This window comes from Perca fluviatilis, chromosome 5 (genome assembly GCF_010015445.1).
Source record: "Perca fluviatilis chromosome 5, GENO_Pfluv_1.0, whole genome shotgun sequence".
Classification (NCBI taxonomy): Eukaryota; Metazoa; Chordata; class Actinopteri; order Perciformes; family Percidae; genus Perca; species Perca fluviatilis.
The window spans coordinates 7565696-7673330 of record NC_053116.1 but is presented as its reverse complement, the minus strand read 5'-3'; the positions used below and the strand labels follow the sequence as shown (position 1 = coordinate 7673330).

The 107635-nt window shown below is 41.0% G+C and overlaps 4 protein-coding genes and 1 pseudogene across 8 annotated transcripts; 2 read left to right on the top strand and 3 right to left on the bottom strand.

The window, feature by feature from the left end:
* Positions 1 to 2316: 2316 nt before the first annotated feature.
* On the bottom strand, positions 2317 to 21258 carry LOC120558668 (vasopressin V2 receptor-like). 3 transcript variants are annotated; one of them, XM_039799774.1, is made up of 7 exons: positions 19118 to 19230; positions 13488 to 13762; positions 11805 to 12050; positions 10136 to 10282; positions 6722 to 7010; positions 5929 to 6147; positions 2317 to 4838 (listed from the first exon to the last, which is right to left on the bottom strand). In XM_039799774.1, exons 2-7 carry the CDS (start codon positions 13755 to 13757, stop codon positions 4654 to 4656), a joined length of 1356 nt encoding a protein of 451 aa, XP_039655708.1. In that variant the 5' UTR covers positions 13758 to 13762; positions 19118 to 19230; the 3' UTR covers positions 2317 to 4653. The 3 variants fall into 3 exon arrangements, with proteins under 3 accessions (XP_039655708.1, XP_039655709.1, XP_039655710.1); XM_039799775.1 differs by having other exon boundaries at positions 5929 to 6111; XM_039799776.1 differs by lacking the exon at positions 13488 to 13762 and having other exon boundaries at positions 19118 to 21258.
* A 1427-nt stretch (positions 21259 to 22685) lies between these two features.
* LOC120558666 (isocitrate dehydrogenase [NAD] subunit gamma, mitochondrial-like) lies at positions 22686 to 39451 on the bottom strand. 2 transcript variants are annotated; one of them, XM_039799772.1, is made up of 12 exons: positions 39320 to 39451; positions 37382 to 37429; positions 35134 to 35139; positions 34815 to 34912; positions 33504 to 33619; positions 32629 to 32689; positions 30524 to 30656; positions 29887 to 30020; positions 28934 to 29036; positions 26329 to 26475; positions 23459 to 23614; positions 22686 to 22943 (listed from the first exon to the last, which is right to left on the bottom strand). In XM_039799772.1, the coding sequence occupies exons 1-12, from the start codon at positions 39386 to 39388 to the stop codon at positions 22842 to 22844; spliced, it is 1173 nt and encodes a 390-aa protein (XP_039655706.1). In that variant the 5' UTR covers positions 39389 to 39451; the 3' UTR covers positions 22686 to 22841. The 2 variants fall into 2 exon arrangements, with proteins under 2 accessions (XP_039655706.1, XP_039655707.1); XM_039799773.1 differs by lacking the exon at positions 35134 to 35139.
* Positions 39452 to 40785: 1334 nt separating this feature from the next.
* fam120c (family with sequence similarity 120C) lies at positions 40786 to 60844 on the top strand. 2 transcript variants are annotated; one of them, XM_039799771.1, is made up of 17 exons: positions 40786 to 42369; positions 44651 to 44897; positions 45077 to 45159; positions 46575 to 46703; positions 49632 to 49734; positions 49875 to 49939; positions 50340 to 50599; positions 51178 to 51340; positions 51486 to 51569; positions 52721 to 52892; positions 53481 to 53730; positions 55831 to 55945; positions 56624 to 56833; positions 57469 to 57709; positions 58887 to 59022; positions 59218 to 59281; positions 59442 to 60844. In XM_039799771.1, exons 1-17 carry the CDS (start codon positions 41854 to 41856, stop codon positions 59697 to 59699), a joined length of 3096 nt encoding a protein of 1031 aa, XP_039655705.1. In that variant the 5' UTR covers positions 40786 to 41853; the 3' UTR covers positions 59700 to 60844. The 2 variants fall into 2 exon arrangements, with proteins under 2 accessions (XP_039655705.1, XP_039655704.1); XM_039799770.1 differs by having other exon boundaries at positions 50325 to 50599.
* A 12712-nt stretch (positions 60845 to 73556) lies between these two features.
* On the top strand, positions 73557 to 82430 carry hsd17b10 (hydroxysteroid (17-beta) dehydrogenase 10). Its single transcript, XM_039799769.1, has 6 exons — positions 73557 to 73661; positions 78896 to 79060; positions 79565 to 79729; positions 80562 to 80690; positions 81072 to 81180; positions 81914 to 82430. The coding sequence occupies exons 1-6, from the start codon at positions 73638 to 73640 to the stop codon at positions 82102 to 82104; spliced, it is 783 nt and encodes a 260-aa protein (XP_039655703.1). The 5' UTR covers positions 73557 to 73637; the 3' UTR covers positions 82105 to 82430.
* A 759-nt stretch (positions 82431 to 83189) lies between these two features.
* LOC120558663 lies at positions 83190 to 85633 on the bottom strand (annotated as a pseudogene).
* Between the last annotated feature and the right edge of the window lie 22002 nt (positions 85634 to 107635).

Genomic DNA, 107635 nt, shown 5'->3' with positions numbered 1-107635 from the left:
CCTTTGTGATGTTTTTAAAGAAAAATGATCTATTTTAGTGCACTGTTTAATGACAATCTTACAACAAGTAATCTTTTTAATATAGATTTTTGATGTATTTGGACGAGAGGACTTGTGTGTGCGTTTTGTCAGCAGACCGTTTTAAACTGACGCCAGGTTTCATCATTTCATTTGTTTTGAACTTCAGCCTCCGCAGTACGAAACGCTTTGTCCTGGTTTGTCTCTGAACTGTCCAGAAGGTGTCATATCAGATGTTTGTTTGAAATCGATCACAAATACTCAGCGACTCATTCTTATAAATGACTGAGTTTACTGCCAACATTTTTTGAGAGTAGTTTTTTTTTTTTTTTTTGTGTGTCCAGATTAAAGGGAACAGAAGACATGAGACCTCTTCAGCCTGAATAAGCTTTCCCTTTTTTATTCTCTTTTCTGGGGAAATAAATGGGAGGTTTTAAACAATTCACTATTTGGGATGAATGTTTTTAACTTTTAATGTTTATTCTTCTAAATATTGCTTGGTGGAAAATGTTTTAAGGTATTTCTTTTGCAACAATGCAAATAAGTCATTTTGAAGACTGGTTCACATTTTTTTTTTTTACCTCTTTAGTTTTACTACAGACTTTTAAATTTAAAGATTTAGACTGGGATCATTTCTTGAAGTGTTAATGTCTACCCTGAGCTTTATATAAAATACCATAAAGTATGGTGGTATTCTATATATAGATCTTTTTTTTTTTTGTCAACAAATCCTACAAAAAGACCCAAATCAACAATGAATTGATCCTACCAACAGTGTTTTAGGTGTATCCAAAGCCTGATATACAGTATAACTTTGTATTAGTCCCACATACACTGTTCTGTACTCACTTACGTGTAGTCATCCGTGTCAGAAAATAGTCCTCAACAAATCACTATTCTACTCCAGTTTAAGTAGTGTTCGCTAAAAACTACAGGGACCAGCCGTTTTGGGGAATTTAGTGAGCCTTTTTAAAAACAAATGAAGGTATATATTTTTGATGTGCTTAAAAGATTCACTGAACATGCCACAGACGGGGTCGGAAACCAGAAATGTTGAGAGACGGACTAACATACTGTTGGTGGCTTTTTTTTTTTTTTTGGTATTGCTTTTTTGTTGACAATAACATATTTATAGAATATGACCGGCTTTATCCTTTTTAATCTAAAGTAAATGGAAATTTTTCAAATGAAATATACAACAGTTATATTTCTGTCAGAGCACTACTGGTTTATTTTATTTTTTTAAAGGTGCCCTGCCACACGTATTTCATGACTTTGTGGTAATGTCTGAAGTTCTACCATGGACTCTGTAACATATTTTGTGGAAAAAATGCCTTGGTTACCTTGTTTCAAACCATTCTAGCGTGGTATAGGAAGACTCTGCTCAATTTGTGCCAGTTCTCATTAATATTCAACGAGCTAAACTGCTTGACTCCGATTGGCTAACAGCTAGCCAATGAGAGCCTGGCTTTCAGCATCCTTTACCCAGCGCAACTGGGTGAGCTCATGAATAGTAATGAGCTCAGGCAACATGATGTCAGACTGACCAGCTTTTGTAATTGGCCTGATTTCTCTCCTTATTTCTTTTCAGTGGCTAGAGCTGACAGAGGAGGTAGCAGTTCATTTTCACATTCACGACATAACACAAACACATATGGACCTAACAACATATTTCAAAAAACGCAAGTAAAAACGGTTTTGTGTGGCAGGGCACCTTTTTAAATGAATGTGTTGAAAGGGTGTGTTTACACTGTATGCTACTTGTTTTATTTGTTTGAAAGAGGATTTAGTCATTTTACTGACCAAATGTAAGTATTGGTTTTCAAACCAATTAATAACAAAGTGTTACATTGTTGTCTAAAAGTATTTGATTTTGTCAGAAGTCTGTCGGTACCAATGGGAGAATAGTTTCTCTCTGGTTCCAACCTCAAGTATCCAACGGTCTATGAATTTGAAGGACGTTTCTGTGAGTGGACCGGTTCATATTTGAGTAGAGAAAATGGCTGCAGACAGGCCTGCTGTCTCAGTGTGTCCACATTCCCCTGCTCTAAACCCTGATTTTCCTTCAGTTACAGCAGACTGACACTCATTATGGGTATATTCTATACGGTTACTCAACAAGTGAGTTTACTCTGACTAAAACCTTCCATTATTTTGCCTTTATTATTTAAAAAGGAAAGGAAACTCTTTGAAAGACTGCAACTAAACCATTTAATTGAAACCTGTGAATGTCACTTGTTTTCCCAGTGCAGGGGTTTTTGAAAACTGTATTGCATAGCCACAGCACATTTGTGTTTCCAAAAAAAAAAAATTATTTTATGAAGTTTCTGGAAAGTGTTTTTTTTTTTTTTAGTTGTGGCAGTTTTTATGTGTATATATGTATGAATGTTTTTATGACTGAGACAATGAATAAATGGTTTTTAAAACATTATCATTGCATTTGTTATGTTCTGTCGAAGAATGAAAAGGAAATGAGGCTAATTTTTAAATCAGCAGTCTGGAGCAGTGTTGCCAAGTCCGCTTATTATAAGCGAATTTGGGCTTGTTTTTCTGTAAAGTCGCTTACAAATATTGATAGTCGCGGGTCGCGGTTTTTTTGGGGGCTTGTTTCTAAAGTGTAGTTGCTTATTTGGGCTTGTTCCCAGCTCCATAGTAAGTTGTCGAGCAGATATGTAATTCAAACGTAGGAGTTTGTCTTGCCTGTTCCCTCTGTCCCTCCCCTTTCCCCATACACACAGGACACAGCAGAGTTTTTTTCCCACCCACATCCTGCTTCTAATTGGCTCTGACCCAGATGCAGAGTACTAGCCAATCAGAGGCAGAGCGGGGGAATTTTTTTTTTTTTTTTTCTGTTTAGGAAAATGTCAGTGAGTGATGAGAGATAATTGTGGTGTTATTCTTCATATATATCAGGGCAAAGTGTTTTAGACCAAGCCTCATCCTCACCTGTTCAAATGGTTTTGACTGGAATGGTTTTTAAACTAGTTTAGTTTAAGTATTTTCTAACTCACTCATTTGTTTATCATAGCAGGAGCCACTTTATTGCTGCAACCTAAAATTATCAATAATTTCTCCTGTTTCTGGGTTATAGTTATTTAACAATGGGATCTTCTGCAGTCCCTGCAATAATAAAGAATTTGTGAATTCTGGATGATATTTATTTGTGTGCAAATTAATTATCAGAAGTTTACTGTGTATATAATGTACTTGGTCTGTATTTTATATCCCATCAGTTTTCTAATGTTAAAAGGGGGTTTAACTCACTATTGTAGTCATTGTCCTGAAGCTCAAGGGGGAGAAAAATAAATACACGGATTGTAAAACCGTGCACACTATTTATTTTTCTCTTCCCAGAATCTAGGGGCATTTACAGTAATTACATTTTATAAAATGTATTACAGCAGTTTGTACCTACACTGTACTTACAGAAATAGTTTGACATTGTGGGAAATATGATTAGCCTTACTTGCCCAGGGATCAGTATGATGCATATGCCATAGCTACTGTGCTAGCAGCCGATTAGCTAGCTTACTGAAAACGGCTATTCAGGCACTATCAAATGAAATGTAGCAAAATCACCCTAAAACCTCGAAGCACACTTATTGGCACGTTATATGTTGTTTGTTTAATTTGTATAAAAAACTTTTAAAAATGACAAATTGTGGGTTTGTGTCGGATTATCTTGTGGCTGGTAGCAGTGACTTCCAAGAGGAAAACTTCAGTTTTTGTCTACAAATTAAACAAACAGGATAAACCTACCAGCACCTCTAAACTAATTAAAATTCAGTTTATCTCACATACAACTTTATATTAATCTGTACAAAAAACATAAAAATCTAACATCGACAATATGACGTTTTTACGTGGGTTTACATTATGTACCCGACTATTTCTTGGATAAGAGCAGTTACTGCCTAGCTACTAACGTTTGCTTTGCAACGGGCGGTTCCAAGCCAGTCCGGTACAAATCTCTTTAAAACGGTGTAGTTTAAGAAGTGCTGGTAGGTGGATTTAGTTCGTACAAAAAAAAATAAGATTTTCTACCACAAGTTTGTCATTTTTAACTTAGTTTAAAATACAAACGAGATATAACGTTAACTTGTTAGTGAGCTAAAAGAATTGCCAGTTATAAAAACTAAGTGTAAAGAACGACAATTCACCGTATTAGCTAGCTAGCTAGCTACGTGCTTTATGTAGCTAACGTTAGTTACCCGACTAGCTTTTCCAAATAAAATTGAGCTAGCTAGCTATTTCTTGGATAAAAGCAGACTAGAGTCATATCAACGGGTCCTCGGTGGAGAGGGACAGTTTCAAGTACACTGGTACCCTGGTATCCGTGTCCACATCACCGAGGACCTAACGTTAACGTTACTCCACATCGCTGTCTGGCAATGCGAGACTACCCGAGGACCTGGGCACTGCGTACTCATTCGGTGATGAAAAAGGCAACTCTGCGCTGGAAAGCGAGTAAAGTAGCTAAGTGTATTTCCCAAAATGTAAAAAACTATTCTTTAAACAGCAATGTGGAAAAGTAAGCGCTCTAGTTTTATAGCATACTATAGATAGTACAATATACAGACTTTTTTTATTCACGTGTCCCATCATTACACAGGCTTTTGCACTTGACTGTGTTGTTCAGCAGTTGGAGTTGTGTGTGGTGGTGGAGTCGTTCGGTAACGAGCCCCGGCGCTGTGAGGCGGTGCGACAGAGCAGCAGCAGCCGGAGCTCCGGGGAGACGCTGCTGGAGAAGGCCGAGTAGATCCACGGGTTGGTGCACGAGTTCAGACTGGCCAGCAGCATCAGCAGGGTGAACACTGCACCTACACACACACACACACACACACACACACACACACACACACACACACACACACACACACACACACACACACACACACACACACACACACAGGCTTGAATTTGTATCAAATCCAGTGGTAGAGGAAGTATTCTGACTCTTTACTTTGTACCTAAAAGTATTAATACCACACTGAAAAAAAGACTACATTACAAGTAAAAGTCCTGTACTGGAAATTTTTCTTAAAAGTAAAATTATTATTAGGAAAATGTACTTAAAGAACTCAATGCAGAGAAATGGCCCCTGTGTATACAATTTATGCAGAAGTAATTATTTGACATGATGTAGATTAAGACTTTTATTTTGTATTAAATATGTAGTATTTCTGCAAATACAGATAAAGTAGTTTCTGACTTAGTAATTCCATTCATATAACTCAGTTAACTTTTTCTGTTTTTGGTATTTGACACAGATTTAGTTTTTATTCAAGATATCAAACCTTCAAGCTTTAGTGAGTAACTTTTTGATATTAATGAACGTCTGTTACATTCAAGCCATTAAGTTGCTACAAAGCTAATTAAGACTATCAGCCCCACACAACTCTCTCTGGATTTCTCAGTATGGCTGTGTTCACAAGATTGTGGCGACTGGTGACTTTTGCGCGCAGAAACTCAAGTGAAGATGTACTGAAGAGTCCATCATGTTTGTTTTTTTTATCCTCCGTGTCCTCCTTGGCTACTAGCAACTGTGTGGAGGAGGGGTGGAGGAGGTGTGGAGGAGGTGTGGTGGCGTGTGCGCGATCACGGAAGGCTTGTATCATGTGGACGCGCCGAGAGTGTACATAATAAGTGTTATAAAAAAATAAATGTTACTGTTATGAAAACCTTGTAAATACTGTTTGGTAGGTAAAGTGGTAACTTACAGCCAAGGAACAAATGATAGGGAAGCTTGTAGAGAATAAACTAGATTGCCAAGACTATGAGGGATGTAGAGTATAAAAATAAATTTTCACAACTTCAGGTGCAAAATGTGGACTTTTGTGTGTGTGTGTGTGTGTGTGTGTGTGTGTGTGTGTGTGTGTGTGTGTGTGTGTGTGTGTGTGTGTGTCTCACCGTTCTGAGATGGGTCGGGGTTCCAGGCGGCCCACAGCTGGACACTGAAAAACGGGGCCCAGCAGAGCGAGTAGACGAGCACTATGACCAGCGTCATCCTCACTGTCTTTGACATGGCCGCTGATACCTCGCCACCACGGGCTGGGGGGGCTTTGGGCAAACGGCAGCAGACAGCAGGGGGCGCTACAGGGCCAGGCAGCACATCAGGCTTCAACTCAACTAACAAACACCCACAGGATGAGGATGCATGAAATGGGAAAAACATCCGCCACAATAGAATAGAATAAAATAAACATCTAGAGTAGAGTAGGGTATCGTTTGGATTTGAACAATTCTGATTCCATTTCCGTTTATGGATCCCGTTCCTTCATGATTTTTGATTCCTATTCTTTGAGGGGCGGGGTGAAAAACATTTACACAATTCATATTCATTCATATTCATATTTACAATTCACTTTATACAGTTTATGGAACCTGTCAAATTAATGTCATACATAGTTTCAGTTGATTTTGTTGCTGTTATCAAATAATATGATTCAACATTCCCTGCACTGTAACCGTAACCCGCCGAAATGTCACAGGGTCCAACATACGTCGGGCCATATACAATCAGCCAGTTCCCAGAACAAGTAAAAAAAAATCTGCATTTCATTTAAATAATTTTCCAGACATTGCTTCATGAGAATGTCTGCTCTAAGAATCCCCGGTTCTTGGCATTTTGGAATGTAATTTGGAACCGGATTTCGGTTCCCAACCCTAATCTAGAGTGACTAGAGTCTGTGTGGCGTCTCACCTGGGTGAACAGCGTATGTGTGAGGATCACAGCGTGACATGATGCTGTTGGCCCCGAGTGGACCCATGGGCAGGTGCTGAGAGATGGAGCCAGGGTCAAAGCTGGTGTCACTCCCAGGGTTTTTGAACACGACTGGTGAAACGTACAGGGAGAGACCGGACCGCCCTCTGCCGCCTTCTCCCCCCTCCGCTCTCTGGCTGTCCCGTCTGGATGGGGAAAGGGAGGCCGGGGACAGGCGGCGCTCTGACTTCAGGTGCAGACTGTTGTGGATCTCCATGAAGATTCGCACCTGTGGGAAGAAGACGACACGTCCAGTGATGTTTGTGGTGAATTAAAAACCACCACATGGTGCGCTAGCTGTTGGTCAGAATTAGGGCTGGGTTCAAATAATCAATTCTCAGACTTTCAGCGGTGTCAAACTCAGAATTAGAATCACATCAAGGGCCAGACATGTAGAGTTTATTGCTTTTATGTCATCGAAAAAGTCAAATATCTTTGACTGTATTATTGCATGTCTCCTATAGTCTTCTCACTGATAGTTTGGTTGACAAAAATGTCAAAGAAAATGCCAAAAAGCGTAAAAAATGTTGAATAAAGCGACAGAAATGCTGGAAAAAGCAGCAAAAACTTTGTAAAAAGTGACAAAAACTAGGCTGGCTAAAATTTATTGTGAACCAAAATATATATATGGGGAATATATATATGTAACATGACTCCACCAGATGGATTGCTTCGCATTTGCTCGGCATATCCATCTGGGAACTTTCTGTTGGAGAACTTTTGGGAAGGGGCGAAAATCCTGGTTAGCTGATTGGATAAACCATCTGTCTATCACCACCTATGTTGGTGATAGACGGGCCAAATCAACCAATCAGATGAAACTCTTGCCGAAACTAGTCGGGAGATGAGCAAAAACATCTTTTCCTCCGAGAAAAGCCTCCAGTGCCGTTTTTTGCTCTTCTTTCATTGAAGGAATACTTTCTAATTCAGATAAAACTTGCCCGATAGCTACGCTCATCTCATCCGTGGAAGCTGCCGTGTTGTTTAGACTGAATAGTCGCTTCTCGTTGCGTCACACCTAAACCCGCCTCAAAACCAAGGCTGATTGGTCGGTCGTTTGGCGAACGGCTCCAAATTTTCTCTATCTCAAGATGCCAGACTGATCTGCGAGTGGAAAACTGGAGCTCGCGAGATCAGGACGGTCTCACGAGGCTAATATATATGGGCGCCGGATTTGGTCCACGGGCCTTGAGTTTGACACGTGTGCTTTAAGTGATCTAATATCGGTTAATAAAAATCCCGAAATCGATCTTTTAATATATGCCTTTTCACCATGGATGTAAACTGCAAGGGCATCACATAACTAGTATTTTGTCAATGACTGTCATGTTAGTCCTGTTAACTAAACAAGTACTTTAAACAAACTTTTTTTGGGGCAATTCTTAATGTAAACATTAAAGTAACACTAGAGAAGTTTACCTGCTTCGGTCTCCCTACAGGTTGGAAGCGGAATTGTCCATTACATTACATTGTCCAGTTCATTCGAACTACAGATCCGCTAACCGATCTGGCAAACTTGCATAATGTAATGTAATGTAGGGGGACCTTCTCTAGTGTTGCTTTAACCTGGTGCATTATAAACAAAATATTTGAGGGTTGCTTCTTGCCATTGATATATAAACTGGACCAACAGATCCCGTTGCTCTGGACGGAGATCAGTGAAGGATATCAGAAGTCTCTTTCCCGGTGCTGGTTGAGCGTTACTGAGCAGCCTCCAACTGAGCTTGAAGACGTAGATGTGAAGTGAGCAACCTGTCTGAAAGTGTGAAGTCTTCTTGTAGCTGTGCCGAGAGAAATCTCAATCATTACCAATCTTACAGAGACGGAGAGTGTAGGTATATGTAAGGAGATAACATAGGCACAGGCTAATTATTGTTAACTAAAATGCTAGTTAACATTAGTAATTAAATTTAAACAGCTAATGTAAGTCAAAACTGCCTGCGAGCTTCTCCTGTACTGTACAGTAATTTCTCTACTATGCGACAGTAAGTCGCTTGGTTATGACACAATCGTTATCCTATTTTTACAAAAGCGTCTGCTACGGAGCCATAACGTGAGGTACAAGGTAATGGAGCCTTTTATACATCGTCGTGTTTCTTTAGAAATAAACAATGGACAACTAGAGTCTTTAAACGCTTCAGATGTAAAGTTATTCGCTGTCAAAGTGGCGCCAAAATGAATGGCAGCCAATGGAATGCTAACGGGAGATGATGGCTTGTTAGCATCAAAATGGCGCCTTAGAAAGGTAATTGAATCAGGACATTGTGAATTGGAAACCAATCGATTTCGGGAAATCCTCGGCGATTCCCAAAACACCACATGAACCGTCAGCTGTTGTCAGAATCAGTATTTTGTGTCTCCACCAGTGGAGTGTGTGGAATGTTACTAAGTACATTCATCAAGTACTGTACTTAAGTTAAATTTGAGGTACTTTACATTTCATGCCACTTTCGACTTCTACTTCACTACATTCGTCTGACAGCTTTAGTTACTAGTTACTTTACATATTATTATTTTTTGATCACAAAATACATAGTAGTTTATAAAACACAATGTTTTATTATAAAGTAAACTAGCCAACAATATAAGGGCCTACAAGTCCAGATGAAATGATTAGACCATTAAACACACAACTGTTTGGATCCCTTCCAGTTTAGAAAATGGGAGGATTTTTCTGCATTGAGTACTTTACTTGTAATACTTTAAGTACATTTTCCTGATGATACTTACATACTTTTACCAAGTAACATTTTCAATGCAGGACTTTTACTTGTAACAAGAGTATTTTATACGGTGTTTTATAAGTAATTTTACTTAAAGTGCTCTTATTATGCTTTTTTTGTGCACGTTATAGGTTTACAAAGTGAAAAAGCCCAAAGTCCCCCCCCAAAGGGACTTACCATCTCCAACAGAAAACACTGTTCACAAACTGCTCCAAACAGCTCTATTGTAGTCCAGCCTTTACTTCAGAGACAAACGTGGTCACTTTGTAACACGTTATAATGCTCGCCTAGCTGCTAGCGTGGCACACCCTCATACTCTGCTTCTGACTGGCTAGCAGTCCTTACTGCGCATGTGCGACTCCTAACAAAGATGGAACAGAAGTGAGATGTCTCACTCTGTAGCTAAAACAGAGAGCTCCACACACAGGGTGAAAAGAGGAGCTGCAGCAATGTGCATTACAGCAAAAATATGGTGTTTTCTGAAAATTAAACCACATAAACCTATTCTGGTACAACCTTTAAATACAATTAGGAACTTGAAAATAATATGACCCCTTTAAGTAAAGGATCTGAATACTTCTTCTACCACTGTAACATCAATTCTATTCCAGTCTGGTCCGTCCCTCTCTACCTGGCAGACAGTGATGACGAGGGCAGGGAGGATGAAGACAGCCAGGGTCATCCAGGTCACGTAGGCTTTGAGGCCCCACGACTCAGCAAAGTTGCCCCAACACTCATAGACACCTGGAGCCACTTCTGAACGGGAAAAGATGAAAACCTGGAGGGGTAAAGAGGTGTGTTGGCTGCCGTTTGTAGAAGACCATGTAATTAACATGTTATGTCTTGTTTGTTTGTATTTGTATTTTAAAAAGAAGATTAGAAACGACAAATTTTAGTTTTACCCGTTTTGTGTGGGGGTCATTTCTTGGCCAGTAGCAGCGACTCCCTACTTGAAAACGTTGTTTTTTCTACAAATTAAACCAACAATATAAACCTACCAGCACCTCTAAAGTAAGCTAATTAACGTTTATTAATGTTATATCTCACATATCACTTTATCATTAATCTGTACCAAAAAACCCAATTTCTTGGATAAGAGCTGCCTAGAGCCTCTGCTGGTGGCCTTGCAACGGGCGGCTCCAAGCCAAGAAATAGTCTGCTACAAATCTCTCATTAAAACGGAAAATTGTTTCTCAACACATTTTTTTCCTACCGATTAAAGGTCCAATGTGTAGGAATTTCTCCCATCTAGCGTTGAGATCATATATCGCAATCAACTCTCTCGCGCCACAGTTTAAAGGAGGTATTACAGCTACAGTAGCCTTCACGCTTCAAAAAGCCGATCTCTTGCTCTTTTCAATCTCCTTTTTCTTCTTCTGGGCGAAGAAGAAGAACTCCTGTTCCTGAAATTTAGATTTTGAATACGTGTGGTCCTCCATGTTTCCTTCGTCAAAGGCGGAGCAGTATGTCCTGTATGTCTCTTACCGGCTAACGTATTTCAAGATGGCGCATGAATCTCAATCATTCCCAATCTTACAGAGAAGGAGAGTGTAGGTATATGTAAGGAGATAACCTAGGCACAAGCTAATTATTGCTAACTAAAATGCTAGTTAACATTAGTAATTAATTCTAAACAGCTCATGTAAGTCGAAACTGCCTGCAAGCTTATCCTGTACTATACGGTAATTCCTCTACTATGTGACACAATCGTTAGCCTATTTTTACAAAAGCGTCTGCTACGGAGCCATAACGTGAGGTACAAGGTAATGGAGCCTTTTATACATTGTCGTTTTTCTTTAGAACTAAACAATGGACAAATAGAGTCTTTAAATGCTTCAGATGTAAAGTTATTCGCTGTCAAGTGAATGCTAGTCAGTGGAATGCTAACGGGAGGTGATGGCCAGGTAGCAACAAAATGGCGCCATAGGAGGTTTGAGTTCTGAAGCGAAGCTTACCCCCTTGGAGCGTCTACCCCAGTTCATGCGAATGCAAACATTTCAAACCAAAAAGAATACTTGGATTGATGGTGGTGGTAAATATTCATGAAAAAGGACAAGTTTGTGAACGGGCAACACCGATTTTGATAATGAACAACTAAACACGTTACACACTGGACCTTTTAATATACCTGAGATATAGCGTGTTAATTTGTGAGTTTAAAAGGTGCTGGTAGGTGGATTTTGTTCATACAAAACCCAATGTTTTCTTTTTCTTCTGTTTTTGAGCAGACTTTGAGTAAACTAAACTACATTTTCTAAGTCTGATCTAAGTTATTTTCCTTTCCTGTGTTTATGACTGACCTGTGGCAGGCTGAGCAGCAGTGACAGCCCCCATGCCAGCAGTATGAAGCTGTTCCAGCGTTGGGTGGCGCCGCTGCGGTGCGCCTGCAGGGGGAAGCAGATGGCGTAGTGCCGGTCCATCGTCATGGCTACGATCATGTAGGAGGAGGCGAACATCCCAAGGACCTGCAGGTATTTCACCAGGCGACACAGGAAGTCCGGGCCAGGAAAGCGGCCTTTAGCATCCCAAACCAGCTGGGGCAACACCTCAAAGAGAAAGCGGAGAGGGAGGAAGGGTGGAGTGAGATGCAGGGGAGGGGGTGCACCCAGTGTGTGAGTGTGTGCACCTGTGGTCTTGTGTTTTTTATAGAAAGAATAATCTTGATGTTGCGCAAACGCAAAAATCACTTCCGGGTAGAACTGACCGTTGAGTTGAATTGCGGAGATATGAGAAATCGGCAAACTTGTATATTTCTGTTGTCATTTTCAGACATAACTGTAGCCTTTAAAGGTGCCCTGCCACACAAAACCGTTTTTACTTGCATTTTTTGAAATCTGTTAGGTCCATATGTGTTTGTGTTATGTTGTGAATGTGTAAATGAACTGCTACCTCCTCTGTCAGCTCTAGCCACTGAAAAGAAATAAGCGGAGAAAAAATCGGGCCAATTACAAAAGCTGGTCAGCCTGACATCATGTTGCCGGAGCTCATTACTATTCATGAGCTCGCCCAGTTGGGCTGGGTAAAGGATTCAGACAGCCAGGCTCTCATTGGCTAGCTGTTAGCCAATCAGATTCAAACAGCTTAGCTTGTTGAATATTAATGAGAACTGGCACAAATCAAGCTGAGTCTTCCCACGGGCTTTCTATACCACGCTAGAATGGTTTGAAACAAGGTAACCAAGGCATTTTTTCTACAAAAAATGTTACAGAGTCACATGGTAGAACTTCAGACATTACCACAAAGTAATGAAATACGTGTGGCAGGGCACATTTAAAGATATATGTAGTTAAACACGTTTTTGCTGTGCTTATTTTCTGTCTTGTGTTGCTTTGCTAGCGTCTTTGATAAACCAAATTTAGTGTTAGGAACAGCAGTTTGGGTGGTGTCATTTTCTTTAGTCTGTGGCCCAACAGGTAAATTAGCTCTCCAAGCTAACGTTCGTGACAGTGTTGACATATAAAAGCATCAAACGTGCATTTTAGATGAATGAGATGAAAATCTATCCAGTTGTTCCTCATCCCTGTTTGTTCAGCACCGTTAAAGTGTACGTACGGGACGCAGGAGTTTTCTACCCAGAAGTTACCCAGAAGTAAACTAACATTGTGATTGGGTCTATATTTGTTGGGGTCCCAATACAATTGAAGTCAATTTGACATAGAGGCCAAACAGTGGAATCCCAACTTCCGGCCCTTCACGTGATGCCCTCTGGCCCAAAAATACTTTTTTCCTATAGACTTACATGGCGAAAGAGACATCTGTATAGCAGTGAATACATTTTTTTCCAGAGTGACAACCCCCGCGAAATGACTTGTTTCACTCAGAATCAGAATCATCATTCATGCGCCACTGAGCAACTCTCAATAGTAATGAACGGGGCTCCGCCTCCAACGTTGCATCCAGTTCTTATAATACACCCATGGAGCCCACTCACTGTGTGGGTCAGACATCTTTGTGGGGACCAAAATGCTGACAATTCATGTTACCTGGAACAGCGCCACCACCAGGTCGGCCAGACAGAGGTTGAGCATGAACTGGTGCAGCGGGTTGTGGTGTCCTCTCCGCCTAAGCAACACCACAAGCACCAGCCCGTTGCCGATCAGTGCCATCACCAAGATGATGGCCAGCACCACCACCTCGGCCACCGCCAGGACGGCGTCACGCTCCCAGTCTGTGACGTTGGTACCCGCCGGGGTCACAGAGACCACCGACCAGCCAATGGACGGGTATGAGTCTGTTACCACGGAGACTGACATGTTGGCTGGGAGAGGAGCAGAGAAATAGGACTGACACAGCACCAATATAAAATATATTTATGAATAAAGAAATGTATAAAAAAAAAAACACTATAACAAGAAGGACATGAACTCCTACCAAATGTCATGGTAATCTATCCAATAGACATGTCACTATCATGGTAACATGTTTTTAGCTATTTTTTCGGTTTGTTGGATTGTTTGTCCGTCAACAGGATGATGGAAAAACTACTGGCCCAATTTTCATGAAACTTGCTGGAAGGGCATGGGTCAGGCGAAAACCCATTCAATTTGGGAGCGTATCCGAATCACGGGGCAGATACACAAATTATTTTTCACTTTTGTTAACATTGCAAGATACTGTAGGGCACACGTGTCAAACTCAAGGCCCGAGGGCCAAATCCGGCCCCTCGCAGGTTTTGATCCGGCCCGCATTTCAATTTAGGTTCACAATAAATTCAGGCCCACCTGGTTTTTGTCCCTTCTTCCAAAGTTGTTGGTGCTTTTAATTAATTTCTTTACATTTTTGGTGCTTTTTTCGAAATTTTTGACCCCTTTTACGGCGGTTAATGCGCTTTTTTCAAGATTTAGGCACTTTGTTTTAACGTTTCGGATGCTTTACTCAATATTTTGCAACTTTTTCGGAGGTTTTGGATGCTTTTTACGATGTTTTTGTCACTTTCTGATGTTTTTTCAGTCAATTTCTATGCTTTTTTTCAGCTTTTTTACAACTTTTTTTCTCCTAAATAGACACATGTCAATAATCTCTACATGTCTGGCCCTTGATGTGATTCTCATTTTCCAGTCTGGCCCTTAGGGCAAACTGAGTTTGACACCCCTGCTGTAGGGCATAGCATTGGCAGAGGTGTGGGCTCTCTGAGTGCCCTTCAAGTTGCTTCTACAGACATTTTAGTACAAGAGGCTTGTTGACCCTGATCTACTGGAACCTGTTTGCCAAGAAATCCAATATCCAGCTAATGAGATTTAAGGGAACAGTGTGTAGGATTTAGTTACCCCTCCACTCACACCGACATAAAGTTGCATAAAATGGAAATGCTCAAGTACCTCGAAATCGGACCTAAATGTAAATGCACTTTCCACCACTGCCTTTGAACTTATTGCGTGCTTCTTCACCCAATTAGTGAATGCCAATTAGCTGTTCCCCTCTTTTCTCTGCAGTCCTCAGACGTATTGCCAGAAATGATCACAGGATGTATTGTGACGCCAGTGATTATGAAACAGGCATGAGCGTTGTTCAGTTCAGTTTGTTTATAATGGCCAGCGACTGGATGTGTGTCTATAGCTGTATGTTTGTGGTCAAAATTGGTGCCACATCAATTCTATCTGACCTCTGCTGCCTGTAAACCTTCCACCAACACACACAGCTGAAGTTAATAGCGGTGAATGTGTACGGTCAAGCTCCAGTGAGCACTTTAATTGTAAAACAATGAGACACGAAACAATGTTTACAGCAGCGCCTTCACACACTTTTACAGTTGAGCACACACAGAGACACACACATTCGCGGAGGCATGCGGAGAGGGCCCCTCATGTGGGACTATTTACGGAGTGCAAATGTGCAGGCTCTAATAAGGTCACATTTGGATGACCAATCTCCAGCGATCAGCATTACACACTCATGGCAGTTAGGGGTTTATCAAAAACCGACGAGCAAGTGCAAAGACAAGTACATTTGGGTACAAGTGCTATACTCAAGTTTCATTTGGTGGTACTTGTACTTTACTAGAGCATTTCCATTTAAAGCTGTGGTATGTACATTTGGGCAGAAAAAAAAACCTAATAGCCTTTTAGCATATTTTAATTCAAGTGCTCTGAGAGAAAACTACACTTCTGCTCCTCCTCTTGGCTCTGTTTTCAGGCTTTAGAAAATCTAGCCCGTGACGAGCGACTTTGGCCAATCGCAGGTCATTTCAGAGAGAGAGAGGGGTTCCAATTGGCTGTTCCACAAACGCAGATGCACGCGCATGTCCCTTCACATGACGATAGCCTGATTCAACAAAGGAAAATCCTGCAGAAAAAGTTGCTATTCCAGCATTGGCAACCGCTGCCGACACTGCAGAGGAACCCCACAACAGGCGGACAGACTCAAAATAAACGCAATAAAACACGTGTCAATATCCGCGAAGTGTTTTAGAGCTGGAGAGAAAATGTTGCTGCTAGTTTAGCCTTCTAACCGTAAGCCAAAGACTCGCGTCTGCGGCTAATTCAAGTTCATGTTTCTGTAGCGAGCTAGAGCCTTGAGTCATCTCAAAGGGCTTTGCATAGAAAACAGGATGTGACACTTATTTTCATAACAATCAAGTATCAAAAACTGAGGAGGACACGCTGTTGGATGCTGTCCTCCTCTCCTACTCTTTCTTCAATGCCTAACGAATCTATCTATTTCTGCTTGAGCAGCACTGGTTGAAGCCTGAAAATATTGTAAACAAATTAATAACATAATTCCACTGGTGGAACTGTTGAGCTCTGTTTCAGACTGATACCTCCGGTTCAGGCTGGTCCTCATCCTCAACACGGGCCTTTTTCAGTTGCAAAAAATACTTTTCAATACTCATCTGGATTGAAGCAGCAAAAGTGTAAAAGTAAAAAATGACATAACGTTATTTACAATAACTTTATTTGATTCACAGCTGCTACATATAGTGTTTTGACCTCGACAACCCAACTGCAAACTTGCGACTAGTTAACTTTCTAAAGCGGGCGCAATCGCTTGTGTGCTAAGAGTCGGGTCGGGACTCCAACGTTAACACACTGACAACGTTTTACTCAGAGTACAAAATATTTTTATAGCACTTTTTAATGTGTGATTGTGTAAAGGTGTTCACAAGATACCAACCTTTCGTGAATTTGTGAATTTCGCCAGCCGTCTTCTCCATAGACAGTGTTTTCATGGAGACAGACGTTGAGTGCACGGGGGGGGTGATCGAGGGGCTGTGTGTGTGTGTGTGTGTGTGTGTGTGTGTGTGTGTGTGTGTGTGTGTGTGTGTGTGTGTGTGTGTGAGAGAGAGACACACGTGTGAGCGACAGAGAGACGGAGGAGAGCAGGGAAAGGAAATGCAGCTGAACGAATGCTGCGTGTTTTAAATAGCGTTTTTTTTTTTTTTATAACGAAACACAATGTGCGGCGGCAGGTGTGGATTGTGCGGCGCACCGCCACAATATAGTCTATGTGTGGGAAACACTGTTAAGGTTAGGATAGCCGATTGGTCAGGGGATAGGACCTGAACAAATTTAGGTTACCTTGCGTAAGCATAGACGCCTGGCCAATAGAAGAAGTTGCGTGGGTTCCATAATAACACCAGAGCGACACCCCATACGTTTTTTTGTAACGTATGGTATATCGTCAGCCTCATCTGGCTCATTTTCTGTAGTTTCTGTAACGTTAACGTCTGCTGCAGTGTCCCTCGAAGCGGCAGCAGCTTCAGGGTAAAGATTAGATCGGGCCCCAAAAAAAAAATCAAGGCCGACCCTACCCGAGCCCGTGCACGTTGTGTCCGAGCCGGGGCCGGGCCCGACACATTAAGTGGAATTATGAGCACGATTTAAACCAGGCAATTTTATTAATACGTTACAACTGACGTTCTCAACTACAATTCAGAGTTGTTTGAACTACAGAAATTTAGAATTATCTTAACGAATAATGCAACAAGGACGAAGCATGGAATGGATCCGAATGAAGGAAAAAAAAAAAAGGAAGAAAAAACTCGACCCTAGCTCCCTCAGCCAAATAGTGTGTGATATCGGGTGATGACTCAGAAATGATGTTGGGAGACCTCAAAGATGACGACCAGTCCGAAGAGTACAAATCAAATGCAGCTTTATTTACACAGTGAACAAACTTTCATGACACTGGGCAACAGATCAAGGCAGCAACATAATCAAAGCCCTGGAACCATATAGGAGACGTCCTCGTCTCCATCACCTCATTAATAGCCCAACGCGCCGGGTGTAGGAGAGACCGTATCTGCTGCTGAAGGACTCGTGAGGTATCTGAAACAATCGTGGCCTGGTTGCGCAATTATCGGAGACAGTGCTACAGATGGGGGAGACGCGATTTTAGCACAGTTTAGCGAACGAAAGTGTGTACGTTCTGTCACAAAACAACCGTTACGTTACGTGACGTTATCGTCGTGCTTTTTTCAGTGGGTTCATGAAAACCCTTGACCTTTCCCAGCAGGTATACGGCGTATACCTGCATATCACGTAGACTCCACCACTGGTTTGAGGCTTAAAGAGGTCAAAGTAGCCAATATTTTCAAAAACAAAAGCAAAGATTGAAGAAAAGTCCTACATTTCAACATAAATTTATACAGCAGAAATGATTTTTTTTCTTATCACCTCTCCGATTAGTCTTGTGACCCCATGTGGAGCTCGACCCCAGTGTTGGGAACCTCAGGACTCCACGTAACTGTGTACCATTAGGCTCGTCTTGAAAAAATAGCTTTCGACAGGGATTCTGCCTCTAAACTGGAAACCATTACATTACATGCAGTAAGTTAAGAGTTGAGTTGCTGCAGTAAATCATCTGTAAACCCTCACAGTGCACCTGTTCATTTGGTTGAGACAAGAGAATTGTGAGTATTTTTGTCCTCTTGGACTTTAAATGTGAGATGTGCTACCTTTTTTTTTTTTACATTTTTTGGAACAAGCTCATCGGATTGTGGGTCTACCACTCCACTGTTGAAGCGCAAACTCCTCCTACCCACCTGTAAAACCCTCTTTTGTTAAAACTAAAGTCATTGTCCTATTATTGACAAAAATGACAAACCTGTAAAGGTGAAATCATCTGTTTTATTTTCTCTATATTGCCTTTAAAAATCTTTTTTTTTGTTTTGTTCATGGCACCTTGAGGAAGTATATATTTCAGTGTGAATGTGGTAAAAGTATTACTTTCATCGCGCTCCATGCAGCCGGAGGATACACTTTAAGAACACCATGCAGCTGCGAAATAGAGGATCTACTTTAGCTGATGGTGGTTCCCCCTTGACTCTCTGCTTTGTTGACATCTTTTGGCTCTGTTAATCCAATTAGAAGACCGGACACCTACTGGTGAATACTTACTATGCAATACAATTTATCTTTTCACGAAAACGAAAAAAAAAGCTCAAATCAACGTATTCCACGTATTTAAAAAAAAAAAAAAAAAGTCGTTCTTATCTCCGTTATTCCCGTTAACTGAAACACCCTAAACACAAGAATAAACATCCGCCTGTAACCTCCGCAGCCTCATTAAAAGTAACAGCCGCATATCATACCCGATTTTTTAATTCCCCTAATTTCAAGCAGAAAAACAGAAGAGAAGAGGAAGCACAAGCGCCGAGCGTAGACGTCTCACTCACCTCGTCCTCGCCCTCAGCGTCCCGCGAAGCATCTGGAGGATCCAGGACAACCTGATCTGCTGTTGCACAAACGAGCCGCATCCATGCTGGGTTCCCCTCCTGCTTGTTCCTCGGCCAACTCCCGCTGCTGACTCCCGTCTCCCCTTCTCCTCCCGTCTTCCTCCCCCGTCAACCCTCCTCTTTTCACACATCCCTCCCCTTTTTCTTGGTTTTATGAAAAAGGAGGGGTAAAATAAAGAGGGTCGGGCGGGCTCTTTTGATGTCCGGGCTGCAGCGGTGAATTAATGTCATTTCCTGCTGATTATTTAGATACGAACCACGTTGCTGTTGGAACCGACTTTGATCCCCATTAAGTGCAGGACAAGGAGTGCGCGCGAAGGCCGTGCACCAGCAGATCAAATTAGATTTCTGTTATTAGCGTCCCCGGAATGATCAAAGACCTCTCGTACGCACACGTTAAACTGAAGTGTGTACGTGTGTGATTTGGCATCGGGCGGGCAGTAGAGAGGGAGCAGAGACGGAGTCAGGTGTTGTGACGGATGGGATGTTTTGGGAGAGAAATGAGAAGGCAGCAACAGGAGGAGAGTTGTCCTTTTCTTTCTCAACCCTGCTCCCTGTTTTTCCTCTGTCACTCTCTCCGTGTCCCGCATTCCACCTCTCTTTCTGCTGTAATCTGTTTGCCTCCCCTCATTGGGAGGAGCCTCTAATTATCGAGGGGGCCCGCTGAGAGACCTTAAACATACACACAGAAATATGAACACACACAGTCAAACATGAGGCAGCTCCTATTATTTGATATCATGAGACTGATTTCTGATGTCTGCAGTGGTAATCAGCGGGCTCTCTAACTACTGCAAATATATAATGAAATCATGAAAAAGATGAAATGACAAAAAACGTCTTGGATACATTTTTGTTATTGTCATCCCATGCAAGAAATCACATTACACATCCATGTAGCGAAATTCATTCTTCACTTTAACCAATCAGCACTTACAGTACAGCGCCCGGGTACCAACTCCAGATCTGAGCTCAGTTTAAAGGTGGGGGGGAAACCGGAGCACCCCAGAGGGCCCACGCAGATCATGCAGACATCCACACAGAAAGGCCCGGGGACGCCCGGGATTCGAACCCGTAACCTTCTTGCTTGGGCGGTCCACTGGGCCACCATGCTGCTGAAAAAGTCCAAAACCAACGAAGCATCCATCTCACAATATGTTCTGACTTCCTCGGTCCGTCCGTGGAACACTGAATACTGAAGACATTGAGCCAGTGAATAGTGCTTTTGTTGGGACTATTTTCAGCAGCGGATTCATATTTCTGCTAATATCTTATAAGGAGCAAACTCAACAAAATGTCAAAGCGACAAAAACTTCCTTTTTCTACATCAATCGGAGAATACTGCTGTACTTTTACTATATGAATCTAAGAATACTGCTGTACTTTTACTGCATGAATCTGAGAATGCTGCTGTACTTTCACTGCATGAATCTGAGAATACTGCTGTACTTTTACTACATGAAACTAAGAATACTGCTGTACTTTTACCGCATGAAACTCAAAAAGCGGACCGAATGTTTTTCTCTGACCTGGAATAAAAATCTGATTCAGACCTTTGAGCGATGCGTTCGAGAACCCCTGCATTATAGTCCAGTCATTATATGAAAAAAGGTAGGCCAAATTGCAACGGAAGCAAACTCAACTGATTTTATATCCTCAATATGTCCTGAGTAAGGAAGAAAAAAAGCCCCAAAGAATCCCATTAGGGGAAAGTTTCGAAAAAGACCCAAATATAGCCTATTCATAAGCCTATTCATTCTTTTTCTCACGGGAATAAGGTAAACATTTTAACCTTTAGATATCACCATGAAAATTACTGAGGTGATTACTTACATCAAGACAAACGAAAAATGTAAAAAAAAAAATGTTTTGTTAACACGGGCAAGCGGTGCATAATCTAATTACGTATGTGCTAATTTGCATAAATACCACAACAGATCTAAACATTGGGTATAGCCAGGGGAAAATGTCTTGTTGAATCTTGTTGACATATAATACTAAATTACTGTTAAGGTCTGAATAGAACCCATTTAGGCTACCCATGAACATTAATACATAGAGGCAGGAAGCGGTACTTTACTTCTGTTGCAATTTGGCCTAGGTTGACCCCCATTTTGGCTTAAAATGACTGGACTATTAATGTGTTCATCACTTTCATGTTGCCTCTGGTAAATGTGGAGCTTATTTGAATGGCCTCATATACTGCTGGAGAGCTTGATCTATTCATTAGTTTAATAATATAGTTTGTATTTAATATTAGTAATCTAAATTTGCTTGTAACTAGAGTAAAAAACTAAATGTAGTGGAGTACAAAGTACAATAATTGCCTCCAAAATGTAGTGGAGTAGAACTATAAAGTAGCATGAAATACTCAAGTGACACTTCATGTAGTGACATTCCACCACTTCATTTTATTGTTGTTTTAATTTATTTCATAGTATTGTTATCAAACACATTACTTATTGTGGCTGTTGATTTCCATTTAGAAATATTGTTTTGAGTTCTGAAGCACTTTGGGCTGCATATTTGCCTGACAGGTGCAACACAAATAAAGTTATTATTATTACTGCTATTAATCAAATACACTAGTAGTACAACTCTACTACTCCTACAAGGTTTCCCCTCAAGTCCCAGCAATCTGATTGGACAAGACAATGTGGCCTCCCTGTGGTCCAGACAAGCCAGTCCTGCACGCATTCAGATCTGTTGGTTTCAGCACAGACTGAAGACACACCAATGAAGGACAGAAGCTGTATTAGCTTTATTAGAGGTGTACAGGGCTCGCAGCAACAGCCCGACATGTTGCCCAATACATTCAGTACAGTAGTAGGACAGCTGTGTCTCAGTAGACAGACAACAGCCGTTAATAAGTTAAACGCAAGAAGGATAAAGGGTTTCACTTCATAATAAATACATGAACCAAACTAATAAACATGGAGGAGGTTAGGTGTAACTCAAACAGGTGTAGTATCGTGTTTTCACTGTTCCACACAGCGAGGCCTCCTGCACACTGCCCGCGTGGCGTGAGCGTGGCGATTTTTCTATGTCTTTGCACACCAGAAACGGGTCGGACACGGCGCTGCTGCTGCTGCTAGCCTCGTCACATTTATATCGGCATTTATGTCAAAGCCTAGAGACTTTCAAACATCAAAATGTCATTTATTAATATGTATTTGTGTCAAAATGACATCTAAACATCTTTCCGTATTCTATTTTGCCAGGAAACGCTTCTAACACGCTTGCGTGTCACGTGAGAAATAGGCGTCGGTCCTGTTTCTAGCGTGCACGCGCCTGAGACGTGCGTGTCGCGCAGACAGTGTGCAAGCTCTAACCTGTTCACACGGGAGCCAAAATAAAAATGGACACGCCACGCAGGCAGTGTGCAGGAAGCCTAAACTGTATGCTGGTCAGTTCAGGTAAAGTACAGATGCAAACAAAGTGCTCAAACCACAAACAATCAGGAGGTGTCTCTGTTAAGATGAAACATATTGCATAGACTGTTTGTGTGTACAGTTTCATTTCAGTATTACTATCAAACAACTCTCTTGTTATTATTATTATTATGAAATTGCATAGAAGACTACTGAAGAGAGGCACACTGTAATATATGCACTCTGCAGTGCCAGAGAGAGAGAGAGAGAGAATTTGCACATGAATGTTTGTTCTAGATGCTCAGTGTCAGGGGCCCGGTGCTCTGAACGGCGTTCATGACGGAGCGGACCACTTCAGAGGTGGAGCCCTGGCCCCCCAGGTCCACCGTGTGCAGCTGGAGGACAAAGGACACGACCAAACAATATGTGAGCCCAACATCTCAATTCATGAAACTCGTTTTGTTTTTCATACAGAAAGTGTAGCTCATAGGGCTTTACGACAAAGTGGAGGGACCGCAAAACAAAGAAGATCATATTAAAACAATAAAATGGGTTACCAAATAATCAAATGAGCAACAAACAACAGAGGCTGCAACGATATGCCCAGAACATATGTTGTACAAATCAAGACAACATGGGGGAAAGCAAATCATGTAAACTATGATAATAAAACGAACGAGTGACAATTAGTTAAAAGCTTTGCTGAATAAATAGGCTTTCAATTGCCCTTTAAAAATGTCCGAGGTGCTTGCATCTCGTGTAGCCCTGGGTTGCCAGTTCCACAGTATTGGTGCATAGTTTAAAAAAAAATTATTTATTTGTGCGATAGTATGCATAAAGAAAACAAAACGAAGCAGGGTTTTGGGATTATAAAAGGACAAAGAATGCGTAGCGTGTGCCGTGGCGTTACCCGAGTCTCGGTGACCGTGGAGAGGATGGCTCTGCGGATCATGCTGGCGTAAGCGTGGAGCCTCAGGTGATCCAGCAGCAGGCAGGAGGCCAGCAGCATGGCCGTGGGGTTGGCCGTGTTTTGGTTAGCAATGCTCTTCCCGGTGTTCCTGGTGCCCTGCACGTAGAAGAGCATGTTGACAGTAACGAATGGAGAACATGTAGGGGTGTAGCAGCTTTGACATCTGATCATTTACGATGTTGCTGCAGTGCTGAAATACTTCTGTACTCGTTTAAGTTTGCACAGAGAAGGAGCAATGGCTAAAGTAAGAGTAAAGGATGTTCTTATCATCACTGTCATACTTATGGAATTTTGTCTTTTTTTTTTATAATACCTCTAAATCTATATAATGGAGCGAGACATCAATATTTAAGTCAAGGAAGGCTTGAAAAACAATTAAGTTGCACTAATCAATATTTTCATCCAAGCAATGGATGAAATGACTGCATGGAATGTAAAAGGTTGTCGTGCATAGTGACGAGCCCACGCCCTCCTCTGTAGAGAGCACTGGGTCTTTAAGCTCATTGTTTTGGTTTTTCCGGGCTGCAACTTTTCTGTTTAACCCAACTCTGATAAACCCACTGTCATCCCAAATTACAGACACACACGCTTAACATACCGTAGTGGAACATTTTAGCAACCAAAGAGCCAGATATTTCCCTCAGGAGTTGGTGGAGACCAAAAACAGAACTTTAAGGTGCCGTAGGTAGGATTGCGAAGATCCAGGACTTAGCCAAAAGATTTGAACATCGACAACTTCTCAGTCCCTCCCCACCTTTCCACTAAAGCCCAAAACGGTCTCCTAAGCCCCTCCCCCCACAAGGGACAATGAATGGCCCTGATTGGTGCATCTGAACAGGGAGCTGTGGATTTTTGCAAATCGCACTACAGGCTGTAGGTGGTGCCAGAGGAGACGGATTTTTTTTTTTAAACGACCTGCTTCATGTAGTTGTAATGGAACATAGGGTCAGTTTCAGCAAATATGACAGAAAGTTAGTTTTATAAGTCTTACCTACTGCACCTTTAAAGAAGAGTGAATGCTGGACTTAGCTACCAGTTGACCAGAAAAACAAATCCAATCCACTCAGAGAGCGCAGACCTCCACCAAGACATGTTCTATCTCACAATGTTAATGTGTGAATTTTCTCAATTCGGGATCTAATTTGTCTGATTATTCTGACATTACATGAATACAACACAAAGTCCCTATCTTACAATGTTGACAAAAGTGAAAAAGTTAATTTGTGTATTCGTCCCCGGGATTCAGATCTCTTTCAAAATGTCATGGCTTCTCCCTCGGCCCATGCTACACCCTTCCGCCAAGTTTTCATGACAATCGGACCAGTGGTTTTTCTGTAATTCTGCCGCCAGACAGACAAACAAACCAGCCAAAAACAAACAGACAAACCGAGCCGAAAACATAACCTCCTTGGAGGAGGTAATGAATGCTAATAATCCTCCGTTTCTGCTGGATGTGAAGATCAGCAACTGTTTGCTAACACGTCGCCGTATCAACTCTATAAAGAGATCATCTGTCAGTGTTGTGTTGGCAGCTTGTAGCCCAAAATGAACGCACATTTAACCCTTGTGTTGTCTTCCCGTCAACCATGCAACTTTTTGTTTATCTGGGTCAAAATTTTAACTTCTTTTCAACGTTTTGGACGTCTTTTTCGACGCTTTTGTTGCTTTTCCACCAATTTTTTTGTCACTTTTTCACGTTTTTTTCTGCACCTTTTGACGTTTTTGTGTGTTTGTCCCCACGTTTTTGGAGCTTTTCCCGACATTTTTGTCACTTTTTTCAACGTTCTTTTATTAAAAAAAAAATCGGAGTGTCTAATTGCACCCCCGGTACGAATAGCCTCGACCAAACAGCTGAGCTATTCACACCCTGTGACGTAACAACAAAAACACGTTGCTCGCGTGCACCGAAATCATGGCGGACGTTCATCTTCCATGACCGCAGAAACTGGCATATTAGGAAAGTTTATAACAATTGAATTTCTGGATACTACAGTTGCGCTTTCTGTCTTCAGTGAAAGCATACAACTGTTAGTTTGTTGGTTAGTACCTATTTTTTGTATACAGTACTGTTACCTAGCAACCGAGGCTTGAAGAAACCAAGTGGTAAACAGTTATACAACATTCCTTAAGAACTGCTAGGTGAGTGGTTAGTACGCTTACCTTTGGTTTGGGAGTTTGGAGTTCGATTCACCTGTGAGGTGATCTTAATTTTTTTCATTTTGGATTGGATAATTTGCATGCAACTGCGCAAGTCAGGGCCCGCGAACGCAATTTTTTTTTTTTGCAGGGTGGTAGGGGAATGCTCATGAATATGCCTGCTCTGGTTGGGTTGGTTAGGTTTAGGCAAGAGGAGTGGGATTGGTTATGGTTAGGGTAAGAATGTCAGGACGATAATATTCCAAAAAGGTGTAATACATGAGTAGTATGGATAACTGTGTGTAACTATATGCCAAGGTACTGTAAATTCATAGGGGTGCAAACAGCATACATTGATATTTGTACCAGACGGGGTATTAATAGAACACATTGCTGTGTGCACCGGCGGGGTACGAATAGCACTTCTAATTGCACCAGGGTACAAATAGCATACACTGCTAATTGTACCAGGGGTGCAAATAGCCTCACCCAAAAAAAATTCAAATGCTATGAAAACTTGTGAATAGCGTCCACATTTTTTTCTTTTGAAAATGTGGTTGAAAGAAACCCAAATTTCTGATATAGAAACTTTTTGAAAATGGGTCAAATTTGACCCAAGGACAACAGGAGTGTTAAGAGACCTTTTTTTGTATGGTCTCTGTGCCTTTTCTCACCGTCTCAAACACGGCGTAGTCCTGTCCATAGTTGGCTCCAGGCACCAGACCCGGTCCGCCAACCAGCCCGGCGCACACATTACTCACTACGTTGCCGTACAGGTTGGGCATGACCATCACATCGAACTGCTGGGGCCTGGAAACCAGCTAACACACACACACACACACACAGATAAACAGTGGGGGAAGAAATACTCACATCCTTTACTTCAGTAAAAGTACTAATACCACACTGTAAAAATACTCTGTTACAAGTCAAAGTCCTGCATTGAAAATGGCACTTAAGTAAAAGTATGTAAGTATCATCAGGAAAATGTACTTAAAGTATCAAAAGGAGAAGTACTCAATGCAGAAAAATCCTCCCATTTTAGAAAGTGGAAAGGATCCAAACAGTTGTGTGTTTAATTCAGCTGGACTTGTAGGCCGTTATATTGTTGGCTAGTTTCATTTATTTATTTTAAAGACTATTTTTGGGGGGTTTTCCCTTTATTAGACAGTGGATAGATATGAAAGGGGGAGAGAGATGGGGAACGACACGCAGCAAAGGGCAGCAGGTCGGACTCGAACCGTCCGCCGCTGCAGGACTCAGCCAACATGAGTTGAATGCTCTTACTGGGTGAGCTAGAGGCCTCCCCAGCTAGTTTCATTTATAATAAAACATCAGATTTTATAAACTACATGTGTTTTGTGTGCAACAACCTTAATTCGTAAAGTAACTAGTAACTAAAGCTGATGAATGTAGTGGAGTAAAAAGTACAACATTTCTCTCTGAAATGTAGCGCAGGCATGAAAAGAAAAGACTCAAGTTAAGTACAAGTACCTCAACATTTGTACTTAAAGATCCCATGGCATGAAAATGTCACTTTATGAGATTTTTTAACATTAATATGAGTTCCCCCAGACTGCCTATGGCCCCCCAGTGGCTAGAAATGGTGATAGGTGTAAACCGAGCCCTGGGTATCCTGCTCTGCCTTTGAGGAAATGAAAGCTCAGATGGGCCGATCTGGAATCTTCTCCTTATGAGGTCATAAGGAGCAAGGTTACCTCCCGTTTCTCTGCTTTGCCCGTCCAGAGAATTTGGCCAACCCATGAGAGAGAGACATCATGGCTTTCAAACGAGCAAAGTGGCAGTTGGTCAAGGCCACACCCCCCCCCCTCCACCTTGCCCCCCCTCTCTCCTCCTCAATAGATTCAGACACAGAAAGGAAAGCTCATTCTGGGACTGGCTCTAGTGGCTGTAATTCTGCACCAAGGCTGAATTTCGGGAAAGAGACTTCAGATACAGTATTAGGGGACCACTAAGGTCTATATAAAAGAGACTTCAGATACAGTATTAGGGGACCACTAAGGTCTATATAAAAGAGACTTCAGATACAGTATTAGGGGACCACTAAGGTCTATATAAAAGAGACTTCAGATACGGTATTAGGGGACCACTAAGGCCTATATAAAAGAGACTTCAGATACGGTATTAGGGGACCACTAAGGTCTATATAAAAGAGACTTCAGATACAGTATTAGGGGACCACTAAGGTCTATATAAAAGAGACTTCAGATACAGTATTAGGGGACCACTAAGGCCTATGTAAAAGAGACTTCAGATACAGTATTGGGGGACCACTAAGGCCTATGTAAAAGAGACTTCAGATACAGTATTGGGGGACCACTAAGGTCTATATAAAAGAGACTTCAGATACAGTATTGGGGGACCACTAAGGTCTATATAAAAGAGACTTCAGATACAGTATTGGGGGACCACTAAGGCCTATATAAAAGAGACTTCAGATACAGTATTAGGGGAACACTAAGGTCTATATAAAAGAGACTTCAGATACAGTATTAGGGGACCACTAAGGCCTATATAAAAGAGAATTCAGATACAGTATTAGGGGACCACTAAGGCCTATATAAAAGAGACTTCAGATACAGTATTAGGGGACCACTAAGGCCTATATAAAAGAGACTTCAGATCCAGTATTAGGGGACCACTAAGGCCTATGTAAAAGAGACTTCAGATACAGTATTAGGGGACCACTAAGGTCTATATAAAAGAGACTTCAGATACAGTATTAGGGGACCACTAAGGTCTATATAAAAGAGACTTCAGATACAGTATTAGGGGACCACTAAGGTCTATATAAAAGAGACTTCAGATACAGTATTAGGGGACCACTAAGGTCTATATAAAAGAGACTTCAGATACAGTATTAGGGGACCACTAAGGTCTATATAAAAGAGACTTCAGATACAGTATTAGGGGACCACTAAGGCCTATGTAAAAGAGACTTCAGATACAGTATTAGGGGACCACTGTCTATATAAAAGCATCCAAAAATCAGCATGTCATGGGACGTTTAAGACAGTACTTGAGTGCTTAGTACTTAGTTACATTCCAACACCGCGAATAAAAAAGATAATCACAGAACATTTTGAAGAAGTTTTTTTCTCCAATTCTAAATATACAGGCAGCATGAGACTGGGCTAAGGAGTGCCATTCATGTATCTTCCAACTGTAGAAACTCTTTGTATTTTAAACAGGATCCCTGTTATCCTCCAGCCAGAACCATCATGCATGGCGGCGTGCAGCCGTGCCCTGGCTAGCTACCTGCATGGTGGTGTTGTCCACAATCATGCTGTCGAAGGTGATCTCAGGGTAACCGCTGGCAACCTCCTTACAGCACTCCAGGAAGAGGCCGTCACCCAACTTCCTGCGCGTACAAACACACACGCACACGCACGGACACACACAGACACACGCACAGATACACACACACACAGACATACGCACAGACACACACACACACACACACACACAGACACACGCACAGACACACCCACAGACAGACAGAGACACAGACAGAGAGACACACACAGACAGACAGAGACACAGACAGAGAGACACACACAGACACACACAGACAGACAGAGACACAGACAGAGAGACAGACACAGACACACACAGACAAACAGACAGAGACACACACACACACACACACACGCAGACACAGACAGACAGAGAGACAGACACACACACACACAGACACAGACACACGCACAGACACAGACCGACACAGACACACGCACAAACACATGCACAGAAACAGACAGAGACACGGACAGAGAGACAGACACAGACACACACAGATACACACACACAGACACACACAGACACGCACAGATACACACAGACACGTACAGACACACACAGACATACGCACAGACACACACAAAGACACAGACAGAGACCCACAGACACAGACACACAGGCACACGCACAGACACACACAGACACACGCACAGACACACAGACACATGCACAGACACACACGCACAGACACAGACAGAGACACAGACAGAGAGACAGAGACAGACACAAACAGACACACACACACAGACACACGCACAGACAGACACACACAGACACAGACACACGCACATACACAGACAGAGACACACACACACACACACACACATTGATGTGAGATGTTTCATGTGTTTTATAGGGAAAGATGAATAAAAACAGGGGGGGTCTGGTCCTCTGAGCCGGCAGATACTGACATGATGTTAGCTTTGTGTACAGCCGTGACTCGTCCGCGTCCTTTGGCCCTCGCCGTTCTGAACGCGTAGTCAGCGATGCGTAGAGATTTGGTCTTGGTGATGATCTTCAGACATTCAACGACGCCCGGTACATTCTGCGGAAACAGAAGGAGAGAAATAGGAGGGCAAGTTAAGACAGAGGTTATGACGTGTGTTATTTCACTATCAAGGGAATTGTGAACCAAGGTTATAATAGTTTTTTCAATTTTTCAATTAGTTTTGATTTTTGGATTTCATTTAAGTTTAGTTTTGGTTAGTTTTTCAGAGTGTGTTTGCTAGTTTTTTAGTTTAGTTTCAGTTCAGTTTTTATGTATTTAGTTTGAGTTAGTTTCTGTGGTTCAACGGTCTCTGGGTTTAGTGTCATGATGAGAAATCACAGAAATGCATGCTGTCGGTATATATATATGTATAGTCAATTAGTTTTTCTTGAAGGTTGTAGTTTTTTATTTAGTTTCAGTTTACTAATAATATTTTTTTGTGGGGTTTAGGTTCCCTGCTGTGAACACACACACACACACACACACACACACACACACACACACACACACACACACACACACACACACACACACACACACACACACACACACACACATACCTCGTGCTCCAGGCTGCTGTACTCTCCCTCGGTGTTCTCCCTGATGATCATGATATCGATGTTTCTGTGGCGTGTCCTCACTCCTGGTAGGGACTGGCAGTGCATCACATTGGCATACAAATCCAGAGTGGTGCTGCAGAGAGAGAGGATGAGGTGAAGGGAAGAAAAGAGAAGGGTAGATAAGACGGATGAGAGAGGCCGGGAAACAAAATGGAGACGGATTGGAAGATGAGAACAAACACTGTAACACCACTGCTCTATACCAACGCTACGGTTGTTGTTTCACACAGAGATCTTCAACAGGGGGTCCGCGACCCCTAGGGGGTCCTCAGAGTTACTGCAGGGGGGCTGACAATTTATTGAATTTGAAAGTAAAAAAAATAAAATAATACCTTAACATGAATACAACAAATTATGAGCAAAGACAAATCAGCCTATTCATGTAAAAAAACACAAACATTTAACTTACACAACATTGATGATAGGCTTCACTAATTACTGTTACTTTTGTCACCTATTTTTAATTTAGTCTTAGCCTTAGTCTTGTGCCAAATGTCCTTGTTAGTTTCAGTCATATTTAGTCATTCACATATCTTTTTTTGTTACTCAAGTTTTAGTCGACTAAAAGTCTCGTCATTTTGGTCAAGTTTTAGTCACAACATTTTAGTCTTTTTTTAAATAACAAATTATTTCTGAGATTATTTCTGATAAGCATTTCAGTCAAATAGTTATATAAAAATAAATTATAAAAAGTTATATAAATATCGAGCCTCTTCCTTATTTCACCATTAAATTCCTGTTAAACAATACAAACAACAACTGGATGGGAAAAGGGTATTTTACAATAACTTTAAATGCAGCACGAGGCGAGGCGAGTTTCAAGTGAATGCAACATATGTGTTGTTTTTCAGACAACAGCAGCTAGAGACTGTCGTACGTCTCGGTGTTCGAATCCCCTCCAGTGAAATACAGACACACTTTTACACCGTTTAGCTGTCAGCATTTTAACCGTGTTTACTCCAGCTGCTAGCTAACGGTAGGCTAATGTTACCTGCTGCCGAGTGTAGTGTTAACTAGCTAACGGTAGGCTAATGTTACCTGCTGCCGAGTGTAGTGTTAACTAGCTAACGGTAGGCTAATGTTAACTGCTGCCGAGTGTAGTGTTAACTAGCTAACGGTAGGCTAATGTTACCTGCTGCCGAGTGTAGTGTTAGCTAGCGTCCCGTGCAGAGATGTTTTGGTTGACTCTAACGTCCGTTTAGGAGCATCAGAGAGAAGAGCAGGCATTTAACTGGCACCGAAATCCGCGTTGCTATTCGGTCCGGTAGATAACGGTCATTAAGGCACCGGGTCTCGGTACCCAACCCTAGTAACAGCTGAATATTCTATCTCATGATGAAAAAGTAGAGATGATTGTAGACGAAAATGAAGAGAGATTTTATCAAAACATTTTAGTCCCGTCTTTTTTCGTCAACAAAGCATGTTAATTTAGTCTTAGTCAGCGTTTTTGGACATTGGCGCAGTCTCGTCATCGTCTTGTCTTAGTCATGGAAAAAAAGGTCGTTGACGAACATATTTAGTCTCGTCTCGTCTGACGAAATTAACGCTATTACTCATCAAGGTAAGGTAGCCACTATGGTAGTAGTCTCACATTGCCAGACCTTCCTCCACAGCGCTGCGGAGGAAGGTCTGGCTAGTCCACACAGCATTCTGGGATGGGAGAAAAACGTGCTCTGGTATATTGGCATTTCTTTAAACCAATCACAATCTTCTTTGGCGCGGCGCTAAGCCCCAGATGGAGTCACGGTGCCTCTGCAAAATAGCCTCATAAATCCACCGGAGTTTAGAACGCCAACACAAAGGAAGCAAAAGGCGAAGGATTCGCTGTGCCTTCCACATGTATGTTTAATATTCAGACATGATGTATAAGTAATACATGAATATCCATTCATTTTCATCCATCTGGCCCAGTATAATAATTTACTCAATTTTATACAATACATGTAGTAGGGGGTCCCTGCTCTGTCTCTCTTTCAGCTGAGGGGTCCTTGGACTTAAAAACGTTGAAGACCCCTGTGATGAAAGATGAAAGATGGAAACCTTACCGGAGCAGGTTGTTTCTGGACTTGTAGGAGGGGGGCAGGTTGTGGTTGGTCTCAATGTTACCTGGATAAACAAACAAAAGCTACACCTGAAGAATGACAACTAAAATAGAGACATGACCCAACTAGATGAAGCAGAAAGAGCTTCTTTTTTTTTGGTGCATATTTTATTCTTGACTGGATGTGAATAGAACAGGCGTTCATGTTCCTTTAGAGCAGGGGTGTCAAAGTCAACTCCACTAAGGGCCACACTGGAAAATGAGAATCACATCAAGGGCCAGACATGTACAGGTTTATTGACATGCTTTTATTGAATCCAAAAAGTGAAATATTTTTGACTGTATTATTGCATGTCTCGTATAGTCTTCTCACTCACAGTTTGGTCGACATAAAGTCCTAAAAAAGTCAGCAAAAAAATTCTTAGCCATCATAGAAGAAAATCAACAAAAACGAAGAAAAAGCGACAAAAACTAGGTGTGCCAAAATGTATTGTAAACCAAAACTGATATGAGGGCCGGATTTGAGTTTGACACGTGTGCTTTAGAGGATAAACCTTACCTTAAGCCTTCAGTGATCCTCTGAGCGTTTCTCTAGCGCCACCAGCAGGTTGACATTTTTTAGCATTCATTCAGCTGTGTGAACATTGTACAGGGTGCAGTGTGTGGGCCATTATGATTATTGTTACTCCATTCTGTTGTTGCATGTTGATGGTATTAGTGTTGTACTGTTAACTGTGTGTATTTTAATGTAATTTTAGATTGGTGTCATTGATGTATATCTGTCGGAGAAGTCGAAGACAAATTTCCACTAAGGTGGACAATAAAGTCTAATCAAATCAAATAAAAACACACACACACACACACACACAAAACACATACCTTTTAGTGCAACTCCATTGCGTCTAATAGCCATGATGGCATTATTGATGTCTTCTTCTGAGTCCACAGATGAGTCCACATTGACAACCTCAAAGTCCACTGGCACACAGCAGAACCTGATAACAAAGAACAGACGGAGATCACTTCAATATGACGGAGCTGAGGCATTTAATGACAGTATGAGCTGGTTACTAGGGCTAGACGATTAATCAAAAAGTAGTCTATATCCACAACGTTCCACTTGCTCAGGTGTCGCTGGAAATTCAGCCGGATTTCACTCTTTTCAGCCGGATGTCTGTTACCGTCCTCTTTCTTTGTGTTGGCGTTCTAAACTCCAGTGGATTTGTGAGGACTAGGGTTAACTGCTCCTCAGATCTCTGCAGGGTAAATCCAGACAGCTAGCTAGACTATCTGTCCAATCGGAGTTTTCTGTTGCGCGACTGAAACAACTTTTGAGCGTACACACGTTCCACCAAAGCAAGTTCCTTCCCGAGGCTATTTTGCAGAGGCGCCGTAGCTCTGTCCGGCACTTAGCCCCGCCCAAGACGATTGTGATTGGTTTAAAGAAATGCCAATAAACCAGAGAACGTTTTTCTCCCATCACAGAATACTGTGTGGACTAGCCAGACCTTCCTCAGCAGCACTGTGGAGGAAGATATGACAATGCGAGACCAATCGAAAAGAAAGCAAAACCAAAATACAGAACCTCTAACCGATGTAATTTTTCCATGTCGGTTATTCGTTTTTTCCCACTGTGTGGGCAGTTACATTTTAGACACCAAAAAGATAGTTCATATTAGAAAAAGGTTTATGGTTTGGGTTAAAACACTGGTCCCCTAATGTAGCACTCTCGGGACCCTGGGTGAAAGTCTGGTGTTTTACTTTTGACATGGCCATATTTAAAATCCTTCATTTTGTTTGCAAAACATACACATTAAAACATACATTATACTTTTATATTATACATTATACTACTTACACTTTTCTAGGAAACTTGTTTTATTACAATACAACTAAAATGTGACTTTTTTCATAAGAACTTTCATTTCAAGCCATGTGTGCTTTTGATTTCAAATGACAAATAAATAATTGATAAAAGTAGATTAAAAAAAAAAAGATCTCACCTTTGATAGTTGAGCATATTAACGGGACAAACCTTGTTTTTTACACAAACCAACTCAACAAAATAATCATTTATTAATCGTAATCGAGGTAAAATGTTAGGTCATATCGTCCAGCCCTCTGCTAATTTTAACACTGTGTGTGTGTGTGTGTGTGTGTGTGTGTGTGTGTGTGTGTGTGAATTCTCACCGGAATAGTTCACACACGTGCTTGGCCAGCTCTGGTCCGATGCCATCTCCAGGAATCAGAGTCACGGTGTGTCTGCCTCCGTACAGTGCCGGCGGAGGCTGTAACGCACACACAAACAAACGCAGAAAGTCAAAGTCCTCCCCACACAGCGCAGTAGATACTGTACATCCTCTATAAAACCACTGAGAATAAAGTATACATTACATTAAGAAGACTCTAAGCTATTGGAAAGACACAGAACTTGTAATCCGTTGGCTCTCCTAACGAGTCCCAACACTAATGCTACACGTCTTGTCTGTGTGTAAGCAGCCATACTCACGATGGTCTGGTGTGGGTGGGTGGGTGGGTGGAGGAAGGAGGGATTCAGAGCAGAGGAGAGAAAACAGGTTAACAAGTTATTCGGACAAAAAAGGAGAGGGAAGACACACGGTGACCAGCAGCTTCCTGGTGGCATCCACAAGAATATTGATGAGACAAAACAACGTTGGTGCTCCTGTGGACATGCAGTAAAGACATGTTGACATGTTTGTTTTGGGAATCTCTTAAAGGTCCAATATGTAATATATGTACTGTAATAAATCCCAAAATGACACCAATGCCTCATCAGATATTAAGGAAACATGCTAAATTGAAATACAATTTTTTCTGACAACAATGCTAATGCCAGTATTTTCTCCTTTTGAAATTTCCGTTCCATGACGGAATTTCTGTTGGTGTTTTGGCCTGTGTGTTGTTATCAACTGTCCAGTTTGACAGCCAGGCCGGGTTGCCAGATATACCTGGAAAAACGCAAACCGTTAGTACAGCCATGAAAAGCAGCAAACAAACAAACAGGATCAACGGAGATAGATTCTACCCGACCTAAAAAAATAAATAAAACGGCATGTTTGCGTGACCAGAGACGTAACAACCCCCTGGTAAATAATGGAGATGTATTTGAAAGATGGAGACAGCTTAGAGCCCAAAAGGACGCAGAGTTGGCTTATTTCCTCCTGAACAGGTAGCTAAGCATTAGCTTCAGGCTAATTTATCACAGCCACTAGGGACGGGCATTTTATATAATTTCAACATTTGTGTACTCACATTGAATTATATAGCTAGAGTACCCGAGTTGGTTACTCGCAAAGACAAATTGAGACACAGCCAGCCAGTAAAGTGATCCCGGCTGAGCCTGGCTAGTCCTGGCTAACGCTGCCATGCTAATCCTGCTAACCCTGCTAACTGCTAACGTTAACGGAGGACCAGGCAAGCAGCCCATGGCTGTAGTTTAGCGGCCGGAGCCGAAATCGGGAAGAGAGGACTGTGAGTTTGCAGTGTGTTTAGCGATCGTTGGCGTAATTCTAAGCCAATGAAGTGTGTTCAGTCGGCAAGGTAGCTAGTGGTATTTTTAGCGGTTCCTATTGTAATTCTAAGCCGAGGAAGTGTGCCTGTCCGGTGTGTGGAGAGGACGGCAAGGTTGTGGGGTTTTTGGCAGTTCTTACTGTAATTCTGAGCCAAAAAAGTATGTCTGTCAGTCGGGTACAGAGCGCCGCGTGAGCACGGGCTTTTATGACTGTCAATATAGCCAGCATCTAACGTTAGCTAGCTACTCCTCTGTGCTGTGAAGTAATGTCTGGCTATGTGAGACAAGCGTCTAGCAACATTGTTGTGGATGCTGCGGTCTCAGCCTGGCAACCAACGTGAACTTCGAGTCTGGGGAGGAGGGGGCGGGGGAGACGAGTATTTTGAATTTGTACTGCAGTAACTTTTTTAAACGCTAGCTGTCAGTATTACATATTGGACCTTTAAAGGTGCTGTAGGTAGGATTGCGAAGATCCAGGACATAGCCAAAAAATGTTAACATCGACAACTTCTCAGTCCTTCCCACCTTACTGCTGAAGCCCAAAACGTTCTCCTAAGCCCCTCCCCCCACAAGGGAGAATGAATGTCACAACTATTCTTTTTTTTGATTATTTTTTTGGGGCTTTTCCACTTCATTATGCAGTGACAGTGAACAGACATGAAAGGGGGAGAGAGATGGGGGATGACACGCAGCAAAGGGCAGCAGGTCGGACTCGAACCCGCACCGCTGCAGGACCCAGCCTACATGGGGCGAATGCCCCCACTGGGTGAGCCAGAGGCCCCCACAACTATTCTATATATAGGTAGAAAGTGCCGTTACAGTGCTGTTACAGTCATTCCCCGGCTGCAATGACGGTGCAGAGATGCTGAGAACGCAGATGCAGAAGACCCAGAAACACCGACCAATCAGAGCAGAATGGGCTTTTTCGGGGGGGGGGTCTTAAAGATACAGGCGCTAAAACGGAGCGTTTCAGGCTGAGGGTGAATCCAGGTATATTCAGACAGACAGTATGAGATTAATAAAGTGTTTTTGAACATTAACCCATGTAAACAGGTTCTAGTAGAAACCCCAAATAGTAGTGAAGTATGAATCTGATCTGAGCACGATATGGAAGCTTTAAGGTGTACAACCGTAGGGTTATCAGGTTAGGAAGGTCATAAGGTAAACCAGGTGTGAGAGACTGAGCTCCTTTTCAGAAATCCATCTTGTATCCAGAACAACTCACAGTGTAAGTGGACTTGTGTCTCTGATTACATGCGGCCGCACTGTAAACCTGTAAATACAGAGAAAAGGTGGTTATTTGCAGAGAAGATTTATGAATTAAGATCAAACGATAAATTACAAGTCTACATTTCAAATGTACACAATGTCCTGAAATTAATTTGGGAGTTTAGTTATTCATTTTTTAAGTTGATGAGATTGTACTATCACCACAGTCAGGAACAAAAGGTTTTGTCTGTCAAAGCGAGTTTAGGGCACCAACCAAGAACTATTTTCATTGTGGATTACTCCGCTATTATTTTCTCAATGAATCGATTCATTGTTTGGTCTACAAAATGTCAAACATTTTTGTAATCCTATTCCCCAGTTTCCAAGTTCATCTCATATTGGACAACAAACAGTCCAAACCCAAAGAAATACAGTTTACAGTCATAGAAAACCAGCAAATATTTCAATTGAACATGCTGGATCCAAAGGGTTATGTTTTTGGACCTTTTTGTTCCATAAAATTAGCTTATCAAAATGACGACTCCATTATGAAAATTGTGGCTGATTCATTACCTACATTTGAGCTCAAAGTGAGTATATATTTGACGGAGCTGTGGTCTTGGCTGTTTGTGTTTACTGCATAATACTTGTATTGCACTAACATTGTCATTCTCATATCATTATCATTAATAATATTGTGTGCAGCTGTTTTTGCACTAATATTATCTTTCTCATGTCACTGTTATTGTGGTGCGTACAGCTTATTTTTGCGTTTACGTGTTATACTAGTATAACAATGTGTACGGCTTATACTTTGTATTTTTTTTACTTTTATTTGCTGTATTACTCTATGTGCCTTTGTAAATTGCCCCACAGGATAAATAAAGTGTTTTGAATTAAATTACTCCCTACATTATTTTATTTGTTTATTATTCTCTGCACTTCTGGTTAGATGCTAAACTGCATTTCGTTGTCTCAATATTTAAACTCTGTGCAATGACAATAACGTTGAATCTAGTCATAGGAATTTATTGGTTACATGCAACAAGCGTTGCAAATTTGCTTAGGGTGTTGTTATTTCTGCTATATGGCATGAATGCATCCTGTGAATATGCGGTTCATCTGCTCCCGTAAAAGGCTAAATTACACAATGCATTGCATGTATTATAAAAGTTTTGTTGTATAATTTGAGTCACACTTTTCTATACAGTCCTTTTAGGTTGGGAGGAAAAGTTAACTGGCAACTAGCAAGAGGCGGAATATAACTTACTTAAGTACAATTTTGAGGTACTTTACTTGAGTATTTCTTCATTGTATACTATACTCTTATTTTATGCTACTTTATACTTTTTACTCCTCAACTAATAAATGATGATGATTATTATTATTATTATTATTATAAATGTAGCCACCCAGCAGTATATGAACTTTTACATACTGAAACATTAGTGATGTTGACGTTAATGCATCACTATAACATATGTATTATTCTGAAATTGGCCATTCTGAATACTTTTACTTTTTGTACCTTAGGTATATTTTGATGCCAATAATGTAGCTAGGCTACTTTTAGTCGACACTGCCATTAGTACTCGTATTACTGTTTAAATAATGTACGACCCTGCAGGGACTGGAGCAGTTTAAGGATGCATTTACAGCCTGATCTCGCTTTGGGAGAAAAAAAGAAGAATGCTGCATAAGTAGCCTAGCAATACATTTTCCCTGCAGGGATTTACATTTGACATCAAGTTGACTTAAAGTGGTGCTGAAAGGACAGCGACATTACCCAAGCTAGCTTAGTTAGCCAACTAACCAACCGACCATTAATCAGCTTAGCTTCACTCACAGGCACACAGCTGTTCCAACAAACTAACTAGTAGCGTTAAACCGCTTCAAATGTTTTAAAAAGAGTCTTTTTTTGTATCTGCTGGTTGAACTCAGAGACTGCTCCTACCCTGGTTAACCGGTTGCTGAACACGAGCTTCAGGGCTCCGGAGAGGGACCGCACAGACCGGGCCGTCATGTTCACTCTCCCCGCGGATTGATGGACGAAACGGGGGCGTGCTGTGCGCGCTCACAGTTAATCTCTCTCTCTCTCTCTCTCTCTCTCTCTCTCTCTCTCTTCTCTCTCTCTGCCGAGCACCGGAACGAACCAAATACACTAACACATCACCGACAGTATGATTTAAAAAAAACATCCATAACCAGCATGAGATTCACGCTCAGTGGGTTCTGTGACATATGAGAACTACTTTCAAAGTCCTAGCTAGCTAAATGTTTAGAAAGTACACAGAGCTACCTAAAGGATCGTAGCCCCGCCAAGTGGAAAAGTCGGTGACCCGACGGCCCACCTGCGTGGATACAAATACACCTTCTCTCAACAGGGATCATCTGCCAGATGGATTTTTGTATGGCTGCAGTGTGTCTATCGTTCATCATATTTCAGAAATTGTTCTACTTTTTTAATCAGAGATGACACGGAGACATTGATACGAGCACAGTTGAAGCAAGTCCTCCAAGCTTGCTGCGCGTCACCATGGTAACAGACAGCCTCGAGGGCCCGGTGGCCTAGTTAGTTTGTTCCCCCATTTTTTTTTCTCGTGGCACTTTTTTTTCCCCTCCGAGAGCACCGAGTTGAACCACCGGGAGGCGACATACACACCCACAGATTGAACATGAACGGGACGCGATATTTTCTTTTCCCACTATGGCCACGCCAAGAACCACCCTTCAATAGCATTCACACACTACTATTGGCCAAGCGTCCATGCTTACGTGTACAGGTCCTATCCCCTGACCAATCCCCTAACCATAATGCCTAATCCCAACCAATCAAGCTGCTTCGTAGGGCGGGTCTTGGCGTGGCCATAGTGGGATTCGTAATTTTGCGAACGGGACAGTCAGCGCCATTCTACCTGTTACGAGTTGACGCGTCAAATCACGCCGGGACCCTGCCAGCAGCTAACAGCTAGCCCACATAGCTAGCAAACGTTAGTAACGTTACAGCTAGCCAGTCAGCCAGGCACATAGCTTGTTAGTTTGTTCTAATTAATATTCAGACACCTGCGAGCCAACAAGCTACCGATACAAATATGCTAAGATTTGCCTGAGGTAGTGCAGAATAAATGTCAAATATTTTCGTTGTCAGATAAAAAAAGAATAACCATTTTGCAAGCTGCTCGGTTTAACATCATGTCCGGCGAACTGGGCCATCTAGCCTGTGGTGTGCTAACTAATGCGCAGTATTGCATCTGTTTCATGTGCACAAACCAGCAGGATCATTATTTTATTGGCATTTTTCAATAATATCCACCACCTTGCTGCATTTCCGTTATTTGCTGCCAACTACATTTTGAAGCTGACATGTTAGACTACATTTCCCAGCGTCCCCCGCGACCGCGCCTCCTCCCTCCACTCCCTCCGCCTTCCCTCCCACTCAACTGGGCCGCGAGGAAGTCGCAAGATGGCTGATGTCGCTTGGAAGTAATGTTCCCCTCTGCAACATGAAGCCGTGAGTGTGGAAGAAAGCGAGGGAGGCACCATCGGGCTTTTATTTTTATTTTATTTTAGTTACTTTTCTTTTATTTCGTCAAACATCCATCTCATTCCGCGTCGTGTCCGCCCCGGACTTGTCTTCGGGAGTTGACGCGTCAAATCACGCCGGGGACCCTGCCAGCAGCTAACAGCTAGCCACATAGCTAGCAAACGTTAGTAACGTTACAGCTAGCCAGTCAGCCAGGCACATAGCTTGTTAGTTTGTTCTAATTAATATTCAGACACCTGCGAGCCAACAAGCTACCGATACAAATATGCTAAGATTTGCCTGAGGTAGTGCAGAATAAATGTCAAATATTTTCGTTGTCAGATAAAAAAAAAGAATAACCATTTTGCAAGCTGCTCGGTTTAACATCATGTCCGCGAACTGGCCATCTAGCCTGTGGTGTGCTAACTAATGCGCAGTATTGCATCTGTTTCATGTGCACAAACCAGCAGGATCATTATTTTATTGGCATTTTTCAATAATATCCACCACCTTGCTGCATTTCCGTTATTTGCTGCCAACTACATTTTTGAAGCTGGTTATGTTAAAGCCAAATTATGGGAGCAGGAAATGTGTTGAACTTTTTCTGGTTGTAGGTAGCTACACTGGCCTTGCTGGCATCTCACCAAAAATCCACAGGGATGGACACTAAACTGAGAACCCACGACCAAAACTGAGAAATTGGCATTTCGATATATCGGAATAAGTAACGACAAGTGACACGCGTGTACAGCGCTGTATGGTGACTAATTTCACTAGTCTGGGTGACAGATAAGTTGTTTTGCAGGGTTAACTAAACTACAGTTAGTCACTACATCGGAGACCAGTTAGCTTGCCTAAAGTGCATAGCTAGCTACGGTCTCGCCCCACATCACATTTCAAACACGGCGTACAGAACGTATTCAGAGCCTGCTCCCGGCCAGACACACCGGCTTAACAACACAGTCATGGGAGTGCAGGGTTTTCAAGAGTATTTAGAGAAGCGGTGTCCCGGGGCCGCAGTCCCGGTGGACCTCCTGAAGCTTGCCCGTACCGCGGCCCGCCAGCCCCCTCACCACCATCACCCACACCACCACCCACATCACCCAGGGCCCATGCCTCCCCCGCCCCCGCCTGCCAGGATCCTAATCGACGCTGACTCCGGCCTGCAGCGCCTCTACGGCGGCTACCAGACGGACTGGGTGTGCGGGGGCGAGTGGAACGCCATGCTGGGCTACCTGGCTGCCCTGTCGCAGGCCTGTCTGTACCAGGGTGGCCTGGAGCTCGTCGTGGTTTTCAATGGCACATTGGGGAAGGAGCGCTGGCCCGAGTGGGCGCGGCGAGCGCAGGGCCAGCGACAGACGGCGCAGCTGATAGTCAACCACGTCGGCAGCAAGGCCACCCCGCCTCCCCGGGCATGGTTCCTGCCCCCGGCCTGCCTCAGCCACTGCGTCCGCCTCGCCATGTTCCGCTTCCGAGTGCGGGTGAGCAATGTTTGATCATGGTTGTGTGCAGTTGTTTTGTGTTCATATGGCGTGCTGTTCATTTAACACTTGCCCTTTCTTGTTGCACGCCCATTTAGCAGCTTATATCATCCAGGGCCGTTTTAACTCCTTCCAGTTGGGTAACAAGTGCAACCACCAACCCTAACTAACCACTGAAATGAGTCAATCTGGATATGTGTTTTAATATTATACATAAATACATACAGACCCGATCTGTCAAACAGATCTGTCTTGCATTGGCTGTTTTTAGCCAGCAGAGCATATATTCTATCTGTGATCTGCCTGTAGCTGGGCTGCTCCTCTCATGGATGTATTTGTATTTGCTCTACTGGGAGGAGAAATGTATTCTATATATGATGCAGCGGCTACTGGCTAAACCAGTCCATGAATTAGAGCAACATGTGTTGTACAACATGACCTAGTCTAGCCTATATATTACATAACATGAACTCATTGAACCTTTCATACATTGTTGAACAACTGCTGAGTGGAGTATTTATAGGTTCCCATTGGTACATTTGTAATAACTTATTTTGTACATTTCAGTTTGTTGGTGATTGCGAATATTAAAATATAAATGTTTTATGTATCTGACCTATTAGCACAATAGTATTTGCTCTGATATGGAATATAGTAGGTGGGTGTACGATACCTGCCTTACTCTACTATTATGGGGCAAAGAATACCTTACATGTGTTTGAAAAAGGAAATTGGTTTCATAATGTTCCTCCAATGCATCAAAACCACGGATTGACTCTCATGGTTCCCTCCTGTCAACTTTACCTGGCTGTCTCTTTTTGCTTCCGATCTACTTTCCCATCTGCTTGCATGCTAGTGTTAAAAAAACACAATGCCATAGAGAGGATAGAGAATAGAACAAGCCCACCCACATTACAGTACAACGTATTCTGATGCTCCGTGTGTGTACAGCATCATTACTCACAGTTACAATGTGTACTTTTTTGTTTTTTTCCTCCCTGTATTCTGAGAAACAGTAGTATTTCTGCAGCTTCAAGTATCTCACCTCTGCTTGAATTACACTTTTACTAAAGCCATTGCTGTTCCTCTCCATCTAGCTTTGGTGCCCTACTCAACTTTACACGTGCCGCCTGTCCATTTGTAATCGTTGCATATATATTATTCTGGTTTGTTTACATTGATTATTAGTTGTATTATTATTGGTGAGTGGCAGACAAATGTTAATCAATTTGAGTCCTGAAACAGTTTGTTCATAATCAAGCCTTGCCATCACTGCCACATACTGCATTCATTTGAAGACACAGATTTGATCGCCAGCTCATTAAATAGATTTTTCAATGAAGTAACTTGAAGCTCTCCTGCTCCCTCTCTCTGGCATAACCAGGAACCTCACCCACCAATTGGGTTCAGCGTGAGTGGGCTGTGAATCAGTTAGGTTGCCCTAGGTCCAGGTATCTGCGTCACCCCCCAGTGATTCGGAACAGACTGGTGCAAGCTCAGATGTTCCCCAGATGTATTTTTGCGAGGCCTGTGGAGCTTTAGTATTTTGTTAGTATACAGAGTGGCAGCACCACTGACCGACTGTCTGTAACCTCTATCCTCCTCATACATTGAATATGTAGCGTTAAAGATGAATCGATTAGTTGTCAACTATTAAATTAATTGGCAACTATTTTGATAAGTAATTTTTAAGAAAGAAAACTAAAAAAAAACTCTTTCAGCTTGTTAAATGTATTTTCTAGATTCTTCTCTCCTCTGTGACAGTAAACTGAATATCTTTTGAGTTGTGGACAAAACGAGACATTTGAGGACGTCATCTTGGGCTTAGGGAAACACTGATTGAAATTTGTAACCGTTATCTGACATTTTATAGAACAAACAACTAATGGATTAATACATAAAACAATTGACAGATTAAAAGACTATGGAAGTAATCGTTAGTTGCAGCCCTAGTCGTTTGGTCTATAAAACATCAGAAAATAGTAAGAAAGACTCTTAAGGTGACTTCTTTATATTACTTGTTTTGTCTAACAGTCCAAAATGCAACGATGTTAGGTTCAGAGAAAAGCTGGAACTGGGTAAAGTTGGGGAAAACAAAAAAAACATTTAGAATTTGTTGCAGATTCATATTCTGTTGACAGATAAATCACACTTGAAATATGACAACTAAATCTAACACATGGCAAACCAGGTTAGCGGGATTTTACCCATTTCCCACTCCATTTAGAGTTTGTGTTTTTATGACACAGCAGGCTTGAGTTTGTCCCCTCCGCATCTACAGGTTGTACAGACTTTGGAGGACCACCACCAGGAAGTGCTGTCTCTCTACAGGGACTTTGGATTCGCTGGCCTCATTGCTCAGGATTCTGAGTTCGCCCTCTGCAACGTACCCGCCTACTTCTCGTCGCATGCGCTCAAACTGAGCTGGAACGGCAAGAACCTGACCACGCATCAGTACCTGCTGTCTGAGGCTGCCAGGCAGCTCGGGCTGAAGACACAGCACCTGCCCTGCTTTGCTGCTCTGCTGGGTTAGGAGCCGCACACTCTCTCACGTGCACTTACAAATACACACAAGCAAACATGTATCCAAAATTTCTTTCCCTGAAACGCACACCCCTACTTGCAAGTTGTATTTTCGGCACCCCTCTGTGTCTGTCGTCCTCGTTCATTGACGCAGCGAGCATTTGAAAGAGTTTCTGTCTCGCAGGAAATCATATTCTGCCTGATGAGGACCTGGCTGCCTTCCACTGGAGTCTGCTGGGACCAGAACACCCACTAGCTTCTCTTAAGGTGCCATATTATTTCTAAATCCAAAGTCCTCTGCAAACCACAGCTTAGGCTGCAAGAATAGTAGCTCTAACAATCATGTAATACTAATGTATTAGTCAAATAGTGACTTGAGCCTTGATTTACCTGAAATATAAACAGAACCAGACCTTAACTTGGGACTTTTATTTCAATTCAGTATTTTCCATGTTTTATAAGTATATTATCATTTTTAGAGAAGAGTGTTTTCTGATCTCCCATTTTAATTTGCTGGTCTTTCACAATACAGTCCTTTGAGTGGATTAGGGACATCAATAGAAGGCTTTAATTTTGAAAAATGCAGGAAATGTTGACTTTTATTAATGACATCTTAAAATCATTACATTGATGGACATGATTGGAATGAATGACTAAGTGATTGGAAGAAAATGTATTTCATTTATCAGGAGAGAAAAAAGGACTAGACATCGCACACCATAATAAAATAGTTATAGATATTTTTGTCATCTTTGAACATCTTATTATTAATTACCTACACTTCATCCGCAAACATGAAACTTACTGTATGTAAAGTATATAAACGTTGCGTCTAACGTCTATTTTCTATTGTTAGACTGTTGAATGTGTGGTCTAGACCAATTTTTATGCACCCTACCGCACGGTTTTACTTCTTATCATGTGTATGCGGCTTTATGTGTGAAATCAAAGGACTGCGCAAAGAGAACTCCACTTCGCTGCTTTCCTCTGCATTCCTCGCCTCCACGTTATGTTATTTTCTTGTATCCCGACACCTTGTTGTGTGTTATTGCTTAGCAATGACACCAGTCTTATGTCAATTCTGCAATTTAAAAGAACATGCCAGTAACGTACAAAGCGAAATGACATTGGCAGTGCTAATCTCCATGAATATTAAAATGTTGAGCTGCAATCCGTTCCTATAACATACACAGATTATGGATAATGGTCTACAAAAACTGAGTCAATTTGGTCTTTTCAGATGAATAGATGAATAAAATGGTTTAACTCAATGAGCCAGAATCAGATGCACCTTATTTAGCTTGAAATGCTGGCATCTTCTGAATATTATCTCCTAATTTTTGACGTGGCTCTGAGAGAATATGTGGTTTAAGGTTTTCACAACACCAGAATTTTGAACTTGGATCCAATAACATTTGAAAAGATGTTTGCGTAACCATAGGCACTAGAGCCAACCAGTACATAAGATCGCCCTAATGCCTTTTCAAAACCTGATAACTTCCGGTCCAGCCTTTTTAACTGTGGTCTAATAAGTAGTAATACATTTTTTTTTTACTTTTTGTTAAATAAAAATTATAAATACCCCACAGTTAAATATCTTGATGTGGCTCTCTCACAGTGTTACTCCCCACCCAACCAGGTGTGTGTGTGGATTACAACCGTTTGTACTGTTGCGGTTTCAGGTGCGAGCCCACCAGTTGGTGCTGCCGCCCTGCGAGGTGGTGATCAAGGCCGTCTCGGAGTACGTGTCCTCCATCAAAGACCTGGGGAACCTCGACGCCATCGCCAGAGATGTCTTCAAACAGTCACAGGTGGGTCAAGTGTGCGCTGCACCTTTGTCTCTCATAATTACACAGTCGGTTTTTATTGGGTTTCATTTGAGTGGATTGAAATGGGTTTTCCATGTTCCATCGCTGACCGGACGGTTTCTGATGGTTAAATAGGTCATCGCTGTTGACACAAGACCCTGAGTCAGCATATGCACTTCCTCACATATCAGTGTTCAACCCTAGAATTGCACCACACTTTATATAAGTCTACAGTATGTGCTATATAGGATTGTCTAGTTTTGAATTCACCAGAAGAAGCTTGTTGACAGTGTTTATTTCAAATAAAAGACATTTATTAAAGTGTGAATTTGCTCTCCAGCTTTATTTGTGATTGAGCAAAGTAGGGTTGGAGTTCAGCAGCATTTTATTAAATCCACATCTTTATGCCTATCAAAACTATATTTATGGTTGAGCGAAAATGAATAGACAACCATTTTGAAAAGTGAATCTTTTATTAACGGAGTAAAAAATGCAAAAATGTAATCTACCGTGTTGCACATATGTTAAAAACTGGGTGTACTGGCCCCAGCATGTTCTCAAAGGACCATAAAGCTTTGTGATCCAGCAGTTTTACAGTGACTTGATGTGTGGTAGATAAATGTTTAGTCAAAGGACTTGAAGCTCACCTTTTTATCATGAGAATGTTGCCTCTAGTATTGTCTTTAGGGATGTAACGGTATGAAAATTTTACCTCACAGTTATAGTGACCAAAATTATCGGTATTATCGCAGTATTTTTAAAAGTGTGTTCAATATGTTCGGAAAGCACCGATAGGCCTACACAAGCTGAAATATTTTCAAAAAGTGTAACAGTGTTTATTATATTACAAAAATATAGGCAATAGGCTTGTAAAAACTATTGAAAACTACTGAAACACAGGCCCGCTGTAGGGTGTCCGGTAAGAACTTGAACCCGAGATGTCGGACTTTGAGATCCAGGAAGATTTATTTACAACTCGAACATGAAGTTAAGTATGAAGTTGTATTTGACGTTACATTATATTAGCAAATAAGTAATTATAATTAAGAAATCATTTACCAACAACTAAATGTTATAGCCACAAGCATATAACAAGAAACAATACTAAGAATGACATTCATTTCTCTGTAATAATTAACATAAATGTAACATATTGCTCGGTAACACAAACTGAGAATAAGCCATGTCTATTACAGCACACATATCCATAACGGAGCAAACGGTGTAATACACCTTTTTAATAGCTAAGCACGTGGCTCCACGTTTAACTTTCTTTTACTGTCTATGCTGTTTACTGGCGATCGCACCTTGCTAGCAAGCGCAACCTGAATATCAACACGTGGCTGCACTAGTAATATAAAAAAATATATAAATAAAAAAACTTAAAACTTAATCCACATCGTAGCAGAACACTTATTGCAATATGAAAGTAGCTTTAACGTTTACACAGATAACGAGGCAGTAAAACCCATGACAGTTTAGCAAGCTACAGAATAGTTTAAACTTACGTTCTGGGCTACAAACTTCACTTCCACAAGTCCGAAAACGGGAAAGGAATGATGAAGAAAAGTCAGTTCCCAGCAGCTGTTCTGTCCCCTTCTCCTGTCTGAGCGCAAGTGATTGGCAGGAGATCAAAGCGATGACTCTCGTCAGTGATTGGTCAATCATCTCAGGAGAGAGAGCCTTTTTTACAAGGCTGATAAATGTCCTGAGCGCCGTCATCTCCTCCTCACGCCATGATTCCAACGTCAAGAAACGCACTGTAGGCTACGCATTGCGCCTGCGCGGCAACTTCAGGAGCCCAGGATTAAACTGGGAACACGCGGTTTCCACACCGTGGTAATCCACCGAGATAATGATATTTAAATGAAAACGGTAATTGTTTTCTTCAACATTTTTACCGTGGTTTACCGTTACACCGGTAATCGTGTTTTTCTTCTTCTCCATTATGGGAAGTATGTCTGCACTTTGAATGATTTGAGGCACGCTGCCATATTAACTGTGTCCAGTAAACGACTGATTCTGAATTACAGCAGCACGTCCTTATATTCCATTATCAGTTGCAGGCGCCAGTTGTAGACAGATTTGTTAGACTTGGACCTTAAAGGATAAGTCTGGTGACACTCTATAAATAACAAGTATTATCTGTGATCCACAGTCTGAGCTACCTTCTTCTTCAGTGCCATAGAGCTCCGTTGTTGTCCGTAAACTATTAAAACACATTAATGATTAACACTGTTGCTCTGGGTGACGTGTTCCTTCATTATCATGAGCACACACCCTGCTGTTGATTTTGACTCAATCCCGCACACGCCACAGAAGGATTCTGCTTAGACGTACTCACCAGAGCACCACCAAATGTGTATTCATCCCCCACTGAAAATAGTCCTCAGCAAAAAGTCCCCAGTAAATACACCATTTACTCCTTTATCAGTAACTTTTTTCGAAAAACCACAGTGCCCAGCTGTCTTAGGAAATTGTTTAGCCTAAAAAAATCGTAATAAATGTATGTATTTGATACGTTTCAAAAAAAGATTTTAGGTTGCCATTGGGTTTGTGGATGAGAGCCAGACCAACACATTGTTAGTTTAGGGACTTACTTCTTAGGATTAGTTGACTATAAGAAAAAGAGATACTTCTACCCAGCCGCGCTGATCCTGTAGTTATTAATGCCACCTGTGTTCACTTTCATATTAAAGCTGAGTCGCTTCATACTCGTGTTAAACGCCAGGTCAGTTTGGAAAACGCATGTTAACAAATAAACACCAACAACCCAACATTTCCACTTCCATTACCAGTTTCCTCCAGGCCCCCCTGTGTTGGTCTGAATGGGGAATAACCCAGCAACAGATGTGCGCATGCAACATTTTCGCGGTCACCACCCCAGCACGTAATGCCGTCAACATAACGCGTTGTTTCCTTCCTCTCCAGTCTCGTATGGAGGACAAGGTGGAGCGATTCAAGAAAGCTGTGGAGTACTTCTCCGCCGCCTCCAAACCTCGCTCGCCCAACATGGGGCCCTCCTCTTTTATCTGTGAGTAGTAAACAAGTTTAGACAACAGAACCAATAGTCTACTCCATGCCATTATGTAATCATGTTTGGCTTACAAATAAATGTGTTGATTAGAAGAAAATGTTCATTTACATCCTTGTTTTTTTTTTTCTTCTGCTCAGTACCTGGGTTTGGATTTGGGGGACCACCTGGTCACATGGGACCTATACAGCCTGGAAAGAATCAGGTAGATTCCTTAGCTTGGTTATCCTTTTGTCCTCTTTGATGCGTGTGCAATTTGTTCTCCGCTCTCTACATGAATCTACATGTAGCAGAGTGGATTAAGTTTGTTGCTCTTTGAAATCCCTTTGTGGCATGTGCTCATTCAGAGGAAAAAAATGGCTGAGGGAGAAGGGGGGGAGCTTCACATCCCAAATCTCCCCCCCCCCCACCTCCCCCAAACCATCCTTGATTTGATGCTTCTGGTTTGATCTGAAATAAAATGGGACAGAATCGGTTCACGTCCCTGAAACGACATCTCCCTCTCCCTCCCTCCCCTCTGCTCCTTCTTTTTCTTCAATCCATTTTTCCTTTCTCCTGTTCCTCCCTCCTCCTCCTCTGTCCAATCACAGTTTCCTCCTCCCCAGGTTCCAGGGTTAAAGCCACCCTATCAGAATGCTCCATACGGACCCGGCTCCAACCCTCTGTTCCCGAACGCGCCGCCACCGTCCCAAGACTGCAACGATTCGCTGACGAGCAAGATGGGCTTCTCCGATTGGTCGGCTCCATATGATTCCACTCAGGGGGGAAATCGATTACCCAATCATCACGCCGCCACTCAGTCTGTTCCCTCTCCATCTCCTTCATCGTCATCAGACGGAGATGAACCTAACGACAGCAACGCAAAGTAAGACCCAAAGTCGCGTTTCACTGTTAGGGTTTCAGCTCTCTAATTATATAAGAGAAACAAGGATTTGGGCATTTTAGGTGGAGCAAAACACATTTTGACTAATCACAAGGAGAGAGGAAAAAAAATACATAAAAAAATGCATGAAGTAGAAATAAATATGCCAGTGTGTGACAACAAGTTCACTTAAAAAAAACTTGAAAGACATTGCATACATTTAATTTTGTGAGGAAGAAATTGTTGACAGGTGGTGTTTCCCTTTCACACATTTAGCACACAACAGGAGATTGTCCGTGTCGTACCCGTTCTCACTGACTGGAAATACTACTGTCCGTTTGGTTTAGGCAATGGAATTAGGGTTGCAGTGCATGTGTGAAATGGGCACGTTCTTCCAAAAAAAATAGTTTAAAATTCTGAATGGGGAAGCCTTGGACTTGTTGTATGTTAAGTTACTGCTAATTTCCTTGAGCTGCACTAGTAACCTTCTCTGCGGAAACTCAAATATTGTATAAACACAATGCACCGTGATGAATGCCAGGCTGGGATGATTAAACGTGACCATGAAGCCTCTCTCTCAGCCATTTGACAGACAAGCCCTCTCGGTGGGAGGATCCTGCTGGAAGGGGGGGCTCGGCCTCCGGAGATGGTTCCCAAGGCAACGGGAGCGTGTCACACATTCCGTCACTGCTGTCTATGGCGACGCGGAGTCACATGGACATAACCACACCCCCTCTGCCTCAGGTGTGTGTCCATGAGAGATAAAAAAAAAATATTATAATAATAATTTCAAACCAAATAACACAGTTATAGGTTGTATTGAAAAGTTGCATTTTGTCACCATGTTCCTGTTCTCTCCTCCCCCCCCCCCTCCACCCCTCCATTTCAGGTCAGTGCTGAGGTTCTTCGTGTAGCCGAGCACAGACATCGAAGAGGACTGATGTACCCCCAGATTTACCACATATTGACCAAGGTTAACAGTTTTCCACACTTTTGGATGTCATTCATGTTTTATTTGTGTTTGCATTTGTCTCTGCAAGTAGGCTTGCACGATATTGACAAAATGTGATTATTGCGATATCAATATTAATTTCAATATTTTTAAAGCTATGTAAAAAATTACAAAAGTAAGGTCCAACATGAATAAATAAATAAGCACCATGTCTACAGAACAGGACTTGTTCTACTGGTTGGACAGTATAAAATATATAAAGGGAACAGGACACAACTTTTCTTTCGCTTCTCTGATTCGTTCCGTTTTGATGTCTCTATCGGTTTCTTCACGTACACTGTCACACACGTGGTACGCTCTGTAGGGTTTGTCATGTAGTGGACCCGTGCGCTGACGTGTACTAACAAGTGGCACAGTAACTGGCAAATGAAATGATGATCATTACAGCGTTTCAAGCGGGCTCTAAATCGAACACAACTAAGCCACACAGACGCAGCACTCCACAATAGAAACAAAATATTGCATACTTATCGCGACACTTTCGATATAATGTGCAACGTGATATTGCGATAACGATATTGAGTTGATATATCATGCACCCCTATCTGCAAGTGTGTATTCTGTCATTGCAAGGCCCCCCAAGTAGGGTTGGGCATCGAGAACCGATTCCTACTTGGAATCGTTTAAAAAATGACGATTCTTTATTGGAATCGTTTGGAATCGTTTGCAGGATTTGGTTTCAGATCTGATCATGGGTTCCAAATTTAACATGCGCAAGTTTTGGTTTCCGTAGCAGCCAGGTGCTTGTTGTGTTGCAGCCGTGGAGCACAGTAAGCGTTGCTCTAGTGTGGCTTTATTTTACGTTGAAAAAGCCCCGTCTGCATTGAATCAAAATAAAACTTTCCTCTTATTTGTGAAATAAGCATGTGACCCGTTTCAACTCCACCACTCAAAGAATCGGAATTGAGAATCGATAAGAACCGGAATCGAAAGGAAGAATTGGAATCAGAATCGTTAATATCCAAACGATGCCCAACCCTACCCCCAAGTCATCTTGTCTAGTTAACAAGGGTTATAAAAATGCCGATGGAGGCAGTAATGTATCAACCTCAGCAGAGCCTCCCTGTAATCTCTCTGTCCTTACTTGTCCCTCTACGCACCACGCCCCTCAGGGAGAGATGAAGATGCCAGTGTGTATAGAGGATGAGTGTAACTCTGAGCTGCCTCCTGCCTCTCTGCTGTTCCGCGCTGGCAGACAGTATGCCTACGGCGTCCTCTTCAGTCTGGCTGAGACACACCGCCGCCTGGAGAGGCTCGCTCTCCGCAAGAGGGCTCCCCTGGAAGGTAGGTCCTGGGACAGAGTGGAGTCTATGGAGGACAGATTTATTCTTAGATTTTTTTTTTCTGGGAACCCAGCCAGAGATTAAAGCTTTCCACAGATCTACAAAGTAAAGATAACTGTAACTATATAGATTTCTTTTTTTGTCCCTGGCCTGACCAATAAGGAATTATTGATCTCATTAATTTGCTCACTGATATATCTAAATGTAATGGAGCCATCCTTATTGGTTACACTGAAAATATCTGCTGGTAGAAAGTTCTCTGTAGTCTGTTCTCTACTATTGGAATTAAACCTTTACTTTCACATTGATAGACACAATGGCCTATATTTCAATGACACACTGAACCCTTACCTTACCTCTCACTATTGGTGGCTTTAGAGGAGTGTGTTAGCTACATGATTAGAATAATATAGCAACGTTAATGTAACAGCCTGCTCCAAAGCCCGGCACTGAAACACCTGTATCGTTGTCTCTAAAGAATCGAGTGTACCAACATCACATCAGATTGTTATTTTTGTATTTATTTATTTTTTCCTCAAACCCTGTACAGTACATGTTAAACACACTTCTCTTGCCTCTGTTTTAACAGTTCCTCCAGTGATCGTCAAAGAGTGGAGCAGCGGTAAAGCCAAGTCGGCCCTGACTCCGGAGCTGGTCCCGGCCCTGTGTTTCAGGGAGTGGACCTGCCCCAACCTGCGGCGGCTGTGGTTGGGACGTGCCAGCGAGGACCGCTCCAGGAGAACCAGGGCCTTCCTGGCCTGCCTACGCTCTGACTGCCCAGCCCTCCTCAACCCAGCACAGGTCCCTCAGCATCTGCTGCTCATGTGCTGTGTGCTCAGGTATGACACCAATGCTAGTTGTATTTTAGTTTTGTGTGTGTGTGTGTGTGTGTGTGTGTGTGTGTGTGTGTGTGTGTGTGTGTGTGTGTGTGTGTGTGTGTGTGTGTGTGTGTGTGTGTGTGTGTGTGTGTGTGTGTGTGTGTGTGTGTGTGTGTGTGTGTGTTGTCCTAAATAAAGTGAGCTTTGCACGAACACCTCAGTAAGAGAGTCAAACACCTTGTGTGTGTCTTTGAACATTTGTGCGCCGTTCTTTTCACCGTGCACTACAGATGAAATGATTTATTTAATTGGTCTAATAAACAGGGATTTGACGGGCAACTATTTTAATAATTGCTTAAGTCGCTTTTGAAGCAAAAATACCGAACATTAGTTTGTTTCAACTTTTCAAATTTATTTTTAATTTGCTGCTTTTTATATAATAGAAAATTGAATATTTGGGACAAAACAAGACATTGGACACATCATCTGGGGATCATGTGCTCTGGTAAACAGCGATCAACATTTTTCTTTATTTTCTGACATTTTATAGACAAATAGATACAAATAAATAAAAATGTCTACTACTAAATTAATTCTCTTAAGGCTACACATTTTCTCTGTGTATTTCACTTCAAAATACACATTGTGTGTACAATCGGCTATGTTGAGCTCTGTGTTGGTTTTTTAGTAGGAAGTCATTCTGTGATTTTCAAACTTCAGTGGGTACGTCACTTAGTGACTTCAATATTTTGCTCAGTAATACTCTTGGTTCCAGTAGCACTGTGTTGCCCCTGTGTACTGTGACAACATTTCGATGTTGCTTAGTGGAGGTTTAAAGCTGCTGGATGCATTTTCTCTTACAAAGATCGGTCTGTTTTGTAGAGCCGCAGAAAATCTGCGTTTATTTCAAATAATCGATTAATTATTTAAGCCACGTAACATTCCCACAAGACTGGGTCAGGCTTTGTTTCAACTGCTCCGCGTGCTAAGCTCGTCTAATTGACCAACCGAGTCAGAAAAATAGTTTTCAATCATCAGCCTCAATCATTTCAGAGTCGTAGATATTGGGGAATTTCCGAGCTTCCACTTGGCTGAAAGAACTGCAGGAGGTGTCGACAAACCAATGGCAAAATGGCCACAAAGCCTCCGCCTCTGGCAGTAACATCCAAATAAAATCCATTATTGAAACTAATGCAATCATTCAGCTAATTTAAAAGGAGCTAAAAACTGCAAATATGGATAATTTAAGATATTCAAATGATGTGACTGCAAGACTAGAAGATAACCACTTTGAAGTAATAAGTGAATACTCCCAAGTCTACCGTTCTCCCATCCTGCAGACAGTTTGCCTTAGTCCTAGTACTGTAGATAAAGCACAGCTGTTACTAATAACATTAACGCTGGGCTCTGTTCTGTTCAGTGAGCCCGCGTGCACAATACCAGGACCCTGAAACAGAAGCCGCTCAATTGCATTAAGCCATCCCCAATTGTATTGTTTACACATCTCTTACTGTGACATGTCAAAACATCTTTTGATACAAACTAAATACTGCAGTTTTACTGCAGAACAGTGTGTCTCCTACCTGCTAAACTGTTCTGGTTTCTTCTTATCATGACGAGTAATGCGGACATATTTAATATTGCGCGAATCATCACAGCATTTTTTTTAAAATTATTATTATTATTATTATTATTATTATGATGGGGCAGCTGTGGCTAGGAGGTAGTAGTCTTCCGCTAATCGGAGGGTTGGTGGTTTAATCCCAGGCCCCTGCAATCTACACGTCATAGTGTGCGGTCTACAAGTCAAAAGTGTCCTTCGGAAAATTGCATCCGAATTGCTCTGCCATCTGTGTATGAATGGGTTGTGAATGGGTGAATGCTGGCTTGCATTTTTAAAGCGCTTTAATTAATATGTGAGAATATGGACTGTAGTATTGAAAATCACATCCGGTCATCGGGCACAATTCTCATTCCTATATATGAAAGCCTTGTTATGTTTTTACTGTGTGTGCAGTGCATCTGTAAGTGCTAATGCTGTCCCTAAACTGTAAACATCAGTAGACTGTAGCTCTGTGTTATCTGCTGTGTAAAGCCGGCTTTGTTTTCCTTCTCTCTCAGGTATATGATGCAGTGGCCTGGAGGAAGGATCCTCCAGAGACACGAGCTAGATGCCTTTCTGGCTCAGGCCGTTTCCAGCCAACTCTACGAACCCGACCAGCTACAGGAGCTCAAGGTGAGACACCCCGGTCCTTAGGCCGTCATTGTTGGAGTAATTATTAGTCAGGGTTTTTCCACAGAAGACTAGATATTTCTGCACACAATTCTTGTTTTTCCGTGCTCTTGATTAGGTCCCATTGGGCAGCGCACTTTTGAGTGGCACAACCTTTTGACGTACAAGAGTAATAACACCAAACCTGTTTGGTTCGGTTCAAACAAACCGTGTTGCTTCTGCCTGTTTTGGTCAGTTTGTGGGCGCTGATTTGAAAGCTGTCAGTCGGACTCTGTTGTGGACCAAATAACCAGACTGAGACCGCAGGAAGGAGGGTTCAGTTTGTGGCCTGAAAAGAAATGGACCAACAACAAGATTTTTATCATAGTAAATGTGGGACTTTGGCATGATTTCAAAAGATAAACTACTTATTAAATCCATCTTTTGGTTGTGAACTTTCAAGGAAGTTACCTTTCATAATAAGTGATGTATGTATATACCCTGATCCGAGTCCAAATGCATCAAACTGTGGTACGGCTGCTGAAATGTACAAAACCTATTGCGGTCTTTTTCTCTTTTAAAGACTAATTTAAGTGATTTTGGTGTTAGAAGCTACATACAACCTCTCATGGGTCTAAGACCTCATAATTCTCAACTCCTCTGCCTACAGTTTAAAAATATTTATATACGGTTTGCTGTTAGGTGGAGAAGGTGGATGCCCGTGGCGTGCAGCTGGCTTCTCTCTTCATGGCGGGTGTCGACACAGCGCTGTTCATCAATGATGTGTGTGGCCAACCGTTGCCGTGGGAACACTGCTGCCCCTGGGGCTTCTTTGACGGCAAACTGTTTCAGAGCAAACTGGCCCGGGCTGCTCGCGACCGGGCCGCCCTGCTGGACATGTGTGAAGGGCAGGTATGTATGTGCATGTATACAATCCTGTGGCAGAAATCGACCGAGGGTATGATGGATGTCTTTTTTTTTCCTTTTTTTTAAGTAAGTATGAAATTTAGTTCAAAAAGCATTTTAGTGCCTTGTTTAAAGGGCCCATAGACAGTAGTTACTAAATAAGATTGTTGTCAGTAAGTGGAGTACTCCTGATCAAGTTCTTTTGGTCCCGATCGCAGTCCTTTTTAATATTTGGTTTCCAGTCCGATCCAATACTTACTTACTCAACATTTAGGTAAATATATTAATCTGTAATAACATCTATAGCCAGTCCTTCCAGAAAAATGTGGAGTTTTTTTTGTGATTGTTGCGGGCAAAAATCCTTGACTATGCAGCACGTTTTCTTAAAAAATGTGATAGAATATGCGGGATATTTATGCAATTATATGCGATGAAATTGCGGGAACTTGCAAAAACTGCAATCAAGTGATATTATTTATATGCTATGAATAAAAGCTTAACTGGGAGAATGCAACTCCTGGAACTGACGTGACACGATCTGCTACAGAGACCATATTGCGGAGTGATCGGCCCTGATACCGGTCCTTAGAACTCACAAGACAAATTTCTACTGCAGTCACAGTGTTGTGTCTGCTCTGCAGGAGGAGCTGGTGTCCAAGGTGGAGAAGATGCGTCAAGCAATCCTCGAGGGCATCAACCTGTCCCGCCCTCCTCCCCCTCCCCCTCCTCTTCCACCTCCCGCCTTCCTCCCCCCAGCCATGGTGCCCCCTTTCTACCCCATGCCTCCCCTCTACCCACCCCGCCCCATGGACATGCCTCATCATCATCATCACCCGCATCACCCGCATCACCCTGCCCAGCACAGACCCAGAGCCTTCCCAGGTACAGACCTCTTGGTTTCTCCACACAGACCTTTTTGTCGTTGACATCAGCTTTGCTTTTGTCCTAGTTCCATACTACACGCCAGTTCTAAACAGCTTTTGAGTATGTTGTGTGTTTACGCTGGAAAAGTGAGAAAATAAAGAACCCTCAAAAGGCAACGCAATGTATAAAAGGAAATGGAGGAGCTGTCGACAGTTGGAAATACTTAAAACTAATTGTGGATGGTTATGGAACTCTGCTGCCGGAACACCCCAGAAGACAAAAAGTAACCATTCAATTTGTGGAAAAAACATTTTGCGGTCTCTGTTAAGTTTGATTGGCAATGCCATTTTTAAAGTCACAGTTTTGGTTGCCTTTGCAGAGGAAGGCTAGACAAGTTTATTTATATTGCACCTTTCAAAAACGAGGAAATTCAGTGTGCTTAACATAAGGCATAAAAGGCTATAGGACCAACACAATGCAATAAAAAGAGACACAAATAGTTTTTTTATATATATATACACACACACACACACACACACACACACACACACACACACACACACACACACACACACTACAGCGCCGCTACAGTGCAGTCCAAGATATGAATAAATGGTCCCAAATTGAATAAAAGGCAGTGTCAAACAGAAAAGTCTTTTACTTGATTTAAACAGAGTTGATGCAGACCTCAGGTTGTTCTTTTATGTGGTGCATAAAAACTGAATGCTGTGGCACGTGCATTGCATACCTTCCTGTTAAAGGTGCAGTCTGCGATTCTAATCCAATATACTCCTTTTTCAAATTCAGCATCTATCTTCTCACGGTCCGCTAGCTCTGTAAATGGGAAACAAACAAAGTGGCTCGGACCGAGACACACGACAGTATTCCGCTCGTGCCCAGGACAGGGAAAAGGCCATTGATGTAAGAGAGAGGTGGTGGGAGTGAGAAGGATGGTTTAAAAAAAAAAGAGCACTGACTGAAAGGGTATATTTGTTTGGGTGTTGTCAGACTCCACCTTTTAATATAAAGCAGTAAAATATCCAGAATTCTTGTATACTAACTGCAAAAAAACATACATCCGTATGCATACTGTATACAGTAGGTAGTATGGAATTGGAACACAGCTATAGTTTGTTATTTGAGGCTCTACAACAGAAAAAGTCTCAGTAGTCACTCACTTTCCTTCTTTCTTCAGGACTTCAGTCCATCCCCCCTCAGGGAGGGAAACTGGAGATAGCTGGCATGGTCGTTGGCCAGTGGGCTGGGAACAAACCAGTCCGTGGGAGAGGGGGGTTCAACATGCATGTGGTGTCCGTGGGAGCAGGCAGAGGGTGAGTAAGATGGTGACCTTTTAATCAATACAGCGAACGACTGAGAATGAAGGTATTATAGAGCATTGGCTTTACTCCTCCAACTACTCTGTGTAGAATCTGAAAACGCTGGTGGGATCGAGCCCTAAAGCAGACTACTGATACTCGTTGTGTTCCACATTTTGATCCGAGCGCCTTTCTGTTTCTCCATCGCAGGAGGGGTAAAGAGATTCCAGCTAAAGTAAGGGCGGTGAAAAAGGCACCCACCAACAGAACACAGGTATGGCACGGGCAGACTTTCACACAAAGCTCTTGAATCTCGTACGTTTTCCCACAATGATGAGTAATAGCAGCTGTAAATTCCCTCTTCGTCACGTTCCTACTTGACATCGTGGCGCCTGCTATTCTGTTAAAGTTCTGTCCGACTGTCCCCCCTCCAGACTTCGCCGCCCCCCCCATCCAGCAGTCCCCCAAAGCCCTCAGAGGAGGCGGCCTGCACGCCAGAGGTTGCGACTCAGCAGCTGAACGGTAGCTCAGCTGCCTCAGCCATTGGCCAGCCCTTGGAGCTGGCCCCCCTGGCCCAGCCAATCCCGTGTGCCTTAGCCAGCAGAGACAACCAATCCGAGGGGGTGGAAGTGGAGGCCCCCTGTTGCCTTGACGACTGCCCGTCAGACGGAGCGCTACAGAAGGAGGAGTGATGGCACCCTTCCCAGGGTGCACTGCTCTGAGAGGGTTCTCTGTGTTTGACTGCCTTTCCCTGTTTTTTGTAGCCCTGCCTGCTAGCTGTGCACATTACCACCTGGAGCAGGAGGTCCTCCCTGCTGCTCCACGTGGTAGGCTAAAGCAGTTAGCTAGTTACTTCCTTTTTAGTTTTCTCATGTGGTTTTACATTGTTTTATGAAGAGAGTTTTTCCTCCATGAGTCTGTAAGCGCCCCACCCCTCAAAAATCCCAAATGCCTCCCTCCCGCACTCAAGAGTATAAAATAAGCTTGAAGCCCCACCCCTATTACGACCCACCACCTAAACGATAACTTATTTTAAACTTTTATTATATTATTATTATTTTTTTTTTTGCAATGGTCCCGTTGTTGGAATCTCTGCACACAGCTGTTAAGCGCGTGGTTTCGGTGACCGATTGGATGTGGTTTTCCATGGTTGCATCATCTAGGCCTGGTCGCCATGGTCGGTAGTTGTGTGTTTGTTGCCATAGCCGTCTCGTGTGAGGTTTTTGTCTTGCATTAATTCAGAGTTTGACTCTGGATATGTGAGTAAGATTTTAACAAAGTGATTTACCATTCTTTTGTGCAGTGACCTCCCACCCCCACCCACCCCACCCACCCGACCCACCCGTAGTACTGCTAAAAACACAATGTTGGTATACTTACTAGCAACATTGATTGATTGGTAATTTATCACAGGAGCACTTCTGCACCATCATGGTATTAGCGTGCTATCTTACTTTGACCCATGTAGCAAAGCCTAGTGCTTAGCTGTGCTAAGAGACCCCATGATTTTATGCACCTTAAGCCCTAAAGTATGCAAGATATTACTCTGCTCCTCCAAAAAAAAGTGCATTATTATATTATATCCCCCCTCCCCCCTTACCCCTTTCTCCCAAAGCTTTGATTGTATTACCCTAACAAAAGCACTTCATGTTGTACTTAAATATAATGGATTGGAGCGAGCCCCTATACAGGTGAATTGACAGTTTAAGAGGGGTGTCCCCTGCGCCTAAATAAATCATGACATGTAGAACTGCGTTTAAAGGTAGAGATCTATTTGAGAGACGTCAGAATGTTAACAGAGTGGTTTCAGACAAAGAAGCACTTTGTTTTAAAAAAAGAAAAAAAAAGAAAAGTTAAACCACACTGGACAGTCTTCTACCAGGTGACAAAGAAACGAAAAACTCTGGGCCACCTTCTGGAGTTAAGGCCAAAAAGAAAAGAATATATGCTGCCCAGCGAAAGATGGAAATGAGTTGTGAGGATTTGGGGTAACTGCTGCCAGGCAGAGTTCCCTTCAGACTGGCCTCACACATTCAGTCATGAACTTTGCAGTGAAGCTGAAAGGACTCCTGATTCTCCACGTCAAGGATTCCTGGGAATCTTTTCAGATTTCTAAAGTTATTTCCAAAGTCTATTTAAAAAACAAAAAAGAGAGAGGAAAAATAAAAGGCTAGCCTAATGAGGCAGCCAGTGATATAAAAAGGGGTGTGGCAACAAAAAGGCCTCAAAGACACCCCCACCACCCCACCCCCTGGTGGTGATTTGAGCAACGGTTGTCATTTTGATAGCACACCACCATGAGTTGTTGCCCCCAGCAGAGCTCTGGTGTGTCACTTTAGACCAGCAGGAAGCACTTCCCTGCCCTAAAGCCCCTCGGCCCCCGAACACGGCAGAGGCTTTCGGGTCGGATCACATGTAACACGACAGGAGAGAGGGAGGCCTCATGGCGTACCGGAGTGAGCCGCTCACAATCTGAGACTTCTAAGATACTGAATTGTTTTATTAGAGCACTTATGTTTGTAGAGAATGAGATGTGTGTGTCCCCCCCTCCCCCTCCCCCTTCCCCATAGTAGGTTTCATCTGACTACGGAAATGCAACTTAACCAATAGCTGGTAGCACAACTGCAAACGTAAAAGCAGTAGACCTGACATGCTGCCTGAGAGATGCTGGCCGTGAACATGGTAATCTCCTATAAACTTACTAAGAGAGGTTGAAATGAGCTCACTATGTTTTAAAAAAGGCAAGTCAACAAGAAGCACCTTATTTTCTTAACATGTTGACTGACGCTCTATCGTGTGCCACAAAATTCACATAGCAAAAAAGCTCTCATGAGATGCCGTTTTGAAGGAAAAAACTATGACTATATATATATATATATATATATATATATATATATATATAAATAAAAGTGTTAATGTAGTCGCGTCAGACATCCCCTCAGTTATGAACTCAACCATGACCGTTGACCCAGCCGTGAGTGTAGGCCTACACTCGTCGTCAAAAGGGGCTGGGCCACGCCGCCGTCTCCTACACCTACACCAAATGAATTCAGAGGTTCTGACTTTAGCCGTTACTGGTAGGGATTAAGCACACCCGAGTGCCGTAGGTGTTCGTAGGTTAAGAGTAGGCAACTGCGTCGGGCTTAACACAGGACTGTAACACATGGACACCGAGACTAGGCTAGAGAATATAGCTCCACTGGCCGAAATACTAAGTCTAGAATTACTAGGAGTCATATACTTAACTGCTTTCAACTTTTGACATTAGTACAAAATTACGTGTATCGCAACAGTACATTGTTAGAAGATTGCTTTTCTGCGGCGAGCCAGAGTGCGATCTGGTATACGATGCCCTCTCTTGATTCGCTCGCCAAACAGTTACAAACACACACATATATACATACAAACAAAACAAACACACACACACACACACACACACACACACACACACATGACAAACAGGTATTCAGTTGCATTTGTTACCAGCAGCATTCTCTCTCTGCTTTTGTGCTGAAGTGATTTTGTGCAGTTTCAGTTCACAGTGGAGTGGTCGTCAGTTCATCGGAGATCGTTTTGGTAACACATTCACTGACTCTTAAAAAGTCCAACACTTTGAAGTTTGCATGGACGGCACAGAAACGACCATCTATATACACACACACAAACACACACACATTAGCACATGACATACACAGATACATAGATGTTAAACCCTGAGTTACACAGTAGCTAGTATGGAGAAAAAAAAAAAAAAAAAAAGTCAACACAATACATGATGTAGTGTCCCTCTCTCGTCCTTGTCTGTTTTAGTTCGATAGATATTTGATCAGTGATTTTTATGCTTGTTATCCTAACCCCCTCCCCCCCTGCTATGACACTTTTTCTCGCCCCCTCCCTCCAAAATGTTCATTCACTTCTTCTCTTTGCCCCCTTAATCTTCCTCATAGAGTGCGCACACACACATACACACACACACACACCCATGCCCACTGATTCCCATTCAAAGCAGTCACACAAACCACACACCTATTTTACACACAGTTTAACCCTCCCTTCACTTCCTGTATTTCAGTTCTGTCTTTCACTCTTATCACCCACCCCCCCTCCTTTTTAGCCCTTTAGGACCGTTTCTATTGGCCGTTTTTCTCTTTGGGCTGCCCCGCCCCTTAATCAACCCAACTAACAGTAAAGATTATATTAACGTTGATAATCAGTTTCTGTATGTATTTAGCCAGAGTCTGGAAAAAAAAAACAGGAAAAAAAAAAATCAAAACGGTTTTATTCAATTGTGCAAATGTGTTTTTTCTTACTATTTTTAATGTTATTACATCTTCTAATCTAATCCTTCTACCATTGCTTCAGTTAGTACTGAAATACGCTTAGCCAACCTAGAGATTTGAACTGTAATGATTGCGATTTTCCTTACTTGTATTTTATATGGCATCTTTAGACCACCGTTTATTATGTACGTAAGTAAATATTGCCCCCCTTTTTTTTTTTCTCTTCTCGAAAATTGTCGTCTGCACTATGTTATGATTCTCATAATATCCCTGATAACAATTTCGTGGTCGACTCATTATTAATCTAAGCTGAACTTGCGCCCTTGCACAAAGCAGCGAAACATCTCTTGTAAACACCTGAGAACCAAAGTACACCTAGCATCCCCATATATCCCCTATAAAGCCCCCCTCCCCCACCCCCAATAGTTCCCCGACATCGACGGTTTGCCCCCCGAGTAACAAGTTTTCTGATGAGTATGATTATATATATATAATGACATTACAGCACGTGTGATTTATCTGACAAAGTCTGTGAGGTAACGGTGTTTTTATTAACACCGGTTGATGTAGAGACGCAGACAGACAGGGAGAGGAAGGAAGGAAGTGTGTTTTGTGTGGACAGTGAGCGAGCGAGTAGGCAGGTTTTGTTTAGGCATTGTGGGTGAATCCAACGCTCCCGTCGCTCGCTCGCGTTACTACTTCTGTGACTGAATTTGGGCCGTGTGAGCCACTGCACACGCTCAGATCAACGCTAATACGCAGGAAGGAACGAAACCTAGCGAATATGCTTTCAGTCATGCTGGGGTTTTTTTTTTGGCGCCCTCTTTTTGCATTTTCCTTACACGTTATCGTTGCGCTCTCTCAAAACTTGCCTTTTAACTTCCCAGACTCAGACTGATGGAGCAACTTTTCGCTGTACTGAGTCTCTCCATGTGTGGGCATGGAGGCTGCTAAAAGTGGCTGAATTCTCCTCAAAACACAAATCTGAGATTAGTTTGCCTTCCAATGGATGTCGTAGAGCTTGCAAGAAATGATTCACCAGTATGGAGATGAAATTTGAAAAAAAGACTTGAGAGCTCAAACAATTTGTCGATAAATAGATTAGAAATGAATTGATAAATCTGCAACCACAGGGCTCTTTTTAGGGGGAAATGGCAAACATACTCCACTTCCAGCTTTTCAGTTAGTTGCATTTCATTTAGAGCTGCAACGATTTGTCAAATAGTCGATCGACGGAAAAGATCCCACCAACAATTTGAAGAAAAAAAGTTATCCAAAAATGTTGCTGCCTCCACACGCGTCAACAGATCCATTTCTAAATGGTCTCCAGTTTCTTGTCTCGTCTAAATCTCAGCTGAAGTGTTGCGAGGAAAATTCACCTTCCCTGTGACTGACTGAGTGATCAGAGTTGTCCAGCGGATAAAAGCTTCCTGCCTCACTGCCTACGCAAACGGGAGCGCCACTGAAGAGCTCGACAATGTTAAAAGAGAACCAAAAGTCCCAGAATAGAAATGTACTATATAGTATTGTAGAAGTCAAACAGTATTATTGTCTGTCATACAGAATGTGGAAAGGAGTCATCAGTCGCATGGTACCTGTTCTGATCGATTTGCAGGATTCTCACAGCATTTTGTCCGGTTTGAATAAAGGTCCCTATTTTGTCTGTCTCTCTCTACACTGCCACTCCCCCCCCCCAAACAGCCCCCCTTACGCTCCAGTATAATCCCCCCACCCCTCCCCTCCCCTCCGATGGCTGGGTCCCAGTAACAGGTTCAAGTTGATCATTTTGAGCTATTTCTTGTCCTGTTGATCGAATTGTGCCGTCAGCCACAAGTGTACCGATGCATGTACTTCAGTACCCAGGGCCACCCTAAACTACCTGTGCAGCAAAAAAAAGGGTTAAAATGTATCAATAATATTGTTATAGAAATATTATCATTATTGCTGTTATAATTATGGTTGGTATAATTTGTCATCATTGTTAGCATTATGGAAGCACCGGACTGTTTGTGGAAAGACGAGAAAAATGAAAGCTTTTTTTTTTATTGTCTGGCTGTTGGTGGTCTGATCTCACAGAGGGAGGGGAGGAATGGTTCAGAAAGAGACAGATGGCAGTCATGTTTGTACTGGTTGGGAAATGACTTACAGTGCTGAAATAAAATTTATTCTTTTAGTAAAAAAAGTACATCTTGTTTCCAGTGTCTTGATTTGTATTTGTTTTTTAGCTTTGATGTTGAAAGCTTGAAGACGGATTGCATCAAGAAATTGTAAAGTGACTAAAACTTCACACAAATGTAGTGGAGTACAATATACAATATGGAGTACAATATTTAGCTCTGAGATGTAGTGCAGTAGTATAAAGTTGCATAAAATGGCTCAAATTTGTATTTGGGAAAATTGACTTAGTTACATTCCACTCTGATGTATTAAGAAGTAAAAGAAAGAACAATACTTAATTTTAAGTAAATGTCCCCACCTGTATTCAAATGATTTGCTCTGTGTGGCTGGAGGTCAGCGTGCACTTATAAGTCTCGTTCTGTGCGGGCTCCACATATGCGTGAATCTCGCGTTATTTAGGCACACCAGCAACAACCACATACCCCCGCTTGACTGGTAGTTAAAGATGGCTGGTGGATGGACTTATATGTCAATGGCTTATACGCGGAGCCACTTGGGCTTATTGAAGGCTTGACGTAAACTTCGCTGCTGCTTTGCTTTGGCTCCCAAACAGACGACGAGTTTTAGGGAGTAGTACGCCGTCACAAACGCTGAATTAATGTGAAGTGTTTTAAATGGTTCACAGTTTTAGAAGCATTTGATGCCAAATGGCGACATCTGCTGGCCGAACTGGCTGTGGTGCATTTGTATGGGTGGCTCTGAGTCCACGATAAAACAGTTACAAGTGGTTTAACTGCTTTTATTGTGGTTATTTTGTTCAATAAAGCTCGGGTTTTTTAAACAGCTCTGATACTGCGGCAAATTTTACAAACAACAAAGCAGGTTGGACATGGAGGAGTAGTAAAATACAAAAATAAAATAAATTAAAGGTAGGCTACATAAACTAATAAAACAATATAATAATTAGATATGATTAGATATGGTCTTCCATTTAAATGAAATCTTACTACAGTCAAGCTCTTATATATTAATATACAATCACCTCTTAGCAGTTCGTTTGCAGATTTTCATTTCATACATTTCAGGGATTTCACAATATTAAGCGCGAGCACGGCGCGCGACACCTCTCTGGTACGAGCGTGACGTAGCGAGGCCTCGAGTCGTTTGGGGGCGGTCACGTGACTTTTGGCGTGGTGAAGCGAGGCATCGAAACATCTCGCAGCGGTACATCTGCTACGAAAGGTCGATACCGTGAACGGGTAACGTCCGCTTCGAGGGTAACATCACTAACCGTTACAGACGACCCCCCCCCCCCCGGACAGCCGCGGGCCTGTGAGGACGTGCGGGGCCATTTGCGGATTCGGCAGCAGGCAGACTGAGAGGTCGAGAACCGCCAATTCCAGCTAGCTGTCAGCTAGCTTGTTACTACCACTGTTAGCTGGCTGGCTAGCTGTCTTCCAAGGCTGGTGCTGCATTTAAAAGCTAAAGCAATTACCGTACAACACGCTAGTTTTCGTTCTTTCTATTTTAATAAATGTCGTCGTAATGCCAACAAAAGCCTATTAGCGTCGCGGCTAATGGAGCTTGGAGGGCTGAGGTGATACCCAGGTTAGCCTGTTAGCCTCACCTGATACAAGCTACCAGCAGAATATGTTAGCGGTCGCTCATTTATTGCTGTTTCATATGCGTTGGTGGTGAGGCCAGTTCGTCACGTCCTGCTCCTTTTTTCTTTTTTTTATAGCATGTTTTGTTTCGTTTTGTTCCCCAGGTACTTTTCTGGCAATGGAGGCTCCCCCCTCCCCTCCCCTCAAGGACAGGACGCCTCTTGAGAAGTAGGCTACATCTTTTTCGGAGGATTGGTCACCTCTTCTGTTCTCTCACATCTCATTCTTTCACTCGTGTGTCCTTGTCAGATGTTTCTTAGCTGTTTGAAATGCATTGCTGCCGCTGGTCCTGCTCCTTTTTTATTGCATGTTTTATTCGATCCCTTTTAGGTTCTCCTCTGGCAGTGGAGACCACCGTTGTCAAATGGGAAATGTTGAACTGTCGTACAAGAGACTAAAAATGATCGTAATGTTAAACGCGAGGCATGACCAAAAGAACGAATACGCGTAAATGTATCATTTTTACGAAACACGTATTTGACACGCCTACAAATCTTTTTCAGTCAAATATATTGAAGAGGCTATGTGTCCACATCAGTCTGAAAATGTTTGTAGAATTAAACTACAATACAGCACGCATATTCTGCATGAAAACAGGCCATAAGCTAAGGTTACTGGTGCATTCAAAATAACGACTTGAACGCAGCTTATTTTTTTTTTTTGTGTGAGTAAGTTCAAGCCCCACCTCTGAGTCACTGTGTGTGGCTGCGGCAGGAGAGAGAGACAGCCAGCCATGCTCGCACGCAGACTCAAACCCCCTAACCCAAGATGTTTAATGATTTGGACTTCCGGAGAAGAAGGGGGAGCTGTGGGATGAGGTAGTAGTTTGTATAGTTTTAGGATCACACCAGATCTGGGAGATAACTATACAGCCTACTGTCTTTCTCACGGCAACCCAAACCATCACCTACATGACGGAGACCGCCCTGCCTATCCACATTTTGTGTTCAGTTGCCACCGTGACTGAAGCCTCTCTGTTGCCATTGGTGACTAACGGTGCTCCAAAGATGACATCACGAACTAGATTCATTTCGCCGGTTATATTCTGTTGTATTGCTGTCCTGGGTGTGTCCCTGGTTGTTGAGAAATTGGACAGCGGCCAGGAGACAACGCCTCTCTCATGAATCCAGTCTTTCTGTTACTTCAGCTTCAGTTCCTCAGCCATAGAAGGAGAACTCCCCTGCCGCAAACAGTGACACCAATATGCACTGAGAATATATTGCTCTGTAAAATTGCAGCCCAATTGTAAATGTTTTAAAATTGAGATTTGAACTTGGCAGTAGGATGGAACAAATTGAGGTCTGCACTCCCACAAATCCACAGGACTGTTCGATCAATTTTATTGATGGTGTCTAATCACAACAGAAGTTGTCTCAGGACGCTTTACAAATAGAGTGGGTCTAGACCACACTATAATTTACAAAGACCCAACAATTCCCCCAGGAGCATGGCTTTGGTGCAACAATGGCGAGGACAATCTTCCTTTAACAGGCAGAAACTTTGGACAGAAACTGGCTCTGGTGTCACTACGTCTTTTACCGTGTGCCAGGGCAGACGTGTCTGTAGCTGTGCTGTGGTGAGGTAGTAAGTTGTGTTGTTGTGAGGGGTGGGATATTGCGACCCCTATTTTGGAGATACAACTATACAACTTACTGCCTTCCACAGTGTGGCGGCAAAATGCACAATGTTCCAGCTTTTCAGCGTGTGCAGGCCTTACAGTCTAGGGTGCAGACATGTACATCCTTTCCCTTTTTTGACCGCCCTCATTGCATGATATGAGTAAGATGGTTACTTTCTCTGTAGAAAGTGCATTACATGATTAGTGTTTTGTGTATATACACTGGCTTGCATAAGTTTACACACCCATGCTGAAGTTGACTAAAGGCCAGTTATGTCATGGATCCAGGATACTATCCATCCTGATGAAGTTCCCTTGGCCTTTGGAATTAAAATAGGCCCCCCCATCATCACATACCATCCACCATACCTAGAGATTGGCATGGGGTACTTTCCATAAGATAATCTCTCAATGCAAATCAAACCAGCTATTAGGATAACTGAAATCAAACCATGCCAATCTCTAGGTATGGTGAAGGGTATGTGATGATGTGGGGGGGCTATTTTAATTCCAACGGCCAAGGGAACTTTATCAGGATGCATAGTATCCTGGATCCATGACATAACTGGCCTTTAAAAGTAAAAATCTGCCTGCCTCTATGGGAATTTAACATAGGGATGGGTGTATACTTATGCCCCCTGTATTTTAAGGAAGAACATTTATTTATTTACGATACATTATTCATTCACAAAGAAAATTGGTGTCCTTTAAAGGTTCGATTTTAATCAATTTTTTTTTAATTAAGGCATTAAGATCAATTTCCAAAAGATGTTTTTTTTTTTTTTTTTTGTGTCCGCTTTAGCATGGGTGTGTAAATGTATGCAAGCCACTGTATATATACATTTTTTATTAGAACTGAAATGATTTTTCAATTGACCGGAAATTAATCTGCTACTATTTTGATAATTGAGTAACTGTTTTAAGTCAGTTTTCAGCATACATACTTGTTCCATCCTCTTAGTATTGTAGTTTTTGCTGCTCGGGCCACCACTGAATTAGGATTGCTACTAACCAGATGAATCTGAGATATATATATATATATATATATATATATATATATATATATATATATATATATATATATATATAAAAAGTTCGGCCTATGGAACGTAACAACCTAAACCCCAAAATATTCAGTTTAAAGTGGTATAATAAAGGTAAAGGCAGCAAAATCCTCACATTGGAAAAAGCTGACGAGAATGAATGGAGAGTTACTGCTTAAAAATGACAAACCATTTATGAAATATCAATTTCTGTCAATCTACTAATCTTTGCAGCTTTAAACTAAATATCTTTGGCTTTTGGAGTATTGCTGATTCATTTCATTGTAATCAGTTCTAGTCACATACTCTTAAATTGATGGTAGAAAGATCAGATGATTTAATATTTTATACGCTGTATTTTTGCATCAACTTTAAAATAAATGAGATATCTTTAATAACTGTTGTTTATGTGCTTTGCTATTATGTCATGTTGGGATATTTGTTTTTGTGATTTTTAGACAGAGTCAAATGAAGGATTAATGACTGCAATGATGAAATAGGTTGGGTATAATATACATACTCAAGTATTATTTTGAGGTACTTATACTTAATTTGAGTATTTTCATTTTATTCTACTTTAACCGTCTACTCCACTACATTTCACTACTTTTGGTACTTATATAGATATTTTAATGCTAATACTTTTGTACTTTCACTGGTAATTGAATGCATGACTTAACTGGTTACAAAGTATTTCTTCACTGCAGTATTTGTACTTTTACTTGAATACAAGATCTAAGTACTTTAAGCACTAATTAAAGTCGTTATGCCTTTCTTGTTAAAACAGTGGACATATTGTCTCCTGATGCATCAGTTGGTGGCCTGAGCTGACCTCGTGCAGCTGCTGAGCTGCTGTGATTGGACAACATCCCTCATTCATGCTGTAAATCATGGTGCGTTCATGCCACCTCGGAATAACATACACCGCCCCCCTGGTTACGTTGTTTTTCCGACTGGCAGCGTTCACATGGTCGGGATGCGCGTTCTTCTTCTGTTATATTGGCGTTTGGCATAACAACTTTTTGCATGACTGCCACCAACGGTTGGCCGTAGCCGAGAGCATCAGGTGTGTAAAAACATGGAGGCCACAATAACAACAGATTTCCTGCTGTTTTCTTATGCGAGCATCCAAACAGCACATCGCCAGGTGTTTGTTTGTGTTATCTGGAGGACAACGAACGGGGAAAGACACGGATAATGTGTTGTTTTTTTTATACATAGGCCTATTTATGAATAATTTGAAACATGTCTGTGTATGTTTCTTGGCAGAGGCATTTGTCCACAATAAACAGTTTATTGTCATTAAAATATGTTCAGTGAACCAAAGTCGCCTCCATCAAACGTCATTTGACAACAACGCGTCACCAACTGGGGAACTCGGTTATCAAAATCCAGCCCGAGTTTCCCACCTCTGATTCCCACAGGACGTTAAGTGAACGGTGACGTTTTCACTCGGAAAAACGTTTTTCCGATGTCCATGAACCTTATATACTGTCTATGCCATGAACGCACGGTCAGCCCGGAGGGGGGCGTTCCCTGAAACGCGCACTGATTGGTCAACTCAGACCAAAGTGGGCGGGTATGTGCTCCTCCACTCCGCATCATCCAAAGAGGAGTCAAAATAAAAGCGCTCTCCCACTCTGTATTTTCGAATATCGAAAGTTTACTGTATTTAACTGAGGTCGTTAGTTAAGCTTATTCTTCACCCCAAATGAGGAGAAATGTTATTCCATAAAAGGCTCATAAACAGTCTAGATATAGGTGTATTTCCTTTTCTCTTACTGTCTTTATTGTGCTATATTCACCAAAGTAGATCTGATTCTTAGAACATCCAGATTAGGATTTATTAAATCATGCAGGACTAAAAGGCACATTGTTTAAAACAGGAAGACGGGACTTTAGCAGACAGGAAAACTGTACATCAGGGGTTTTTAAAGTCTGAGACTGAGAAGAAAAGAAGTGCTCTCTACCTGGTTAGTTTCACTCAATTCCTTGATGCCTATATGGGATCATGAATGGTCTAATTATTTAATACACTCAACAATTGAGCCAAGATAGCCTAATACTGCTGTTTGACATAACTTCAGACTATACCAAATACATGAAAAAGGTCTATATAAGGCATGTGTTTCTTACTCTGAGAAAGTCACAAACTAGGCTACTGTATCTCTGAACCAAATCACATATAGCCTATGTGATCTTCTTTTGATAATATTTTTCCACTTCCATTCACTGAGCCTCCACTGAAACGGTTTGGCTCTCTGCTGTTCTCAAAGTACATACACAGGAATACACATACACCTCAAAACAAGGACAACAAAGCTGAACAAGGTAAACATAAATATTTTATAATATAAGTATTCTATATTAAAAAAAAGTGTATACACATACTGTAGATATACACATACACACGTAAACTAACCGCTTGATGGGGATTGTATACATGAATGCAAAAGTGCAAATGGTGCTGGAATAAATAAAGAATTATTAATATAACAGGTTGCATTTGTATTTGATCTATCTTATATAGTACCAGTCAAAAGTTAGGACACCTTTTCATCCAATGGTTTTTGTACTGTACTTTATGAACATAAGGTGAGTCCTGCCTTCCTATCCTGATTGACCTTTATGTCTTAAAGTAATGAGGGACTGTCATTTCTCCTTACTCTGTTGAGAGCTTGTTGCCATAAGATGGATTACTAATGGAGTGGAACAGGGCTATTTACTGGACACCTACACAACTGATGGTCTCTAAAGCAAGGGGTCTTCAACGTCTTTTAGGCCAAGGACCCTTAAGCTGAAAGATTGACCGAGTATATATATATTGTAGGCTATACAATTGAGTTGCATTTTAAACTGGGCAGAATGGATGGAAAGAAATGGATATTATGTATGCATCATGTTCTAATGTTAAACATACATCTGGAAGGTACAGTGACTCCTAAAGCGTAACTGTATGGCTACCATAGGTACCTATAGCTTATCTTGTGTTAATACTTTTTTTTTAAAATAGGCCAATTTATCTTTGCTATTAATATATATTCATATTAATGTATATTTTCAGACTTATTTTAATTTTTGAAATAAGAAACTTTCAAAAATATATATTTTTGTCATTAAAATTAAATTTAGTTTAACCCATGTGTTGTCTCTGGGTCAGATTTGACCCATTTTTCTAAATGTCTATATCAGAGATATGGGTTACTTTTTAACTTCCTAATTTCAATTAACCAAAAATAACATGGATGATTCCATACAACGCGCTTCGCAAGTACAACAAAAGATAGGATCTCTACTTTCATTGAATTTGGGGTGTTTTGTTAAATTCTTTTGCATTTGAAAAAGAAATTGAAACGTTTCGAAAACAGTCTATGATCCCAACTGAATGTTGACTTGTACCAGTCTGTGATTATCCTTCCTTTAGCCTAATATTAGTCTAAATAGTTCATAATTTCTGCTTTTTTTAACTCAAGGATTAGGTATAATGTCCTATAAATGAGGTTTATTGACCATGAATTACAAAAATAACTGTAACCATAATGTAAAACTAGTAAAAAGATGGTGTTGGTGTTTATACCAAAACGGCAACAAAAAAAGCGCTAAAAACACTGAAAAAAAGCACCAAAAGTGTCGAGGATAGGGACAAAAACGTCAGAAAAAGTGTCATGGTCCAATGGAAAACAGGGTTAACACTTTCTTTTTGTTGCATATTACATAATAATTACAATAATATAATATAAATAACATAATATATAAATATAATAATTCTTTATTTTATTTTATAGTTGTAATGTATTTTATCGTTATCGTTTTATTACTTAAACTCCTTTCCAGTTGGTGGCGGTAATGCACCGTTACGTTGCCAAAAGATAAAAAGCTCAAAAAGAAGAAGACAAGCCAGACCAACATGGCGAACATTCGGTGTGTCAAGGTGAGGAAAGGAAACACTGCATGACTTCCATCATATGCTCTGAGATAATATGATGAGTTTTACTTTTAACACGCTTGTGTTGTGATATATGTGCGTGTTTTTTACCCTCCCTGTTAGCTAGTTTTCCTCGGTAGCTCAGAGGAAAAGTTCCATTATTATGCTAGCATGATGTTGGAGATCGATGAGTCCAGCCAGCAGCGCCCTCAGCAGTGCGTTTGCTTAACCTCTGCCTTCACTGGCATTTGAGTCAGGAGTTTAAATGTTTTAAAGGGTTAGTCCACTTAAAGCACCAACCTCACGTAGTTCGTCACTTGGGTGGAGTGCTACCTGGCCTTGCAGATCGTTCTGGCTTTATTTGTCCTGGTTCTGACATATCCCCGGCGGTGGAAAGTAACTTAATAGACTTTTTTTTCACAGGCAGACATGTTGACATATCATCGTAGTAGGAAAAGCACAGGTATACTCCAAACCATTAATGATGGCTGCATTCCACTTAGGAGAGGCCCAGGTATTGTGCATGCTGTGCATGCTGACTCACTGAAATAGCTTACTGGGACACTTGATGGAATTGAGACATCGTTAAGATTATCAATTTCAGCTGTGCTTTTCCTACTATGGGAAGTCAAAATGTCTGCTGTGAAAAAGGTCCATGACGTTACATTACTCAAGTAACGGGAACGCTGTCGGTCCGTGTACTTGGCGGCCAACGGATTTTCGTTTTGAAAGGAAAAAAATAAAAACGAAAAACGGCCAGTTTCCCAATTACCATTAGTAAATAGGAAAACAAAAAACGGAAAACAACCCATTATCCGTTTTTTGTTTTGATATTAAAAAACGGAAAACGAAAAACTATCTCGTTATCCGATTTTGTTTGATGTGTTTGTAGATGGAACTCGGAAATTAAATTGTGTGTATAAATCTTATTCCTCATTAATTTTTTTCGTGACCCGGAAGCGATCGTAGGTAGTAAGCGGCTGCATACCCGGAAATCATTTGGACATCAATGAGACCATGGACAGTTAGAATGATACGGACGTAAAAATGTTTTTAGACGAATATGCTAGTTTTATATTAGAAAACCGAAAGAATGGGATGTCTTGTGGGGATAGAGCAGCTGCGTTGGGTTCACAGTTTGGAACGATACGGGGGTTTTCTGAGAGGAGTGTGCGGAGGTGGTGTGCTCAGCAGGGCGAAACACAAGTTGACTTTTATTATGAAGTGGTCACAGGAGATTAGCGCTGACTGCTCTCATTCATCAAAAATGAGTCTACACAACAAGACAACCATCATAGTCTAATAATAATAATAATAATAATAATAATGAAGCGAAAACATTTTCAAAATTTCTCATTTTCATTGCCATTGCTTTGGCAAATATCTGTCAAACAAACTAAAATCGAAACCATGATTTGGCTTTCCCTTATCAAATCGATCAAGGAAATACAAAGTGAAGTGAAACAGCTGCTGCAGGCTGAACCAGTCCGTCAGCATCAAAGATGAATAAACTCCAACTCTCATGCTTTGATAGCTTTACTAAAAAGTCCTTTCCTGTCATAATCCTGCAGGACTGGTTTTTGCATTATTAAACATGCTAAATGTTCAATGTTGCATTCACAGTGCGACACGTCCGGAGCAGAGACCTCACTAGGATAAAGACAGGAGGTGATTAGCCCCCAGGGTATTTGTAACTTGCGTTTTGCAAAATCTTTGCACTCACTTCTTCTGTTACTTTATTATTGCCACGAAAGGGGATTCCCTGTCTCCCTAACATGGAAGTGACTGCAACAATTCGCCTTAGATACTCTCTTCTCTCCGCTATCTCACTTGCTATCATCTGTGCAACGTCTCCCTGTCCCTCTCATTCATCAAAAATGAGTCTACACAACAAGACAACCATCATAGTCTAATAATAATAATAATAATGAAGCGAAAACATTTTCAAAATTTCAAATTTTCACATAAAAGGTCTCTAACGTTGTTTTGCGCCATTGCTTTGGCAAATATCTGTCAAACAAACTAAAATCGAAACCATGATTTGGCTTTCCCTTATCAAATCGCAAAAGACTCCGATTTAATACAACAATATCTGTCAAACAAACAGGGCTATAATTAGTATAAATATAAAATCAATATAAATGTGATTTTTGGAGGTTAAAAAGTAACTAAGTAACTCTACATTTTAAATTAGCTACTTTTACTAGTAATTTTACTTGTACTTGAGTAAACAACAAAGTAACAGTACTTTTACTTAAGTAGAACATTTTTTTACTCTTTTCACTTCTGCTGATTTATTTAAATCTAAAAATTGCATAGACCTAGCCCTGGTCTGCATATCGCTTTTAATATGCAAATATTAAAATCATTTCACTGGCGAAACACAATTTGACTTTTATTATGAAGTGGTCACAGGAGATTAGCGCTGACTGCTCTATTTCATCAAAAATGAGTCTACACAACAAGACAACCATCAAGTCTAATAATAATAATAATAATAATAATAATAATAATAATAATAATAATAATAATAATAATAATAATAATGTGCGGAGGTGGTGTGCTCAGCAGGGACTTGTCAGGGACTTCTGTCCTGATGGCCAACTTGAAGTTGAAATCGCCGTTTACCGCTTTTGTTAAACATACAAATGAATGCTACTCTTAAAGTAAATAAAAAGCTGACCACACCTAGGCCGATATGCAGACCAGGGCTAGGTCTATGCAATTTTTCGATTTAAATAAATCAGCAGAAGTGAAAAGAGTAAAAAAATTTTCTATTTAAATAAAAGTACTGTTACTTTGTTGTTTACTCAAGTACAAGTAAAATTACTAGTAAAAGTAGCTCATTTAAAATGTAGGCCTACTGACTTAGGTAGTTACTTTTTTAACCTCCAAAAATCACATTTATATTGATTTTATATCTTATTTATACTAATTATAGCCCTGTTTGTTTGACAGATATTGTTGTATTAAATCGGAGTCTTTTGCGATTTGATAAGGGAAAGCCAAATCATGGTTTCGATTTTAGTTTGTTTGACAGATATTTGCCAAAGCAATGGCAATGAAAATGAGAAGTTTTGAAAATGTTTTCGCTTCATTATTATTATTATTAGACTATGATGGTTGTCTTGTTGTGTAGACTCATTTTTGATGAATGAGAGCAGTCAGCGCTAATCTCCTGTGACCACTCGGTTTTCTAATATAAAACTAGCATATTTGTCTAAAAACATTTTTACGTCCGTATCATTCTAACTGTCCATGGTCTCATTGATGTCCAAATGATTTCCGGGTATGCAGCCGCTTACTACCTACGATCGCTTCCGGGTCACGAAAAAAATTAATGAGGAATAAGATTTATACACACATTTTAATTTCCGAGTTCCATCTACAAACACATCAAAGAAAATCGGATAACGAGATAGTTTTTCGTTTTCCGTTTTTTAATATCAAAACAAAAAACGGATAATGGGTTGTTTTCCGTTTTTTGTTTTCCTATTTACTAATGGTAATTGGGAAACTGGCCGTTTTTCGTTTTTGTTTTTTTCCTTTCAAAACGAAAATCCGTTGGCCGCCAAGTACACGGATCGCTGTCCATGCTAGAACACTTTTTGGCTAATATTCTGTATGTCACACACACATAAACAACAATGTGTACAATGCTGTACAGATACCGATGATTAACAGTGAGAAATAGAAATACATAAATAGGCAACGTAAAGTAATTCCGCACATTGTAATCAAAACAATACACATACGATTGTGTACTACTACAGGTTATGTTTATTAAATGAAGCCCAAAATATGTCGCCGACTAGAAATCGCTAGTATCGGCTAACGTCAACGTTAGGTAGCCGCTAGCTAATGCTAGCTAGAAGGGTTTGTCGTGACTTTTCCTGGAACGCTACAAAGTCGTGACTTGAAGTCGTAACGTGCGGGCTAAATATTGTGTCTGGAACGCAGCATAAGATAAAATGACATGCTTCAAAAACTCCAAATAATTCAATAAAAGCTCCTAATTGTAACTATGATTGTAAAGTTATGCTGCGTTTCAGATACAATTTTTAGCCGTAAGTTATGACTTCAAGTCACGACTCACGACTTGGTAGCGTTCCAGCCAAAGTCACGACAAACCCTTCTAGCTAGCTTTAGCTAGCGGCTACCTATTTTAAATAAAAATTTTAAATAGATTTGTACGATTTGTAATAGATAGGCCTGAGAAGTGCAATAACTCGGTGTTCTGCATTTTATTTTATTCTGTGTATGTAGCCTATGTGTACGTTTTTCAGCTGTTATTTGTATTTTTTTAACGTGTATTTATTGTCTTTAACGGCAGCTACTACTAAGCACTACGCACTCTTGAGTCCATGACAAATTTCCCCTAGGGGACAATAAAGTATATTCTATTCTATTCTATTCTAACGTTGACGTTAGCTAGCGCTAGCTGATACTAGCGATTTCCAGTCGGCGACATATTTTGGGCTTCATTTAATAAACATAACCTGTAGTAGTACACAATGGTATGTGTATGGTTTTGATTACAATGTGTGGAATTACTTAAAGTTGCCTATTTGAATATTTATTTATATTTCTCACCGTTAATCACCGGCGTCTGTACAGCATCAACAGGGGTCGCCATTGTCATTTATGTGTGTGTGACGTCAAATACTGTAAATGGGAGTACAACCATTTGGTACGAGTTCACGGGTAGTAAGTTACAGGTTTGACTGCAGCATTACACCGCCAACCTGAGCATCCGTCGCCCAAGCCTTCTTAGTGCTTTCTCTTATCAAAGTCACTTTTGTATACTGTTTATACATTTAAATGTACATGGGAAAGTTCACACATATATTCTTAGATGTGTATAAAAATTGCATCAGAGCGGATGTGTCCGGATATGGCCAATAACCGCAAATGCTGTCCGAACATGGTCACACTTACGTTACTCTGCTTATTCAAATTTACGTTACTTGTACTTTACTTGAGTATTTCTTCTTTATGCTATTTCATACTACTTCTCCACTACAATTTAGAGTTAAATACTTAAGCAATAGCTCACGACAGGCTGTGATATACAAGTTTCCCAGCTGTCCAACTCCCAGATGCTGAAGTTACGCCTCTATGTAGCTCAGTGACCAGTTTTTCCCCTGTGATTGAACTTGTTTACATTTTTCTGTTTCCCCTTTCCTGTACTCCCCTCCCTCCTATGGTCCATCCCTGTCTGTGTGTGTGCGTGTTAATAGGGTATGGTTGGCCTTGTGACGGGCGGTGCGTCCGGTCTGGGCCGGGCCACTGTGGAGCGGCTGGTCCAGAACGGAGCGTCTGCGGTGATCCTGGACCTGCCCTCGTCTGATGGACCGGCTCTGGCAGCCAGTCTGGGGGACCGCTGTGCCTTCGCTCCTGCAGACGTGAGTCCAAAACTCACCAGAAAAGATATCATTGCTATCATAGTTGTATGGCCAGATGAAGGGTCATTTGGGTATTTTTTTGGTGTCTAACTAATATGAACAGAAAATTGGTCCGTCACTGCATGTATGCAGAATCGTCCAGGTCCGCATCGCGATGCAGTGATTAATTTCAGTGGACAGACGAACCGACCAACCAAAGGTCTATCTCCGTAGGGAGAAGGTGTACTAATTGCCCTTGTTATAATTGTAAGATAAAAACCATAAAATACAGTTGAAGGCTGTAACTGCAGCTTTTAATACACTCTCAGCTCCAGCAGATGGCGCCCACACATCATCCAACACTACCACACTACAGAACGTGGTACATGTTGACACGCCGAGTTCAAGCTCCAAATTATTTATACCGGACCTTTCTCTAGTTCTTGAATGCAAAATGAACGAAAAATGTGCATTTCCACATGTATGTTTTGGTGATATTTGGGTCGTGGCCTTGCCATTTCTTAGGTGACGTCGGAGGCAGACGTGCAGTCAGCCGTGTCCCTGGCCAGAGAGAAGTTTGGGAAGCTGGACCTGGCGGTTAACTGTGCCGGCATCGCCGTCGCTGTTAAAACGTACAACTTTAAGAAGGACCTCCCTCACAGCCTGGAGGACTTCCAGCGTGTCATCAATGTAGGATTTACAAAAAAAAAAACACATGCATTAGTAGAAAAACAAATACCAGTGGGTGGGAAGTAACTTAAGTACAAATTCAAGGTACTTTTACTTTACTTGAGGATTTGCATTTAATGCAACTTTATACTTCTACTCCACTACATCCCAGAGGTTTATATTGTCTATATATTATAATTGTATAATTGTCTTTATATGTCTGACAGCAGTAGTTAATTTTTTTTAAGATTACAGTTTCTCATCCCCTTCCTGTCCAGTGAAAACCACGTATCTCCAGATGTGTTGATGTTGAAGGGTTGTGATAAACTGAAGGATGAAGAGTTTGTTCTTGTTGAGAAAGTTCTCCTCCTCCTTAAGCTAAATAAAGCCTCCTGGATCAGCTGGAAATTGCATCGTCACAAAGCTGAAAACAGGGCTGTTTGTCTGACACCATGAAGAGTTTTAAAACTTTTTAGAGATACGTGGTTCTCACAGGACCGCGACGCTACAAACACATGGTGATCTTATAGAATATGATGCATTGCAGCAGATTAAACTTCAAGTTCAAATGAGCACAACCTGCAACATCTACGGCAGCAGGAATATTCATCCAGAAATATCCGATAGAAGAGGAACACACTGCCAGGGAACGCTTCAATGCACAATCAGCACTTTTACTTTTCATACTTTATGTATTTAATGCTAATAATACTTGCATACGGTTTAAATACAGGACTTGTACATGTAATAAGAGTATTTTCACAGTGTGATATTATTACTTTTCCTTAAGTAAAGTATCTGAATACTTCTCCCAGCGCTGGACTTTTTTTCTTTTGTGTGCGTTTTCCTGCAGGTGAACATCGCAGGAACCTTTAATGTGATCCGCCTGGCTGTGGGTGCGATGGGGAAGAACGAGCCTGACGCTGATGGACACCGAGGCTGCATCATCAACACGGCCAGCGTGGCCGCCTTTGACGGACAGGTCATTTGAAACGCAAACCTATAAAATAAAAAAAAAAATAACTAAGTTGTTTCTCCGTTTATTCAATTTTTCAATTTTATTTATAGTATCAAATCAAGAGTTATCTCAAGACACTATACAGACAGAGTAGGTCTAGGCCACACTCTATAATTTACAAAGACCCAACAATTCCAGTAATTCCCCCAAGAGCAAGCATTTAGTGGTGAGGAAAAACTCCCTTTCAGGGAGAAACCTGGGACAGACCCGGGCTTTTTGGTGGGCGGGCGTCTGCCAGTGCCGGTTGGGGGGGGGGTGTGACGAAAAGTGGCAATAATAGTCGCAATAAAGATAAGGCGTTATCAACTTATTTTTTTCTTTTTTGCTCTCCCTTTTTCTCCCCAGGTTGGCCAAGCAGCATATTCGGCTTCTAAAGGTGGCATCGTTGGAATGACCCTCCCTATCGCACGAGACCTGGCACCCATGGGCATCCGAGTCATCACCATAGCACCCGGTCAGTGTACTGTACATACTTAAAGAGTGTAAACATCAGACAACGTTTTCATACTTCAGCTTTTTGTACGGATTAAACAAACAAGATGTAAAGTATTAATTTGTGCGCTTCAGAGATGCTGGCAGGCAGAGTTTTATTTAACCTTTTGACCGAGCCGGGGCTAGCGGTTTCTCCCTGTTTTTAGTCTTTAATGCTAAGCTAAGCGGCTGCTGAAGAGCTTCATATTTACCGTACAGACATGAGAGTGGTCACCTAAACTCTCGGGCCCGAACTTGAAATGGGTATTTCACAAAATGTAACTAACCCTTTTTTTTAAAACCAAGGTATGAATATTTACTTTTTCTTTTTAAAAAGAACTCAGTGATTTTCCTGAAACAGCTGGGGCACGGTACTGTTTTAATGCATTTGTTGGGAACAGCTGCAAAGTAATCCACATTCAGTGCTCTAGTGAGCAGCACGCTGTATGTGGGATTGAGTCAAAATAAACGGGTAGGGCTGGGCAACATATCAATGGACATTTTCACTCGTGTTTTCTTTTCCATCTCCTTTTCCAATAATTGTGGCATTCTATCCCTGTTTCCCATGTTCAATCATATGATCAGAGTTCTCTTAAGAATGGAAAGGGACATTTCCTTGGTGGCTAAATCTCTCTCTCTCTCTCTCTCTCTCTCTCTCTCTCTCTCTCTCTCTCTCTCTCTCTCTCTCTCTCTCTCCCCTCCCTCCCTCCCTCCAGGTCTGTTCTCCACGCCCCTCCTGGCTGGTCTCCCAGAGAAGGTGCGCTCCTTCCTCGCCCGCCAGGTGCCCTTCCCCTCGCGCCTGGGAGACCCCGCTGAGTTTGCCCACCTGGTGACCGCGCTGGCTGAGAACCCCATGATTAATGGAGAGGTGATCAGACTGGACGGAGCCATTCGCATGCAGCCCTGAGTCGGACGGCGCGCGTGTGTCTGTCTGTCTGCGGGGCCACGATAACGAGGCGTTGATCACCACCTTCCTCAAATTAAGAACACTTTTATGTCTTGAGTATGCGTGTGCCTGGCTACCTGGTGTAGTTTTGTTGGAGAAAGCTGCATACGGTAAACATGAACTGTGATGGATCAGAAACACCATTTATCAAGTTTGTGAGAGAAAGTGTGTAAAAAATGTCTGTACATCATTCAGAGCATTGCAGTACTTTATGAACTCCACCTTGGTTGTTTTGTAAACTAATCCAGATTATAATAAACCTCCGATGGGTTTGATTGTGTATTTCAGAAAGTGTAGAAATGTTATTGACATACAGGGTCTTTCAAATCCTCCTGATCGCACAACTAATTTCACATTTTTGTATTTTAAAAAGGTCATAACCTGTTGTGTATGCACAGCTGAAGGTAAGAAAGGCTAAGATGTGTGTAGGGCTGTGACGATAACAGCATCACCGCAATACCGCCGGTGACGTGCCACTACCGCGGTGATGACATCACAGCATATTATTATTATTATTATTATTATTATTATTATTATTATTATTATTTTTTTTTTACTTTTTGCAAGTTACAGGAGTTAAGCAATAATCGTGTAGTTATCCTCATCGACTGTCTTCTATCCTACATTCAAGAGATTATGGAGAAAATTAGTTTTTTTTTAAAGCAACACCAAGGATTCTTTTGTACCTTCAAATAATGTCTCCAAAATGGTTTCAGTGGTTCATCAACTCGTAACCGGGTGAACGGCACTCCTGCGTTCACTTTGCGGCCCTCTGTCGGCTATAACCGCACTACGCAAGTTTGCCAGATCGGGTAGCGTATCTGTAGTTCGAATGAGAACAGTAAAGGACAATTCCGCTTCCAACCTGTTTTTTTTTTTTTTTTTTTTTTTATGATTTATTTGTAGGATTTTGAGCATAACAAAATACAAATTACACCTCATCCATGAAGTGAAACTAATAGAGTGATTCTATGAACCAAGGTACTAAGAAAGAGCTGCAAAGGTCATACGTGTTCCTATGATACAGGGCACGTGGTTTGGCGTATTTTAATATTCATAGTGGGCTTAACAGTAATAGAATATTCTGATATATGATATTAAGTGGATTATATTGCACATGTTTTCTGATGGACATGGCATCCAACATGAGTGAAACCCATCCATATTTAGCCTGATCTCCCTGGCATCTTCTCTCCAGCATATCCAGCATCATCTTGTTCAGGCCAGGCTTGGCATCCACCGAACGCAGCCACCTGTAAAAAAAAAAACTGAGAAGAAGCTATTTAAGCTATTTGTTTGCATCAGTAATTCCAAAAATTCAATCGGACAACATTAAGCCTAGCTTTGTAATGTATGTGGATGTGGGAGGGGAAAATGTTGAGTCTCTCTGAGGTATTTGTATGCCTTTGGACCATGTAGATGGAGCGTGAGCGCAAACTCTCTGTAGTCCTTTGTGTACTCATGACCCTGCTTTGCCATGAGGTCTATCTGAAGATCTGAAATGTTATGATTTAAAATGAATAAGTCCCCTTCAGATAATAACTAAGGTGTTTAAAGAGAGTAAGAATAACATGTACATGAATTTCAAAGTGCTAATTTTGTCTTACTCCGGTAAGAATTCAAGCTTCTCTTGGAGCTCTTCATTAATGAGGTTCTTTTCCCTCAAATCCCCCCAAAAGACTCTTCACTGTGGTCTTTGCCCTCTTTTCTCGGGCCATGGCATTCTTCTTCTCTCGCTCCAGACTTTCCACTCTTGCCAAGGCCTCATTGAGTCTGGTCTTAAGAGCGGTAGGAGACGCAGGCAAGGCATAGCCATGATCCTAGTAGAAAGAGGGATGAACATGGTTTGAATAATGTTTCACTTCACAAACATCACTTTGACACGACTAGTTTATGACCCACATTCTTTCTTATAGTCATCACCTGTCAAAGCCACTGCCGGCACTGTGTGTGTGTGTGTGTGTGTGTGTGTGTGTGTGTGTGCCAAGAATGCATGTTCAATGTCAAATGTCTTCAATTGTGTGTGTATGGGTTTATTTGTGAGTGTGTTTAATGAGTGGCAGCAAAAAAGTGAGATTTTAATATGTCCAGGAACATTATGATACGATGTGAAAAGTAGAAATATTCACATCATTAGGCTGAGGTTGTGGGTGTGAGGTTGACGTTTCTTGGGAATCCTGAGAGGCCACGGACAGGCTTTCTTCAGCTCTTCTGGAGGTAGACGTAGCCCTGCCCTTTTCCAACTAAAATGAAGAAGCATAATACATAATACAATATATATAAAAGGGATAAGCATCTCACCCTGCCCTGTGATTGATAATAGAATATTTACATTTATGAATGCTAAGAGCCTTATGATGATACACCTACTCTTTGGAGGTGAACCGGGAAGCTGAAGACTGATGGAATAACACAATCTCGGAGTCGAACAATCTGACCCGTCCTATCAAAATCGCCTTCCTTGAAATGGTGACAGCAAAGCACCGATGAACAAGTGGCAGTAAATCCTTCTCTCCTCAAAGCCACTTCCCACTTCTTCCTCACATCTTTGTTCTTGGGAAACCTTCAAAATGAAAACAAAAGATTTGGGAGAGTCTACACAAAAACAATTCACAAAGGAGGTCAAGCTTATTTTCTTCCTTCACATTTCTTAGAACCTTTCTTCACCAAAACTCCTATTTTGATGCATTTCTGTTGACAATGAACCAAAGTTGCGGAAATTGTGAATAAGCTTGTTTGCAAACCATTCTACAGTCAGATGTTCTGTTGCCTTCATTTTATGTAAGTGGGGTGGGTATGAGACATGAGAGGTATCTTACTTTTGTTAGGGTGAATTACATGTGAATAATACACAGTGTTGGGCAAGCTACTTGGAAATTGTAGTGAGCTAAGCTATCTGTTACTCTGCCATGAATAAAGCTTCACTACACAGAAGTTACCACCCAGTCACATGTAGCAAGCTAAGTAACCCAAACACAGCAGTAGGCTAGTTCACTACATAGGAAGCTACTTTAAGTTGCGCTAATTTCACATGACAAGAAAAGTGTAGCTTGTGTGGCCAAGCTACTTCGTAAATAAAGGGGTTATAAGCTACTGAAAAGTTACTTGATTCAGGAAATAGTGAATAAGTTACTAAGTTACTAGCTAAGCTACAAGTAGCGACTGCCCATACCAGTAATATTTGTTAATAGCATTCTTGTGTCCGTTGTAATCTAAGTCAGTGTTATGGAATATGACTTATCAAGTCTCAGTTCATAGCCGGGTGAACACCGGCCGCTGCAGTAAACATAGCCTAGCTAGCTGGCTACAATTTCAGTACAGTAATATCAAAGATCCTTGCTCCTTCTCAACGCTCTGGTAATATTCTATTCACAAATACAACCAATAGTACGGTAATGTTAAATCTTACTTGTGAAAAGTAACCCCCCCGAGCCCTGTTTTCGATGGTCCGCCGATTTGAGCAGGAATATGCTGCACAGTGCTCTGGCATCTTGTTTCTTCTGTTGCTACCAGTGTTGGTCATCTTACTTTAAAAAAGTAATTAGTTACAGTTACAAATTACTTCTCCCAAAAAGTAATTGAGTTAGTAACTCAGTTACCACATTGTAACTGCTGAACTGCGACACACAGTTGGACAAAATTTGCAATTAGCCATCAATTTTCATAAAACGGTCCATATTTGACCTCCACATAGTTGATTTCTCGCATAAAAAAGTCCCAGAAGTGAATTTAGTAATTGAATAGCGGACCTCTGGAGATGTGCGTGACCTAGCTAGATTCAGAAGACAGCTGACCTCAGGTCAGTGGTGTAGCCTATGCAAATGTTGGGGCGTGACAAAGAGTAGGAGTTGAGGAGTTGACATCAACTTTTAGCTTTGTTCAGATTCGCCCGTTTTCAGCAGCAGTTTCAAATTGTGAGATTTGCAGAGGAAAAGGGGTGTCAGTGGGATTTAGAGGTTCTATGTATGTCCTATTTACCCTCCAAACTGTTGTTTTTCAACTATGACAGGGTAAAATCGGTTTTGCATTCTATCACCCCTTTAAGGCACCCTGCCATTCTCGCTCTAACTACCGCTACTCTAGTAAGGGGGTTGCGGTTAACCGCAATACCGCGGTGATATGTATGGGATTAGTTTTGTGACTTTAATTCCAAGCAAAACTTCTCAAGTATCAAACAAAAAACACTAACTCAAGCAAAAAAATTGTCACCTCAAAGGTAAAACTTAAAACTTGCAAACAAAACATTTGTGTAGTTGTAAACTATTGGTCTTTTATTTGTTTGATATTATGTCCTTTTGTTTACAGTTCCCTCTGCTTCTTTCTCAATGATCAGTCTTTTGCTCTCTCCATCACGTTTGCAGTCATGCTCCCAGCTTTCTCCTTTGCGCTCCCTGACTTTTTGCTTGCGATTCTGACACAAACATCTCGCGTGGGCGGGTCTTACAGGGGTGCGTCCCCATTGGCTAATGAGTGTTAAGGGAAAGTTAAGGGAAAGTTTGAGTGACAGCTCAGCCTCAGTGCTGGTAAACTAATGTTATAGACTCAGAGTCTGGTCTGGAGGACACACAAGCCCCTCCATAGCGGATTACTACAAGATTAATAAAGTGTATTGATCATATATATATATATATATATATATATATATATATATATATATATATTATCTGTGATCTACGTTGCAAGTATGGTTACTAGACATTTGTTGTTTCGTTGTGTTAAGTTACTAGCTAGCTAGTTAGTAAAGCTTTTTTAAGTTAGCATTTAACGTTAGCTATACTGCTAACGTTATCTAAAACTTGTAGCCACCGGCTACCTTACTGAGCTAATAATTTATCATGGGAATCATGTATTCTTCGTGAGGCCTTACTCAATGGAGCTGTATTAATTATCGTCTTCTCTCTGTAGAGACCTGCAGGACCCGAGCAGAGCTACTATGCTCTCCCAGGTTACCTTAGCTTAGTAACGTAGCTCTATTATGGTCTATTAGGAAAAATTATTATCCAGCTAACTACTAATTGTTGTGGTTGCTATTGGCCTGATAATACACAATGCTAGGGTATTGGTTAAGTTGTACAATGTAGAAGTACAAATACTTCGTTACTGTACTTAAGTAGATTTTTCGGATATTTCTACTTTACTTTACTATTTATTTTTGTGGCGACTTTTTACTTTTACTCCTTACATTTTAACATGAATATCGGTACTTTCTACTCCTTACATTTTAAAAATTGGCTCATTACTTTAGTTTTGTACAAGAGGTCGTAATGTCGGAGAATAGCGCGGACACGCGCCTCACACCGCGAGCGGGCGCGTGCGCCACACAGAAAAAAGTGAGAAAAAAGAAAGAGAGACTGCTGTCCGGAGGATAATCAGTTGAGATTGTGTGTGTGCGTCCTTGAGAACTGTAAGTCGTATAACCATACCTGTCAAGTATCCCGTTTTGCCGGGAAAGTCCAGTATTTTCCCCTTCTTTCCCGCCGATCTCCCGTCTTAGTATTTTCCCGTAAATCTCCCGTATTTTAACCTGCGTTATTAAAAAATAATAATACCCCAGACCCGAGCGGAGTAAAAAAAAAAAAAAAAACATTCCCAATCTGAGCTCTGTCACTAGCCTCGCGACAACTGCCACCTGCATTAGCCTACTACAGGTACTGTAGGTGGCAGTTGTCGCGAGGTTAGTGTGTGAGGTCAGATGATGAGTGACAACGCGGGGGGAAAAAAGAAGAAAAAAAACAGAGACGGATGATGGACGCTACGACAGAGACGGTGCGCTGCCAAAACTTATGAAGGCTTTACTATGCATTCCCCATAGCAATGCAAGTCTGCACTCTACTCTCATGTAAAATTAACCACTCTGGCCCCGCCCACTAATACACTCCTTCCAAAACAACATTTGTTGCAAAGTTTGCAACAAATGTGTACAATTACTCACTAAAAGAGTAAAGAAAAGTTATGTGAAATTAAAAGAAAAACTGTAAATAAAAAGCAATATGAAATGAAAAGAATGTGTGGAATGAAAATAAAATGTAAATGTAAAGACAAGCAATGTTATAAATTGTAAATGTTTTCAGCATTCTGCATCAAGTGGTGATTTTAGCTTTCTTGTACACCCGTCTTAAAATGTAAGAGATACTGGAGCTTGGTTTGGGTGGTGGGACTGCTCGCGGTGGGCGCCGGAAAATTTCCCTTATTTTCAAATCCAAAACTTGACAGGTATGCGTATAACTTATGTTGTCAGTTCATTTAAGCCTGTTGTTGTATTGGTCTATAGTTCCTGCACAGTTAAAGTAGGTTAGCTAGTGATTTAGTTGTTTGTGTTCTTCACCTGTTAGCTAGGCTTCACGTTGCTTGTAAAGCATCAAAAGAGAGAAGTTGTCCGTGTTTTACAGACACACCTGGGGGGGCGAAGTTTGAAACCAGCATCAGCTTTAAATACGGTCCTAATCTAGTCCTCACTAACAAGTTTCAAATAATTTCACTGGAGTTACCGTTATTATTTTTCACGTGATCAATACCGAATTCAATTTAATTGGATGGGAATATACTGTAGGCTACGTGTCGTACGTACACGACCACTACAAGACGACTCGACCGATTCGGCTGCATTCATTTGCGGCAAATAATTGCAGCTTGATGGGCGTAACGCTTAGCACTAGTAGTATGGACGGCCATACGATTGAAAATGAAGAAAACAGAGATCCCAGAGATTAGGCAGACAAGCAGCAAGACATTCCCAATCATCCTTGGCCTTATCTGAGAGAGATGTTGCCGAGAGAGCGGGCCAAGTATGACTCCTGGTCAATGTGCGTGTAACTCAAAGTATGGGGAACTTCTTAATTAATCTATGTTTAGTAATTCATATTGTATCCTTTATTTTCTTTCTATATTTGAGCACACACACATACATGTAGATTCCCTTTAAATGTTAAGGGGAAGATTAAAAAAAGAGAAACTGGATCTGTGAATTCTCACAGAATCACAATTGAATTCATATCTTGCTACTCAGTCAGAATCTTATTAAGCTGGAGTCCCAGTCTCTGTCACCATAATCATATATGTGATGTTTGGCAGACATCTATTTAAAATGTAGACAATGGCGTATAAAGAGCCTGGTTTTTATGTCCACTGAAGTTTCTCATCTTGCACTCTAGTAACATTTGTGTGGTCCAGGTAGCTTTGCATAAAAAGTGGTTGTCATTTGCAAGGCTACTTTTACTTTTATACTTTAAGTACATTTCAAAGCCTGTACTTTGTTACTTTTACTTAAGTAAAGAAGTTAAATCAGTACTTCTACTTTTACCAGAGTATTTTTTAACAGAAGTATCTGTACTTCTACTTAAGTACGGGAAGTGAGTACTTTTGCCATCTCTGGAATTAATGCATAGTGTTACTACTGTCCAAACTATGTACTTTAACTAACACACCAGGCCCTTGACAAATACTTTGCTTAGTGATCCTTATGGTTTGATGTGATGTGCATGTGTCCTGGTGGCTGGCCATACCTTACTTTACACATGTAGTCAACGTGGAGGTAGGAATCTAGAAGTGTGATCAATAACATTCCAGAAATAAGTGTTCCAGTAGTGTTCAGAAAAGCTGAATACACAGCTGAATGTTTCTAGAGTGCAGGCTTTATTACAATTATTTATTATTGAGCTAATTTCAAACACTTTTTATCATCCAATAAGGTACTTCAAGCTTTACAATAAGAAGTCAAGGAAGTGAAGGACTACAGCCACATCCCAGCCCTTCAGAGAACTGTCCTGCAGAAAAGGCTGTCGTCCAGACTGGAGCGGTGGGCCATCAGTGAGCTCAGGAGACCAGATGATCCCAGGCGTCCAGGAGTTGTGTGTGATATTCCTGCACCACCCTCAGAAGTGTTGTTGCAGACACAAGTCAGCAGAGAAATACAGCTTGCCTTAGGTGAAACTGAATATGTGAAATATATACATAATCCAATTACTCAGTATGTTTGTGTATTGTTGGTGATGAAAAACTGACCCTGACCTGTGATGTAGGGGAGAACCGGGGCGAAAGTAAAACGGGACGAAAGTAACAAAGCGATTTTCTCTGAGCCCTGACTACATTTGCATTTCAAGCTATGACAGCACTTTCAGCACGCAGCCAGTGACGGAGCCGCAAAATATCACGTGATTTCATCATTGTTTCCCGCTGTTATGTCCTGAAAGCTGTTTTCGAGTACGGTAAGTAAATTACTGAAGCGGTACTTTTCTTCTATTTACAAGTTGTGTTTTTCGTTTCATGTGTCACAGTAAATATCAATCTACAGGTTATTTAGTGCTGTAACACATATGATCAAGTTTGCCTTGTCAGAGTTTTTCAGTATACAAGTAATTCGGGTTTAAATGTCAGGAGTTCGTCGACAAAGTAACACTTGTTACTTTCGTCCCGCTGCTAATGAGGTGATTTTCTCTGTGTTGCAGAGTTTATTAAAACATGTTTATGTCATATTATACCAACAGAATATGCCAAGAGTGAGGGTCAGAAAGACAGACAGATGTCTGATTCTGCCAGATGTGTATGAGAGGGCGTTTCTGGACATATCTGTAAGACACATTAGTCTTAGGGCAGCTGCTCCGATACTGCAGGAGGGCAGAGAACAGCAGGGAGAAGACTAGACCACCAGGGTACAGGTCACACACCAAAGTCTTCTCTGTGGACCAAGAGAGGAAGCTGGAGGCTTATATTAAGAGGGCAGCTGATATTTATTTTGGCCTGTCTCCTAAGGAGGTTAGTGTAGTAACGTTACAGTAAAAACATTCAAAATGCAGCTCACTTACACACTGCTCTTACTATAATCTGTTTAAATGCTTATCAAAATGTGAGATTTGTATATTCTTTAAATAGATTTTTCATTTTTATTCTAATTTTTATTTTTATTGACATTACATGTGATTTTTCCACTGTCTGCAAAGCTGCTGCAACATGTAAAAATCCCTAGTGCAGGATCAGTAAAGTCTTATTTTATCTTAATTATGTCATAAAAAAATGTCCCTCTAAAAATTTTTTTAAACTGTTTTAGGTGCGCAGATTTGCATACGAGTTGGGCAGAAGATATGGGTGCAAATATCCGAGTGGATGGGATGCCACCAAGATGGCAGGAAAGGACTGGCTCACCTCCTTCCTTGAAAGGAACAACACCTTATCTCTTCGTAGACCCCAAGCCACCAGCATGTCCCGTTCCACTAGCTTCAACAGAACAAATGTGTCCTCTTTTTTTAACAACCTGAATTCAGTTCTTGCCCGCTACCTTTTTGAAGCAAAGGACATTTGGAACGTGGATGAAACAGGTAAAGTTTACAATTCATTAAAACTAAAAAAAGTTACAATTATTAAGTGGTTTAAAATACATAGGACAAATCTTTTGTTATATAAAATTCAATAAACAGACCATGATAATAAATACATACTGTAGCCTATACAGATAAATGTATACAGGTTGTAAAACTGAGGTGAATAAATATGTAATTATATAAAAACCCTACACGCGCACACACACACACACACACACACACACACACACACACACACACACACACACACACACACACACACACACACACACACACACATACATACATACACCTAGCTATAATAAAAACAAACAAATAAACAAAAAATATATATTAATGCAGATATAGAGATAATAAAACAATGTAAATATGATGTAACTATATACAAACACTAACAATACACTCACATCTAGGTATATAAACACTTACAAATGTTCATGAAAGCTCATCAATGTTTATAATTAAATTTCAGGTACCACAACGGTCCAGGAGCCAGGTAAAATTATCGCCACCAAGGGGAAGCGCCAGGTCGGTGCAGTGACCTCTGGGGAAAGGGGGACATTGGTCACCATTGCCCTTGCTGTTAATGCACAAGGCAGTTGCATTCCCCCGTATTTCATCTTTCCCAGGAAGAAGTTCCAGGACCACTTTGTGAGAAATGGTCCCATTGGCTCTACTGGTTCTGCTAATAGTTCAGGTTGGATGCATGATGTTGACTTTCTTTCCTTTTCTTTCAGCACTTTGCCAGACACACCCGTGTTGAACCTGGTGCAAGGTGCTACGTTCCTCCTTGACAATCACTGGTCACACCTTTCTGTGGCAGCAATTGACTTTTGTCGGTCAAACGACATAGTCCTCCTATCTTTCCCACCCCACTGCTCACATCGTCTCCAGCCGCTCGACAGGAGTGTGTTCGGTCCACTAAAGCGATATGTTAACGCAGCAGCAGATCACTGGATGAGAACACACCCTGGAAAAACGTTGACCATATACGACATCCCAATCCTAGTGGCCACAGCTCTGCCACGTGCAGCTACACCCAGCAACATCACATCTGGCTTTGTGTGCACTGGCATCTGTCCTTTCAACCCAGATATTTTTGAGGAGCAAGACTTTTCACCTGCATATGTCACTGACCGCCCAGTTCCATGTGTAGGCCTACCATGTGCTCCCACACCACATTCTAACACAGACCCATACAGCCAGAGCCTATTTGAGGGAGGACGGCTGCCAGAGTATCCTGCTGGTTCAATCAGGGATACCATCCCTGACCACCCAGCTGTCAGTTCAGGTAAGATAAATTAAGATGGAACTTGGTTAGTCCTGATGGAATTAAATTACAAATTAAATTACAGGACAGTATACTGTAGTAGGATATATTGACATACAATGGACTAAGAAACTACAAGTACACCAATGAAAACTTAAGAAAAAGGTTATTGTAAGTGTTAATTGAGTATCTGAGCAAAATATGATCAATACATACGTTACTGGTCTATACCCTGGCTGTTTGAAGTCTTCACACACAGTGTTTCCTCCACAGAGAGACCGAAGGCTCCTCTCCCTCTGCTGCTCCACATCCTCCTGGTTGGTCTGCCTGCTGCCTGATGTGAGCTGTGATAGAAAATTATAACAAAGTTTCTTACACAAATCAAATGGTAACAAAGTTCTTACTGATAACTGAGGCTTCCAAGGTTGTGTGATTTACAATTAAAATAACTTGCTTAAGTAGCCATTAGCAAATGTGTAGGCTTTAAAAACACTATGAACATTTTCCTTATGCTGACCTGCTTGCAAATGCAACAGACATGTAATTAGAGTTAGGATAGCCAGTCTTTGTCTTAACTAGGAAAGTACAGATGAGCACAAAACTATAAAGATGAACCAGTTAAGCAGTGCTAACACTGCATTTGTGCTGTACAGTATGTGTCGACCTCTAGATATAATACATTATATTCACAGCTTCTACATTGTACAACTTAACCAATAGCATATAGCAATAGCAATAGCATTGTGTATTATCAGGCCAATAGCAACCACAACAATTAGTAGTTAGCTGGATAATAATTTTTCCTAATAGACCATAATATAGCTACGTTACTAACCTAAGTTAACCTGGGAGAGCATCGTAGCTCTGCTCGGGTCCTGCAGGTCTCTACAGAGAGAAGACGATAATTAATACAGCTCCATTGAGTAAGGCCTCACGAAGAATACATGATTCCCATGGTAAATTAGCTCAGTAAGGTAGCCGGTGGCTACAAGTTTTAGATAACGTTAGCAGTATAGCTAACGTTACATGCTAACTTAAACAGCTTTACTAGCGAAACAACAAATGTCTAGTAACCATACTTGCAACGTAGATCACAGATAATATATATATATATATATATATATATATATATATATATATATATATATATATATATATATATATATATATATATATATGATCAATACTTACACTTTATTAATCTTGTAGTAATCCGCTGTGGAGTGGCATGTGTGTCCTCCAGACCAGACTCTGAGTCTCTTAACGTTAGTTTACCTGCACTGAGGCTGAGCTGTCACTCAAACTTTTCCTTAAAAAAAAACTTCACAAAAAACTAAATCATTTAAAAATAAAAGTTAGCGTTTTTTTAGTACTTCCACTAGTGGACATTTGACACTCTGAATGAGCTCATGTATGACTTATCTGAAGTGATTGAGCTTATTTCTTTATTTACACGTTCTAAGACAATGTCAACCGTATGTGTGTGTGTGTGTGTGTGTGTGTGTGTGTGTGTGTGTTTCCTAAGTTCCAGTCTTTTTCCCGGTGTGAGTTTCTGTGTTCCTGGTTTGTCCCTGTTGTTTTGGATTTTCTACTTGTTACCTGTTGTTGATGTTTAATTGATATATTATTTGAAATAATATCAAATATATTGGAGAAATAATTTGTTCATTAAGACCCCCAAGACGCTCAGTTACATTATTGACATGGATTTATTACAGCGGTACCATACACTGGAATGACAGTCACAGCTGACAGTTTAGGCGTCTAGAAGCAAAAGTAAAATCTTCAGGGAAATTGCAGGTTTTACAATAAATGTGTGTGCATACAGGGTCTTTCAAATCCTCCTGATCGCACAACTAATTTCACATTTTTGTATTTTAAAAAGATCATAACCTTGTGTATGCACAGCTGAGGGCATAAGAAAGCTAAAATGTTGTGAGTAAAAAATAGATTATTTAATATTCCACAGTGCTGACCTAACAAATCTAACAGATTTTCATAAATGAAGTTTAATTTAGAAATGCTGCACATTTCAAATGCTTTTATTCTTGGAATAGAAGGCACAAAACACAATCACAAAGAGCTTCATTTGGCTGCAGTCTACAATAAGTTGAATTCAACCCCAGTGCCAAACAGAGAAATGCCCATTCTACGACCAAAGGAGAAGCCGGTTCCCAGCACCTGTGCCTCTACACCTGTCAGACCAACGCTGGCGCCGGTGTCTGCTGCCAAACCGACTTTAGCTTTCAGCGGACCAGCAGAGGCTGAAGCACTGGCCAGTTCTGCTCTGGCAAAGGCTCCGGCACTGAGAGAGCCCGCAGAGGCTCCGACTCCTGCGCTGGCGTTGGGCCCTTTGGCCTGAGCCTCAAAAATGCTCCATTTAGCACGAGCAAGGCCCACTCCTGCCTCAGCGTACAGACCTGCCTTGGGAATACGCTTCATAGGTTTATCCTCTAAACCACATGCATACACCCCGGCGTCTGCGTAGGGACCAACAGCAGTAGCTGAACCAGGCCGGTCAAAGGTGTCGATCATCTCCACCAACCCGGCTAGTCCAACAGAAACTTCTGCACCTCCTTCCACAACTGCATGGGCTGCAAATAAAGAGATAATACATTTAATCTAACCCTAACCCTAACCCCTTAACACTCCTGTAAAATTAGCCAAAAACACCTATCCAAGGCATACCCATAGTAAATTGGAAGCTGTTCTTGAACCATTTGTTCTACATGCGTGTTTATGGTTTCTTTTGAAAGGTAACACTCCGAGGCTTCTTTCCCAACAGTTAGAATTAATGTAAGTGCTATTGGCTTTGAGTAATAGAAGTTTGAATATACTAGAAAATATTTTTTTTTATGTCCATCTGCATTATTTTTTATAGAAAAATGCCTGTAAATGACTATTGCTGGGACCTATTAGTCTGAAAACACAATGGGGCTATAGCAAGAAGTCTTACATAGTTCCAGTTGAAATTTCATATCAATATCTCATAAAATGAATATATTTCACACCCGTTTACGTTTACAAAAACGGACATTTTGGTGACTCTAAAAGGACCCTTGGTAATGATGGTCACATACCTAGACTAAAAGACTGCTACCCATGAACATTTGACATTACGGTCATCATTCAGGGCTCTATTGAAAAGGTTACATTAAGAGCTATCCTATCTCATATCCAGAATCACTATCAGTATTTCTGACACAGAGTAACAGAAGCATAAACACAATCAATTGCAGTTTTGTAACTTTGTGTGTAAAAAAAGTCAAAACAAGTGGTAAGGTGGAAAAGTAGTGTATAAAAGGTAACAAAATATTTACAGCTATTAACATATCTAAATACACATATTATATATATAAAGAACTTTTGAAGACACAAAAAGGACCTTTTGGTAAAAAATGTCAAATAAGTGCTATGGTGAAAAAGTAGTGCAAAAAAAGCATTACTACATAACTATTTACACATCTAAATCCACATATATTTACAGGTTATTGGCAACATGTCAGACATTGTAAAAATCGCAAGTGAAAAAGCACAAAGGACATTTGAAGACCCATAAAAGAACCGTTGGTAAAAATGGTCAACAAAGTAAAACAATTGCTATGCTGAAAACTGTACTACTATATAACTTTTTACATATCTACATACACATATATATCTATAAATTGCAGGAACCCAGCAAATCAAATCCATACTTCACTGTTAACCGTGAAGCCAATAAATAAACCTGTACGGAAAACGAGCACCTCTGCTGATGTGTTAAATTTGTTAATGATCATATGACATGAGACTACACCATCTCTCCCTCTCTCTGCACTCATAAACAAAAACGTCCCATGTATAACCGTTCCTGGAGTCTGCCAGAACAAAGAGTTTATAACCCCAGCGAACAGGCTTGTTTTTCATATACTGTTTCAGACCAGTGCGGGCTTTTGAGGCAACCATTCGCTCATCAATGGCGATTTCCTGGCCAGGGTGATAGTTTCTTCTGCAGGAGTCCCTCATCTCCTCGTAGAGTGGCTTTATCTTACCCAGACGGTCGTAGGTTCCTGTGCCTCTCCTTTCATCATTAGCAGCATCCCCCACAGAGCTGCTGAGGTGAAGGGACTGGGAGATGCTGAGGAACTATTTACCATTTTTTATCATTAACAGTCTCGGGAACGGCAAGCTATAAAGATGATCCCCACGCCAGTAATCAGTGAAAGAAAAGCATTTGACTACACCCATGTAAACAATTAAAGACATGAATGCAAACATGTCCTGCAATGTCAGATCAATCCACGGGATAGAGGGTGATGAATGGTGTGTTGAGCCACAGCTGTTGGTGTTTTTGAAGTATTGTCTTCAAAACAGAGTTGGTAAAAAAAGAGTTGAAACAACTGTAGGGCTGTGTACGTAGCAGTACGTATGAGCTGGGGGTCCTGGGACATTTCTGGGTCTGAAGGTGGGCTGTGGTGGTGTGATGTCTGGAACTGTCCTGCTGCTCCACTCCATGTGGCCACTTGCTCACTGGTGCAAATGTAGCTGGCTCCCAATCCATATCTACATCACATTTCCTATCATGTGAAAATAAAGAAATAACAGTAATTACAACTAATGTTCTGAATGTGAAGCCACCGAAAAATATTTACAAATGTGTAGATATTACCATAGATATTTACATAAATACAATAACAGCTGCAAACTTGTAATGCAGTATTTACTCAAACGTTTTCTTTTGCAACACTTCTTGCAGTACATGTGGTGCAACATAAATGTGTAACATTAGCTGTGGAGCTGTCAGTGAGCAGAGTAGAGAGCAGGGTTGCCTTTAGATGAGAGACAACTTTGTCTGGCTCATTTAGTGTAACGTTAGCATGATAGCTTGGTGAAATTAGCAAGCTAAGGTAAGCTTAGCGAACTATCCATTCTCTAAATTAGTAAACATTGAAATCATCTAAACACTCTTCAACAGTCAAACTGAAGCAGACGGTGAGCTCCAGGTCTAAATATACAGTAACGTTATATACGTAAAAAATACTGACTTGTCGAGAGTAATGTCTCCTCCCTCTAGGAACATGTCCTCTGCCACGGAGTCGATGCAAGACATTTCACTGTCTTTCTCAGACATTTCCTCCTTTGACTTGTCGCTTTCACGTTGCCGAGTACATTCCTCCACTGCTTCTTGGAGGGTATATCGCATATCTTCTTGACATGCTCATTTTCGCCATTCTCAACTTCTCGTTTGTTTTGGTTTAGGATGCAGAAAGTAGTGGGGCGTGTTTTTGCCGGTGTTTGCACTACACAGATAATCCCTTTGTTTAGGATTGTACTCGCTGCTTATGTTTCCATCGACCCGTTTTTATCCGAATTAAGTGATATCGATTGAAAAATGCCTTATGGAAACAATAAAATCCGCCTGAATTTCATGAATATCGACTCAAATGAAATACGTTCGGTCTCATCGGATTTTCTCTTGATCGATATACGGCTTATGCGATAAACGCTGATGGAAACGTTATTTGCCGAATAAATAATGAATTGCGATTAAGTTTTAGGTCATTTTATGGTTGCAACCCGCAATAAAACGAAGAAGAAGAAGTTTCAGTTCATTTCCGCCCAGTATTTCCCCTCTGTTTGCAAAACAAAAACAGATGTAAGTGGACAAACGAGGAGACGAGATACTTTTTTAATTTAATTTACCAGAAAAATATAACAGCTATTTTAGATAGCAAAAATCTAAGAAATGCCATCATTTATCAGGAGCTCGCAAAGGAAATGACCAACAGTTACGACAGGGACATTAAACGCTTAACTTGAAAAAGCTTAACGTGGTTTAATGTACCTAAACAATGATCAATCATCACCAGATTTCTCTCTCATATTACCCATCATAACCACGGAAAACTGTCAAATAATCTAACCCAATGTCCAATTATTATGGACGTTATCTGACATAAAGCGTTTCTGCTTCAGGGCAGCGGAGCGGCTGGGGGTTGACTCTCCACGGTTCTCATTAGCTTTATAAGTCCTAATGTGAAAAAGCTTAACATGGTTTAATGTACCTAAACAACGATCAATCATCACCAAAAAATCCTCTTCTATATTGCTCATCATAACCACTTAAAACGGTCAAATCTAACCCAATGTCCAAATATTATGGACGTTATCTGACACATTAACGTGAGATAACTTATAATCGTTGGATTTCGATTTAGTTTTTTTGACAGGCTTAAGTGTTCATGACAAGATATGACCATGATACTGGTGATGACTGATCGTTGTTTAGATATTAAACCATGTTAAGCTTTTTCACGTTAAGCGTTTAGAATGTCCCTTCCGACAAGCCGTGGACGTCCTGCCGGAGTAAATGGAAGGCGCAAACAGCGATACACGGCTCAAAAAGAGAGTTTTTGCGCGCGCGGGTGCCGGGAGGAAAATATAAAGCCAAGTTCCACCTTTTTGATGAGCTGGATCAGATCCTCAGCCAAAGGTCCATCGGAGCTTAGGCTATAGCTTGGCTTCTAATATTAACAAATACTTTTGTCTAGCAAAACTTTGTGCGCAAAGTTCGCTTTGAATCTTGTGCGAATCAGTTCAGAAATGAATGGAAACACCATAAAATGTCTCAAATCAATTCGATATACCAATTTAATCGCAAAAACAGCATGTGACGTCATTACGCACTGGGTTTTAATTCGCTTTAAAGCTGTTGGATGGAAACACACTTTCACCAGCTTTATTCGCATGAGTTTTTTTACCGAACTTCAGATAATTCGATTGACAAGTGGATGGAAACTTAGCTGGTAGGCTCGTTCGAGATGAGCCAGATCTGCGCAGAATCGATCACCGGCGATCGGCGCCCAATGCATGCCGGTTAGATTTGTGTCCGACTTGATCCCGACTTGCTCTGACGTCATGCACACGTGGGCAACGATAATCTCACGAGACCAAGGCGGCCGCAGTTCTGAGACGCAGGCAGCGCAGTTGCTTTTCACCAACTGTGTCGGTACACAATCCGTTCTGCCTGCACGATCCGTTCTGCACATGCGTGACACATGCGCGATCCGTTCTGCACATGCGCAAAATGTTCGCGCATGCTCTGTTGTACGAGGATTCACGACACTGCACGATCTGTTCCACGCTTCCGGTCGACAGCCAAGCTAACGTTAGTTACACTTCCGGTCGACAGGCAAGCTAACGTTAGTTTAGCTAACAGCTAATTCGGCTAACCGCTAGCTGAGACAGCATGTAATAACTTTAAAAGACCCTCAAAATAAAACTTGAAAATAAACGTTAACATATATAACAGCTGTTACGTCAGTTCTACTTTACTTGTGCTCATTTAAAATACAATCACTCAATATTTGTCTTTATTGTTATTACTGTAAAGTCTTAATGTAGCTGTAGCCTGCTTCTCCCATTAAGTTTGACTTAATGTTATTTTAGACTGAATCTAGCTGTCAGCTAGCGGTTAGCCGAATTAGCTGTTAGCTAAACTAACGTTAGCTTCCCGGTGGAGGCTAGCCATCTAGCGTGGAACAGATCGTGCAGGTCGTATCCTCGGTAAAACAGTATTATCTTGCGCATGTGCAGAACGAATCGTGCAGGCAGAACGGATCGTGTACCGACAAACTGCAAGAGCCAGGCGGACGCAGGCAGACCCAGTGCATGCTGGGAAACGCCGGCCTCTCAGCTGATCGAACAGCTGATTGGTTCAGAATCGACTTAACATGATGATAAACTTTTTATTCATTTTCATTCGGAGGGATTTTAACTGTGATTTGTCTGATTTAAAAGCTTATTCTGTACAGTACACATGTTGTGAGGCTGATAGTTATGTTTAGAAGTCAGAGTGACTAAAGCATATTAAAAAGTTCATTGGCGATACTACAAACGGTCAGTCATCGGCACAACCGGTTGCGATTGGCACAAAATAAAAGGGCGTGCACCTTTTTTCACCGCAGGCACTCGTTGGATATTCTAGGCTGTAGCGACGACCAGGAAGGTCCGATTGGTTCAGGCGGAGGTGTCAATCGAAGGTCAGAGTGCAGGGGGCCATTTTGATAGCAGATACCGGCAAAAAATATATGCAAACAAGATTTACTCCAGGAAATACAGTAAAATATTAAATAACGCTGCCGAAATTTGAAATTTAAAAACAGCTGTCCGTGGATATATTTTAATGTCATAATATGTTTGGACTAAATAGTTTACTGGATTTGATGTAACAAGACCGTTTTGTCAGAATATTATGGATCTGTGGATTACAATGAGGCTTCAAAGGTGAGTTACCTCAATTTTGTAGTTGTTTGTTACTCAGACAGAGGCGAATATTGTACCTGCTGTTGTTATCGTGTCTTGGAATAGTTTGTATCAGTGAAAACACAAGAGTTGTAGCTTTCCAAAGATATGTGGCATGAGTACTACTTAAAAATAGGAGTTGTATACATAGCATCACGTTTAAAAAGACGCCTTAGGGCCCGTCGGAACGCTTGGGGCGTGTTTACAAGTAAATGCAGCCCAGAAGGGCTAACAAACTTTACAAGTCTATTTATAGGACTGGCCACTGCAGCATGGTGTCGGGTTGCGTTTCTCCAAAAGTTAGATCTGTTCTGTGGAACCCAACGCCAAAACGCTCTACCCCCATTCAAAATGAACAGGAAGACCTGCGTTTTTGCCGGGCCATCTGAGGACAGCAACAGTGTGTGTGAACGCAGCCTGACCTAATAGCCCTGTTTTTGTCACTTTTTTTGTTAGTGTCATCCCAGTGCCAAACAGATAAGTCCACTTTTTCTATTATCATTTCTTGGGTTGATCAAGCTAAATGTTTCAATGGCATAAAAGCTTTTAATAATGAGGTACTGATGTGTCAGACTGTATTTATTTAGTGGCGAAACTTATTAATTAAAATATAACTTCAGATATCCCTTATTTCCATAAAACCCCAAATACTCTTGTATTTGTTGTTTTTATCTCATGACTTTTTCTCTCCAAATTCAGACTTTATTTTTATAAATATTACAACATGCTCTTCAGACATCAAGACGAGTCCTAAAATAATCAAAAGCCTAGTGGAGTAACAAAATTAAAAGATTTTTCTTTACTTACCCTCAAATTCCATGTCTGAGAAAGATAAAAAAGGAAACTTTGTTTATTTCCTATTTAGTTCATCTTTTCTTTTAAAATCCATAAAGGTCACATAAAACATGTCAAATTCACAACATTGTCTAACTTCAAAAGCTCCAGATTTATAGACTTGGCATTTTGACATCTCCAATGAGATTTGGCAGCTTTTTGTTTCACTTTCAGTCAATAAAGTTAGAAATGAACTTAAAGTGAATTAAATGTTTATCTGTCTCATCAGAAGCCCTAATTATATATATATATATATATATATATATATATATTTATATATATATATATATATATATATATATATATATATATATATGGCATGCCGTTATATATATATGTAAAGTTTGAATATATTGAATGAAAGTCTGAATATATGGAATGAAAGTTTGAATATATGGAATAAAAGTCTGAATATGATGAACCTTAAATATATTGAATGAAAGTCTGAATATATTGAATGACTCATTCCTTTCATTCAATATATTTAAGGTTCATTCAATATATTCAGATGTTCATTGAATATATTTAAGGTTCATCTAATATATTCAGACTTTTATTCCATATATTCAGACTTTTCTGATAATGGGCAATGTAGATATTGCATTAAAGATCAGCCACCCTCTCAGATCAGCTAGTATTCTTTCTATAATGGAAATTTGTAAGTGACCCCAAACTTTTGACCGGTAATGTACAATATATATATATATATATATATATATATATATATATATATACTATTTCTTTGAGATGACGGTTTGCTTACCTGGGTTCTGTTGTATATACTTAAGACTGAAAGAAAGGGAAGAAATGTCGGCAGCAGATTAGAACTAGAGTTTTTCCTGTGGGAACTGCCTCAAATGGAATAAAAGTAATGACGGTAGTGTAGATATTCTGTATAGATCTATAGCAAATTACAGGTATGATATATAGAAATATTTGTTCATCAATGGTCAACCAGCACAATTGTGTTAATGGTCAGATTTTCAACATTAAAACAAGAAATACATACAAGTAAGATTTCCTTATTCTGAACTGAGTTAGAAAAAAAAAAGTATAAATCACTGATACATACTGGACCTTAGTGAATTAAAAATGTAATTTACTGATATAAACTAACATTTTGTATATTTAGTAAAACACCAATATTACCATATACGCGTATACATTTCTGTTTTGAATAATAAACTTCACATGAAGGGTTACTTACCCGAATGATGTTGCTTGAGCTACAGGAGATGTGTGTGAAAACAGAAAAGTTAGACACTAACTCTTATCAACAGTTTGGAATTAAGGGGACAGAGAGGAAGTGGGTTGGGTCGTATTTTTTCCCCTCCATGATTGGAACATAAACTGGAAGCAAATAGTCATACATTACTTATAGTAAGTATTATCAACACAATCTACATAAAGTATGAAAAGTAAAAGTATAATGTGCAGTGAAGTGTTCCCGTGCAGTGTGTTTTTCTTCTATCTGATGTTTCTGGATTCATATTCCTGCTGCATTCATGTGTATGTTGTATTTTACTGCTGTAGATGTTTCAGGTTGTGCTCATTTGAACTTGTATATACTGTTGGCTAGTTTAATCTACAGCAATGCATCATATTCTATATGATCATTATGTGTTTGTAGCGTCGCTGTCCTGTGAAAACCACGTATCTCTAAAAACCTTTAAAACTCATCATGGTGTCAGAAAAACAGCCCTGTTTTCAGCTTTGTGACGATGCATTCCAGCTATAAAGGAGTTTAAATGAGCATAACCTGAAACATCTACAGACAGGGGCGGTTCTACATTGAATTACACCTAGGGCGAGACCCCCTTTGAATGTGGCAGAGGATGCTGAAGTGCCCCTGAAATTGCAATTGAATTGCAATTGAAATCAAAAGACCGTAGGATTATGTTTTATACAGCTAAAACAGCCTGGGGTCATAATAGTAGGGTTAAATAAACATGCCCTTATGGCAAATGTCTGTCATTACATGCTATATTAATTTAACTTTTAGGGAGGAACCATTAGCTCCTTGGTTACTGCCTTGAATTCTATGCATGGCACACTTTTAGTTATGACTGGTAAACTATACTTTGTCACAAAACAGTTGTAGAGAGTTGTAGCAAATAGTTTCATCTTTGAAACTACCTACAGATTTTAAAATTCGGTTGGTTAATGACAGGACCTAACGTTAACCCAAATGATGGAAATAAATAATAACTGAACTTGTTAACGGTTTTGTTGCAAGGCACAATATTATGGTGAAATTACAAATCTCGAGTTTGTTGAGTCAAAACCGAATTATTATTGTATAAGCATAGCAAGCAACATAGCAAAAAGGCTAACAAACGAAAGAGTTACCCACCAATTAACATCAGCCCTTCATTTATGACATGGATACCGTAATAATCAAAACTCAAAACTCAAAACTATCCTTTAAAAAAGTAGTGAAAACGGTAAATGTTAATATGCGGAATTTTAGATATATTCGTAGATCATTAACGGATATAGCAGCAATTACATTCCTGCATTCTATGATACTAGCTCATATTGAGTACTGTATCACAAGTTGGTCATATACGAGTCATGCAGCTATTGGGCCAATTGAAGTATGCTATAAAAGAGCATTGAAAATATTAGACAAGAAACCTTCGTCATATCACCATTGTCAAATTTTAGATAAATATAAGTTTTAAAATTTTGTTAATTTCAAATTATTTAAATCAGCCTGCCTAATCTATAAGGTTATACATGGTCTGGCGCCTCCACCATTGAGCGATTTTATAAAACAAAAGTCTAGCAGTGTTGCTGGGTCTTGAGTGACCAGAGCCACTATGAGAGGTGATTGTGAATTGGCATTTAGGCGGACTGCCTTTTCACAGAACATCCTGTCATATCAGGGAGTGCGTTTCTGGAATAGCATTCCACTGTCAGTGAGGGAAAGCACAAGCCTTTCTATCTTTAGGAGTCATTTAAAAGTGTGGTTGAAGGACATACAGACTTGTGATCATGTTTAGTTAATCATTATATATCAGACTTAAAACAGAGTTAGTGTATTATAAAAAGGGACACAATTATTACTGTAATATGGGTTGTGCAATAAATGTCAGTATAACATGGGTTGTGCTATAGGGGTCAGTGTAATGTGGGTCAGTGCAACATAGAACGGTGTAATATGGATCAGTGTAATATCAGGACAGTTTGTGGTTTGTTCACTATATTCGATGCTTTCCTGTTTTCTATATGTCCCTTGTTGTCCACTCTTGTTGTTGTTGTTTGTTTTAACATGATGTGATCACTGTTCTTGTCCTTGTCCCTTTGTATATAGTCTGCATATAGTGTCTTTGTATGTATTCATTAATTTGTGTGTAACACCAACCTGCCAGGGGGTCTGCAGATGGAAATTAGCCTAAGGCTATAATCTGGCATATTTACATTTGTGAAAATTTTCATTAATATGTATTGTCCCCTTTTTCTTTCAAATAAATAAATAAATAAAGTAATCATACAGAGGGAGAGAACATAGCTGCATACCTTTTATCTTTTGCTCGTTTCTCCTCTTCTTTTCTTTTTTTTTCTAAATTGGGCACCTGATGGCTTTGACCTTTTCCTGTCCATCTCTGTTTATTTGGCATTGACTCGACAATCAACAGATTTCCCATCCCCCCAACACTGTCACTCACACAACCAGGTGGGTAGTAACGAGTTACATTTACTCCGTTACATTTACTCCGTTACATTTACTCCGTTTCATTTACTTGAGTAAGTTTTTGAAAAGATTATACTTCTAGGAGTAGTTTTAAATCACTATACTTTTTACTTTTACTTGAGTAGATTTGTGAAGAAGAAACTGTACTCTTACTCCGCTACATTAGGCTACAATGAGCTCGTTACTTTTCTTTTTACCTCTTTGGTATTCTACGCGTCATTGTTTGTATTCCCCCCGCGTACGCCTCATTTTAATGTTTTATTTTGACCGAGAGAGAGAGAGAGAGATACTTCCGCTAAAGGCTTTACCACGTGACTGTGTTTCACCAATCAAACGTAGTTGTGCAGTCTCGTCAGCTGGCAACAAAAAATAGGCGACGCTGATGCGTAAATCAACGCTTATCAATATCACTTCCCTATCAGTCAGGACCAAGATCTGACATATTACACTTGTCCTTTCCATAAACTGCCGTTGCTTAGCCTATTATTTCAAATAAAAAACATAATTTATACCGCTGTGCGCATTGGCTCAAGAAGCAGAGAAATAGCCGATATGTAATTCCCTCCCATTCAAATCTATATATTTCATAAATATACCCATCAGGGAATGTTTACGGCGTTGTTGGTCTCTAAATGTTTTAACTTTAATGAGCGCACCCCTCTCCCCCCCCTCCCCCCCTCTCCCTCTGCGCACCGAGCTCCGCCTGATCTTCTAGACGAACGGTGACGCCGTTATCAATCGAGTATTGATTGGTCAGTAGGCGGTGCTTTTACACCGGTTGATCTCTGATCTCCAACATAACCTGCTCCCAACCAGGTTAGGCATCCAGCATGAGTTACCGGCAGTACGTACCCCGGTTATCAAGTGATCCACCTTCGTGATCCAGAAAACCCTGGGCTGAACCTGAAGTTACCTCGTTAACCCCAAATCTTACTTCGTCTGATTGAATGCTTGTGTTAAAAAATAAATCAGACGTTACTCAACAGTTACTCAGTACTTGAGTAGTTTTTTCACCGGTACTTTTTTTTACTCTTACTCAAGTAATTATTTGGATGACTACTTTTTACTTTTACTTGAGTCATATTATTCTGAAGTAACAGTACTTTTACTTGAGTACAATTTTTGGGTACTCTAACCACCTCTGCTCACGACCAGAAGTCAAGACTAAACCAATTTACCTTGGTGACAGGTGACCACATAATCGTTTTGTATTATCTATTTTTATTAGCCATTTCACACAATTCAGAAAAACAAAAATGTGCAGGAACTATAGGCCTGTACTTATAAAATTATGAATGAAATGTGCGTTATTTGGAAGAAAGTCAAGGTATGACTGACTTTAGCCCACTAATTCTATTAGCGTATTGTGATACAGTGAATTTAGTGGTGAAATAGCAGACAAAAATTGTAAAAAGTTGTTGGCTGCTGCTACTACGGCAAACTCCTGATCTAGTTAATTGTTAATAAAACTAAATCGCCCCTTTTTATTGTCATACTTTTATTGTCATACTGAAAATAAAGTGCAGAAAAAGATGATTTGTTCTTTTTCTTTACTGTGTCCTTGCTGAGTGATGATGAAACTGACCATGGTGCAGCGATGGATGAATTGCTCCTTACATTTATCTTCTTTAATAAAAACATATTTAAAAGAAAATGCTAATTGACTTTAGGTAGAAGCCTCCCCCGCTTACTCTTCCTGCTGTTCAAGTTGTTCAACAGTATATCTGGACAATTATGGATGATAACCACTGATATCTGCCCAGTTGCCCGCGTACAAAACCGCCACTGTCTACAGCAGTAAAATACAACATACACGTGAATGCAGCAGGAATATTAATCCAGAAACATCAGATAGAAGAGGAACACACTGACAGGGAACACTTCACTGCACAATCAGTACTTTTACTTTTCATGCTTTAAGTACATTTTGCTGATACTACTTACTACTTAAAGTTTTGAAAGCAGGACTGTTACTTAGTGGAGTATTTTCACAGTGTGGTATTAAGGATCTGAATACTTCTTCCACCACTGTATCTGATAAAGGTGAAGAGCATCAGCAACAGTAAAATAAATGAGGCAGCTGTAGAGATGATG

Bases quoted from the DNA above. Each gene is read 5' to 3' on its own strand.
- hsd17b10 (XM_039799769.1), top strand. From the start codon at position 73,638: ATGGCGAACATTCGGTGTGTCAAG. The intron at 79,061-79,564 runs GTGAGTCCAAAA...GCCATTTCTTAG, and splicing joins GTGCCTTCGCTCCTGCAGAC to GTGACGTCGGAGGCAGACGT. The intron at 81,181-81,913 runs GTCAGTGTACTG...CCCTCCCTCCAG, and splicing joins AGTCATCACCATAGCACCCG to GTCTGTTCTCCACGCCCCTC.
- LOC120558666 (XM_039799772.1), bottom strand. From the start codon at position 39,388: ATGACGGCCCGGTCTGTGCGGTCCCTCTCCGGAGCCCTGAAGCTCGTG. The intron at 29,037-29,886 runs GTCAGTATCTGC...TTGTACGCGCAG, and splicing joins GTACACAAAGCTAACATCAT to GAAGTTGGGTGACGGCCTCT. The intron at 23,615-26,328 runs GTGAGAAAAGGC...TTCTACGTGCAG, and splicing joins ACTACGCCGTGTTTGAGACG to GGCACCAGGAACACCGGGAA.
- LOC120558668 (XM_039799774.1), bottom strand. From the start codon at position 13,757: ATGTCAGTCTCCGTGGTAACAGACTCATACCCGTCCATTGGCTGGTCG. The intron at 6,148-6,721 runs GTGAGACGCCAC...GGTGTTTGTTAG, and splicing joins CACATACGCTGTTCACCCAG to TTGAGTTGAAGCCTGATGTG. The intron at 4,839-5,928 runs GTGAGACACACA...GTGTGTGTGTAG, and splicing joins CCCCGACCCATCTCAGAACG to GTGCAGTGTTCACCCTGCTG.
- fam120c (XM_039799770.1), top strand. From the start codon at position 41,854: ATGGGAGTGCAGGGTTTTCAAGAGTATTTAGAGAAGCGGTGTCCCGGG. The intron at 51,341-51,485 runs GTGTGTGTCCAT...CCTCCATTTCAG, and splicing joins CCACACCCCCTCTGCCTCAG to GTCAGTGCTGAGGTTCTTCG. The intron at 59,282-59,441 runs GTATGGCACGGG...TCCCCCCTCCAG, and splicing joins CACCCACCAACAGAACACAG to ACTTCGCCGCCCCCCCCATC.